General features: G+C 46.5%; 4 protein-coding genes across 7 annotated transcripts in view; 2 read left to right on the top strand and 2 right to left on the bottom strand.

Annotated features, from left to right (window-relative positions):
• Nucleotides 1–10,604, bottom strand: part of GTSF1 (gametocyte specific factor 1) — a 14,105-nt gene extending 3,501 nt beyond the window's left edge. Inside the window, exons 1-6 of the mRNA XM_018049089.1 lie at nt 10,560–10,604; nt 4,520–4,620; nt 2,629–2,755; nt 2,115–2,198; nt 1,591–1,654; nt 263–357 (exon numbers count right to left, since the gene is read on the bottom strand). Coding sequence (XP_017904578.1) covers nt 263–357; nt 1,591–1,654; nt 2,115–2,198; nt 2,629–2,755; nt 4,520–4,620; nt 10,560–10,575 — 487 coding nt within the window. The 5' untranslated portion in view covers nt 10,576–10,604. The remainder of the gene's footprint in view (nt 1–262; nt 358–1,590; nt 1,655–2,114; nt 2,199–2,628; nt 2,756–4,519; nt 4,621–10,559) is intronic.
• NCKAP1L (NCK associated protein 1 like) lies at nt 35,736–80,012 on the top strand. The gene is made up of 31 exons (XM_013963731.2): nt 35,736–35,944; nt 37,015–37,125; nt 37,837–37,929; nt 42,679–42,735; nt 43,372–43,514; nt 44,433–44,523; nt 44,614–44,751; nt 45,553–45,601; nt 45,701–45,857; nt 50,644–50,700; nt 50,985–51,081; nt 51,866–51,975; nt 52,151–52,283; nt 52,660–52,741; nt 52,917–52,975; nt 53,510–53,655; nt 54,778–54,910; nt 55,223–55,342; nt 57,871–58,016; nt 58,322–58,453; nt 61,275–61,493; nt 62,986–63,116; nt 65,428–65,525; nt 65,653–65,746; nt 65,901–65,983; nt 66,289–66,369; nt 70,611–70,704; nt 71,570–71,686; nt 72,004–72,113; nt 74,040–74,129; nt 78,536–80,012. The coding sequence occupies exons 1-31, from the start codon at nt 35,843–35,845 to the stop codon at nt 78,665–78,667; spliced, it is 3,405 nt and encodes a 1,134-aa protein (XP_013819185.2). The 5' UTR covers nt 35,736–35,842; the 3' UTR covers nt 78,668–80,012.
• Nucleotides 85,047–112,496, top strand: PDE1B (phosphodiesterase 1B). 3 transcript variants are annotated; one of them, XM_018047636.1, is made up of 16 exons: nt 85,047–85,201; nt 85,289–85,411; nt 101,171–101,284; nt 102,445–102,627; nt 102,808–102,874; nt 103,203–103,319; nt 105,668–105,808; nt 106,226–106,326; nt 106,413–106,538; nt 106,656–106,757; nt 107,775–107,895; nt 108,199–108,280; nt 108,572–108,680; nt 109,062–109,192; nt 109,887–110,005; nt 110,459–112,496. In XM_018047636.1, exons 2-15 carry the CDS (start codon nt 85,302–85,304, stop codon nt 109,988–109,990), a joined length of 1,608 nt encoding a protein of 535 aa, XP_017903125.1. In that variant the 5' UTR covers nt 85,047–85,201; nt 85,289–85,301; the 3' UTR covers nt 109,991–110,005; nt 110,459–112,496. The 3 variants fall into 3 exon arrangements, with proteins under 3 accessions (XP_017903125.1, XP_017903126.1, XP_017903127.1); XM_018047637.1 differs by lacking the exons at nt 85,047–85,201; nt 85,289–85,411 and adding an exon at nt 95,860–96,791; XM_018047638.1 differs by lacking the exons at nt 85,047–85,201; nt 85,289–85,411; nt 101,171–101,284; ... (1 more) ...; nt 102,808–102,874; nt 103,203–103,319 and adding an exon at nt 103,330–104,981.
• Nucleotides 112,585–120,641, bottom strand: PPP1R1A (protein phosphatase 1 regulatory inhibitor subunit 1A). 2 transcript variants are annotated; one of them, XM_018047640.1, is made up of 7 exons: nt 120,430–120,640; nt 116,720–116,780; nt 115,698–115,735; nt 115,293–115,356; nt 114,536–114,691; nt 113,516–113,622; nt 112,585–112,722 (listed from the first exon to the last, which is right to left on the bottom strand). In XM_018047640.1, the coding sequence occupies exons 1-6, from the start codon at nt 120,511–120,513 to the stop codon at nt 113,546–113,548; spliced, it is 480 nt and encodes a 159-aa protein (XP_017903129.1). In that variant the 5' UTR covers nt 120,514–120,640; the 3' UTR covers nt 112,585–112,722; nt 113,516–113,545. The 2 variants fall into 2 exon arrangements, with proteins under 2 accessions (XP_017903129.1, XP_017903128.1); XM_018047639.1 differs by lacking the exons at nt 112,585–112,722; nt 113,516–113,622 and adding an exon at nt 114,026–114,150 and having other exon boundaries at nt 120,430–120,641.

The raw sequence follows: 141,144 nt of genomic DNA, 5'->3' as shown, positions 1-141,144 counted from the left end.
CCCTTTCTTTCTCCATCACCCTGTCTTGAAAATATTCTTTAGGCTTCTGTGATCTTATACTTGCTTGTTACTAACCAGGGTTAGGAACAGGGTGAAGTGAGTGACGTGCTTAAGATGCAAAATTTGAGGAGGAACTCACTCTCAGGGTCATATGGGTGCAAGGTATTTGGTATTCAGACTGAACATGTCCTGAGATAATTAAGACCAACTGTATTATTTACCACAACACACAGCAAAAGCATTTTGCCATTATTTCACTTACTGTTTTTCCATGGGAGAACATATGGCAGAGACTTGGGAACACGCATGCCTGAAGCCAGGTTACTCTTATGTTCCATAACTATGTTGCTTGCAGGGCTGCAAAAAGAGAGATGAATTTGACTATGTTGGCATATTTGCATTCTTTAGGGAGGCACACATAAGACAATCAAAATGTGTTTTTTGTAATTTGGGGAAAAACAACCACCTACATTCTGAAATGTAAACACATTTCCATCAAAACATTCTTGCAATTAGAATGATTACCACTTCTCTGGAAAGCTCACTGTTCTGTACAGGCATTAAGATGGGTTTAACCATTTTCATTTTCTAGAAATTGAGATAAACAGCAATGCCATCTACTGTTCAATTGTATGACAGGCTCATCAACTCACTCAATATACATAAGAGATAAAAAATGCCAAGACAACCAAACTAAAGGCAACAAATCTCACAGAATTGAGATAAAATTAAAATTGTACCAATGGAATTCATCTTTAAGTTTTTCTATCTCAGTGCATACATAAACTACAAATAACTGTACACTTGTAACAACTGACTGTAGGCGCAAAAAAATAAAAATTGGTTAAGTATTCTATTTGAGGAAAAAATAAAGTCTACTATCTAATACTTTCATTTTCTAATTTGGAAATGCTCTCATTTAGGTTTGAAATACGATCTTTTTTTTCTTGTTGGCCACACTGTATGGCTTATGGGATCTTAGTTCCCCAGCCAGGGATGGAACCTGAACCTTTGGCAGTGAAAGTGTGATATTCTAACTACTGGCCTGCCAGGGAATTCGGAACATGATCTTAGAAGGTTTGAAGATCAAGTGGTAACAAAAAATCTTAGAGATTTAAATTAGATACAAAATCAGTGGGGAAGGAGAGATGAGTTTTTTCCCTATCTAGTTGGTATTATGGATTGTCCAATCTCAAATCAGGAACTTTTAAGATTACCTTTTCCTTAGACACTAGTTATCCAGAGCAAAAATAACACATATAGTACAGCTACATAAGTTTTTCAAAGCATTAAAATAACATGAACTTAGCAAAAACTCTAGCTAAGACGTAAGAATGGCTGGCGCCACTGTCTCCTGTGCTAGACTACAAGCTAGTATTTTTGTGTTCCCACAGGAATTAATGCAAAGCATGTGACCTTTTTATGACTCAAGGAAGAAATAGAAAAAACCCACCAAAACTATATCTAGACAAATTACCACCAAGTAACATTATTGAGGAAAGAGGTCAATACATGCTCTGGAGCCTTCAGTTGGTAACAGAGCACTTTGATTCTGGGAGGATGTGGTGGGAATGAGATCTTTTCATTTACCTATTGTTGCCACAGTAGTTGGCTGTGCCCCAGACAAATGGGGTGCTGGTCTGTTCCCACAAATCTGCCAAAAGAAACAAAACACAGTTTGTGGTGCTACTAGGTAAAACACCAATTCATACTAGTGGAATTTGTGAGATGAGAAATAATAAACAAGTTCAGAGAAGCAAGTAAAAACTGGTCAAGTACCCTAAGAGACACAATAGCAAGAATTTAACTGAAGGATATAAACACAAGCGACATAAATAATAATAAACGTGCCTAGCAACAACCAAACACAGATGGTATAACACAATTTATGAAAAAAACATATGTAAAGTAGTGTTTCTTTTTCAATCAAGTGGGAAAGGCTGTTCCATGTGTCTGCACAGAGATACAAATGTGTTTGTACTGGGACTCAATAAGAATAATACGGCATTCTGAACAACATGGTATGTTCATAAAAAAGGAAAACCTTCCTTCAGTTTAAAGCAAATGACTTCAGATTTTGACACTGTGGAGAAAGAGACGTAGAGGCCCTTCACCTTTGTCCCAGTCTTCATCGCAAGGAGGGCACCGCCATGTGTTCTCAGCCAGAGTCTCTTGTCCAAGGCTCCTGGTTTGGTTGACTGCAAGACAACAGAGATTCTGACTTAAGAAGGGGACACTGCCAAGTTATTATGTTTAAAGGAGTCAGTGGCTTAAAAGGTTGCAGGGTCTTTTTTTCTGAAAAATGGATAGGATGAAAACTAAACAGGTCTTATCTCCTTTCCAACAGAAGACAAGAAAGAGAAGCAGAAACAAAGATGTTTGCCGTATTTATGGTAATAAAAGAATTTTTCTTTTTAAACAAATTATTAGTAAAATGAATCAGATTGTTCAGAAGTCTGGCACACATAACCTGACAATCTTTTGCTGCTAAGATTAAAAATCTCAAAGGCAGAAAAGTATTGCTTTTCTGAAATGATGAAAGCCAAAAATCAAGGTGATAATGTAGCATCATATAAATTTGAGGGCGCTAACCTCCAGTACTGAAACATCTCAGCTAGTCAGTCTTACCTACATCCTGCTCAATACAGCTTTTGTCATCACAGCTTGAGATATGATGACTGATTTCAGCCCGAGGAACCTGATGGCGAGCATTGAAGGGACAAGTCGCCAGTTTGTTTGCGACATCAGGATGATTCTGTGAAAAAAATTAAAGGGGTTTGTCAATAAACTTGTGGTGGAACTGTGATAGGTACACTCAGCAGAACATTGAGAGAGTTATTTATCACCTATACAGATCACAGAGACATTACCTCTTTGTTATGATTATAAAGACTGACAACACAGATACTGGGGTTAAAGTGGTTTATAAGGAAGTAAACAGTTGAATTTAGGATTGGGTATTTGAATCATATCTTCTCCCTGTTTACTTCTCAGGGTCATGCGAGTCCGGTGGCACAGCCTGTAATGGCACAGCTCTCTGGATGTCTTTGAAAGCTGATATTCAGGATGAACAGCAACACTAAAACACACTTTGTCTGCATTGCAGTAGCACCCCTGCTACTGCAGTACAAGAGTGCAGGAAAATAGCTGTGGGAAGGGAGCTGCAGAAGAGGCAAAGCCAACGACTTTTCAGATTAACACAGGAACACTTTTTAAAGTAACGATGCCTGAAATGAGGCTCTGAACAATTTGTCCTTTATTTCAGCTATTTCACTAAGGAAAAGTCCAGATAATAGAGAACTCTGTGGACCAAGTTCCTTATTTTAATACAAAACAAGAAAACAAAACAAAGTGTTTAATATAACCCAAATCCTATGTTAAGTTTACCAGCAACTAAGAAATTAGGAGAAGCAAAAGATATATCACAAATGATACTCAAAAAAGTAAAAATAATGTAAAATGGGGAGAAGGGTGCAAAAAAATAGAAGATGGAGAAAATTGTGAGGGCAGCTATCTCCATGATTTTTTAAAGGGATAGTGGGCATTCTAATGCAAAGGTTTTGTGGCTGAAGATTAAGAGCATTAGGAGAGGGGAGTTATGACGATGTCTTTTTACCACTTGGCTCCCTTTCTCAACCTTTCTCCTTGGGACATGTCTGAGAGCCTAGAGGAGGAAGTTGTGGTGGTATCTGCTTGTCTGTCATGTCTAGGTTCAACCTTAAGGAATTCTTGCTCTAGAGACTGAAAGGAGCTGAGAAATAATCAACTATGGCATTATAATCATGTCTCCAGGACTGCGAGAGAAACATCCCTTGAAGAATGTTAATGCATATGTGAACTGTATGCAGGTTTGGATTAAATACCTAAATTGTTTTCCAAGCATAAATCCTGGCAGAACTCTGGCCTCTGTATCTGACATTTCTATTCTAACCACCCTTTCAAACTGTCTCAATTAATATATCAGCATTAAATTAGCTTACATCAACTAAATCTACGAAAGGTGACCAGAGGGAAAAAACTCTTTGAGCTGTCTTTTTTTTTTCCCCTCCCCTCAAAGATGCTTACTGTTGAAACTCAGATAAATAGTTATTTTTATGAAAACCTCTAGCTGTTCAACTTCTTTAACATTTCTAAACAAACAAACAAACAAAATCAGAAATAAGCGTATCACAGTACTCAATCCTTATCAGGACAATAAGTACATCAACTTTACAAGGCAAGAATGATTTCTTATCACTAGTAAAAGTTAGTGATTCCTCTGTTTCACAGAGGGTGAGAAGACTGGAGAGAAACTGTTTAAGGGTGCTGTGTCACTAGTTGGGGGAAAAACCAAAATGAGAAAAAACTTACATACCCAAGAAATAAATTCTTTTCTATAAATGTTGGCATTTAACCCAAAGCAATTCTGGCATTTAATTAAAACATATATGCTAAAATTATTTGATATTTATAAAATTTGGCTTTTTAAAAGAACTACTCAGGAGGCCATCACCGGGAAACTGAGAAAATAATATCGTACCTTTCTGCACTTGATAAGATGATAAGGAAACCTGCAGGCCCTGATCTGGTGGTTTTTATCATAGGGGCATTGTAACAGCTTTTCAGGGTCCAGAGTATCGACTGAAAGAAAAACAGGGTAAGTATAAAGCTTAACAGGCCCTGGCATCATTTCAGCATCCTTGGCACATGGATTTTTCAACAGCATCTGTAAGAACTGAACAAGACAGTCTAACAACAACTTGAAAGATTTTTTTTTAAGGGTGACTAAAAACACCTGAAAATGTAAGATAAAACTGTGTTACTGAATCTTCATTAAGTCCAGCAAAACCAGCATTCATGGGGGAGGGTCAAAGTTCACATTTGGTTGTATATAAATACCGTTGTTTTTATTGTTGGTAATCCTTATTATAACAAAAAATTAAATGATACGTCTTTTCCTTTTCTGAAAGTGCTAATTCAGGGTCATTCTTTTCTCTAGCTAGTTCAACCAAAACTTCCCAGGCAGTATACTGAAGGTTGGAATGGACAATGTATTGATATACTGATGTGGGAGTCCACTGCACATGTGCCCCCTAGTCCCCAACGAGTCTTAGGGCAAGCTGAGGGTAGTTAACCCCCTACACCAGCATCCTTATTTACTAGCTTGCCATGACATGAAAAAAGTTGGTAAGCACTGCTCTATATCAGTTATATGTTCTATGGAAGCTTAGGAAATATTCGTTCATAGATTTATTTTTTTGTCTGCCTGATTTAATGTACTCCTCGAAATAGCTCCTAGTCAGTGAATCTAGTTACCTCTCAAAAGAGACCGAGTCAGTTCAGTTTAGTTCAGTTCAGTCGCTCAGTCGTGTCCGACTCTTTGCAACCCCATGAATCGCAGCACGCCAGGCCTCCCTGTCCATCACCAACTCCCGGAGTTCACTCAGACTCACGTCCATCGAGTCCGTGATGCCATCCAGCCATCTCATCCCGGGTCGTTGCCTTCTCCTCCTGCCCCCAATCTCTCCCAGCATCAGAGTCTTTTCCAATGAGTCAACTCTTCGCATGAGGTGTCCAAAGTACTGGAGCTTCAGCTTTAGCATCATTCCTTGCAAAGGAATCAAAGGGTTGATCTCCTTCAGAATGGACTGGCTGGATCTCCCTGCAGTCCAAGGGACTCTCAAGAGTCTTCTCCAACACCACAGTTCAAAAGCATCAATTCTTCGGCGCTCAGCCTTCTTCACAGTCCAACTCTCACATCCATACATGACCACAGGAAAAACCATAGCCTTGACTAGACGGACTTTTGTTGGCAAAGTAATGTCTCTGCTTTTGAATATACTATCTGGGGTGGTCATAACTTTTCTTCCAAGGAGTAAGCGTCTTTTAATTTCATGGCTGCAGTCACCATCTGCACTGATTTTGGAGCCCAAATAAATAAAATCTGACACTCTTTCCACTGTTTCCCCATCTATTTCCCATGAAGTGATGGGACCAGATGCCATGATCTTCGTTTTCTGAATGTTGAGCTTTAAGCCAACTTTTTCACTCTCTTCTTTCACTTTCATCAAGAGGCTTTTTAGTTCCTCCTCACTTTCTGCCATAAGGGTGGTGTCATCTGCATATCTGAGGTTATTGATATTTCTCCTGGCAATCTTGATTACAGCTTGTGTTTCTTCCAGTCCAGCGTTTCTCATGATGTTCTCTGCATATAAGTTAAATAAGCAGGGTGACACTATACAGCCTTGACGTACTCCTTTTCCTATTTGGAACCGGTCTGTTGTTCCATGTCCAGTTCTAACTGTTGCTTCCTGACCTGCATAAAGATTTCTCAAGAGGTAGGTCAGGTGGTCTGGTATTCCCATCTCTTTCAGAATTTTCCACAGTTTATTGTGATCCACACAGTCAAAGGCTTTGGCATAGTCAATAAAGCAGAAATAGATGTTTTTCTGGAACTCTCTTGCTTTTTCCATGATCCAGCGGATATTGGCAATTTGATCTCTGGTTCCTCTGCCTTTTCTAAAACCAGCTTGAACATCAGGGAGTTCACGGTTCACATATTGCTGAAGTCTGGCTTGGAGAATTTTGAGCATTACTTTACTAGCATGTGAGATGAGTGCAATTGTGCAGTAGTTTGACCATTCTTTTGCACTGAAAGAGACCAATACCTTTACCAAATTGGTAAAGGTTCCAAAATTTCATATTTTGGAACATAATGAGAATAAAAACCCCAGAGAATTCTTTAATCTGATGATCATGAAACTGGCCAGATAAAAAGTAGAAAGAATTAAAAAAAAAAGTAGAAAGAATAATCTGCAAAAACAGAGCCTCCTAAGTTTGAGACAACTGCAGATATATGGGGCTACTGTGAGAAAGCCAACCCCTAACCTATATTGTGCAATTTAAAAGTACCCTTAGAAGACTATACTTTCAGGCTCCATTTCAATAGTTTAATAGACACTAGCGAAGTTTCTCATAACATGTAAAACTACTCTTAGGTTCTGCAAAATGTCCAGGCTGAGCCCTAAATTTTAAGAATCTTGGTTAAAGAAGAGAAGTTAAACAGTTAAGTACATTTTGAATATATTATGAGGACAAGAGGCAATCTAATAAAAAGCTGTTGCCACCACTGAAGGCAATAATACAAGTGAAATAAGATAAACAATTCACATTTGATAAGAAGTTTATAAACCAAGAGACTGCTATGAAAATCAGAAGCCAGGGGAATTGAAACAGTGTCCCCGGAAGAGTGGTAAACATGGGATAAATTGCTAACCATGATCATGATGCAAATGAGCCAGAAAGGTGACTTGAAGGACAGAATGAGTAGGAACAAAAAGTCTTAAAGGACAAGCAGGCTTATTATGCCAACCAGGCTCATCCTAAGCAGTGATCTTTTCACATTTCTGAAGCTTCAGGATACACAGGAAGAGTATGCAGATGAAATTCTTGTTAGTTTCCCTCCATTTAATCCATTTCATCACAAGCAAATGATAGGCCATGTCAGTAGCTGACAGACTGGACATAGTTTATAATTCATACACATTTTACAGCCCATTCAGCGGCATACATCGGAGTTAATAATGATAGCTTCCTACTAAAACGCTTTACTTTTTGGTCTCTGATAACTTAGGTCTCGGAGAAGGCAATGGCAACCCACTCCAGTGTTCTTGCCTGGAGAATCCCAGGGACAGAGGAGCCTAGTGGGCTGCCGTCTATGGGGTCACACAGAGTCAGACAAGACTGAAGCAACTTAGCAGCAACTTAGGTCTGCTCTAAATGGTCTTTTATTTAAAGATTAAACATTTTCAATTTTATGTTTAATTTACAAATTTTAATGGTAATAATATAAGTAACATAAAATTCATCACCTTAACTATTTAAAAGTGTACAGTTTATTGGTGTTAAGTATATTCATATTGTTGTGAATCTAGACAATCTCTAGAAATTTTCACCTTGCAAAACAAACTCTATACCCATTAAATAACTCCCATTGCCTCCTCCCTGAAACCTCTGGCAGCCATTATTCTACTTTTTGTTTCTATGAGTTTGACTATTCTAGATATTTCATATAAGTGAAATCATACGGCATGTGGTTTTTTGGTGATTAATTTATTTAAATTACCACAATGTCCTCAAAGTTTACCCATAGTGTAGCATGTGACAAGATTTCCTGTAACCATTGTATTTGCTTTTCTTTAAAACAAACTTAACAGCTCCTTCTGATCAGTGAAATGTAAGAAATATTTCCCTGCTGTACATGGATGTAGCACAGTTTCTTAATCAGTTCCCTTACTGATACATTTATGCTGTTTCTAGTTTTTACTATTATATAAATGCTGTGGCTAGCAATCTAATATATACTTATCTGTGCACTGTACGAGTATTTTTCTTGGGCAGATACCTAAGAGTATTGCACAAAGTATTATATGAATTTAAAGTTGTAACAAATACTATTGAACTCCTCAGCAAAAAAATTTTTAGAATGTCCCTTAAATTGGTTTACCTGTTTTTTAACATTTAAAAAATTTTAAATTTCTTTTTAATTAGAGATAATTGCTTTATAATATTGTGCTGGTTTCTGCCATACATCAACATGAATCAGCCATAGGTATACATATGTTCCCCTCCCTCTCACCTCCCACCCCATCCCACATCTCTAGATTGTTAGAGATCAGCAAAAATCTTGAGTGACTTTTTGGGAATATAACTTAATTTGGAAAACAAAGTAGGCCTCATGGACAAGCTTCCTCCAAAAGCACAGACTGATATTCCTCACACTTGGATAGGGCCCAGAACCCATGGTGAGAGATGGAGGAAGCTTCACGGAAATGAGGAACCAGACCTGACAAGAGTATTATCAGCTAAGAGGTACTGCCTGAAGACAGAAGCTGGAGAGCTTCAGGAATCTGTCAGATTATAGAGTTTTAGATCAGTCGGGGGGAAAGGTCAAGTACATCCTAAACAGTATTTCTCATTTTAACTTGATTCCTGGTGTTCAATCACTTGAGGACTGTAGATTCTGATTTAGCACGTTTGAGATGAGGCCTGATATTATGCATTTCTAACACACTGCCAGGTTCTTTTTTTTTTTTTAATCTTAAAACAATGAAACTTTACCAAGACACAGATAAACAGAAAAAAATGCTATGCTTAAAGGAGTTGATTCTTTACACGCCAATATATTTTATTAAATTTACTTAATCACAAACTTAAAAATTTTAAATAAACAGCAAAATCAATCATTTTCTTCTTTCTTTAACAAACATCTACTGATTAAAAAAGTCTGTGCTATGTAGCAATAATTACAAGAACCAAGTGACATTTTTCTAGGAAAAAAATCACCACTGGAAAAAGAATAAGAGACATAAAAGGAGATGATGCTGTCTAATTTAATAGAGTAGTACGCTTCCAAGAATAAAGATAAATCTCTTGTATTTATCTCACACCGAAATCTCAGATTTTAATTAACATATTTTTAGAAAAATTAAGGAAGTAAAAGAGGGAGCCCTAAGGAAGATCAAGGAGAATCAGACTTCTAGATTCATTATTCTCAAAGTATGGGCCTCAGATTAGCATTACCACCTGGCAGCATGTTAGAAATTCAAATTCTTGAGTCCCAGACCTTCTGAATCAAAAATTTGGGGGGAGGGCTCCAGAAACCTGTGTCTTAACAAGTATCCCAGGTGATTCTTCTGCATGCTATAGTAGATATTTAACAAAGACTGTTTCCATGGAGTTTCTACCTGTTGGTGATAAAGGTTCTATTGGACTCTTCCTTGAAGGCAGAATGGAACTAAAATATCTTTCAGTTAGAACTTAAGAGATTCTGAACAAGATAGCAAAGTAGGAAATAAAGGCAGCCTTGTTGACAAGTTTCATCCACTCAGATGTTCCTTAAACTTGGTCAGGGTCTAGAAACCATAGTGCCTAGTGGTATCAAGTAGGGCACAACATATAAACAACATACAAGGCTCTGGTTCTCACTCTGTCCCCAACAATATAACCATGGGTTAAATTAGTTAACCTAGGTTCTGTTTTCTCAGTTGTAAAACTCTAGTGTTGAATGAAATGGTTTTTCAGGCCTCTCTTGTTCTACCCTTGTATGATCCTAGCTCTCCAGCTCCCATTTGATTTTCTGGGCCATTGAGATTCCTGGATCACTAGAGAAATAAGAATTCTCCCTAGGATTTCTTTAATCCTAAAAACTCAATACACATCAACATGACGTATACCATTTTATCCCACAAAATAGAAACCAGGGGTTACCATCCCTGTGTCACTAACAGGAGAAACTGAAGTTCTAAAGAATGAAAATTCTTCACTTAATAAATAAAAATATGTAGTTTAACACAGGTGTCCCAACTGCAGCTTTCCCAAAGCTTGATGACTTCTCATACTTTTTAATTTCAAGGGTCCTATTTCAAATTTGGACATTTCTCTGCATTGCTAAAACAGTCTCACTTTTTCTTCCAGCAGTTTAGCGAAAAAGTGAATCTTTCTCAACACATTAAAAGTCTTGTCAGAGAGAAAACAACATATAAGCAACTTATTTTCTAAAAGCAACAAGAAGTACTTACTGTAAGTTTCTTCCATGTTGGGAATTAAGGAGCCAAATCCAAAGTGCTGGGGGAAAAAAAAAACTGGATCAGGAAATCAGAAATAAAACGTATCAAAAGAAGCCCTAAGAAGTGGATCAGACTAGAACTGAAGTCACCCAAGTTTAATATAAAAAACCCTTATAGCACCTCCCTCTTCCTATTAGTTTCTCCCCTTTAAGGCATTCTTTACTACTTTGAACCATTTTATCATTGCCTAACTCACACTCTTAGAATAAATTCTAGGGCTCACAGTTAGGAAAAACCAAACATGACTACTACTTAAGCTGTATTCGGGGAGAGGATGTCAGTTAATTTTAAGTGCCATTACAACACCTTGCCACTGTTTACCATCCTTTAGGGTTTGATGTTATTTAACATTAGAAGGGGCAAGTCAAGCCCACAAGAATGTTATTTAAACTGCAGGATACACAATGGAGTATTACTCAGCCGTTAAAAAGAATTCATTTGAATCAGTTCTGATGAGATGGATGAAACTGGAGCCGATTATACAGAGTGAAGTAAGCCAGAAAGAAAAACACCAATACAGTATACTAACACATATATATGGAATTTAGGAAGATGGCAATGACGACCCTGTATGCAAGACAGGAAAAAAGACACAGATGTGTATAACGGACTTTTGGACTCAGAGGGAGAGGGAGAGGGTGGGATGATTTGGGAGAATGGCATTCTAACATGTATACTATCATGTAAGAATTGAATCGCCAGTCTATGTCTGACACAGGATACAGCATGCTTGGGGCTGGTGTATGGGGATGACCCAGAGAGATGCTATGGGGAGGGAGGTGGGAGGGGGGTTCATGTTTGGGAACGCATGTAAGAATTAAAGATTTTAAAATATAAAAAACTATTAAAAATAAAAAATTAAAAAATTAAAAAAGAATAAACTGCAGGATAAACAAAGGAATAGGGTACTATTTTAAAGTTCTCAAGTCCTCAAAAATACAGGATGATCGGGCTGCCAGTCTGGCTTCCCCCTGCTTCTGGGGGCTGGGGAACGCCGGAAGCCTATGTCAGACTGTACAGTCAATCCATTCAGTATGCCCAGAGACACTCCAGCTTACTATTTCTATGATTTTTCCTAAACATGATTAGGAAGTATCACACTTTTCCCAGTGATGCTTTCTTACCTCCCCCGCCTCCACGCTAAACCAGACAGACTAGGTTATTTAAATTTCTCCAGGTCATACTCATTCCCTCTGCGCACTGAGGAAACATTTCTAAATGTTGGTACTCAAGAACTGTCCATTTTATAGTTGACAGAATCATAAAAGAATAAGTCTGTAACAGAAATTTGTAAGATTAAAAGACAATTTTTAGTTTGAATCCTCTTCCACCTGACTCTCCCCTATTGAGCTCTGTGATTAAACAAACTTATCATTACAAAACAGACTAAATTTATATAAAACCATCCCCATAGTAAACTTAAAACTGGCTAGATTTACAGTTATTGTCCCTAGAGCCAGCTCTCCTCATACAATTCCACCCCCCTTCCCCCCATTCTATGACATAAGCAGTCTTGGAACCTATGATAGGAAATACAAGTGATCAGCTGGAACTTGTTTAGTAATTTGCTGCAGAGCCTATTTGTAAATGACAATCACTGGTGAAACTGCCATGAAAAAATAATTTTCATGTCTGGGTTAAGAAATTTTGACCTTCCCTTTTATATGTTATACATAGTTACTCTATACTTTTTCAACAAAAATAAAAAGAGAATTGAAAGAGCCAAACACTATGTTCCTTGATTTTAAGCAATTTAAAGCACCATCAGTGCCAGATTCAGCAACTTGCAGGAAGCCCCTCTATCCTCTGGAGGCAAAAAGACTAAATTACAGTAGATTAAGGGCACTGGAAACTACAGCTTCATCATTCAGCCTTGTCCATGTAAGTATCCTATCACCATCAAACTGTTATCAACTTTTCACGTTTTCCCTAGTACTAGACGGCGGTGAAAAGGGCACTCAGCAGTCAAGCTTGGGAGCTGGTTGTAGCCTGAAGCAACGGATTACACTTAACCGAGCTGGGGTCTCAGTAATACCAACATTTTCCCTCCTTTAAACAAAAGTCAAGAGTCCATTTAAACAATGGGACTAAACAGGAGATGGTGGGGAAGGTGCTTAACTTAAAAAACTAAGACTAAGGAGCTAGGGAGGCCCTCGACGGGGACGAAGCAGTGGCAGACCCACCGGTTGCCTGAACACCTTTGCTGAGGACCCACAAGGCGCGCAGAAAAGGGAATATACTAGAAGGTGAAAGTATCCCAGTCCACTAACGGTGAGATTTTTAGAGGTCCCCAAACCAGAAACTGGGCGTCTTTCCTACCTCAGCGGAGACACGCTCTCGTCTCCCCACGGTTCCCCACGGTCGTCTTCGCTCACACCCGTGCCCCAGCAACGCTCCCTTCCGGCCTCTGACGTTAGGGGTGGGGCCCCCACTTCCTGTGACGCAGGGCTGGGCGTCGGGGAGAGTGCTGGTGCGGGCGCTCCGATGACTGCCTTCTCGGCCCTCCCTTCTTGGCTTCCGCCCATCCTCCGCGCAGGAGGTGGTCCTCCCGCACTTGGAATGACCCAAGCTTTGCGTGGGTGGAACTCGCGCAGCCTTCCCGACCTCTGTGGGGGCCATCTTAGAAACTACAATGAGCGCTGAGACATAGCGCTCGAGGAGGGGATGGGACACCTTAGAGGTCAAGTGATAGTGGTGAGAAGGAAGCCATGTTAGTGCCAGTTGTCCAGTTCAGTTCAGTTCAGTCGCTCAGTCGTGTCTGACTCTTTGCGACCCCATGAATTGCAGCACACCATGTCTCCCTGTCCATCACCAACTTCCGGAGTCTACTCAAACTCATGTCCATCGAGTCGGTGATGCCATCCAGCCATCTCATCCTCTGTCGTCCCCTTCCCATCCTGCCCCCAATCCCTCCCAGGATCAGAGTTTTTTCCCAATGAGTCAACTCTTCGCATGAGGTGGCCAAAGTATTGGAGTTTCAGCTTCAGCATCAGTCCTTCCAGTGACTAGAATGGACTGGTTGGATCTCCTTGCAGTCCAAGGGACTCTCAAGAGTCTTCTCTGACACCACAGTTCAAAAGCATCAATTCTTCTGCGCTCAGCTTTCTTCACAGTCCAGTTCTCACATTCATACATGACCACTGGAAAAACCATAGCCTTGACTAGATGGACCTTTGTTGACAAAGTAATGTCTCTGCTTTTGAATGTGCTATCTAGGTTGGTCATAACTTTTCTTCCGAGGAGTGTCTTTTAATTTCATGGCTGCAGGAGAAAGATAATGTAGATTTTTGAGTGGAGGGAAGAGAAAATTGAAAAAGAGATGAACAGAAGAGGTCATCTCCTCCCATCCCCCAGTTCCCCCCAAACCAAACCACTAAGGACAGGAATCTAGTTTTTGTTTAGCATGCCTTGTAGGTAGCGTTTCAAAGTTCAAAAGTCGATAATCGTTTATCGGAGAATCTTCGGTAGGATGTATGCCGTAGTCATCTCCACTAAAGGAGATTTTTGAGGAGAGAGCTGGGGTAGAAAGAGCCTGAAAGTCATAAATTGATAGTAGAAAACGAAACATATATTGTGAGCCTTTGTTCTGGAAACCCTGATACCAAGAAGAAAAAAAAAAGTGTAATTGGTGGTTCTTGAGTTCAAATTGCTAGGAAAACAGGCCCCAGAGTGGATGAAAGAAAAAATGGCAGTACAACAGATGCTAAGAAAGTGGTTGAGAATGTAAATTCTTTAGAGGAAAGACACTGGGGCCCAAAGTGACCCGGGGAGAACTTTGTTTGAGAAAAAGGACTTGTGGCATTTGTAGACAAAAAAGGGAAGGAATTGATACTACAGGTAGATCTAGTAATAATATTTTTTTTAAAGCAAGAAGTAAAAGGCGTGATACGACACATTTTTGTATTGTTCAGAGGAGGAGGCAGAGTGGATGGTCAGTTTGGGTGTTGGAATATTGGGGGTTTTAGACCATTTCAGTGGTTTATGTAGTATAAACGTTATTTAGGAGAACTTATTCTAACAGCATGAACTAACTGTGGCTTTAGCGAAAAGGGTTATGGGACGTTTTTACATGAATAATATGTAACCATTATCGGATTTTTATTTTTGGCCATGCTGCTTGTTTTGTGGTATCTTAGTTCCCTGACAGGGATAGGTCCTGTGCCCCATGCATTTGAAGTTGGAAGTCTTAACCACTGGACCTCCAGGGAAGTCCTGTTTTTTTAAATTTTTAAAATTATCATTCCTTGAGCTGAAGAGAGTATGCTTCACAGCCTTTAGTTTATTTTAAGACCCTAAAAATAAAAGTATTGGTGGAACCAGGGCCCAAGACTTCTTAATTGTGTCTGCACTTCAGAACCATTTGAGGAGATTTAAAACATATCATGTCACGTCCCCTTCCCAGGCCAATTAATCAGAAAGGGTTAGTTTTAAAAGCTACCCAGATGATTCTAATGTGCAGTCAGGATTGAGAACCACTGAGGTAGGCACTGTTTTGAATTTACAAAAGCTATTCTTTCACCTGGGTGGCCTGGATGATTTCTGTGAAGGAGGGGGCAAGCTGTTAAAGTGCTTCTTGAAAGATAATTGCTGAGAATGAAAGCTTCATTACAAGTTCAGCACAAACAATTTTAGAAAAGCTGTTGTTTTGCAAATCGGTTTCAGATTGTTAGGTATATCTTAAATAATCTACAAAATCCTAAACCTCTGGATTTACCAAATCATTCATGCAGAATTAGCAGGGCCAGTGTGATTTAAAGTGAAATGTGATTTTTCAGGGTTTAAACTTCAGTAATCTGGTGAAATTGTTGACCCTGTTACTGTGACCCATCTGTTCTTTTCATTCAGATACCTGCAGGTTGAAATTTCGGGAGAAGGAAGAGCTAAGAGCTTGAGAGGACGAGGAGTGGGTACCAAACCAGAATCCTAAATCAGACTTCATTGCATTCAGTAATACCTTGTCAAAGTGACAGGATCCTCAGCTGATAAAGCTGTTCCATTTAGCACTAGTGAATGAGCCCACCAACTTTTAAACAAACTAAAGAACCAAACATGTCTTTCAGAGGTGGAGATATTAAAATAAAAATGCACCACTCGTCTTTCTCTTCTTAAATGCTTTTTTTCCATTTCTTTCCAACCCAGAAAGTTCCTGCTTTATCTGAGATCCCTGCTGAGTTTTCTTTCAGACTGATTTTCCAGCCAGGTTGAATATATTTGAAAAGGAAGAAAAAAAAAGAGAGCAAGCCCAAGGCATTTACACAGGGTCATTCTGAGGGCTAGCTGGGATTAATACCCTAAACTGAATCTGAGCCATGCTGGTTCTATCTCTGAATATGCTTGCATTTAACCCTAAATTATAAATTACATTTTTAGAGTTATTAGTTAAAGACTCTGAACTAATGAGTAGACAGATCTGTATGCCAATGATTGAAAAAAAAAAAAAAAAAACTTTGTTCGAAGATGAGTTTTTCTCAGCTTTTAGGATTGGAGTCTCAGTTATTCCTTCAGATTCTTTAGAGATTTTCAGTGTTTCATAAAGCCTGATAAAACTTAAACTTTTGCCCATCAGAAAGCTAAAACATTAAAATTTCTTTGTTTTGGGCTTAGATTTTATCCACTAAGTCCTATTTCTCTCATCTAATAATGATTTCTGATTGGTTGTAAAGTGTATAACTTATAATAGGAAAATTATTGAAGAAGTGCAGTTTAAAATATTTTGAAAAGATCTCTGGGGGAACATAATAGATGTTATTATTAGTGAGGGCAGATTTTGGGAAGTATTGCTGTTGAGAGTGAAAAGTTGGGACTGGTTATAATTTTTCAGGCAAAGTAACAGGGTGAGGTGGTCTCACTAGGGAACCATTGAAAATATATTTATGTTTAAAAAAGTCATTAATGAGAGTTTGCAAAGAATAGCTAACACCCCTCTCTGCAAATACAGGATGATACAGGATAAATGAAAAACCAATCATGACTTTTTTTTGTCTTTAAATTCATTCTGTGTCCTAATGCATAAATATTATATAATTGTGTAATCTGCATTGCTGTAATAGTTGCTGAGTAGTCTGTTTTCTGAACCTGGAATGTTAGGTCCATGAGTCAAGGCAAATTGGAAGTGGTCAAACAGGAGATGGCAAGAGTGAACGTCGACATTCTAGGAATCAGCGAACTAAAATGGACTGGAATGGGTGAATTTAACTCAGATGATCATTATATCTACTACTGCGGGCAGGAATCCCTTAGAAGAAATGGAGTAGCCATCATGGTCAACAAAAGAGTCTGAAATGCCGTATTTGGATGCAATCTCAAAAACGACAGAATGATCTCTGTTCATTCCCAAGGCAAACCATTCAGTATCACAGTAATCCAAGTCTATGCCCCAACCAGTAACGCTGAAGAAGCTGAAGATGAACGGTTCTATGAAGACCTACAAGATCTTTTAGAACTAACACCCCAAAAAGATGTCCTTTTCATTATAGGGGACTGGAATGCAAAAGTAGGAAGTCAGGAAACACCTGGAATAACAGACAAATTTGGCCTTGGAATACGGAATGAAGCAGGGCAAAGACTAATAGAGTTTTGCCAAGAAAATGCACTGGTCATAGCAAACACCCTCTTCCAACAACACAAGAGAAGACTCTACACATGGACATCACCAGATGGTCAACACCGAAATCAGATTGATTATATTCTTTGCAGCCAAAGATGGAGAAGCCCTATACAGGCAACAAAAAACAAGACCAGGAGCTGACTGTGGCTCAGATCATGAACTCCTTATTGCCAAATTCAGACTTAAATTGAAGAAAGTAGGGAAAACCACTAGACTATTCAGATATGACCTTAATCAAATCTCTGATGATTATACAGTGAAAGTGAGAAATAGATTTAAAGGACTAGATCTGATAGAGTGCCTGATGAACTATGTATGGAGGTTCGTGACATTGTACAAGAGATAGGGATCAAGACCATCCCCATGGAAAAGAAATGCAAAAAAGCAAAATGGCTGTCTGAGGTGACCTTACAAATAGCTGTGAAAAGAAGAGAAGTGAAAAGCAAAGGAGAAAAGGAAGGATATAATCATCTGAATGCAGAGTTCCAAAGAATAGCAAGAAGAGGTAAGAAAGACTTCCTCAGCGATCAATGCAAAGAAATAGAGGAAAAGAACAGAATGGGAAAGACTAGAGATCTCTTCAAGAAAATCAGAGATACCTAGGGAACATTTCATGCAAAGATGGGCTCGATAAAGGACAGAAGTTGTATGGACCTAACAGAAGCAGAAGATATTAAGAAGACATGGCAAGTATACACAGAAGAACTGTACAAAAAAGATCTTCAAGACCAAGATAATCACAATGGTGTGATCACTCACCTAGAGCCAGACATCCTGGAATGTGAAGTCAAATGGGCCTTAGAAAGCATCACTATGAACAAAGCTAGTGGAGGTGATGGAATTCCAGTTGAGCTATTTCAAATCCTGAAAGATGATGCTGTGAAAGTGCTGCACTCAATATGCCAGCAAATTTGGAAAACTCAGCAGTGGCCACAGGACTGGAAAAGGTCAGTTTTCATTCCAATCCCAAAGAAAGGAAATGCCAAAGAATGCTCAAACTACTGCATGATTGCACTCATCTCACATGCTAGTAAAATGATACTCAAAATTCTCCAAGCCAGGCTTCAGCAGTACGTGAACCGTGAACTTCCAGATGTTCAAGCTGGTTTCAGAAAAGGCAGAGGAACCAGAGATCAAATTACCAACATGCACTGGATCATGGAAAAAGCAAGAGAGTTCCAGAAAAACATCTATTTCTGCTTTATTGACTATGCCAAAGCCTTTGACTGTGTGGATCACAAGAAACTGTGGAAAATTCTGAAAGAGATGGGAATACCAGACCACCTGACCTGCCTCTTGAGAAACCTATATGCAGGTCAGGAAGCAACAGTTAGAACTGGACATGGAACAACAAACTGGTTCCAAATAGGAAAAGGAGTATATCAAGGCTGTATATTGTCACTCTGTTTATTTAACTTATATGCAGAGTACATCATGAGAAATGCTGGGCTGGAAGAAGCACAAGCTGGAATCAAGATTGCCAGGAGAAATATCAATAACCTCAGATATGCAGATGACACCACCCTTATGGCAGAGAGTGAAGAGGAACTAAAAAGCCTCTTGATGAAAGTGAAAGAGGAGAGTGAAAAAGTTGGCTTAAAGCTCAACGTTCAGAAAACGAAGATCATGGCATCTGGTCCCATCACTTCGTGAGAAATAGATGGGGAAACAGTGGAAAGAGTGTCAGACTTTATTTTTGGGGGCTCCAAAATCCCTGCAGATGGTGACTGCAGCCATGAAATTAAAAGATGCTTACTCCTTGGAAGGAAAGTTATGACCAACCTAGATAGCATATTGAAAAGCAGAGACATTACTTTGCCAACAAAAGTCCGCCTGGTCAAGGCTATGGTTTTTCCAGTGGTCATGTATGGATGTGAGAGTTGACTGTGAAGAAAGCTGAGTGCCAAAGAATTGATGCTTTTGAACTGTGGTGTTGGAGAAGACTCTTGAGAGTCCCTTGGACTGCAAGGAGATCCAGCCAGTCCATTCTGAAGGAGATCAGCCCTGGGATTTCTTTGGAAGGAATGATGCTAAAGCTGAAACTCCAATACTCTGGACACCTGATGTGAGGAACTGACTTATTGGAAAAGACCCTGATGCTGGGAAAGATTGAAGGCAGGAGTAGAAGGGGATGTCAGAGGATGAGATGGCTGGATGGCATCACCGACTTGCTGGACGTGAGTCTGAGTGAACTCCAGGAGTTGGTGATGGACAGGGAGGCCTGGCGTGCTGCGATTCATGGGGTTGCAAAGAGTCGGACACGACTGAGCGACTGAACTGAACTGATTCTGTTTTCTGTTTGTTTTTTTTTTTTCCTTTGACTTCTAAATAATTTCTTTCTCTAGGACTCAGAAACAATGCTTCCCTGATGGTTCAGATGGTAGAGTCTGCCTGCAGTGCAGGAGACCTAGGTTTGATCTCTGGTTCAAGAAGATCCCCTGGAGAAGGAAATGGCAATCCACTCCAGTATCCTTGCCTGGAAATTCCATGGATGGAGGAGCTTGGCAGGGTACAGTCCATGGGGTCTCAAAGAGTGGGACACGACTGAGCAACTTCACTTTTTTCTTTCAGCAACAGTAGCCCGTTATGCCTTTTCTGATGCTGGCATCTGAGATGTAAATTGTAAGTCAAAGTTTGCAAACCCTTGTTAGCATTGCTTTTGGCAATGAATTTGTTACTGTGTATGAATAGGTAGGTAAGAAAATGGAAACCTCTTAAAAGAAAAGATTGTTGAAAAGATGGTAGAATGGCAGAATTATGCTGAAGAAATTTCACCTTCTAAAAATTATGTAAAGGGCTAGTCTTGAGTGGAACAGTTCTATAATGCCAATTCTACTATTCTATTGATGTTATTTTAAGGAATGTCCAATGTTTAAACCTTCATTTTCTTTTTGAAGCCTTCTCCTAACCTCTGCCTGGTATTAAGTGCTAATGTTTTCTTATACCCTCCTTTCCTACCAGCACTTAAGCTGTGTCATACCAGTTGTTCTCAGAGTGTGGCCTCCAGACCAGCATGATTAGCGTCACTTAGGAACTTGAGAAAAACACAAATTCTTGGGCCTTGCTACAGACCTACTTACTGAATCAGAAGCTTAGGGGTGAGATGCCCTACAATCTTTGTTTTAATAAGCCCTCCAAGTGGGAGGTGGGAGGGAGGTTCGAGAGGGAGGGAACATATGTCTACTTATGGCTGATTATTGTCTATGCATGGCTCCCCATACATCACAGTGGTAAAGAATCCACCTGTTAATGCAGGAGATGGCCTGGGTCAGGAAGATCCCTGAAGAAGGAAATGGCAACTCACTCCAGTATTCTTGCTTGAAAGATTCCATGGACAGAAGAGCCTAGCAGGCCCTAGTCCATGGGGTCACAAAGAGTCAAGACTTGGCTGAGCAGCAGCAGCATGGCAGAGCCTAACACAAGGGTAATTGCGAAGCAATTATCCTCCAATTAAAAGTAAATAAATAAAAAGGAAAGCCCTCCAAGTGATTTTGATTTTGAAGACTGAGAACTGTTGCCATATATTAACTATAGTTGTCAACCTTGTTCCCTCCTGGCCACTGTAATTCCTAACATAGTGTCCCAAACTTAGTAGATACTTGATTATTTGACTTGAGAGCACAGGTTTACTTTGTCAGGGCCTGCAGCACCTGACATCATCTATCTGGTAAGAGACTACGTGGGAAGAAGAGACTAAAATGTTTGAGATTTTTTTCTTTTCCTCTTTTATATCACAGCTGCTTGCAAAGTCTGAACAAAAAGGCCCATAAAATATGGGCCAACAAAAGAATAAAGATGTGGAACCAAGGAGATATGTTTCGGTACTTATCTAGGACATGAGTAATGGGCCTTAACAGTTTTTTCCCCATAGTTCATGCTGTGAATGTAAGCATAGAAACCCTAAAACCAGATTTTAGGGAAGAAACTTTATAGCCAGAAAGTCTTATTGCTGTTACTTAAACATAATTTAAATTGCCTTGATGGGACTTTTCTGTGAAGATGAGTGAACCTGATTACCAAGTTTTTTGAAAAGTTGATTTATTCAGAATAAATATTTGGCCCAGAGTATTGAATCTCTTTATTCCACCATGCGTATAAAGTATGGATTCTCCACATTCATCACCTTTGATTTTGTGTGGGCATGCGACTAGTGCATAGTCAGATCATTCCTCTCCTAAAGCATATTATAGCTTAATAGTAATAAACCAGAATGAAAGAAGGTTAAATGGAGATGTAAGCCACCTGTTAGGGGAACTTGAGAGAATAGTTAAGGCTTCGGGGAATCTGGGCAAGCTTTGAGGCAATTATTTTTAAAACTTTGCTTTCTTAAAAAGTATTTTTTCTTAATTTAGTTTGGTTTTTTTGAAGGTTTGACCAAATGTTATGTTAGAAGCCAGACAAGTGATGTATTTATTAACTTATGTTGTGCCTTCTTCCTGGTGGCTCAAACTTCTTAAAGTGAGATTTGAGTAGATCTGGCACCCAAGTTTTGAATGACACAACTGCCTAGTCAGTGATATTTTATCCTTTTAGGCTAGTGCAGTCGACTTGATTTGTCTGCTTGTTATCTCAGGAGAGTTATTGTTCTCTCTTTTAATTTCAAGAGAATACTATTTTGGAGGAAAAATTATGTGGTCCCCCAGTTGAGACCACCTGATGTGAAGAGCCGACTCAGAAAAGACCCTGATGCTGGGAAAGATTGAAGGCAGGAGGAGAAGGGGACGGCAGAGGACAAGATGGGTGGATGGCATCTCTGACTCAATGCACATGAGTTTGAGCAAGCTCCGGGACATGGTGAAGGACAGGGAAGCCTGGCGTGCTGCAGTCCATGGGGTTGCAAAGAGTCGGACATGACTGAGCGACTAAACAACAACAAGCATTTAAGACTGCATGGTCATTTAGGGAAGATTTCATATACCTAGAATATGGTAAAGGAAAACAGTTTTATCTTTCCAGGCCATTTTCCTGGGGGAACAGTTTTTTGTTTTTATATGGTCTGGTGTTAATATACCAAAATATAATTTTAAAAATTCAAAACATGTAAGGTCTTAGTCAAGAGACAAAAGTAAATCTTGTTTATATTGTATAAAGCTCAGAGAGAAAGTCAGTAGCCCCCTCAACCCCTTCACTTTGTACAAAATATACTGGAATGTGCTAAATGCTAAAAGTGTCTACTTGTCCTCCTATTTTAACTGAAGAAAAAAAGAGATCATTTGAAAAAGATCTAAAAAATACTTATGTAGGGATAAGACTCCTAAGGGCATAAAATACTCATTTGACTAAAACTTCTTTTAATTGAAAGTCTAAATTTACCTGAACTAGTCAGTAAACTAGCAAAATCCCAAACTCATTGTTTTAAAAGGATTAGCTGGCTGCAATAAAAATTACATCTTAAGAGGAACTAATTCTGGCCTGTTTTAAATTGGGTGTTGGTTCAGCTTAAGCACCAAGTGAAGGGCTATAAACTGAAGGGCTCCAAAATTACTGTGGATATAGTGACTGCAGCCATGAAATCAGAAGACATTTGCTTCTTGGCAGGAAAGCTGTGGCAAACCTAGACAGTGTCTTGAAAAGCAGAGACATTACTCTGCTGACAAAGGTACGTATGGTCAGGGCTATGGTCTTACTAGCGTTCACGTACCTGGACTGTAAAGAAGGTGGAGTGCCGAAGAATTGATGCCTTCGAACTGTGGTGCTGGAGAAGACTCCTGAGAGTCCTTTGGACAGCAAGGAGATTAAACTAGTCAATCTTAAGGGAAATCAACCCTTCATACTTGTTGGAAGGACTGATGCTGAAACTGAAACTCCAGTATTTTCGTCATCCAGTGAGAACAGCTGACTCATTGGAAAAGTCCCTGATGCTGAGAAAGATCGAGGGCAGAAGAAGAGGGTGTCAGAGGATGAGATGGCTGGATGGCATCACCAAAGCAATGGACATAAACTTGGGCAAACTTTGGGAGATGGTGAGGGATATGCAAGGGAGGCCTGGTGTCCTGCAGTCCATGGAATCACGGAGTGTCAGACACGACTGGGCAACTGAACAACAGCAAAGCACCAAGTATTTGAGTATCTCCTAAATACAACAGCGCTAGACTAGTGGTATAGCCAGTATGTGATTCTGCCTTCCTTCATGAAGGTGTGGTTTGGTTGAGGTAGGAGACAGGGAAAGTTTAAATGAGATGAGGATTAAGAATTGGACTTTAAAAAAGCTAGAACAGGGATTTGAATGGTGGAAGGGCAAGGGGTGACATTTTAATTTATTGATTTTATTACTTTTTGGCTGTGCTGTGTCTTCATTGCTGCGCGTGGGCTTTCTCTAGTTGTGCTGAGTAGGGGCTATTCTTCATTGTGGTGCATGGGCTTCTCATTGCGATGCCTTCTCTTATTGTGGAGCATAGGCCCCAGGGTGTGCAGGCTCAGTAGTTGTGGCACATGCGCTTAGTTGCCCCGAGACATGTGGGATCTTCCCAGATGGGGGGATTGAACCTGCATGCCCTGCATTGACAGGTAGATTCTTAATCACTGGGCCACCAGGGAGGTCCAGGGAGTTACAGTTTGAATTTAACAGAGTGCTGCTGCTGCTGTTAAGTCGCTTCAGTCGTGTTGGACTCTGTGCGACCCCATAGATGGCAGCCCACCAGGCTCCCCCGTCCCTGGGATTCTCCAGGCAAGAACACTGGAGTGGGTTGCCATTTCCTTCTCCAATGCATGAAAGTGAAAAGTGAAAGTGAAGTTGCTCAGTAGTGTCCCACTCTTAGCAACCCCATGGACTGCAGCCCACCAGGCTCCTCCAACCATGGGATTTTCCAGGCAAGAGTACTGGAGTGGGGTGCCATTGCCTTCTCCAATAACAGAGTAAGAAAGAATAAAACAGATTTAACATGGGAGTAAACTGACTTCTTCAGAATTAGAAAGGTAGCTTTGGAGGCAAGTTCCAAACTCAGCTTGTCATGAAAACTATCCTGTAAGTATGGAAGATTTATATGGAGAAGTGATTGAAGAGAGTTGCTATGATGGTCGTATAGTTAATGATTTGGAGTTAGGAGAAAAAGGTGGGGATAAAGAATCTAACTATGTAATAGCATTATGGACCACATGGTGACTGTAGTTCCCCTACAAAGAGAAGTAGGCAAGTCAGTCGTCAGCCCTTTGGTTGAAAAATGAGGATATAAAAACAAGGAAGAATAAAAAACCAAATGAAGCTTGTCATAGGAAAAATACTCTTTATTTAAATAAACAAATACATGTTAGTTCAGTTCAGTTGCTCAGTCATGGCATCTTAAAATCATATTAAGATGCCAGCAATGCCAGCAAGAGTTGTTACCTAAAACTTGACTGTTAAGATTTCTCCAAAGTTTAAACAAAAAACAACTTAATAAATCTTCCGTCTGCTGTCTCTTTTAATCTACAACTTCTCCATCGGTTTTTCTGACCTAAGGGTAGAAGGAAAGCACTGAGATAGTGTCAGTTTGATAACAAGTGTTTTTATGGAAGATCTAAGCTTGATGTGTGTTAATAGCATTTCAAATAGAGTTCTAGACAGCTCTTTCAACAAAGTCTGATTTAAAGCCATTAGGACTTTTGCCAGGGGAGGAGGATTTTGAAGAGAAAACACTTTTTTTCTTTTTTTATGGCTGTGCTGCGAGGCACGCGGGCATCCTAGTTCCTGACCAGGGATCAAACCCATGCTCACTGCAGTGGAAGCTCAGAGTCTTAACCACTAAACTTCCTGGGAAGTCCCTGGTTTGTTTATTCTTAAAGAAGAAAATCTTGTCTAAGAATCTTTGAAGATTTAGAATATAATGTTAGTAATATTAATAAAAAATTTTATTGTTGTTGTTTAGTTGATCAGTCATGTCTGACTCTTTTGAGATCACATGGGCTGTAGCCCACCAGACTCCCCTGTCCATGGGATTTCCCTGGTAAGAATACTGGAGTTAGTTGCCATTTCCTCCTTCGGGGGATTTTCCTGACCCAGGGGGTGAACCCCCGTCTCCTTGTTTCTCCGTTGCAGGCAGATTCTTTGCCGCTGAGCCACCAGGGAAGCCCACTAGTTAAAACTGTGTTAATGTATGTTAAAACTATGATGTTAAAAAAGTAACTCTATGTTTTCTCCAAGACTTATGGTTATTAGGATGTTTATCATCCAGTCTCCTTTTTTATGTTTCTTGAGTCATTGTAGAATATGACCAAAAGAGGAAAGTTAGGTGGAAATTAGAACTAGTGAATTAGTCTAAATAACCAGTTCTAGGAGATAAAAGTTACTTTAACAAAAATAGTTGATACTACTATCCATGAGGGTAGGAATTACTGGTTTTGTGTTAGTTTCTGTTTTACATAACTCCTTTCCACCTTCCCTTCCCCATGTGTATCTAGTGAGTAACTCCATTGATAGCTCCTCTAACTCTGGGCTGTGCCCTTTGAGTTTGTGTGGCTGGGGATCCTTCTCTGGTTCATGTATAGTATGCTAGTTCCTTCCCCTTCATAGCTTTAGGAATTGATTTTTCATACCTCGAAAATCTTACACAGAATTGAGAACCTTGTGTAATCAAGTCCTTGATGGATTAAAGTCCTAAGTGGAGCTTTAGGAAAGTAACGTTCAAAATTCTCCAAGTCAGGCTTCAACAGTACGTGAACCGTGATCTTCCAGATGTTCAAGCTGGATTTAGAAAAGGCAGAGGAACCAGAGATCATATTCCCAACATCCGCTGGAAGCAGGAGAGTTACAGAAAAACATCTACTTCAGCTATATTGACTACGCCAAAGCCTTCGACTGTGTGGATCACAACAAACTGTGGAAAATTCCCAAAGAGATGGGGATACCAGACCACCTGACCTGCCTCTTGAGAAACCTATATGCAGGTCAGGAAGCAACAGTTAGAACTGGACATGGAACAACAGACTGGTTCCAAATCGGGAAAGGAGTACATCAAGGTTGTATATTGTCACCCTGCTTATTTAACTTCTATGCAGAGAACATCATGCAAAATGCTGGGTTGGATGAAGCACAAGCTGGAATCAAGACTGCTGGGAGAAATATCGATAACCTCAGATATGCAGATGACACTACCCTTATGGTAGAAAATGAAAAACTAAAGAGCCTCTTAAAAAGTGAAAGAAGAGAGTGAAAAGGTTGGCTTAAAACTCAACATTCAGAAAACTAAGATCATGGCATCTGGTCCCATCATTTCATGGCAAATAGATGGAGAAACAGTGGAAACAGTGACAGACTTTATTTTTTGGGCTCCAAAATCACTGCAGATGGTGACTGCAGCCATGAAATTAAAAGACGCTTGCTCCTTGGAAGAAAATCTATGACCAACCTAGACAGCATATTGAAAAGCAGAGACATTACTTTGCCAAAAAAGGTCCGTCTTAGTCAAAGCTAAGTTTTTCCAATAGTCATGTATGGATGTGAGAGTTGGACTATAAAGAAAGCTGAGTGTCAAAGAATTGATGCTTTTGAACTGTGTTGTTGGTGAAGACTCTTGAGAGTCCCTTGGACTGCAAGGAGATCCAAGCAGTCCATCCTAAAGGAAATCAGTCCTGAATATTCATTGGAAGGACTGATGCTGAAGCTGAAACTCCAATACTTTGGCCACCTGATGTGAAGAACTGACTTATTGGAAAAGACCCTGATGCTGGGAAAGATTGAAGGTGGGAGTAGAAGGGGATGTCAGAGGATGAGATGGTTGGATGGCAACACCAATTCAATGGACATGAGTTTGAGTAGGCTCCGGGAGTTGGTGATGGGCAGGGAAGCCTGGCATGCTGCAATCCACGGGGTTGCAAAGAGTTGGACACAACTGAGCAACTGAACTGAACTGGAGCCTTAGGAAAGGAATGGAAGTACTCAGAGCCCATGACTACAGCTCTTTTAAAATTTGTAATTGGAGCTTAGGCATCTGCCATGATCTAGTGGCCATCTCACTCAAAGATATTCTATTAGAATAGAGATATTCTATTCTTTATTTCAATAGCTTCTGTAAGATGATTTATCTTACCTTTCACAAACCAGCATTTTTGGAGTAAATGTCTTAAGGACAAATGAAGAAGAATGATATGCGTTATCTAGAAAGAAGGAAAGCAAGAAGGAGTAACACAAGTAAGCACCAAGCATTTTTATGTTATTGCAGAGAAGGCTAACTGGCAGGAGATTTGAGTCTCCCTTCCATAGTTGTTGCTGGAAGACTAGAGACTACATTGCTACCTCCCTGACATAGAGCTGGTCATGTGACTTGTTTTTGCCAATGGGATGTGAATAGAAATAGTCTCTTCTGGGCTGAGGTGGTTAAGAGGCAGCTGTACTTCTCTGTTCTCTTTTTGTGGCAGCTTGGGAAGCCAGGTGTGAAAGGTGACAGTTAAAAGATGAAGAGCCTGTGTTCTTGAATCATCGCTCCTACTGAATACTTGCACTTGATTGTACATAAGGAAATTTCTGTTGTGTTAAATCATGACATTAACACTGTTTGGACTTTCTTTTAAAAAGGCTTGCATTGCTCTAACACACATCTTAATTTAATTTATTTAATAACATCTTTATTTAATATTAGTCTATTGTACCTTATGGGGGCTTCCCAGGTGGCACGAGCAGTAAAGACTTCACCTTCAATGCAGAAGACACAGGAGATGTGGGTTTGATCCCTGGGTCAGGAAGATCCCTAGGAGGAGGGCACAGCAGCCCACTCCAGTATTCTTGCCTGGAGAATTCCACGGATAGAGGAGCTTGGCGGGCTGCAGTCCAAGAGTCGGACACGACTGAAGCAACTGAGCAAGCACACATTGTACCTTATGAGGTAGATATTCCTTTTATAGATGAGGAAGATGTGTTTGAGCAGCAACTTTCCTTAAGGCCAGAGCAGATAGTTGAACCTAGGTCTGACTTGAAAACCTAGTGAGTTCTCCAATATAACATGCTGCATCTTAGAGAAAAGATATCCTTTAAGATAGGATAAATCCTAACCTTTTAGATTGCAAGTTTCAGTTTTTGCCAGTAATTTTTTTCTATGGAAAGTGACTTGGTATTGGTAAGATAAGAATCTGTTAATTCCTGTATGTGAATCTAATTATTAGATTTAATTAGATTCTTTTTTATTGGGTTGCCTCTCTAGAGACAGATGAAATTCTCAAATTTACTCTTTTGATTGCTTTGGTGAAGGATTTTGTGGGAGGAGTAATAAGACTTAATTACTGCAAGGCTGCAGTACTTATTGGCTACAGAGGACTTAGAGTCCAAGCCATCACTTTGTGCTCACTGTCTCACTTTGCTTACCTGTTTTCCAGACATCAGGGTCAGGAATCTGATTGGCAACTTTAGAAATTTTTCATTTGGTTCCAAACTTGGAGAAATAATAACCTTTGAAAGTTTAAAAGGCTGTCTGAAACATAGCAAACAGAAGTTACAGAAGCAGAGTGGAAACTTTTGTTTTTCATTGTTCATTTGGCTAAGGTTTCCATAGCTATGAAATATGGAGGGTTGAGGGGAGGATAATAGAACTCAACTCCACCTCCACTTAGAAAATAGAAAATTCCACTCCAAATAGAAAACTTAACATCATCTGTAGCAGTCCTATTGACACAGTTAGCTTCATGTTCTTTGAGCCTTTTGGTTGGAACCACATGACAAGCATTATATTTTCAGTTAGCCATCTTTTTAGCTATCTTTGGATTTTTCTAAAAGGAAGAAGTTCTTATTAAATGGCATTAAGGTTTTGCCTGAATTCCACCTTCCATTCCTTTCTGGAAATGCTGAAGATGTATCATGTTCCAACATTAAGAACTTTCAGGTAAGTTTGTTCTTTAAAAAAAAAAGTGTTTTATCTTTTATATTCTGAGTTTATTTTTCTCCCTGCATTGACTTAACAGTTATCAGGGAAACTTACCTTTCTGCATGATGCAAGGTGGCACTGTAACCTGCTGGCTGACATCCTGTGGTTTGGGTCATAAGGACATACTTTCAAGGCTTCTGACTCCATGAGGCCTAAATAGCAGGAAGCATGGGTCGGTAAAGAAAATATTGACATTTAAGACCAGGTAATCTTGACATAAGTCTATTTTCTGTTCTCAGAAAAAGAGTGGTGTAAAAGATATGAGTGTAAGAGAGCTGGTGTAAAAGAGCTGATTTGGCAACTGGATGGAGAAGGCAATGGCAACCCACTCCAGTACTCTTGCCAGGAAGGTCCCGTGGATGGAGGAGCCTGGTAGGCTGTAGTCCACGGGATTGCTAGGAGTTGGACACGACTTCACTTTCACTTTCATGCATTGGAGAAGGAAATGGCAACCCACTCCAGTATTCTTGCCTGGAGAATCCCAGGGACAGGGGAGCCTGGTGGGCTGCCGTCTATGGGGTCGCAGAGTCGGACACGACTGAAGCGACTCAGCAGCAGCAAAAGATATGAGTATCTCAAGTCTTACCTATGACAGTTTTGGATAACATTAGCCATAGCCTAGCTGGTTAGATAACAGGATTACAGGACAAATTCACTTCTTATATGCCTTGAAAGGCCAAAAATTAATATTTGTATATATATTATATAACTTGTATATATATTATATAACTTGTTTTAAATAGTTTTTCTTTTTACCTTTCAATAGAGTATTAAATAAACTGGCAGGATTCTTAGAAAACTCACAGTATTGGATAAAATGAAGTTTAACACCGTGAGCTAGAAAGTCCTGGAGAAAGCACGGCTGGGGCAGCTGATTCCTTTACTGTTCAGCACTGCTCTTTTCCGTCTCTCCACCAAATCTGTCTGAATGAAGCTCTTTTCCAGACATAGATACTACTTGTCAGATAGGCCAGCCTAACCACTTTTGGGGAGCAGGATTTGGAAGAAAGAACATTACTATGTTTAGGTTCAGGCTACTTTATATGAGAACGCCAGTCTGAAATCTCTAAAGTCGTAGGTATTAACACATGAAGACTCCTAGAAGCGAACTAAGAATACACTGTCTCAAATCTGGTGCATTTTACTGCCAATAGGAGGCCTGCTTTCCCTTATGGCTAGCTGCCTTTAGCAACTCAGACATGCACTTCAAGGACTCCCAAGTTTCCAGGCAACAGCTACAGCTGAGATTTCTGCAAAGCAGAAACAGCATAGTCTGATTGGGGGGGCTGATGCGGAGAAAGATCAAGGCAGACGGGTATAAGCAGTAGGGATAGAAAAGTGCCTAGAATAGCCCATTTCATTTCTACTTTGCATCATGCCTAGGGCATAGACAAAGAGCACAGAGCTAGACTGTTAAATGTCAGATTTTCCTGAGGGCATTTAGGTGATTAAGTCTAGGGATTTAAACTCAGGTACCTTTCAGGAACTCAAGGCAAGTTTTTTTTTTTTTTTTTTTTAAAGCTTACAATGCATATTAATGATTATATTAGAGCCATGAAAACTGATTGTGAGGTGAATTGGCTCCCTGAGTGTAAAAGCTGCAGTATATATAGTTCAATACTATATAGCTGTCTTTAGATTCTTAAAGAATATGGAAAAGGAGCTTTAATACTTAAATGTAGTTGTCAGATAACCCCAAACCCTTATGTTTTAAATTAATTTACTTTTAATAGAAGGATAACTTCTTTAAAGAATTTTGTTGTTTTCTGTCAAACCTCAACATGACTTAGCCATAGGTATATATATATCCCCTCCCTTTCGAACCTCCCTCCATCTCCCTCCCCATCCCTCCCCTCTAGGTTGATACAGAGGCCCTGTCAAACCTTTATTTTTAGCAGCCTAGAAAAGTTTGAAGTTTGACTGGATTGATAAGACTGGTCTGAATAAACAAAGAGTGCTTCCGAATGGGGCTGGAGAATTGGTGACCTGGGAAAGGAAAGGAAAGTGAGGTTGCTCAGTCGTGTCCAACTCTTTGCAACCCCATGGACTGGAGCCTACCAGGCTCCTCTGTCCATGGGATTCTCCAGGCAAGAATACTGGAGTGGGGTGCCATTTATCGCTCACCTAATTACTGATAGCTGAATATCCCACAGAGAGAGACCAACACTATAATGGAGGCCATTTGGTTTAGTACATGTCAGACTCAGCAAACATATTCCAATCTTGATGCTAGCTTGCACTTAAACGTAGTCTAAAGGCTCTTTAGACCTACCTTATTCTTGAAACAGTGTCTCTCAAAAATTCAAAGGACAGCGTGACTTGAAGAGGAAAACCCTTCTGTAAGGCAAAACAAGGCAAATAGCTGAAGTTTGACAAGAGGGAAAGCACAGTACCCTTCAGTCAGGTGATGTGAAGCAACTTTCTGTTCAAGCTACCCAATTCCTCTTCTCCCACTGCATGTTCTGTGGTTTCTCAGAGGTTTCAAAGTTTTTGATGTCATAGTTAAATCTTGAGAAGTGATTCTCCATCCCAGTCGTGTGTGCATGAGAATCACTGAGTGGTTTTAAAGTGACAGAGCTTTTGACCCCACCCCAGAACTATTGGATTGGAATCTTCATGGATGGGATCTGGCTAACTGTGGCTTTAAAAGAGTTTCATGGGGGATTCTGATTTGTAGCCAGGGTTACTAGGCTCTGCTCTGGGGTAATTAAACAACCCTTCAAAGTGCGCCGCCAGGTTCCAGCAGAAACTGCCACATAGTGTTTCCAGTGAGTTGCATTAAAGATTACCTGTTGGCACGATTAGTCTCACATTTAAACCTGGCCTTTTTCTTTATGGGGTGCAAAATAGAATTCTGCAGACAGAAACATAAGCTCACTACATGTTAAAAAAATTATATTTGGTCTTTCTAATCCAGGTTTTGAGCCAAATATGTATGTATGCCATGTCGTACAATTATCTGTGTATGGGGGGCTGCTGCCATTGTACAGATTAGGAAACCAACTCAGTGGTGACGGATAGCCTAAAGTTACAAAACCAGTGTTTGAGTATCATTATTAATATTATTTGATGTAATACTTGTCAAGCACTTGAAGGACCTGATATGTAGTAAATAACCAAGTCATCACTTTACATGCAGTAACTTATTTAATACACACAATACACCCAAGAAGTAGGAACTATTATCAATATCATCTCCATTTTGCACTCAGAGAACCTGGATCAGAGCTGCTAAGCGATAGAGTTGGGATGTGAACTCAAATTACCTGGCTCCAGAACCTGGGATCCACTGTACTCAGTTACTTGGAGCTCAAATTTCTGTCTGATGCCACAATGTAGACTTTTCCCATATTTCAAGTACAGGCAAGCAAGTGTTTCCAGGCTCTAGCCAAGGTGGCAGCATAATATGAAATAGGCAATTAAAAGGTGAAAACTAATTTAGGTGTAAAATATGTGATATAGACCAAGTGCTGTAAGAGTTCAACAAGGGCTGGACTTTGGATTGTTTGTGTTAGCTCCAGAAGACTGACTAGGAATTCAGTTTAGCAAGAGGGGACAGCATAGATAAATGGGAAAGGCAGAAATGAAAAATGAACATAGGACACTGACAATGGACTGAGAACTTGGTCTCCATTAAGTTAGGACATACTAGGGGACAGCAGAATACAAGATTGGTTTGGCATGGAGTGTCGTCAGTAACATTTTTAGGAAGAGGGTAAGAAATGCTAGTGAGAGGACTTCCCTGGTGGTACAGTGGACAAGAATCTGCCTGCCAATACAGGGGACACCCGTTGGATCCCTGATCTGGGAAGATCCCACCTGCCACAGAGCAGCTAAGCCCAAGTCACAACTACTGAGGCCCACACACCTAAAGCCTGTATTTGGCAACCAGAGAGGCCACTGCAATGGGAAGTCTGTGCACTGCAATGAAGAGTAGCCTCCTCTCGCTACAACTAGGGAAAACCTGCACACAGCAGTGAAGACCCAGCGCAGCCAAAATAAATAAATAAAAAAAGAGAAAGAAATGCAAGTGAGAGAGATCCAATGGGAACTATATTAACCTATAGGGAGGCTGCTGCTGTTATATTGCTGTTCAGCTCCCTAGGTATTGGTGTCTTTCTGCCTGCCCTTTATTCTCCTCCATCAAGGTGAAAGACCAATAGAAACCTCACGGATCTCTTTAGAGAAATTGAGTTTCTTTGGTAACAGCAAGTGATTCAGATATCTGGGACCACTATCACCTTCCACTAGGCCCATAGCCTTCTAGGGACTCAATTGCAGTAAATGAACTGGAAGGCAGATTCTATATTCTGAAAATGCAAAGCCTACCTTAGAGATATTTGAAATTTTATTCCGTCTTCTTGTTTCTTTGAAAAGGTTTTGGGAAGGAGGTAGATATGAAGACAATTCTGTTTGATTTAGAATTTTCTGAGGACATTCTGCTTTTTGCCTTGAAAGAAACTTGAAAGGGAGCTGATTTTCTTGATAAGGCCTAACTTGGAATGGCAAGAATATTTTAGTGCTAAAATTTATCTAGTCTTCTAAGATTTAAAGTCTGTCATTAATTTTCCCTCATCTCAGTTAATTTCATTCTTCTTCATGGGACCTGTTTCCCAGTTTAGTCTTTTTTCATGACATTTGTTGTATTATTTTTTAAGATAAAATAGATTTTGCTTTTTGGCTACACTAGTTCTTTGCTGCTGCGTGTGGGCTTTTCTAGCTGTGGCAAGTGGGGGCTGCTACTTGCTCTAGTTGCGGTGCTCAGGCTCTGTGTCTCAGGGACTTCTCTTGCTGTGGAGCACTGGTTCTGGGCCCCTGGGCTCAGGAGTTGTGGTGCATGGGCTTGGTCGCCTTGCATCACACGGAATCTGGATCAGGGATCAAACGGGTGTCCCGTGCACTGCAAAGTGGATTCTGAACCACAGGACTGCCAGGGAAGCCCCTAATTTAGTCTTAATAATTCAGCAAATAAGTCAGCATATTTACTGAATGGCTACTGTGTCCAAGAGGTGGTCTAGATCGGTGTTTCTTAACATGTGTCCAGTGGACCATTTGCACCAAAACCTCCTAGGGTACTTGTCGACTCAGACTTCTAGACCCCACTGTAGACCTACCAATCCTGAATCTCAGGAGACAGGAATTGATCTTTCTTAAGTACCCTTAAGAATCATTGTACTTAAGCGGTGATTCTCAAACCTGAGAGAGCATTGAAGTTAACCTGAAGGGCTTGTTAAAACAGAGTGCTGGACCCTACCCCTGCTTTGGATTTAGTAGGTCTGGGGTGTGTGTGTTAGTCACTCAGTCATGTCCGACTCTCTGTGACCCCCATAGCTGTAGTCTGCCAGGTTCCCCTTTCCATGGAATTCTCCAGACAAGAATACTGGAGTGGGTTGCCATTTTCTTCTCCAAGGTCTGGGTTAGGACCTGAGAATTTGTATGTCTGATAAGTTTTTAGGTGATGCTAATGTGACCACCCTTTGAGAATCACTATACTAGAGCATTGTGAGGGATGTGAAGAAGTATCAGATGCAATTCCTGTCATTAAGGAACTTATGATGTAGTTGGGGAGATAAGACATACACTTAACAGTGAAACAAGGAATACAAGTTATATATAATGTTTGATATTGAATAGGGTAGTTTGGAGGAGTTGGGATTTAATCTGGGCCCTGACAGGTGGATAGTCCTAAGGTTCAGGAGAGAATAACAGGCATTCTTGCATGTGTGTATGCGTGCTAAGTCACTTCAGTGGTGTCTGACTCTTTGCGACCCTATAGACTCTAGCCCACCAGGCTCCTCTGTCCATGGGATTTCCCTGGCAAGATACTGGAGTGGGTTGCCATTTCCTTCTCTGAGGGATCTTCCCAACCCAGGAATCGAAACTGCATTTCTTATGTCTCTTGCATTGGGATGCTGGTTCCTTACCACTAGTGCCGCTTGGGAAGCCCAGGCATTCTTGATGGGGATATGGAAGAGGGAAAGTATAAAGGTGGATGGGACTCGGGTAGTTGGTACTTGTTTATCTGCTGTGGGGCTTTATATAGGACATTGCTGTCGTCTAGTTGCTAAGTGATATCCAACTCTTTTTCGACCCCGTGGACTATAGCTCACTGGGCTCCTCTGTCTGTGGGATGTCCCAGGCAAGAGTACTAGAGTGGGTTGCCATTTCTTTCTCTAGGGGATCTTCTCAACCCAGGAATTGAATCTGTATCTCCTGCATTGGCAGGCAGATTCTTTGCCATTGAGCCACCTGGGAAGCCCCTTATAGGATACTGCTGCTGCTGCTGCTGCTAAGTCACTTCAGTTGTGTCCGACTCTGTGCGACCTCATAGACGGCAGCCCACCAGGCTCCCCCATCCCTGGGATTCTCCAGGCAAGAACACTGGAGTGGGTTGCCATTTCCTTCTCCAATGCAGGAAAGTGAAAAGTGAAAGTGAAGTTGCTCAGTCATGTCCTACTCTGGAAGGCAAAGGCCAAAAAGGTTGGTGCCAGACTATGAAGAGCCTTGAAATCATGCCCCTTTCCCCTACTCCACTCATTTCACAGTCTTACCAAAAATACTGAAGAGCTAGAAAGAGGAAGTCTCCCCTGCTGAGTGTGCAAGAGGAAGTACAGAAGATTCTGAGGGCCTATGAGGCATAATGACTACTTTCAGCCACGAGCCAATTGCAGAGGTAACAGGAAGACCAGCGCACCAACCAGGCTGGGTGCCTCCACCCAGAAGGTGTCACCACCCTAGCTGAAAGTGTTTGGGGAGGTCAGGCATTGCTGTCTGGATGCTCATCTCTCTCAGTGGCCATCATGTCTTTGACCTCTGCATACCAGCATAAATTAGCAGAGAAGCTCACTATCCTGAATGACCGCGGTCAGGGGGTCCTCATCCGGATGTATAACATCAAGAAGGTAAGTGCGGGCAGCTGGTCTAGCACTAACTATTCCAGCAGCAGGCGGGCGGGGACCCCTGAGACCGGCAGGTCCAGCTCTTAGACTCCCTTGTCTTTCCCACTGGTTTAACTGGCCTTCAGTCCCTCAGATTATATAGGACAGCTGGTGCTGGGAGGCAGAAGGGGAGGCTTGTCTTCAGGGCTTCCGCCTTTTTGAGTACGATTCTCACCCCAAAGAGAACGTCTGCTTTCTGCTGGGGGTAATGGTGGGATGAGAAATAATTATGTTCCGAGTCGCCTGGATAAAAGTCTGGGTCTAGAATCCGTTTAGTGCTGGCCCCCACACTCTGAAGAAATTGAGCTGGGTGTCTGGCAAAAGTTTTTAAATGGAAGTACTTTCCCTGAAAGGAGATAAATAGATAAGACATTTGGGTTAAAAAAAAAAAAAAAGAGTAATTACCTTTGAGTTGTTTAGAGTCTGAGACAGGTCTCACTGTGGTCTTATATGTGTGTGTTTAGATAGGAACTGTGGAATTGGGAGAGCTGGTGACAAAAGGTGGGCTAGTGCTGGGCCTAGCGAAGTTAAGAAATAAAGATGGGTGGGAGTGGGGTTTCTGGGACAGAAAATGGGGGATTTAGGGGAGGGGACCTCGGTGCATTTCATAATAAAACAAATCACTGAGAGACAGTTTCATCTTCATGCCTCCTATAAATGCCCTTGGGATGAGATGCTTATATAATGGACATAATTAGGACGCTAATTCTCCCACGAAGTCTAACTCCCGAGCAATTGCTTTTCTCACTCCTTCCGGCTTCGGCTGAGGGGTGGAGAGAGCTTCCTCTTTGCGCCGGGCCCAAGCAGACGTTAGGCTTTATCCGGCAAGATGAAATGCCCAGGTTGTTTAGCTGTTCTGATGGTTGGCTTAATGTCCTGGAACTTTTTCCTGACCTACTCTTATTCTCTTATAACTAATACTCAGATCCCCTTTCCCTAAGAGAGATTGTGTAAGAATGCACAATGTGGGAAGAGGTATGTTTCCGAGGAACAGGAGAAAGGGTTGATAAACATAATGTTATTTATCTGTGCAGACTTGTTCAGACCCCAAATCCAAGCCCCCTTTCTTACTGGAAAAGTCCATGGAATCATCTCTCAAGTACATCAACAAGAAATTTCCCAACATAGATGTCCGAAACAGCACGGTAAGAATGATGTCCCTTTCTGTCCTTTCTCCAAAATAACTGGGCTTGAGTGGTTCAAGCTCTCTTTTGATGGCCTCTCTTTGAACTTGTCAGAGGATGGAGTGGCCTTTTTTTTTTTTTTTTCCAGTTTTCCTAAGCTAAACCACAGGGCTTCAGGTTGCTGTAGTCTTGAGATTTCTGAGATAAGATGAGATTCTCCTAAGGGTAACCTGAAGCAAAACACTGACCCTATTTACAAGAACACTTTGTTCTTACTGAGAAGGAGAGCTCTACTGATGTAGCAGTTGCATATATTTTATTGTTGTTCCTGTTTCCCATTCAGTGTTTTCTTGTTTATTGTCTCAGAGTTATGCGTCTAGTGGCATATGCCTTACTTCTCCCTTATTAAATGTCACCCCTAGATTTCTTACCATCTTACTTATAATATCTTCTCATTCAGCTACTTTTGACTTTTGGCTTAGATATGAGTAGTAAACCACTTTGGCTGAAAGAGACCTTGAAATTTCCTCTCATTTAGCACTCTATATCTAGTCAGGATTACATGCAACCATCCTGCCTAGATAGAGGATATTCTCTCCGAAACTTCAGAATTTGGAGATTTTCCAGCTTCCTCTGTCTGCATATTTTAATCCTCTTTAAGGATGGTTTAGGTATAACCCCTGTTCTCATGGGTTGCTCTGATCACTTGTCTTCTTACTTTGTTTCTTTCAGCAACATTTAGGACCAGTACAGCGGGAAAAATCTGAGATAATTAGATACCTTACCAACTACTACCAGTCATTTGTGGATGTTATGGAATTTCGGGTGAGCTCTCTCTAGCCCAAGTACCCAATGTTTGGATGTTCATGTGTGTTCCTTATTATTGTTTCTTTAAAATATCAGATGTATTGATATGGAAGGATGTCTAAGTTGTATTAAGTGGAAGTGAGTTGTAGCATAGTGTATGATACAGTTTTATTTTTGTTTTGAAAGATACATAAATTTATATACACATAGTGCTAGTATATATGTAGGAGAGATTTGGGATATTATACATTAAGCTGTTAAAAATACCTGACTTTGGAGCTGGATTATTATGATTGGCTTTAATTTATTACATTATACATTTTTGTATTCTTTGAGTTAAAATTTTAAGTATTTTCCCCCCAGATTTTATTACAAATCTACTAAAAAATTTCAAGAACAGTACAATGAATATTGGTCTATTTTCCCCCTGGGATCTCCTGATTTTTAATATTTTGCCATGTTTGCTTATCTTTTTTTTTTTTTTTTCCCCTTGAACCATTTGAGTTGCAGGCACCATGACATTTCTCTCCATAAATACTTTAGCATACATCTGCTAAGAACAAGAATATTTTCTTACATAATCTTAATGCAGTTATTGTACTCAGGAAATGTAAAACTGCTACAATGTTATAGTTATAGCCCATATTCACATTCCTCTACTTTTCTTAAGGATCATACTTTGAATTCATATTGTTATATCTCAGTTGTCGTGTCTCTTTAGTCTTTAATCTAGAATAATTCTTGGTGTTATTTTGTCTTTCTTGTCACTGACTTTTCTGAAGGGTTCAGACTAATTATTTTTCAGAATTTCTCTCAATTTGAGCTTATCTAATTATTAACAATGTTTGGTAGCATAATATATGGATGATATTTTATTTGAGTTCTAAACAATGAATATGTACTATTTTGTAGCCATAAACTGTAAAAAAATATTTGGTGTTTTATTTTTGAAGGGAAAATTGATATGATGTTTTAAAAGTCTTAGTAAATATACTTTTAAATGTAATAATTTTAATTCTAGAAATTTATCTTAAGGAAACCATCAGAAGTGCTAAGGTATATATACAAGAATGTACTCTCTTGCATTTCTCTTGCATTATTTATGATAGTGACAACTTGATAATTGATACGTTCAATAACTAGAGGCTTAATTAAAAGTTCAGAGTATGTGTCTATAAGTGAATATTATACAGCTGCTAAAGATGATGCATATTTATATTACTTGGCATGGGAAAAATGCTCTTCACATGTTCTTTAGTATAAAAGCAAATTACAATGTAGCTTAACAGAGGAGATGTGCCTAAAATGTATATTTACATAGATAAAAATGCATATGAAGAAGCTTAGAACTTCTTTGTATGATGAGATTATGAGTGGTTTTAAAAATGAGTTAAAATTATGTTTGTATTTTCTGATTTTTCTACAATGAACACATTATTTATATATTCAAGAAATAATACAAATTTTAGTCATTTGAGCCATGTAAGTTTGTAATGGTATTACAGTATTTCTTCAGCTAGTACAAGAGTATGGAGCCCTGCCTTGGGTGTCCTAGGGAGCTAATCCAGGCTGGTCATCAGATCATACAATGAAGATAGAAGGGGGGACATGGAAGATCGAAAGTTCTGAAGGAGGGTCAGATCAGAGGTTATTTATTTGAAATTGAGAGTAATGGTTAGGAAGAACGTAGGTACTAATGGAGGTAGTAGAAGAATGCTGGAAGCATATAAAAAAGTTTTTCACTAGGAGTCCAAAAGATACCTTCTGGTTGCTGCAGTGGTAAACTTCTGAGTCCAAGGAGTTTAGTACAGCTCATTCAGGGCTGGAAGGGAAATAGAGATACAGGTATTGTGTGTTGTGAAGTAGGTAGGCTCTGAATCAGACAGACCTGGTTTCAGCTCTCAGCTTTATCACTTATAAACTATATGACTTTGGTAAGAAACTCTTTGAATCCCAGCTTCTTTATCTGTAAAATGGGAAGTAAGATTTACTACATGGGGTATTTGTAAAAATTAAATTAGACAACACATTGAAAACACTTAACACAGTGTTTAGTGTGTATAATAGAGTAATTGGCCAACAGATGTTAAATCTATTCCTTTCTGATTCTATCTTTAAGTATAAAATCTGGGTAGTGACATTGGCTGTGTGAGTGGCTGGAAGCAAACCTCAGTTATATTATCCCTTGGGAATTTGGTTGCAGCAAGGAGTTGTAGACTGGCCCTCCCAGCAAAGGAGGTAGCCTAGACCTAGACAGAGGTCTTGAGGTCATGTAGTACAGACAGAAGGTCATGGGCTCTGGGTCCTAGTTCTGGTCCTTACTAGCTTTGTGATCTGTGGTGAGTTTCTTCACTGCTCTCAGCCTCAGTTTCCCTGTATGTTAATTTAGATTCAGCCTTTCGGGGAAGATACCTTGCAAACATTTTTTTCTCATACATTTAATAAATTTGACAAATGTATACACTTGTGTAACAGCCAGCATAAAATATGAATAATTTTCATCGACACAAAGGTTCCCCGCACCTTTTTATCCTTAGTCAATCCCAATTTATCCTGTCCCCAGGCAACCACTGATCTGCATTCCAGATTAGATTTTTCTTTTTTAGAGGTTCATACATGTAATTAGGATCTATACACCATGTTTTCCTTTGTGACTGGCTTCCTTCACTCAGCATAATATTTTTAAGATTTATTTATGTTTTACATACCTGCAATTCATTTCCTATTTTTGCTGAGCACTATTTCATTGTATGGATACAATCTGTTTATCCATTTCCCTGTTGATGGACTTCTGGATTATCTCCAGTTTTTGGCCAGTATGCATAAGTTGCCATAAACATTTGAGTACAAATAATTGTGGGGACATATTTTTCATTTCACTTGGATAAATAATCTAGAAGTTGAATTGCTAAATCATATGGTATGTATATGTTTAATTTTATAAGAAACTGCCAAACTCTTCTCCAAAGTCATTGTTCCATTTTCTCTTCCCATCCACAGTATATCAGTGTTCCTGTTGCTCCACATTCTCATCAAACTTGCTTTTAGTTATTCATGTCATTCATGGCCATGTGCCGTGTGGTATGCAGACTCTTAGTTCCCTGACCAAGAATTGAACTCATGCTCCCTGCATTAGGAGCAAAGTCTTAACCACTGAACTTCCAGCAAAGTCCCTAGTCATTCTTTGTTTTTTTGGCTGTGCTGAGTGGCTTTCAGAATCTTAGTTCCTTGACTAGGATTAAAGCTGGGCCACTGCAATTAAAGTTCCAAGTCCTTACCACTGGACCTCCAGGGAACTCCGGGATTTTAGTCATTTTAATGGGTGTGTGAATCTGCCTGCCAATGCAGGAGATGCGGGTTCAATCCCTGGGCCAGGAAGATCCCCTGGAGGAGGAAATGGCAATCCACTCCAGTATTTCTTGCCTGGTAAATTCCATGGACAGAGGAGCCTGGCAGGTTGCAGTCCACTGGGTTCCAAAGAGTCAGACATGACTGAGCACTGCACTGCACTCTGTATGTAGTGGTATCTTCTTGTGATTTTAATTTGCATTTTCCTGATGATTAGTATTATTAGACATCTTTTCATGTTCATATTGGCCATTTATATGTATATATTTAAACTTTTAATTTTGTGTTGGGGTATAGCAGGCTAACAATGTTATGAGTTTCAGGTAGCAGAGAAGGGAGTGAGCCATACCATTTTTATATTTTTAATTGTAAACAGCCTATCCAAATCTTTTGGCAATGTGTTTTAAAAATAAAAATATATATACTCTTTGATCTAGTAGTTCAGCTTGTGTAGAATTGACAGTATCAATGTGCAGTGGCTAGGGCATCAGTTGGGAAAAGATGGAATGAATTGGTCGTACCATGGACTACTATGCAGCCATTAAAAAGAAGGGCATTAGGGCTCTACCAGAGACTTGAGGACTTTTAGCAGGTATGACTGAGTTAAAAAATGGTAATAAGAGTGTGATATTATCTCATTTTTAACACAAACGATTTTCAGAAAAACCCTCTCTCTTTTTCTCCCTGCCTGAATAGGATTATATAAATAGGGCGAAAATTAACAAAGGACATACTAGGTTGTTAAACTTGTCTACCTGAAGGTTGGACAGGATGTAGAGCGGGTGCTGATGTGGGGGAGGAGAGAAGTAACCACCGTAAAACTGCTTATTATTTAGGCAAAATTAGGTATGAAAGGAAAGAATCCCTCTCACACTGGAATGAGGGTTAAATGAAGCATATGCAGATAACCTAGTAAGCACTTAGCACATATTGTGGTAGGTGATCAGTAAGTAGCAACATGTAGAAAGTTTGGTAGTATTCACATTTGTTAAAGAGAACAGGAGATAGAATCAGAGAACAGACTGATTTGGGGATTCATCAATTAAAAAAAAGGGAGGGGGGTCCTGATTTTTGGTATTTTAGAAACAAATGATTAGATAAGCTGCATTTTGTAACCTTTTGTGTGTGTGTGTGTGTGTGTGTGTGTAGAAAGAGGGCGCTGGGACAATAAGATGAGGGAAGGCGTGCAGTGTCACAGGGACCTGTGCCTGTGGAGACGTGGGCATCCGGCAGGGTAGCCTGACAGGGGCCCACCGACAGCTTATGGAGGAGGAACTTCCCGAACTCAGCAAGCCTCCTGTATGTTGTTCAGTGGCCCCTTAGGACCTCCAAGGAAGAGAGCCTTCCCCTCAGACTCCGGTAGTGCCCGTCACCTTCTCTTTCGTCCTCGCTGACTCTCGTCTCCAACTCTGCCCCCAGGACCATGTGTATGAGCTTCTCAACACCGCTGATGCCTGTCAGTGCCACTTTGACATCGTAAGATTCTTCGCAGCTCTCCGCTACCCTAGGGCCATGATAATGGCCTCTGCCGGGACAGTGTGGGGTGAGATGGGGCTGGAGGAATGGCTGTTCCTCCAGCGCTAGAATGTAGTGTATTCTGCATAATGAATGAATGGCTGTTAATCAGGACTATACTTCTGCAAAAATGTGGAAGTTAAAGTGCATTTACATGTTAAGCAGATCAGCACTTTGATTTTTTTTTTAATACAAAATTCACCTAAAACTGTTGTTATTCTACCTCATCCAACACCTAATTAGGCCAGCTGTAATTTCCTGGCCTTCTTGTATCTTGAATTCGCTTTTACCCATTTTCTTCTGAATTTGCAGTCGTGTCAATTTCTTCTTCTCCTTTTTTCTAATATGTATATTTATTTATGTAACTGTACCAGGTCTTAGTTGCGGCATGTTGGATCTAGTTTTCTGACCAGGGATTGAACTCAGACCCCCTGCACTGGGAGCTCAGAGTCTTAGCCACTGGGCCTCAAGGGAAGACCCCAATTTCTTCTTCTAAATAGACCTTTCCTGAGTCTGGTTAGCACTGTCTGGAATGATTGGGGAAACTGAGTTTAACAGGCCTGGCTGTTCTTGGGTTTCTGTGTATTTTCCTCGTAGAATCTCAACTTCGACTTCACTCGGAGTTACCTGGACTTGATAGTGACTTACACCTCAGTTATTTTACTTCTGTCACGGATTGAGGATCGACGGGTACTCATTGGCATGTTCAACTGTGCCCATGAGATGCTGCATGGACACAGGTGGGTTAAGGAGACGCATGCAAGATGATGAATCTCATACATGGTGCTATGAGGTAAAAGTGGATACAAAGGAAGTAGATGGCATGCTTTCTCATGTGAGAATCTGTAATATACATGATGACAGGCAAAATAAACCAATTCAGAATACTTACAAGGGCATACACTAAGACGCGCACTTTTGCACATAGTTAACTCTTGAATATCTGCTAGTGGGCTATCCAGTCTGCATTAGCTCTAATGAGTTTTTAATCCTGGGCTGGCTGCTGCCACTCTCCTTTTTAGGTTATTGCAGAAAGCAGAGAAAACATTTTTTAATATTAGTAGGAATAATATTAGTAAAGTTAAAGCCTTTAGAGGTAAGTAATGTATGATAATACATTTGAAACCAAATAGAAATGGATTTTGGATTATGTACAGTTCTTTGCCTTTCTGTTAGTGCAAATAAAAGTATTTAAAGGCTGAAAAAAGTGAAGACCAGAGAGATCAGAGTGGGCTGTTGAACATTGTTCTATGTATGATGTATATTCCTACGTGCCTACATGAGTACCTAGGCACGTGACTTACATTTGCTTTGAATGTGTGTGTGTGTGTGTATATATATCCTTTTGGTCTGTATACAGATTTGGGTCCAGCAATAACTAATCAACACAAGTTTGTAGAGTACCTATCGTGTGTTCAACCCTATTTCAGTTGCTTGTAAGGAAGAAACTTTCTTGGAGCCGCCCCAAATCATGTGATTCTGTCTTAATATTCCAGGGCCTAGAGTGGGTTATCTTTATATGTAATTTACAGTTTAGTATCTTTGTAGGTGGTGGAGAATACCAGCTTACGTACACACCTTTAACCTATATGCAAACATGAGAGTTTACATCATGCTTAATGGAGGGCTGTAAGCATTTCCCCTGTGCTTTCTTCAAGTGACTCCAGTTTTGCCCGTCTGGCTCAGATGGTCTTGGAGTATGACCACCCTCTGAAGAAGCTGACAGAGGAGTTTGGGCCTCACACAAAGGTAAGTTTCTTGAGAGACTGGAGAATTTCTCAGGCAGAAGTAGGTTGTCCCCATTGTTGACTTTAAGGATTCATTTGTTTCCCCTTGCAGGCTGTGAGTGAAGCCCTCCTCTCTTTGCATTGCCTCTTTGTCCGAAGGAACCAAGGGGCTGAGCAGTGGCGCAGTGTCCAGCTTCTGAGTCTTATCGGCACAGCCTCAGCCATGATTAACCCTGCTAATTCAGACACTGTGAGTTCTCTTTTCTTCTTATCAGTGGAAGCATGCTCTTTCCAAGGCCATTTCTGTAGAGGCTTCTTCTTTTCAGGAAATATCAGCCCTAAGAGTGCTTTAGCCCTCTGCTAGGATATGCTTCTGTGTTGATCACCTTATGTGGCTAAAAAAATCATGATTAGGTTGAAGCTTTTCTTTGGATCAGGATTAGGATGTGCGTGCCTATAGAAGGAAGTTAATAAATATTCACAGAATGAATGAATGGATGAAACGGAGTCATTAGGCACCTATTTAGCCCAGTAGGAACTTGAGCATAGATGTCAGTTAATTAACAAATGTTTTTATTCAATTACTATCGGCCCAAGGTCCTTGCTGCAAAGAATTTCTCTTCTAGTAGGAAGATAGGCCATGTGGTCATAAAAATAGAACTGATGGTTCAAGATGTATGAGAAGCACCAGACAAGTCATTTATATTTTACATGGTGAAAGAATCCAAGGGAGGGGGAAATCATAAGATTTTGAGTATTACTCTCCTGAACTGTTGAAGAGAAGTTATGTCAAACCGTTTGTCCTGACTTCTAGCTGAAGTTCCTTTCCCCCTTCCAAATACATTTTCCCCTCAAACCACTTCTAGTGCCTCACCTCCATTATAGGCATGTTTCCCCAGGTATTGGCTTATCAAAGCATCCTGATCCAATCTGGTAAGATGAGAGCTGTGTTTGATACTCAAATTCTAGCTTGATTGCCCTTGTCTTGACCACCTTAGTCTTGAGACCAAGTTAAGTAGCTGTTAAACCATCTCTGCCTCCCTTCTCATAGATGGCCTGTGAGTACCTGTCTGTGGAAGTGATGGAGCGCTGGATTGTCAGTAAGTTTTTGTGGGTTGAGCTGGGACTAGACCCAGCAGCATGTTACATGGACAGCAAGTCCTAAACGTCTTCCTTTGCACTGTTTTGCCCACCTGCAGTTGGGTTTCTTCTTTGTCACGGGTGCCTCAACTCCAATGCCGACTGCCAGAAACTGTGGAAGCTGTGTCTGCAGGGCTCCCTGTACATCACCCTCATCCGGGAGGATGCACTCCAGGTGCACAAAGTCACCGAGGACCTCTTTAGCAGTTTGAAAGGGTGAGATCTGAGAGCCAAGCTAATCTTCTTTGGGGATTTCTAGCCCCTCCTAACATCCTTTTCTAGTCTCCACGATTGTCCCAAGTATAGGTATTAAGGAATAGTTCTAATTATCAAAGAAATATTTATTGAATACATACTATTTACTAAGTACTTCACTCGATAGAGTAACTAATAAGATAGCATAGAGGTTAAGATCATGGACCCTGAAACCAGATTACCTGACTTTGAATTCCAGCTCTGCCACTGACTGACTATGTGAGTGGGCAAGTTACTTAGCTTCTCTATGCCAGGCCTCAATTTATCTATAAATAATGATAGTACTTCCCTATGACCTACCTCCTAGGATTGTTAGGAGGAATGAAAGAGTAGCTATTTGTAAAGCATCTAGAAAAGTGCTTGGTATGTTGTAATTCAGTCTATGTGCTTTTTAAACCAAGGCAGAATCTCTGCTCTCAAAGAGCTTACAAATTAGTGAAAAATAGATAAACTGTTGTGATATAATACGGGATTATGATGTATAAACACAAACTGCTTTAAACTGGCTTTGGAGGATCAGCAAAACCTGGAGACAGACCTGAAGAATTAAACAAGTGAAGTGTGTGTGTGTGTGTGTGTGTGTGTGTCTGTGTGTGTGTGTGTGTTTAGGAGTCGTGGGGGCGTGGCTGGAGAGGCAGGGAAGTTGCTTAAGGCAGAGAAAGATGCTTTAGGCAGAGAAACTGTCAAGGTTTCAAGGCAAGAGGGAGCATAGCATTTTGTAAGAAATTCATGTAGCTCTGGTTACAGAAATGAAGAAGCTGTTAAGACAAACTTGCAGAGGTAAGTTGGGGCCTCAGATGCCCTGCCATCTATTCTATTTGAGCCTTTTCTAAAGGGATAGGGAGTCATTGAATGATTTTTAAACAGGGCAGTGACACAACCATATTTACATTTTAGAAAAAGTCACTCTGGCTGCAGGGAAGAAAAGAAGTCAGATGGGAAAAAATAGAGGCAGAGATTAATTAAGTGAATTAGGAGAAACTGAGGATGAAGTCAAGGTTTCTGGAATGGATACTTGGCATTCCTTAAGATAGAGAACATATGATAACAGCTAGTTTGAGAGAAAAGGTTGTGAATTCAGTTTTGAGCAGTTTGAATTTGAAGTATTTGTAGAACATTGAAGATAGATGTATGTTAGATCTTTTACCTTTTGGCTGTGGAATTTAGGAGAGAGATTTGGATTCAGATTAAGTTTGGCAAAATGGTGATCAAAGCCACGGGAGTAGGTGAGATTACTCACAGAGAATGTGTGAAGTGAGAAAAGACTCGGATAGAACCTCTGAGACATTGAAATCTAAGGGCCAGCAGAGGCAGAGAAATCAGTGAGAGGAATAGCAGAGGCAAGGGAAGAAGACATGTCAAGAAGAAAGGACTGGTTATCTATGTTTGACAGTACTGAGAGGTCAAATAAAATGAGGACTGGAAAATGTTTATTTAATTTATTTGTAAAGATGGTCTTAGTCCCCTTCTTGTTCAGTTCAGTTCAGTCACTCAGTTGTGTCCAACTTTTTGCAACTTCATGGACTGCAGCATGCCAGGCCTCGCTGTCCATCACCAACTCCAGGAGCCTGCTCAAACTCATGTCCATCGCGTCAGTGATGCCATCCAACCATCTCATCCTCTGACATCCTCTTCAGCTCCCGCCCTCAGTCTTTCCCAGCATCAGGGTCTTTTCCAACGAGTTGGCTCTTCTCATCAGGTGGCCAAAATATTGGAGTTTCGGCTTCAGCATCAGTCCTTCCAATGAATATTCAGGACTGATTTCCTTTAGGGTGGACTGGTTTGGATCTCCTTGCAGTCCAAGGGACTCTCAAGTCTATCCTCCAACACCACAGTTCAAAAGCATCAATTATTGGGTGCTCAGCTTTCTTTATAGTTCAATTCTCACATCCATACGTGGCTACTGGAAAAACCATAGCTTTGACAAGATGGACCTTTGCTGGCAAAGTAATGTCTATGCTTTTTAATATGCTGTCTAGATTGGTCATAACTTTTCTTCCAAGGAGCAAGCGTCTTTTAATTTCATGGCTGCAGTCATCATCTGAAGTGATTTTGGAGCCCCCCCCCCCAATAAAGTCACTGTTTCCATTGTTTCTCCATTTATTTGGCATGAAGTGATGGGACCAGAATAAACTGTGGAAAATTCTGAAAGAGATGGGAATACCAGACCACCTGACCTGCCTCTTGAGAAACCTGTATGCAGGTCAGGAAGCAACAGTTAGAACTGAACATGGAACAACAGACTGGTTCCAAATAGGAAAAGAAGTATGTCAAGGCTGTATATTGTCACTCTGCTTATTTAACTTCTATGCAGAGTACATCATGAGAAATGCTGGGCTGGAAGAAGCACAAGCTGGAATCAAGATTGCTGGGAGAAATATCAAGAACCCCAGATATGCAGATAACACCACCCTTATGGCAGAAAGTAAAGAGGAACTAAAAAGCCTCTTGATGAAAGTGAAAGAGGAGAGTGAAAAAGTTGGCTTAAAGCTCAACATTCAGAAAATGAAGATCATGGCATCTGGTCCCATCACTTCATGGGAAATAGATGGGGAAACAGTGTCAGACTTTATCTTTTTGGACTCCAAAATCACTGCAGATGGTGACTGCAGCCATGAAATTAAAAGACGCTTACTCCTTGGAAGAAAAGTTATGACCAACCTAGATAGCATATTGAGAAGCAGAGACATTACTTTGCCAGCAAAGGTCCGTTTAGTCAAGGCTATGGTTTTTCCAGTGGTCATGTATGGATGTGAGAGTCGGACTGTGAAGAAGGCTGAGCGCCGAAGAATTGATGCTTTTGAACTGTGGTGTTGGAGAAAACTCTTGAGAGTCCCTTGGACTGCAAGGAGATCCAACCAGTCCGTTCTAAAGATCAGCCCTGGGTGTTTTTTGGAAGGAATGATGCTAAAGCTGAAACTCCAGTACTTTGGCCACCTCATGCGAAGAGTTAACTCATTGGAAAAGACTCTGATGCTGGGAGGGATTGGGGGCAGGAGGAGAAGGGGACGACAGAGGATGAGATGGCTGGATGGCATCACCGACTTGATGGATGTGAGTTTGAGTGAACTCCGGGAGTTGGTGATGGACAGGGAGGCCTGGTGTGCTGCGATTCATGGGGTCGCAAAGAGTTGAACACGACTGAGTGACTGAACTGAACTGAACTGAACTGAGCTGATGGGACCAGATGCCATGATCTTAGTTTTCTGAATGTTGAGTTTTAAGCCAACTTTTTCACTCTTCTCTTTTACTTTCAAGAGGCTCTAGTTCTTCGCTTTCTGCCATAAAGGTGGTTGTGTCATCTGCATATCTGAGGTTATTGATATTTCTCCCAGTAATCTTGATTCCAGCTTGTGCTTCTTCCAGCCCAGCATTTCTCATGATGTACTCTGCATATAAGTTAAATAAGCAGGGTGACAATATACAGCCTTGACGTTCTCCTTTCCCCATTTGGAACCAGTCTGTTGTTTCATGTCCAGTTCTTTGTTGCTTCCTGACCTGCGTACGGATAACTTCAATTGAGTATTGAGGTTAAAACCTGGATTGCAGTGAGTTTAGGACCAAATAGTAGATAAGGAATTTAGTAAGTAACTCTTTCAAGAAGTTTGACCTTGAAGGGAAGAAAAGAGACAGGGTTATAATAAGAAGGAGGTAAGGGATTAAGGAAGGGGTCAAATACCGTTATTATCTTTGTAGTTGCAAAACTAACACCAGAAATGTAAAAAATATCAAGAGGAAGTTGACTACAGTCTCATGTCCCCAAATATTTTGGTGCATGTCCTCTAGATGCTTGTGTATATATATGAACACGTAGAGGGGTGTGCTTAGTTTTAACCTTATATAAGCAATTGATAAAAAGCAATGGATCCACATTCTATATTATATTGTGAAGTTTTTTTTAAAAAAAACTTACTGTATTTTGTATATCTTTGCATATCAGTCTATAGACACTTTTTCTTTTTAAGAGTCAAATAGTATTTCCTTACATAATTTATTAATCCAATCCACTATTGATGGACATTTGAACTGTACCCCTCCCCCACTTTTAAAAAAGCCTTTTCAAATACTGTTGTAATGAATATCTTTAGACATGTATGTTTGTGAACATTTCTATAGGGTAAATTCTTAGAAGTGGATTTGCTGGGTTAAAGGATGTGCATATTTCAAATTGTAATACCTCTTGCCAAATTATCCTCCAAATAGATATATTATCAACCGTCTGTGAGAATACTTATTCCTCATACTTTGAACAACTGAGTATTATCATTAAACACTCATTGCAAGATTTGACAGAGTAAATCTAAGATTAATAATTAGAAGTTACAGGAGGTAAATTGATACCGATATGCAGAAAAACTTTCTAATGATTCCTGCTCCTAGGGAATGGAAGGGATGTTTGAAGGGTATTTAGTTTCCCATCATTAAGAACAACAGTAACATGTAAAACTTATTGTTTAGGGAATTCTTTGACATAAATGATCTAACTTGATCTTCATGTTACTTATACTCAGTTCATGGGGTCACAAAGAGTCGGACACGACTGAGCGACTGAACTGACTGAATTGAAGTGACATGAGTCTCTTATTAGTAGGCTGGGGTTAAAAGTAGTGTTTAGAAAGATTCTGATGGTGAGCACTGTCCATGCTTCCTGCAGACTGTAGTTTGGAATCTCCAAGGACTGGGAAGGTGGGATGAGGACTCTAACCGGAAGTGTGGTCAACCCTTCTGTGCTTGTGTCAATTCTCAGGTATGGCAAGCGAGTGGCCGACATAAAGGAAAGCAAGGAACATGCAATTGCAAACAGGTAAAGGCAAAGAGTGAGCTCTTCAGAGGGGATGGAATAGGTATCTCTCCTGACCTTTGCTGTCACCCAAGCCACCCCTATTTCTACACAGATTTATTGTCTCAACCTGAGAACTCGCTGTTGCCCCACAGGGTCTTGTGTTTCCTTACTGAGTCTAACTGTGGCCTTGAACCTTCCTCCTGGCTGACACCCCTTCCTAAAGGTAGCTCTCTTCTGCTCTGCGTTTAGAGGATTTTTGAGGGCAGGAGAGGCAATATTCTCTAGCTTCTGCTTTCTTTCCTCAGTGGCCAGTTTCACTCTCAACGGCGCCAGTTTCTACGAATAGCTGTGAAGGAGCTGGAGACTGTGTTAACCGATGAACCAGGACTACTGGGTCCCAAGGCAAGAGAAAGAGAGGAAAGGAAGCATGATTTGGCATTCCTGAGTTTTTGCATTTCTAAGTTTTTTGTTCTTTTTGTGTGTGTGGTTCCCTTGAATCTTCTTAGAGTACCCTAAAACTTGTTGTATCTCTCTTTTGGGCACTGTCATATAGTATCATACGTTATAGTTATTTGTGTACTTGTCTTATCCTCTATTTGAGTGTGAGCTAATTAAAGACAGAGCTTGCTTTAAAAAAAAACCATACAAATTTAATTTGATAAGTTGGTATTGACTTAGTAAATATTTAAAAAATTTAATTTGATAAGGTGGTATTTACCTAGTAAATATTTCCAAAATTTACTTTGATAAGGTGGTATTGTGAACTAATGTCAATGTATATTAGGTCTTATTCTTGTAGGATGCTTTTTTTGTGCATCTCTGTGTTTAATGTTAGACATTATTGTTGGTATGGCTACACAGTTGTATCTATAGGCACGTTTTCATGATAGTTTTCTCTGTGCTTTGAAATCCATTTCTTTTTTTTTTTTTTTCTCAACTGGGCATCAGTTTATTTAGCTAAAATCTTGTTACAAAGAAAATCACCTTTTATCCCCCAAAATGATCCATTTTACTGTAAATAGCTCCTTGTAGGTATTCCTTGTGCTTCAATTCCCACTCTCCCTTATTTTTTTGTCTTAAAATTTTTTAAATTAATTATTTTAATTTTAAAATCTTTAATTCTTACATGTGTTCTGAAATCCATTTCTAAAGTTGAGAATTCTCATAGTTTCTGTCCCCTCCATAGGCCCTTTATGCGTTCATGGCCCTGTCCTTCATTCGTGATGAAGTCACTTGGCTGGTTCGCCACACAGAAAATGTCACCAAGACGAAGACACCTGAGGACTACGTTGACTCGTTAGTTCTTGGCCTGGTTAAGAATCCTGACTTTAGATGGGCTGGGAAAAGGGACGGGGAGGGGTGCATCGGACGGCCGCGGGAGGCCTCGGCTTCTGCCCTGTCGCCGCTGTCTTCGTCCCAGCTCATGCTTTCAGTCTCACACTGCTCTCTGTTCTCATCCTCCACTTTGCAGGAGCATCGCAGAACTGCTTTTCCTGTTGGAGGAGGTTAGGGCTCTGGTCCGAAGACACATCAAGGTGATTCAGCAGTACCACCTTCAGTACCTGGCCAGATTTGATGCCCTCGTGCTCAGTGACATCATTCAAGTATGTTTGATTGATGATACTTTGGAAATTTGGGGGTGATCCCTGGTCATTTTTCTCTGGGGGTTACCTTGACTGAATCTCATGCTGTGTAGATTGTGTGTCAAAAGCCCAATTTCCTCCTTTACATTTGCTAAAATTTAAAAAAAGCACTGAGAATCTTAGTAATTGTCCTCCCAAGTGATGCTAACAGGAGAGAAAATAAAGGGCAGTTGGATGTTAGCATTGAACTTAGGGAGTTCCTGCCGTGTTTTGCTTGGCTCTTTTTTGTTTATGACACTTGGCAATTCCTTCTACCTTCATACACTGGCCAAGCCCTGTGGTCCTTGTTTCTCTCCTGGTGAAACTTATGCCCCCTCGACTCCACCTTCTCTTTTAGAACCTGTCTGTGTGTCCTGAGGAGGAGTCCATCATAATGTCCTCATTCGTCAGTACTCTCTCCTCTCTGAATCTCAAACAAGGTAACTGGAGGGAAATGGGGGAGAAAGAGTGAGGGCGAACATTTTTTCCTCTAGAAATATGGGTCTCTTGAGCTAGGGAGTAGCCAAGATGACTTTGAAGAGGACCTACCATTTCATGCAATTGGATAGAGGTGCTGTTTTATTATTTTCTTTTAAACGTCTGTTTTTCTTGCAGTTGATAATGGAGAGAAATTTGAATTTTCTGGATTGAGACTAGACTGGTTCCGTCTACAGGTAGGTTTGTTTCTGCTAATGGTCCTCCATTCTTAGGGTTTTTCCTTCCTCACAATCCCCCCTCTCTTTTTTAGAATTGTATTCATTTTATTTTTTGGCTGTGCTGGATCTTCATTGCTGAATGGGTTTCTCTCTAGTTGTGGTGCGTGGGCTTCTCATTGCAGTGGCTTCTCTTGTTGCAGAGCATGGGTTCTTGGGCACGTGGGCTTCAGTAGTTGTGGTTCCCAGGCTCTAGAGCACAGGCTCAGTAATTGTGACTCATGGGTTTAGCTGTTCCACGTGCAGCATGTGGGATCTTCCCAGACCACAGATCAAACCTGTGTCTCCTGTTTTGGCAGACGGATTCGTTACCACTGAGTCACTGAACCACCAGGAAACTCCCCTTCCTCCTCTTTTTAACTCCAAAGTTCCGCTGTATGGAATAAAAACTGCTGATTGGACAGGACAAATCCTAGTCAAACTGTAGTCCCAAGACTGGGGAGTCTTTTTCATTTATCTTGTTTTTCTCCCCCCTTTCCCTGCCTCCAACCATAGGCATATACCAGTGTGGCTAAGGCTCCCCTGCACTTGCATGAGAACCCAGACTTAGCCAAGGTGATGAACCTCATTGTCTTTCACTCCCGAATGCTGGACTCAGTAGAGAGTATGCTGGTGGAAACTTCTGATTTATCTACTTTCTGGTATGTCCTGAGCTCTTTATCAATTAACCTAATCTCTTGCCTGGCCTCTGTGGAGCACTCTAATTCCCCCAGACACTGGGAAGACTTGTTTTCTTTGAGACCTCCTTAGAGGTAGATGCTATAACTCCACAGCTTCTTCATTCCAGTTCTTATCAAATGGTAGGAATTTGAAGCTGATTCCCTTTTGTGCTGGCTTTCTTTAGGGAAGCCAGTTGGACTTCACACAGACTTGCTTTCTCTGGGATAATTCATCAATTGTTTGTTCGTCACTGTTATCTTTGGAAACTTCTTTAGCATCTTTGTTTTTGGACCTTGTGATTTAAAAGAGACATGGAAAAGGTGGAAGTTGAGTGAAGATGACTGAAAATAATTGGGAGGGCTGGGGAACAGGGTCTTTAGAGAGTGCACCTAAGTTTGTCTTACTTAGGTATCATTTGGCCTTTACTCAGTAACCACTGTTGTGCATAACTCTACCCTTTGAGGAATCAAACATACAATACAGCATGTTGGCTCTGCTGTCTGCACTCTGCATGGTTAGGGAGGTATAATACCCACATGTGAAAAGGACATAATAATGGCAAATATGCATGCTGTTGAGAGGATACAGGATTGAGGAAAGATCAGTCTCATGGAATTACTGAGAAAGTTTTCTGGAGCCTGCGTGTCAAATTTTGGGAGGGATGTGAATTAGTAGTATTGAGAGACTTCTAAATCAGGGCCCAAATCATGCAGAGCTTCTGGGGAAGGAATAGCAATTTTGTACAAGAAAAGGGAAGGAGACATTACTAGCCTGCCCTGGGATCCAGTTAAAAAAAAGACTGAAAGGGTTGAGTTTCTTGGTTTTCTCTCTACTTTAAGAGTAGGGAATTTAAAGAGGGAGGGATGAATATCAATAAATATTTGTTTAGGGAGGGGAGTTTGGGGGTGAATGGATGCATATATATGTATGGCTGAGTCTCTTTGCTGTCCACCTGAAACTATCACACCATTGTTAACTGGCTATACACCAATACAAAGTAAAAAGTTTTAGAAAAAACTTTTGTCGAAAGAATCGATATTCTCTCCACCTCAGAGGAAGCAGCTCCTGAACCCTGGTCCTGAGTCTCCTTGTCTGTTCCATAGCTTTCATCTCCGTACCTTCGAGAAGATGTTTGCTGTGACCCTGGAGGAACCTACCATGTTCCGTTATGCCATTGCTTTCCCCCTCATCTGTGCTCACTTTGTCCACTGCACGCATGAGATGTGCCCAGAGGAGGTGAGTGTCCTGAGCTCCAAACCCTGTCATCATCTCTCTAACCACGTCTCACTATCATTCCCTCAAAACACAATTTTAGGGGTTGATTTTGGCCCCAGGTTGGGTACCCATAGGTACCTGGGTATCTTCTGGCCCTGTAGATATCTGGTGCCAGTCCCTGAATGTCTCAGCTTTATTGCAGTGTGTCCTCTTTCTGGGTCTCATCTTCTTCTGTAGAAGTGGGTGGCTCAGGCTGGGGTCAGAGCAGTAGTACGTGGAAGGCAAGGCTGTCTCGGTGATGACGCTTTCTTCCCTGGGTCCCCTTTCCCGCAGTACCCTCACCTGAAGAACCATGGCCTTCATCACTGCAACTCCTTCCTGGAAGAGCTGGCCAAGCAGACGAGCAACTGCGTCCTGGAGATCTGTGCAGAGCAGCGAAACCTGAGCGAGCAGGTGGGTTCAGCCCTCTCTCTGATTCAGTCTCTCCTCTGCTGCTCCGCCGTGCCTTCCTCGCTATCTACCTGTCTTCTTCTCAAGTACCAAGCTCTCTAAGCCTTTCAGGTAAGGCTAGGGCTTTTGTGTGCACGAGTTTATGGCAGGCTTCTTTTCTTAGTGTCATCCCTTTAGTCTTCACTCCCTTGGGACTTGATAGAAGTGTCTAAAAATACCCTCATTTGAACAGTTGCACTTCAACAAAATCTGGTCTTTCATCTGAAGAGTTTCAAGAGATGAGTTAACTTTCTAATCTGCTTCTCCTCCTCTGTCTGCCCTGTGTACACATACTTAGAACAACGGCCCCCAGATCACCTGTCTTGTCTCACTGTTCTGTCCATCTGCACCCTAATCTGTAGCTATCTGAACATTTTCAGGCACCTCCTCTGTGTTTATCCCCAGGGCTGCTTTTATGTCTTTGTCTGTTGTTTTCCCCTCCCCTCCCTTGACTGACTCATAGCACCTGGTCATGATTAGCTCAACCGAAATTTATAGAACGTTTGAAAATGAGGGACTCGTTCTGCTGTTGCCCTGGAGTCCTTCAGGTTTCCTAGACTACCCAGGCTTCCTGGGTTTGAGTCAGGCTTTGTAGCAACTTTGGTAGGAGGGGAGTCAGGTTGTGTGTGTGTGTGTATACATATGCCCAGTTATATTATTACTTAACTTTCCCATTTTCTCATATGTAAAATGTGGATAAAAATAGTTTCTTAATAGAAATAAGATAAAGATGAAATGAAATAGAGTATGTTAAGTATTTGGTATGTAATTCTCAATAGATGTTAGCTGCTCTATTATTTGGTATTTATTGGGCACTAAGGCCTGTGCTGGGGTTTGAGGATGGAAAGGTACACAGTTCTGGCCCTTGGGGAATGTTCCAGTTTAATGGAAAAAGAAGTACAAATACATGTTTGAAAGACATTTAAATAATTAATGCAAATAAGATATGTAAACAAGTACAATTATGGGTATATTCATCACTCAACTTGAATACCTACTTTACATGCAAAAGCACACAGTTTAAGATATTTGCTCAGTGCTGGGTCAGGGTTGACTAAAACACAACGTGAGTATAATTGTCACACACAACAAAACTTTTGCAAATGAATATTGGCTCCTCCAAAGTTGTCATTTTGAATAAATAATGATGTTGCATTACTAATGGAGTTACATTTTTTGGAATTACTTTCAGAATCTACCCACAGACCCTTTTGCATGATTTCAAGGTTGACACATCTTTGCCCATCAAGGTAGACCTGATTTTTTTGGAAATAGTAGGAACTTGCACTTAAAAAAAACCCAGTCGTGTCTATAAAGTAAGAAAACCAGCTTACTCATGGCTATTATCCTATTGTAAGAGTAATTCCAAATGAGGAGTTTCCAGTCTTGCTCTGCACATACTCAGTGTCATTGGACTAAGTGGAGAGAATTCCAGAGTGATTACCTTGAAGGAGATGAATATGTAATTCTATCATATTTTCTGTATGGCTAATGGGGGTATCTGGTTAAAGAGAAGAGATGCAGGATTGATGTTTAAGTAACAAGAAATGTGGTATCTTATTTTTTAAAAAAAGAAGTGGGGGCTTCCCTGGTGGCTCAGTGGCAAAGAATCCGCCTGCCAATGCAGGAGACAGGGGTTCAATCCCTGGTCTGGCAAGATCCCACATGCCTCGGAGCAGCTAAGCTCATGCGCCACGGCTATTTGAGCCTGTGCTCTAGAGCCTGGGAGCCACAATTACTGAGCCCGTGCCCTACAGCTACTGAAGCCTGAGTGCTCCAGAGCCTGCGCTCTGCAACAAGAGAAGCCACCACAGCGAGAATCCCGAGCACCTCAACTGGAGAGCAGCCCTCACTCCCCGCAATTAGAGAAAAGCAACAAAGACCCAGCACAGCCAGAAATAAATACACACAATTGCAGAAAAAAAGAAGCGGAAAGAGTGCTGGCCACGTTGTGACCTCTGAGGGTATCTTGTTAAAGAGAAGAGACACAGGATTGCAACCCCCCTCTTTGGAGGGTTGTGGTAGTGGGGGTGTCTGTCCATGTTCCATATCCACGGGACAGGCTAGGAAGGAATATAGCAAGTGAGATGGTAGTTCCACACTAGCAAAAAAACAGACCATCTTCCTAGGTTGGAAGACCCCTGAAAGCACAATTGAGTGGAGCTCTTAGATTCTTTCTACTAGAAATTTTCCACCAGGAAAGACTTTCTCCCAGGAAGTGGATGGGGGAATTGATGATCTGGTCCCTGAAGGAACCATCTTGAAACTCTGAAGCTAAACATGGGTAGATATTTAATGAAAACTAACAGAGGTGAGCATATGCTAGGTAGGCCCCCACTAGAGAAAGAGAAGCATGGAAGGAAAGAGAGAGAAAGGCTGAGCGAGCAAAGAGCAGGCAACAGTGGAAGGACCCGCTTGTAACTGTCGGATGGACTCCCGGCAGTTTGAGGAAGGAATCTCATTTCTCCATCCATGTGTGTTTGTTTCTAAAGCTTCTCCCGAAGCACTGCGCCACTACCATCAGCAAGGCCAAGAACAAGAAAACCATGAAGCAGAGGCAGACTCCCAGAAAAGGAGAGCCTGAGAGGGACAAGCCAGGAGCGGAGAGCCACCGGAAAAACCGCAGCGTTGTCACCAAGTGAGGCCCTGGGCCCTGCAGGGCCAGCCAGCACCATCTCAAGGAAGGGAGGCAGGGATGAGAGAAAGGATGCCAGCAAAGGGGAGCGGGAGTGGCGGTGGGGAATGGCAGATAGGGAGAAGCAAGTCAATGCGAATTTTCTCCTTTGCGTTTGAAGTCAGCGTTAATGTGTACTGTCCTAGGATGAGTTTTTTGAGAAGATGAAAGGAATCCAGGAGTGATGGGCCTGACAGATCCTCCCCAGCTACTAGCAGGCAGGGCCAGACCTGTAATGAGGCTCATTTTGCTCTCTTAATTTTACCCAGCATGGACAAGCTACACCTAAACTTGACGGAGTTGGCGCTGACAATGAATCATGTACAGAGCTTCTCTGTGTTTGAACACACCATCTTCCCTTCTGAGTATCTCAGCAGCCACCTGGAGGCCAGATTCAACAGGTATCGCTCTTTCCTTGTCTTCTCCTTGCTTAGTATGGTAGTTCTCAAAGTTGGGTTCCATTAGCTCCATCTTGGTGGTCATTCTGAAGCAGCTAATCTGGCATAGGTCCTAGGCATCTCTATTTAAAACAAATAAATGAAGAGAAGCCCAAACCTTTATAGGCTGTTTTGATAAACAACCAGAAATGATTTAGTAGAGTGAATGGGGCCTCTGCAGTCAGCAGATCTGTATTGATGCTCTTCACTAAGACACCAGAGCAGGTTATCTCTCTTGTTTGAGCCTCAATGTCCTACCCTATAAAGTAAGGATAATGATATTTACCTTGTTATGAGAATTACCTGTAATTGAGAATCGGTAGAGCATTAAAGATCATCTTGAGTGACATATATAGGCCTCAAAGAAATAAGTTCCCTTCCCCTCACTTTGCCTCTCATTCTGTTGCCCCCGAAATTTGCAGGAACATTCCTTGTATTGAAATTGGCCACTATAGTCAGCAAATTAGGGAATGAGGGGAAGACGTTTTTATGAATAATCTGCTAGTCTTCTGTGTTTCTTTTTACAGTATGTATACTAGTATATTCCCATATTCATTCAGCAAGCATTTATTGGCCATCTACTGTGTGTTAGCAGTGTTCTCTAAGCTGTTGATACAGCAGTATACAAAAGGAATAAAGATTCCTGGCCACATGAAGTTTCCTTCTAATGGGAGAGACAAACAAAATAAGAACAAAGGATATATAGTATTAGATTAGAAAATGATAAGCACTAGAAAGGCAGGAGAAGGAGCTAGGAAGGGTATCGCGGTGGCGGTGGTGGCAGAATTTTACATAGGGTGGCCAGGGAAGGCCTGCTCGAGAAAGTGACATTTGAATGAGCTCCCTGAAGGAACTGAGAAAGCTAAGTGGAGGACTGTCTGCGCAAAGAACATTCTAGGCAGAGGAAACAGCAAGTGTGAAGGATCTGAGGTGGGAGCGTGCTGGGTGTGCTCAGCGAGCATGGAGGAGGCCAGTGTGAGCAGGGGGGATCCTGGTAGGACGCGAGGTCAGAGAGGCTGGAGGAGGGGCAGACAGACGGTTCAGCTGCCTCTATGCCACCCTCAGGACTTTGGCTTTGATTCTGAGTGAGACAGGGAGGCTTGGCAGGGTTTGAGCAGAGCAGGAACACGATCTCACTCAGTATCTCAGCAGGTTTATCCTGCATTAGCGGGGCAAGGACAGAAGTAGGGAGAATAGTTAGGAGTCTGTACCTTGATTGGAGGAGATGCAGGCTTGTTTTTCCAATTAGGTTTTTGCCTCGGTGACAGTAAAAATTAGTTTGTTTTCATACCTTACACTTTAGCTACATGGAAGGAAGTATCTCAGGCACATACAAAATGTCAAGATGACAATTTGATAATCATCCATGTGCGAACCTTCAGAAACTGGCAGTGGTTTCTAGGCCCTGGAGCAGCATGGGTGTGATATTTTAGTTTTCCTGAACATCTCTAATACTTTCTTCATTGACACCCTTGCTCCTAAAGCCCCGAATTCGGCCTAAAGATTTGGCCTCAATGAGAACTCTAAAATAGATTAGGTAGATTAGGCTTGCATCCAGTCTGTCCTTTCCATAGTATTTTCCCTCATGTGGTTTTCCTTTTCATCCACGAAGCAGGTGCTCCTGTTCCCCCCTCCCCTCCATAAACACTTTCCCAAAAATGCAAAACAAACAAAACTCCCAAACGCCTGTGGCTTTAGGGAGGACCTGATGGACTCGTTCATATTGATGTGCTGCTGACTGACAAAAGCTGGTGGTCTTCCTTTTTCTCCTTCTGTTGACATTTTTTATTATTGTTGTTTTCATAGTTATTTATTTATTTAATTTTGGGTCTCCACTGCTATGCATGGGCTTTCTCTAGTTGGAGCAGGTGGAGGCTACTCTTTGTTCCGGTGTGAGGGCTTATTGCAGTGGCTTCTCTAGCTGCGGGGCGCAGGCTCCAGGCACGCGGTCTTCAGCAGTTTCGGCTAAAGAGTGAGAGCTCATTATTGTGGCACACGGGCTCTGTAGCTCTGCGGCATGTGGGATCTTCCCGGACCAGGGATTGAACTGGTGCTCCTTGCATTGCAAGGTGGGTTCTTAAACACGGGATCACCAGGGAAGCCCCCTGTTTACAGTTTAACAAGGAAGAAAGTCTGAAGGAAGAGGACTGACTCCCACTGTGAATTCTCAGGTTCCTGGGGAAGGTATTTTGGAAGGGTCTGGGAGTCCAAGGGGGAGGGGGTGTTGCTGATGTGCCCCTGAAATAATACAATGCCGACAGGTCTTCCTCCTCTAAGGTTGGCTATAGCTGCATGCTTGCCAGGTGCACTCTCTCCACCTGGCATCCCATGGCCGCTCAGCATTGCACTGCACATCTAAGGATTTCTGGGTGTGGTTTTCCGTTTCTGACAGTGACTGGAACTAATTCTTTCCAAAGAGAAAAGACAAATGCTGGCCCTGAGAATACAGGAGGTTGTGAGACAGCTCATGCAGTTAGATGGTGTTTGGGAGCCTACATCTTTTACCACCTGATCTAAATTTCCCTAGAGGAGGCGGAAGAACATGGTGACTGAGAATCAAATGTTATTGGAGTCAAGTCCTGGCTCTGTCACTGGAACTTCTCTGTGCCTCAGTTTCTTCACCATGAAATGGAGATAAGTGTACCTACCTTTTTGGGTTGCTATGAGGCTTACATGAGATAATGTGTGTAGTGAAATCGTAGTGCGGCACCTAGAACACAGTATAAGTGTGATAACTGTTACTATGTTGGACATGATGACTGTGATTATGGTTTTTGTCACGCAGAGCCATTGTGTGGCTGGCTGGCTACAATGCTACAACCCAGGAGATCGCCAGGCCTTCTGAGCTGTTGGCAGGAGTCAAAGCGTACATCAGTTTCATACAGTCACTGGCCCAGTTTCTGGGTGCAGATGTGTCCAGAGTCATCCGCAATGCCCTCCTGCAGCAGACACAGCCACTGGACTCGTGTGGGGAGCAGACTATCACCACTCTCTACACAAACTGGTCAGTGTTGCTTATCCTCTCTCTCTGCCTTACTCTTTTTGTTAGCACTTTTTCCTTTACAGGGTAGGACCTCAAGACCAGGCATTTCAGCTCCTAGGGTCATAGACCCCCAAACAGAGGCTTGTTTCTGCCCGAGGACTAGAGCTATAAGCTGGGGCAAACTCAGATGTCCTCTCTCCACCATGAGGGTTCTTTCCAAGCTTCCACGTGACACCCATTGACCTGCCCTTTTCCTCTTCATCTGCAGTTCCTGACCTTTCTTTTCTGGATTCTGTTTTCATTTCAAATGATCTTTCTTCCTCTTTCTGAAGTTCTCTTATTTTTCTTTTCACCCAACTTCTCCGTCTGAAGACCATTCTATCTCATACCTTCTCTCCAGAGCACTGTCTCCACATCTTCCAACATGACCATATTATGTTTAGTAGAGTGTTTTTCATAGGGAAAGGGGCCTCCTCCCCCAAACTGGAGGGGGCAGGAATCAGCAATACTTCCTTTGAGGTTTTAAGGATGGAAAGGAGCTGTATTCCTACCTCCCTAAGCCACTGGGTGGCGCTCTTAATCCAATATCAGCTTAGTATGAGTCAGGCTGCAAAGAACCCCCTGAGAAGGGGGGTAAGCCTGAGACAGGGTTTGCAATACACATATCAAGCTGGGCCTGGCAGGTAAGGGAAATGGGTCTTGTGGGCTGGGTGGGAACTTTGAGTAGTAAGGGCATGCCCTTCTAAAGGGGCAGCCACCACTTAGTACCATCTGATTGCTGCCTCACTAAATTATTATTTTTAATATAAAATCTCCGCTTAAAAAATTTGACAGCGAATTCAAATTAAAAGGAAAAAAACTGCACGTTGAGTGCTGGTTTTGACCTACCCGTGTTAGCTTGTGATTTCTGTAAGACCTAGGCCTACAGCTAGTGCCTGGGTGAGTGACAGGGGTTACCAAGCCCTCTGGTGTCATTGGCTGGAAGCCTTCTTAGCTTGCCCAGAGGTCAGGAGGGGATATTTGGAGACTGGATGACAAGTGTTCACTGGGCTTCTCTCTGCCCAGGAGGTTTGACTTGAGACTCATTTCCAGGCTCCTAGGCTCTTAGTCGAAAACTCTCACTGAGGAGGTTGAGGGTAAGTATATTTTGGAGGAGCCAAATTAGTAGGAATTTTTGTCTTGTCAGCTTAGGCTTGTCTTACCTGACAGAGAAAGGCCAAGAGTGCGGGGTGTGCAATAGCTGGAAAAGGTGGTGGGGCATGTCCACCGTTACCTTTGACAGCACAGCCAATGTCCAGCAGATTAGAGGCAAAGCGGAGTCACGTTACTGCCGGTTGTTTCTGAGCCAGCAGCCTGGAATGTTTATCAGAGTGCCGTGGTGTCTCCTCCTCCAGCCCCAGTCTCTCCCCACCACCCCAGCCTTTCGTGGAGTTCCTCTTCCTGAGCCCAGTGGTGGTGGTAGGAGGAAGGGAGTGAACACTCATCTTCTGTGCTCTCTTGGCCAATCCTGTAGGTACCTAGAAAGTCTGCTTAGACAGGCAAGCAGCGGGACCATCATCCTCTCGCCAGTCATGCAGGCCTTCATCAGCCTCCCCAGAGAGGGGGAGCAGAACTTCAGCGCAGAGGAGTTCTCTGACGTCTCTGGTGAGCTCAGAGTCTGGTGTCCTGTCAAGGAGCCGAGCTTTCCCCTCGGTACAATATCCCAATGGACGGACCCCATCTGTGTTTTCCTGCCTTCCCAGAGCCTCGTTCTATACTCTTCTAGATCTCTGCTAGACTCTACCTTAGGGATGATAGGAGAGATTTCAAGTGAGACCCAGAATTGGGAAGTGGCTTGGGGGTTGATGGTGGAGAGAGAAGATGAAGGGAGTTAAGAGCTGGGCAGGGGCACTTAAGTCATTGAAAGGATTTATTCTCCAAAGGGTAGTAAATGGGTATTTTCCATTTCCACAAAAAGTAGAGAGTAGGACATACGATGAAGGGTAAAGGATAAATGTAAGGACATTCTGATGTTTGGAACTATTAAACAGTGATCTCATGTTGTGGCATCTTCCTGAGGGATACATTTTCGATAACTGATATTTAATAATGATGATAACATAACCAATGACGTTTAGTGTGGGCTAGGTTCTGAATGTTCATATTTATTAACTCCTTCACTCCTCATAACAGCCTTGAGGTTGTTATTACCCCCATTTTACAGATGAGGACACTGAGACACAAGAGGTGATGGAGCTTAAGTTTGCACTTTCATAAATGGTAGAACTAGAATTTCAGCTCAAGGCAGTCAAATTCCAGAACCCAGGTGCTTAATCACTTTGTCGTGCTGCTTCCCAGTGTTTAGAAGTGCTTTAGTGTCTTAAGGCAGGCAGATGAGGAGTGTCATGAATGAATTGGGAAGTTATTCTCTTTTTAAAGAGGGCTTGAAGCCGTGCAGATCCTTTTTAATAGATTTGTTTTACTGACTGATTTATGAACTATCCAACTGCTTCCTCTTTCCTCTCATGGACCCCGCATGGGATGTGAGACAGGTAGGAGATGTTTCAGTGATGCTGCCCTCTCCATTCTTCCCCTTCCTTGGAGGGGGTATTATGGAGGGCAGAGCACGCAGCTCTATTCTCCAGCTCTGCCTTCTTCTTGCCCTCACACTGACTCCATCAGTGAGCTGACCCTACTCTCTACCTGCTGGAGGCTTCAGATGTCCCCTTCTCATCAACTCCTCCCACAAGCTGTAGGCAGCATCTAAAATCAGCTTTAGGTCTTGCTGACAACTGACGAGCAGCAGGAGGTAATGTTGATTTCCCCTCCTGCCACCCCCACCCCAATTTCCTAGGGTTACCATGGTGATGGGGCAATGCTGCTGCAAAAATAGCTAGATGGATAGAGAAGGAGGCCCTAGGGTTACTAGCCTAGAGAGGACTAGAGTAAGGTGGATCCAAACTGGTGGATCCGCGGGTCTTTTCTCCAGAAAGGGTAGTTCAGCCCCTCTGCCTCTCTGTCAGCATTTTAGCATTATCTAAGGTGACCAGTTAGGAACTCCTTTCCTAGTTCTCAGCTCAGTTGTTCCTATTGTAAATAGGTGGCTCTAAAAATGTCTGATATTTTATTCCACGTGAGACTCCATGTCAGCTGCTGTGGCCAGCTCCACTGCTTTTGTCAGTGGTGGAGGTGGAGATCAACTGGTCCCACCTTGAAACCCTTGAGCATGGGAGCCTCAACTTCCCTTTCCCTCTGAACCCTTATTAACTAGGTTAAACTCACCTTTCCTCTCCTCATCTTTTGTTACTTCTGGTCTTTATGGTTTTCTCTGCTGGGATGGTCCATAGCCAGAGATCAAAGCTGGAGCTCTTTCCTGTCTGAATTTGTCCCTCAGGTTTCCAACATGGGATTTCCCCAGCCAGGCTTTATTTAATCCACAAAGGGCCAGAAGCAGGCTGGTTAGGGAGGGATAAGGTAATGGAGCAGACTGGAGGAAAGAAGGGTTTAGAGGAAAAAACAATTGGGATAATGGGGATGTGTGTTGATTGCTCTCCTAGCAACTCTGTGAGGTATTCAGGGTGGATTTTAATTTCTTCATTCTACAGAGAAGAGAGCTGAGGCTCAGAGATGGTCTTCCATCTCATAAACCTAGTGCAGCTAGTACAGCAAGAGGAAAGTCCAGATACCAGATACTTGGCAAAGTCCAGATTCCTGTAAGAATGAAAAGTAAATAGCTATCATTTGTGGTACATCTTGGTGTGAGTGCCAGTGGGTAGAAGGTTAACTGTCCCACAGGCAGGCCAGACCTGTCACCTGAATGCCGGATTTCAGGCCACATTTGCTCCCTACTTCCCTTCCTTGCCATTTCCTTTCCTTGCTGAAAAACATTAGAAATGTTCAGACTATCCTATAGCTATTGTGCAAATGCCCCAGTGCCCTCTGGGTCCTACCTGGGGCCTCTGCAACTCTATTCCAGAGATGCGGGCCTTAGCTGAACTCTTGGGCCCATACGGCATGAAGTTCCTGAGTGAAAACCTGATGTGGCATGTGACTTCGCAAATTGTGGAGCTGAAGGTACTGTGGATGCAAGGCCCCGGGAAGAAGGTCCAGCCTCAGGGGAAGCGGGGTAGGCGTAGGAGACTGGAGAGAGATGTACCATGGGTCTTGTCTTTTCTTGCTAATGTCTCTGTTCTGACTGCAGAAGCTGGTGGTAGAAAACATGGATGTACTTGTTCAGATCAGATCCAACTTCAACAAGGCGGACTTGATGGCTTCTTTGGTGCCCCAGCTGACAGGTGAGCACATCCCCCAAAGGGAGAAGGAACTGCGGGAAAAGCACTGTGGACCACAAGGGGTTGTTGGAGATATGAGGCCTCGGCTGGGTCTGAAGAAGCAAAACCATCGCCATTTTCCCACATTCTCTTCTCTCATGCTCTTCTTTCTCCTTAGGGGCTGATAATGTGCTGAAGCGCATGACCATCATTGGAGTTATCCTCAGTTTTAGGGCCATGGCCCAAGAGGGACTTCGGGAGGTGAGTGGGGGCGGGGGCTGCCACAGGATAAACAGAATAAAGCGTTGGGTGGGGCTTGTGTGAGAAGCTGTGGAAAGGGTTGGCAAGCATTGTGAAGAAAGGAGCTTAATCCGGTAGAAGTCCTGGAAGATCTCTGAGGACAGATGAGCTGGAGAAATCTGGACGTGTGACGAGGGAAGTAACACAGAAAGTTGGCTAAATTCTCATCTAAGCTGAGGTCCTGTTTTGTTTTTTTTTTTTTGTTTCCACCTATGTTTGAAGGTGCTGGCCTCTGTCCTGGGACTCATTTGTCTTCTTTCCTCCAGGTTTTCTCCGCCCACTGCCCGTTTCTCATGGGTCCCATCGAATGCCTGAAGGAGTTTGTCACTCCAGACACAGATATCAAGGTATTGGGGAATGCAAAGTGGCATCCAACCAGGAGATTTCTGTTGTTGACAAAGGATAGAGCTAGGATCTTGGAAGGGAGGAGAGGGCTCTGAAGAATACCACAGGAACAAGAGCCAGGTTTTCAACAGAAAAATATCTGGGGAGGTTTTGTGGAGGGAGGAATTTTGGTCGGAGAAGAGAGTTCAGAGTAGGGGAGCCCTGGGGAGATCCTGTGGGGGCTGGGGAACGTTACTGGAGGGAGAGCAGTAAGGGCAAGGATCATAGTATCTATAGGTTTTCTCCTAAGATGTGCAAATTAGATTCTGAACGACGTGCAGACAAGTCCCCTCTTTTAGTCTGGAGCCTGGGAACTTTCTGTAAAAGTTGATTCTTCCATTCCCACCCACCCTCAGGCCTCATTTCCGGTAGGCATGGGGAAAGGGGGAGGGGCCTCTGTCAGCGCCCAACCTAAACATCCGTTTCCGCTCGCCCTCCTCACGCTAGCTTGCCTTTTGAATCACCTGGAGCAAACAAGTATGTTTCCCAGGAAATACAGCTGCCCAGTGCACAGGGCAGGGCACTTCTCTTATAACTGACTCCATTAATGGAGGGAGGTCTATGAGAGGAGGAAATTGGTTAACAGGAAGATGCTGTTCAGTCGCTCAGTCATGTCTGATTCTTTCCGACCCCATGGGAAGTAGTTAGATGCTAAGAGAAAAACAACTTCTCTTACCTTGAGGTCAGAAGAATCTTGAAAATTTCCCCTCTCTCTGCCTGAAATCAGATGAGGGCCAAGTGGTCACGGGCATGAGGGGTGATTTTTCACTGGATGGCTGCTCGTTCAGGCCCTGGCTTGGATTTCACCGTGGGCCCCGGGTTTCTGGCAGCTGTTGATGTTGGGGCGGGATGCTCCGGTCTGTCAGGAGTGTCTAGCTGGTATATTCCTGGCAGCTTTGAGCTTTAGGCTCTGCCTACCTGTGAGGATAAGCAGGTGTGTGGAGATGGGGCTGGCCTGTCCATCAGAAATTCTGTTACTACCTCCGAGGGGCAAGAAGATGAGAACAGAAGAAGGTTAAAAGGTGAAGAAGTTTCCTTCAACCATCAGCTTCTTCCTCTAGAAAACCATAGATTATGGACCAAATTCCCCGAGCTCCTAGGTCACGGTTGCCACTAGCAGGGTTATTTAGTTAGTAGGGAATTTAAACAGGGTGGAACAGAATGCTGAGGTTTACCTTCTGGGTCTAGCATAGTAGGCGGTGTGTGTTTACTGTTATATCCGTGGGGTTCTTTGCATAAGATACTCTACTTAGTTATCTGCTATTGAAACAGTTATCCTTGTCCTCTCAGAACATTTTGAAGTCTTTTTTTCTTAACCTCTAAAGTCCAAGTACTTTAGTGGGTGTGGGTGTTTGGAGCTACATCTTGGGAACCTGATTCTAAGTACAATGAGGGATTCAGGAGTCAATCAATAAAGATTAACTGAATGCCTTCTGTGTGCTTAGCATTGTGTTCAAACCTAGAGAGGATGAAAGGAATGCAGAGCTCCTGGCTTTGAGGGAAAGGAAGCAGAGCAAAAGGGACAAGGTTTATTAGCCTCTCAGTGATGCTGGGAGTCATTAGGGTGATAAAGTGAAAGTTACTCAGTTGTGTCTGACTCTTTGTGACCCCATGGACTATACAGTTCATGGAATTCTCCAGGCCAGAATACTGGAGTGGGTAGCCTTTTCCTTCTCCAGGGGATCTTCCCAACCCAGAGATCAAACCCAAGTCTTCCGCATTGCGGTCGAATTCTTTACCAGCCGAACCACCGGGGAAGCCCAATTAGGGGTAGATGCGTTATATGCAAAAAGTGAAAGTGGAAGTCAGTCAAGTCAGACTCTTTGCAACCTAATGGACTGTAGCCTGCCAGGCTCCTCTGTCCATGGAATTCTCTAGGCAAGAATACTAGAGTGGGTAGCCTATCCCTTCTCCAGAGGATCTTCCTGACCCAGGAATTGAACCCAGGTCTCCTGCATTGCAGGCAGATTCTTTACCAGCTGAGCTACTAGGGAAGTCCTTTTACATATGTGATCTAATTTAATCTTCACAGCGACTCTGTAAGGTGAGTATTTTTATTCCAGTTTTACAGATGAGAAAATGGAGGCTCCAAGAGGTTAAATCACTTTTAGCCAAGGTCACGCAATTAGTAAGTGGTGGTGCTAGGATTTGAACCCAGATCCTCTCACTCCAGGACTTTCTCTCCCCTCTCTATGAGGGGAGGTTAAAAACATATTGTAATCTCGTTGGTGAGACACACCATACGTCTTGCCTCCAAGCTGAGAAGATAACTGATGATACCAGGTGCTGCCTCTGATCAGTGCCGAGTAAGTGGTGCCAAGTTAAGGAGGGAAAGATGAGCATGAGCTGCAGTCAATAGGGAGGGCTCTATAGAGAATGTGAGATTCAAGGTAGGCCTCAAGGGTGGGTGTCAGTTGGATATAGCAGAGGAGAAGTTAATAGGAAAAACTTGCCTTTTTCCCTTCCTATGTAGGGAAAAACCCAGTTCTCCCCTACTGTGTGATTCTCTGCTGAGCGTCTCCTTTACTCTCACACAGAACATGTCACTTCTGACACTTCTGGTCACCAAGTGTTTGGAGGATGTCCCCACACCAGTTCCCTGCGACACCAGCTGGATGTCCTGCAGCTTAATTCAGTTCTGACACTATCAACCTGGAGCTGGTGTCAGATCATGCATGTTTAGGGCTCACTTCCACAAGTCTACACCTACCCCCGCCCCCTCTTCAGAAGCCAGTTGCAAACCTGTGCTTCTGACCAACTGGCTATAGGTCAGATGTTCCAATATCTACCTCCTTGCTGCTGCTGCTGCTGCAGCTAAGTTGCTTCAGTTGTGTCCGACTCTGTGACCCCATAGACGGCAGCCCACTAGGCTCCCCTGTCCCTGGGATTCCCCAGGCAAGAACACTGGAGTGGGTTGCCATTTCCTTCTCCAGTGCATGAAAGTGAAGAGTGGAAGTGAAGTCGCTCAGTCGTGTCCAACCCTCAGCGACCCCGGGGACTGCAGCCTTCCAGGCTCCTCTGGAAGGGATTTTGCAGGCAAGAGTACTGGCGTGGAGTGCCGTTGCCTTCTCCATCCACCTCCTTAGGTTCCATTAATTTGCTAGAGCTGTTCACAGAAACGCATTGACCAGTTTATTAAAGGATGTGATAAAGGATATAGAAGAACAGCTATATGGACTTCCCAGGGGCTCAGAGGTAAAGAATCTGCCCGCAATACAGGAGACCTGGGTTTGATCCCTGGGTTGGGAAGATCCCCTGGAGAAGGGAATGACCACCCACTCCAGTATTCTTGCCTGGAGAATTCCAAGGACTGAGGAGATATGGTGGGTTACGGTGCATAGTGTCCCAAAGAGTCAGACACGACTGAGCGTCTAACACTCACTTCTACTTTCAGACCAGCTGTATGGAAAGATACACAGGGCGAGACCTGTGACGGTCCTGATGACATAAGCTTCTGACTTTCTGCCTTTGGGCTGAACACCCTCCTGGTCCGTGGATGTGTTCCCTACCTGGAGGCTCTCTAAACCCTATGCTGTTGGGATTTTATGGAGGCTTCCTCACATAGGCATGATTAACTCCATTTCCAGGCCCTCTCCTCTCTCTGTAGAAGTGGGTGTATGTGTGTGGGGGTGCAGGGTGGAGCTGAAAATTCCCAGTTTCTAATCAAGGCTTGGTCTCTCTGGTGACCAGCCTGTATCTAGGAGCTGGCCAGGAGCCCAACCAGAGTTGCTGCATAGGAAAAAAAAAATTCTGTTTTTATCACTTAGGGAATTATAAGGGTTTTAGGAGCCCTGTGTCAGGAACCAGGAGCAGGGACCAATTTATTTCCTATGGTCTCTCAAGAAGAAAGGACACTCCTGAAGAGGGATGCACAGGAACCGGAGTATGAAAAGAAGAAAGTAAGTTGTAGCTTAGAGATGGTGAATACATCTGCATTGCTTGTAGGAAGCAGTTGAGGAAATAAAGTTGGAAAAGTAAATTTGTGCTGTGGAGAATCTGAAGGCCACGCTAAAGCCTTGGGCTTTTAAAAAAAGAATGTATTTTCCCTGCAGGTTAGGGAGACCTATGAAGGGAATACCTAGAAAAGATGATAGTACACCAAAAGTTTAAAATCTGTGATCCAGGGGTCTTGGCCACCTGTAGCTTCTGCCAAGTACTTCTCTCCAGGGAATGCTCTCCAGAATGTTGTTTTCTTCTCCACCAGGTGACCTTGAGCATCTTTGAGCTGGCATCTGCTGCGGGGGTGGACTGTGACATTGATCCAGCCCTGGTGGCTGCCATTGCCAATCTGAAAACTGGTACCACTGGGGAACGGGGTGGCGGAGGGCTTGGGCCCTGTTTTGGGGTGGGAAAATGTCAGTGTCAAAGAAGTCTTTATTTGGGATTGTGAATTCAGAGGGTAGAAACTGGGAGCTAAGGAAAAACTTAAAGCACAGTCCCTAATCCCCAGAAAATACTTCCACAGGCAATTTTGATTTCTAGTCAGTTTCCAACCAGTAGATCTGTCAATCAGCTAAAAAGTGTTAAGTGAGTCTGGTACTCAGCAAGTGCTCCAAGGAACTTACAGTCTTGTTAGGGAAATAAGATTAATGCAGATGAAACAGTGAGGGAAACAGACATGATTTCATGCCTAGTTATGTGGTATATAGTGTCCCAGTTCCCCAGAATGATCTTACTTTCTCCCCTCCCCTCTAATCATCTTGACACCATTCACTTCTTCCCCTGGTCTCACACTTGTCTCTTATATTTCCATTACACATTTCCTCTGATTAGCACATTCATACTTGCACACACTCCAAATAGGATGGAACCAGGGGGTTGGTATGAAGCCTTTTCAAGTTGCCAGACTGGCTTTCCCTCTTCTCTCTCGGTTTTGATGAGAGTCTTTGCTCTCCTTCCCGCCTCTCCACTCCATCAGGCAGCTGACAGAGTGCCCTCAGCCTGCGTGTCAGCTGAGCTCTTTGCCAAAAGCTCTGCTCAGTCACCAGTGGAAGCCTCTGGGACTCAGGCCTCTCACTAACAGCAGTAATGACTTGCCTATAACGCTCTACAAAGTCTTTTCACAGATATTTTCTCATGGGACACTCCTAGGAGTTCTGTGAAGTAGGACCCCGTGGAAGAAAGCTCCTGTTTACTGACCTTACTCTCTTTCCCTTTTCCCAGATTTGTCATCCCCTGAGGAAGAATATAAAGTGGCCTGCCTGCTCTTGATCTTTCTGGCCGTTTCCCTCCCACTCCTTGCCATGGATGCTGCCTCCTTCTACAGCATTGAGAAGGATGGTAAGTAAGGAGTGGGTTTAGGTTAGTGTCCTGGGGTCAGGAGATGAGACCAAGACATCTATCTGGAAAATACAGACTTCTGACTCAGATGCAAAGTTCTGTTTCAGAAAGCTCTTGAGAATAAACAATCTGTAAAATTAAATTCAGGTGAAATTCCATCAGACTATCTATCTTTCTCCTAATCCTCGAATGGCTCCTCGTCCTTTGGCGTCACATAGGGCTGCCCAGACTGAAAAAATGGCAAGTTACCAGCTGGGGTCACCTGGCATGGTTCAATTTCCTTTCCTTTCTCTCCCTTTCTGTCAATAATAATCTAGGTTACAGCAACAATATTCACTGCTTGACCAAAGCCATCATCCAGGTATCTGCTGCCCTCTTCACAGTCTACAACAAGAACATTGAAACCCACCTCAAGGAATTTCTCGTGGTGAGTGGGTCTAGGTTATAAGGAATGGACGATTGTGAAGTCTGGGGGCAAGTGGTTTGACTTAAATCCATAGACAGTTATTACTGAGCAGGCCTTGGATTCTAACCTCCCATCTTGTTCATTAAATAGTGAGAGACAGCTTTGTGAAAGGCAAGAGTTTCTTTTAAATTCCCTAACAGCTGGTATTTCAGCCTCTGCCCGATACTTGGAAGGAGTGCTGGACTAAGTTAGCAAATCTGAGTTTAGTTTTGGATCTGCCACTGAGAAGTTGCGTGGTCTCTGAAAAGCCAAACTTTTGAGGCCACAGTTTTCCCATTTATTAAATAGAGATATTAAACCAAATCCATGATGTATTTCCTTGGTGTGCATTACAATATCCTGAGGAGTTTGTTAAAATACAGACTTGAGACACTGACTTTTATCATCTATGAGGCCCCTTTCAACTCTAATACTGATAAAAAGTCAAACTTTTTTCAAATTCTCAGACTTCACCGTGAATCAGAATCACATAGAGAATTTCTGATTCAGTAGATTAATGGTGGGGCTGGAAAATCTTGCATTTCTAGCAAGTTTCTGGGTAATGTTGGTGCTGCCCATCCTGGGATCTTATTTTGAGAGCCCCCTGGTCTAGAATTCTAGGGACTGAAACTTACAGTCAGGAAGCTGATTTTACTATAGGTTATGTTCAATTTGTTTGAAAGAAGTTGTTAAAAAATTTTTTTAGCCGAAGTTTGACTCCCTGCAACTCTCACTATTGATCTAAGCTTTGCCTCTGGAAAAACACAGAATAAGTAATCTCTTTCCATTGTTCAGAGAGGTCCCAGAGCTTTCCATTCTAAATCCTCCATGGAGGAATCTCATCCATACTCTTTGAAATGTGGTCCAGTGCCCACTGACTGCTTGAGCATTCTCAGCAATAGGGAGCTTATTCTTTTTTTAAAAAAAGTTAATTTATTTTTAATTGGAGTATAATTACTTCACAATATTGTGTTGGTTTCTGCCATACATCAACATGAATTCACCATGGATGTACATATATCCCCTCCCTCTTGAACCTCCCTCTCACCTTTCCTCTCCATCCCACCCCGCTAGGTTTTAACAGATTGCCGGTTTGAAGGGAGCTTATTCTTTTGCAAAGCATGGTTCTGATTTAAAAACTAGAGCCTCATCTGTCTTCTTTTGGAGGAAACAGTAGATCATATTCTCCAGGGAATCACATCCTGGTCCCAAGAAGTACATGTCAGGGACTTGGAAGCTTAGTGAGAGGGTCTCTCTTTAAACTGGTACAGCAGAGCAGACAGAATGGGCTCCGAGCATCTGAGATATAAAGAGGATTCACACCAGATCTCTAAGATGGGGTGAGAAAGGAGTCACCCCCCACCCCACTGCCTCTTTTACCCTCTCTGTTTGCTAAATACAGGTAATCTGGGTCTGGGATGCAATTAGTCACATTTCTTTCTTTCTTTTTGATCTATTGGGGACCTGAAGGTGAATGGAGAGGACAGCCATTCGGGAGTTGACAGAAGGAGAATACCAAAAGCGCTGTGTCTGAGTCAGCGGCCCAGCTCTGTCTCTAGTCGGGTGGGGAGTCAGCTGTAAACAGTCTGATGACAGTGGTGTCTGGAGGCCGCCTCGGAAAAGAGATTAATCTCCTGGCATACAGTATTACCTGCCTCTGTTGCAATTTCTTTCTTCGCCTCTTTCTACCGCTCCTCCAGCATCCCTGGCAACCGGCCGTTATCTGCACTGGCTAGTTTGGAGGCAGCGTGTGTCTCTGAAGCCTGGGGGATTCACCGCTTTCCCACCTCAAGCCTCCCAGCACTTCTTAACTCACCTCCTTGATCTTCTCTTGACTTCCTGTAGCCTGAGGCTGTCCTACTCTGACCTTCATAAAAATCTGCTTCCTTACAAATCTTTCCCTTACAGGTGGCTTCTGTCAGCCTCCTGCAGCTGGGCCAAGAGACTGACAAGCTTAAAACCAGAAACCGGGAGTCCATTTCTCTGCTCATGCGCTTGGTATGTATCTGCTCTAAGTTGGTCGGAGAGGAAGGGCCAGAGGAAGGATCCTCTATAGGGTTCTTGGCTCCCTACCGTGGTTATCACCCAAAAGCACTAACTAAGAATTTAATTCTGCCTGAAGGGGTCTAATCCTCACATTCTGGTTAACATTCTAGATTTGTCCTGTCATCCCAAGGTAGAGTCTTTGAGGATTTCTCTGCGGCACAGTGTCTTCCTGGCCCCTAGCTGACTGGGCCCCTTTCCCTGCAGTGCTCTTGAGTGTGATATGGAGGAATAGCTCACCCCACCATGGGGATGAGCTCATGGACGGGGATGTCCCTCATCCATAACTACCTGTCCAATGCATCTTTGATTTTACTTGGCCACTTCCTACCGCTGTATTTCTTGTCCTTAAGAGAACCATGAAGAAGGTTCAGCTGGGGGAGTTCAGCTGGGGGAGGAGGAGGGGAGCCCAGAAGAGGGAAGGGAGTTTTAGCTGAAAAGCTGTAAGGCAGGGAACCAGGTGGGACACGAATCAGGCAGTTCCTGCTATCTCTTCTGTTTCCCAAGCTCTGGCCTTTCCCCTTCTTCGGTAGAAAGTTCTGGGAACTCTGACTCAGTTAACTTTTAAAAACCTTTTACTGTTGATCCTGTTTCCCTCTTCAACATGCTTACTCACTCTTGTTCTAAAGTTTGATTCCCTAGGTTAGCTCTGCACTTAAAAGTGGGCAGGAGGGGCTCCTGCTCTGGGCCCTGGGTTTAAGTGACCCTTCCTCTGGCCTGTGGGGAGAGGACAGGCCCACCTGGAGCCTGTGCCCCTCCTCAGAGCTCCCGCTAAAGACTTCTTGGGCCTCAGAATTCTTTCCTGAGCAGCTCCAGCCCACATGTAGAGCTTGTCCTGCACTCGAGTCCATCCTACTGAGGCAGACTGTGCTCCAGAGCCCATGGAATGTGTGGCTGGAGTTTAGATGTGCAGACAGGAAGATTATGTGTGTCTACAAACCCCCCAAACTGGGGTGGGAGGAGAAGGGGTACCTGGCTGGAGGCTGATTCCCTCCCTTCTCCCTGCTCTGGTACAGAACTCTGAGGGGTCTAACGATTCTAAATTCAAACCTGTCTTCCATGAAATTGTAAAGGTACACTCAGCCCTCCATATCCACAGGTTCTCAGCTATGGATTCAACCAACCATGGATTGAAACTATTTTGAAAAACATTCCAGAAAGTTCCATAAAGCAAAACTTCAAATTGCCCACACCAGCAACTACTTACATAGCCTTTACATGGTATTTATAACTGTTTATATAACATTTATGTTGTATTAGGTATTATAAGAAATCTAGAGATGATTTAAAGAATATGGGAAGATATCATAGGTTATAGGCAGGTACTATGCCTTTTTATAAAAGTAACTTGGGTATCTACAGATTCGGGTATCTCCCCTGAATTGGTTCCACAGGTGGTCTGGAAACTAATTCCCTTCCAGTGCCCCCATGACATTGAGGGATGAATACATGTTGCAGATGTTGCCAGAAAGAATATACTATTTTATCATGTGGTACTTGTACTCTCGGCCAGGCCCATGAGTATTAGGGGCGAATGTGCCTGGGACTCCCTCTGGGTCTCCTTCTTTGAATACATAGGCACTCAGTGCTATCTGTGTCTCAGTTTCTCTAGCTCGTAAAGGCCTAGGTTGGGCTGATGAAGGGTCATAATGAGGAAGAGAAGAGAATGGACTTGAGGTGCGGGGCTGTGGTGAGGAGGTGAGAGGGCAGGGGAGGCCAAGGAGGGCTGAAGGAGGGCGGCAGAGCACGGTCTCAGAGCAGCATGACCTCTGCGTGCGTGTGTGCTAAGTCGCGTCAGTCCTGTCTGACTCTTTGCGACCCCATGGACTATAGCCCGCCAGGCTCCTCTGTCTATGGAATTCTCCAGGCAAGAATCCTGGAGTGGGTTGCCATGCTTTCCTCCAGAGGATCTTCCCTACCCAGGGATCGAACCCAAGTCTCCTGTGGCTCCTGCGTGGCAGCAGATTCTTTACTGCTGAGCCACCTGGGAAGCCCAGCATGACCTGGGGCCAGTTAATTAACCTTTCTGAGACTCTGATTCTTTAGCTTTAAAAGTGGGCAGTTATCCTTATGATGGGCTTCCCTGATAGCTCAGGGATTCTTGGTTAAGAATATGCCTGCAATGCAGGAGACCTCAGTTCAGTTCCTGGGTCAGAAAGATCTGCTAGAGAAGGAATAGGCTACCTACTCCAGTATTCTTGGGCTTCCCTTGTGACTCGGCTGGTAAAAAAGTCCATCTGCAATGTGGGAGACCTGGGTTCAGTCCCTGGGTTGGGAAGATCCCCTGGAGAAGGGAAAGGCTATCCACTGCAGTATTCTGGCCTGGAGAATTCTATGGACTGTATAGTCCATGAGGTTGCAAAGAGTTGGACAGGACTGAGTGACTTTCACTTTCACATCCTTATGCTAGAGGGGTGAGGGTTCATGAGACAGTTTATATAATAGTGCCTGGTACATAATAGATGCTAAACTAATGTTCCCTCTCTCTGCCGCTCAGTTTAGTTTCTGAGTGATTTAGGCACGCCTGTTCCTTGTCCTTGGACAGTTCCCACCTCTGTGAGGTTGGAGGAGATTCTGTACAGTTGCTCACCACTGCCTCCTCCCTCTGCTTTGCGTTTCCCCCCACCGCACCAAGTGTGGCAAGGTGTCTGCCCCTTGTGGCGTCACAGGCCTGCAGAGTGGCTGGAACAGCCCTAGGACCCAATGCTTTTTGTAGGAGGGAAGAGACAGAGGGACTAGCTGCTGCAAAGCAATTTAAATGCAAATGTTTCCACAGAGAAATTGGAACTGACTGAAGGGAAGGAGCTGTATTCTGTGTAAGGAGGCTACTCATGTAGCCCCAAATCCTGTTCATGCGCCTCTCTCCCTGGGGTCTGTCTTGGCTGTCAAGCCTGGGCCGTGCCCACCCCCACTATTGTCAGACTTCCTGGAGTGGGTTTCACGGGGGAAGGAATGACTCTCTCATAGACTCATGGAATCCTAGGTGTTGTCAGAAGCAGATCAGATGCTGGCGGTTAGTCCAGTCCTCACCATTCCTAGGTGAGGAAACCGAGGAGAGGGAAGCAAAGATAACATCCATGGTCTCCCCCCAAATACATGGGCAGATTTGGGACTAGAACCCGTTTTTTGGCTTTCACTTCCGAGCTATTTCCACTGCCATGAATTTCCTCCAGTTGGGAGCCCTGTGATTTTCTGTGCTTAACAGAGCAGAGAATAGAAGTCTTGGACCAGTGGATCCTTCTTGAAGCCATCACTCATTTCCCCGTACCCAAGAGTCATATCCTGGAAAAGAGATCTTATCTCTTTACTGGCTTAAGGTTTTCAAAATCTTGCTTAGCAAGAAATTCTTTCTGCCATCCAACCTGAGATCAGAGCAACAGTTTTACGGGCGGATTTTCTCTCCTTCAGCCTGTGATGTCTGCTCTTCTGAGGCTGTTGTGTATATTGTGTGTGCATGGTTTGAGTATTGCAGTACCTTACAAATTTTAAAAACTGAAAAGGGCTTCAGAGAGAGAAAAACATTAGAATAGAGATGGTAGATCTCTTTCCTGAGTGAATTTTCAGGACTTGAAACCCCAGACATATTTGGGACGGCCCCTCTGTGTGAAATGCCAGAGGATATGGGACACTTCTCTCCAGAGCGTTTTTTAGTCCCGTAACCTCTTGGGCGAGGAGAGTATGGAAGGAGACACCCCGTTCCTTCTTCAGGGAAGGAAACCCTCTGGCCCAAGGCTAGGCTGTACGGCTCTACGGTAATATCCCCCTGCCCCCTACCCTCCATCTTACCCATGCATCTTGATCTATCTTTCTGCTTGGCTGTGGGGGCTGCAGGGATTTCCACAGCACACAGGCCTTCTAATTAAACTAATTAATCATGCCTGCTCCTTTATACAGCATCCATACTGTTCCCCAAGCACTGTGCTAAGGGAGGGAGGAGACTGAACCGCGTGGGCTCCGGGCCCTCTTGCTTGGCCTGCAGTGGTAATTGTGTTTTTCTCCGCAGAGCTTTGTCATTAGCACGTTTATGCGTTCTTACCTGCATCCGTGCTGCCCACTCACCCCTCATTTAGCCTCCAGAATGAGAGAGAACGGAGTTTTTCTGCCCTAGAGAAGTGATTCTTTCCTGCCTTCTGCTTCTGAGCCCTGCATATAACCCTGAGGAGGGGCTCAGGGGTCATTATAATGGAGCTGAAGAGAACATTGCTTTCTGAGAGTGAAGCGAAGTGACAGTGCCTTTGTACCCCATTTACTTGTAACTCTAATGGCCTCAGAGGGCCCAGGGAACCAAATGAAGAGGAACAGCGTGTCACAGTGGATGTCCTACCTGGGGTCCTCATCTCTCTTGGCCCTTTCTTTTCCAGGTGGTGGAGGAGTCCTCTTTCCTGACCCTGGACATGCTGGAGTCCTGTTTCCCATATGTGTTGCTTCGAAATGCCTATCGGGAGGTCTCCCGGGCCTTCTACCTGAACCGAGTGTCGGCCAGTACCCACTGAAAGGTCTTTGGACCTACCTAAACCCGTGCTGCACTGGAAGCTGTGGCTATTTTCTCAGAGGGTGGGAATGAGGTGGGGTCACTAGGGAGAGGATCAGCCAGAACTGGTGAAGAGGGAGATGGAGAAACAGCCCAGGGCTGAGAAATCATAGAGAACTGGGGCCAACTGGGGCAGGGGGTGGAGGGCTTTTTTCATGGAAAGGAGTTATGGTGTTGGGGCCAGGTATATGAATTTTTACAATGAAAAAAAAAAAGTGACCCTCAAGTATGTTTTCTATCTCCTGGGGACCAGAGCTTGAGTTCTGACTGGCATGGGTCTCTCCGACCTTCATCACTATTCTAGGATAATGTTGGCGGGCAGAGATGATCAATCATCATATTAAACCATAATGAGCTTATAACCCTCCCACTGGAGCTGCTATTGTCTCCTGCACATTCATTAGGACGATTATCTCTCTTCCTTTTCCAAATGTGTTCAGCAAGCATTCAGCCTGCTCCTCCTGCACTGCCAAGTAGTAGCAGAGGAACACTTTTTCCCTTTGTGGGGGCTCTTTTAGGAGTCGTGGGTCTGTTTGTCTGCCTTCAGCTCTCCAGCCTGCAGGGGCAATGAGGAAGTGCTCTTGGGATCCCGATTTTCACTGCCCCAGCTCTCCCCCCCCCGCCCCCCACCTCACCTGCCCTACCACACCCTTGTAGGTAAGAGTAAGTTCTCACGTCTCTAACTGGAACCCCTCCTTCTTTCGCTTGACATCGCCACAAACCAGGGCAGAGGGTCAGTCCAGAGTAATTCTAGGACAACTAATTGGACCAGTGTCACGCGAGTTCCCGTCACATACCATTTGGGGGTATTCTCCCTCCTAACTGGAGGGACTAACTTAACCCAAATCCCCTTGTCATCCTGGGTACAGCTGTTGCTCCAGGCAGGGATTTCTCTTCTGGATCTTAAATTTCACAGACCTCATTAGGTTACAGGGCCCTGAGAGTGGGTATACTTGAGGGAGTACAAGCTGTTTCAACCTAGCCCTTTCCTGCACTAATTAGAATTTCAAGTGTTGCAAAGCCCCAGGCGTTTAAGATAGCATTAAACTAGGTTTAGTTAACTCCCTGGCAGGAAACAGTGCCCCCCCCCCCCTCCGCCACCTCCCGCCATCCATCACTTCTGTGCCAGGGAGGACTGGAGCAACAGATCATATATGTCACAGGTCTGGAGTGGTTGGAATGGACAATATAAGTAAATAATTGATTAATTAGGGTCATGTCTATACTTCCAGGATAAAAGGGAAGCAATTTTTGGTTTTCAGCAAATCCATCCGGAGTTCATTAAAGCTATTTGTTAGCTGTGTTTAGATATGTGTGTGTTTGATCTTTATTTCTTGAGACCCAGGCTTAGCCAATACTTATTGAACTTGGCATCCATAATTAATACACAAGTTTTTCTTAGCAACAATTGTCTATTCTTTAGGATAGAATCATCGGAGGGTCCTGCTCCATGCATCAACTAATTGTCCTTCCGCACTATGGAAAAAATGTTAGGTTCTAAGGAGTGATGGCGGTCAGACCTCTTGAGACTGAGGAAGTGTTGATGAAGAAGAGAAAGCTCAGAAGTATCTGAGCAGCTCCCCTTGCACTCACTCATATCTCTGCTGGGATCCTCTGTTTGAGGAGCCAGGAGATCCTTTTTCCATATGCATGAGGAATGCTTAAGAGGACCGTCCTAGAGGACAGCAAGACAAGTTGCTGCAGGGGAATGAATAGAGAGTAGACATATAATACCTTTTTTAAAATTAGTTTTTATTGAGAAATAATATTGGGTGATCCTGTGTACCTTTACCAGTTTTCCTCAAAGGTAGGATCTTGCAAAACTATCCTATGCCACTGTAACTGGGAGGTTTTTTTTTTTATCACAAGTGGTTAAAAGTACTTTATCAACCCCAATCTCCAAATCTCCTTGACCCGATTGCCAGGATATTGACATTGGCATAATTCATTGATCTTATGTAGATTTCCCCAGTTTTTTTATACTCATTTCACTGTGTGTATTTAGTTCTGTATAGCTTTATCATGTGTAGGTTCAGGCATCTGCCACCATGGTCAGGATATAGGATGGTTTTATCACTACAGGGCTTTCCTCATATTGTTCCATTATGTCCCTCCCACAATTCCCTTTCCCTTCCCTAGCCCTTGGCAACACAAATCTGTTCTCCTTTTATAAAATTTTGTCATGTGACATAATGTTTTTTATAAACATATCATCACACACACACACACACACTTCTCTATCACATATACTTTTTCAAAGTGCTCTCACCACCTTCTGCAGGGTAACAGGGAAGGCTTTCCTATTTCAGGCCAGAAAGCTTATTCAGAGATGTTAAATGACTTAATGAAGGTCGCATGGATATCAGTACATTCGGAACTGGGACTCAAAGATGACATTCAGTCCTGGACGTTTGCTACCTGCCCCGACTGCCTCTTCATCTGGGAAGACTTAGTTGTTAGAATCCAGAGAACCTAGAATGAGAAAAATAGAAGAGGGTGAGGACATGTGGCCTTGACCACCTTAACAAAAGTTGACTGTCTAGAGGTGAAGGATGGCTGAGTTCACAGGACCCGTCAGCGTTTAATGGCACCCCACTCCAGTACTCTTGCCTGGAGAATCCCAGGGATGGGGGAGCCTGGTGGGCTGCCGTCTATGGGATCGCACAGAGTTGGACACGACTGAAGTGACTTAGCAGCAGCAGCAGCAGCAGCAGCAGCAGCAGCAGCAGCAGCATTTTAGGCAGTTTCCTTCCTCAGCCAGGAGGGTCTCTGACCTCTTACAGTCTGGGACGCAGTCCATGATGAACCGCTTTCTATGCTCAGATCCCCAGCTCACTTTAGGCCTAAAAGGAACTGCAGAATGAACATCAAGAAGAAATTCTGACCCCGATTGTTTTGTCTTGCAGGCAGAGAGTAGGTTCTAGCCTCAGCATTTTCATTAGTGCAGTGTTTTCATTAAAAACTCCATTAACTTGTTTGCGATAATTCTATCTCTAATGAGATAGAATTAGCTCTCCCACCAAACCTGGGGGTGAGATGCTTGCAGGGGAGCCCCTGTTCCCCTGGGCAGTAGAGATAGTGTTTCCCTCACCATGCTGTTCAGTCGGCTGAGTGGGTGAGGGTAGCCTTCATGTGCAGGGGATGGGGGTGGGGGACACAACTGGGCCTGGCCAAGGGGGCCTCACCGTTTGGCACTTGGCCTGGGAGGAAAAGAACACCTGTGGTTTAAGCACGGACACCGAGAGGGGAAGGAGGTCCCCGCTAGGGACAAGAGCGCCGGGACCTTAGATCCTCTTGCCTAGATCAATTCTCTTCCAATAAAGTTCGACTTTGAGAAGAAGCTGGCACATGGTTGAAGTCACTCACGTGGTTGGGGGAAGAGTGTTCTTCCAGTCCTCCGCCCCACAGGGCCTCCTGCTCCTCCTAAGTACCTGTCATCAAAGGAGACGAAGATGAGTCCCCCCTCAGCCCCCACATCTCAGTTGTCAAGTCCTCTCCCTCCCACCTGAGTAGGAAAAAGGAGCAGCAGGCCAGGGTGCAGGTTGAGGAAGTCAGAAGTTAACTTGAGCTGAGTTTGCAGCTCTGGAGAGATTGAGGAGCAGGCTTTTCTCTTGTCACTTTGGAGGGAGAGGATTGTGAGGCCGCCCCTTTAAATAGCATTCCTGTAGGAGGCAGATCACATCCAGCTTTCACCCGCTGCCAAAGCATCGGGGTGTGTTTTTTTTTTTTTTTCCCCATTCTCGATCAAACTCAGAGATTGTCGGAAGGGGTTGTGGGGTTAGGGGAGTGAGGAGGAAGGGTCTCCAAGAGGCAGGGGCAGTTTGGAAGCTGAAGAGAGAGGGATGAGGTTGGGAGAAGCCTGGGAAACCTGGGGGTGGGGAACAAGGGGAAAGACAGGGAGAGAAGAATGGTGGTCTTTCGAGACAATGAATGGAGCAGACATATCCTGTTCTTACCTCTCTAGGGGTAGAGTAAGGCAGAAATGAGATTGGATTAAAACAAGACGGATGAGGTTGAGATGAAAACCCCGGACTGGTGGTTAAAGAAAGCAACACAGAATGGAAGAGGGTTAGGAGACTCGGCCCTGGCTTTGTTACTTACTCTCTGTGAGTAGGTGATCAGTCTGTTAATCTCCGTGGGACCACATAATTTTTCTAGGCTTAGTTTTCCCACTTAAAGAAAGTTACTGATTTTATTTTTGCGCTGGGTCTTCGTTGCTGTGTGTGGACCCTTCTCCAGTTGCCGCAGGCCAGGGCTGCTCGCTGGGTGTGGTGCACAGGCTTCTCACTGCAGTGGCTTCTCTGTGGAGCACAGACTCCAGGCGCGTGGGCTTCAGCAGTTGAGGCACATGGACCTAGTTGTCAGGAAGCATGTGGAATCTTCCCGGACCAGGGATCAGACCTATGTCCCCTTCATTGCCAGGTGGATTCTTAACCACTTGACCACCAGGGAAGTTCCTTCCCATGTGTTAAATAAATGGGATTAGACTAGATGGACTCTAAAGCATCTTTCATGAATAGTGTATGTGTGTGTGTGTGTATGAATTTTCCTTTTCTTAAAATAGGTTAGAAGTTGGGGGCCTGGGAAGGCAGAGGTGAAATATGTCACCGTGTTAAGAAACATTGAAGGCAAAAAAGAAGAAACATTGACAGATCCCTCTCTTAATGGAAGCCTCTTTCCCACCTCTTCTGGTTGAAACATCTGCCCAATTTGGGAAGCTCCTTAGCTCTAACCCTAATTTCCTACTCAGAGCTCTTTCGCTCTAATTTTATTTCTCGGTTCTTTTTCAGCCCATTCTTTCTCAGTTGATAAGAAAGAAGGTGATTGCCCTCAAATTCTGAGGACCGAATTGTGAAGAAATCTGGTCCACATCTTAGATGCACGTGTGTTTTGGTTAGGACAGTTCTGCTGGCCAGGACAGGAAATGGTGTGTGCTAAAGTTATACGGACTGAACTGAACTGAACTGAAAGTTATATGGACAGAGCGGCTGAAGTCCAGTGTTCTCTCTGGTTTTGTCTCCCTCTCTGGCTTGCTGTCACCTTCAGCCCCTGTACTTCCAAGGAAGCTGATTCTGCTGATACTTCTGTGTCCTGTCAGATCTGAAGGCCTGACCTAACTTAACTGCCTAAAAGGCAATCCTTCTATGTTGAGAATCTTCACCCTGTCCACTTCTGTTCTTTTCTCTTCCATTGCTTGGGAAGGAGGGAGCTGCCACTTGATATTTAGGATGGAGTCCATACCTTCTCCTCATCACTCATCCTTCCAGCCTCCAGAGTTCTTGAAATTAAAGCTCACATTCTTTAATTAGTTAGTGGATCATGGATTAGTTAGTGAATACACATGCACTTTCTGTTCACAAAAGATTTCCGCCAATGCCAAAGTAGGTGGCCATTAAGGAGGAGACTTTAAAGGAATCCTAACTTCCTGCCAGAGTCCTAGGTAGGACTCACTTTGATGAAAGAGACTTTGCCCTGCTACAAGTCTTTAGTTCAGATTCCAGAGCATTCATTCTACAGATGTTTTAAAAAGCTAAAATGTTTTGTGTTGGGTCTTTAGCCATTGGATTTCTTTCAGAGAAGACAGAATAAAAGGAAAGGCTGCCAACTGCAGGGGCTGAGATAATATAGGAATGATTTCCTGGCCCTTATGGAGTTACCTATAATCAAGTCAAGACAGGGTGCTGCCTGCTCTGGTGGATTCTCTCTGGAAAGCGTTGGGCTTAGGAGAAACTACCCCCTGCCCGAGGCACCAGAGAGAAGGCCACAGGCTGGAGAAGTGTCAGGAAGACCAGCTTAGGGAACTGGGGAGAGGAGTGGGTGACCGTGGCCACTGAGAGCAGACGCTGTACTTTTCCGTTCAAAGGCAGGAGCACACGTGTGAGGGTCTCGTCTGGGGCTGGATTCTGGGGGTAGGTGGCTTCACTCAGCGAGTGTCAGGACTCCTCCCCGACCTCTCCCTCACGCCTGGGACACACCGGCTGCTAGGCACGCGGGGATACATGAAACGACAGGCACATACACGGAAACTCAAAACACACTCCCAGGGAGCCCACACCACCGCCCACAGCGAAGTCCTGCCGCCCGCCGCCTGCGCTGCGCTCTGTCAACACGCACTCATATCCACCCGCGCGAGGCACACGCAGCCTCCCGCACCCGGCGCCTGGGTGCGTGCGCTCGCCCTTGGGCGCTGCCGTCTCCCTGTGCCCCCGGCTGCCAAGCGTTCCTCCGGGAGGGGGAGGAGAGGCTGCGAGGAGTGAGAGACGAGCCGGCAGGCCGAGGAGAAGGGAGGGGGAGAGAGGGAGGGGAAGCCGGCCCGGGGAGGAGGAGAGAAGCGAGGAGGCGGCTCCGGCAGCGCGCGGCGGCGGCGCGGAGAGCTCGGACTGGGAGCCCAGAGCTCGGCTGGGCAGCGGGAGAGGAGGAGCCGCACGAACTGCAGCTCTGCGGGCTTGGGCCGAGCCTTAGAGACCCCGGCCTGGCTGGTCCCTGCCAGCCGCAGGTGGGAAGGGGCTGGGCTGGGGGGCCCGGGTCTGCCAGCTGGGGGCTGAGCTGAGCCGCGGTGCTGTCTCCTCCCTCGGTTCCGTAGACGGAGGCTGAGCATGGAGCTGTCCCCCCGCAGCCCTCCCGAGATGCTAGAGTCGGACTGCCCTTCACCCCTGGAGCTGAAGTCAGCCCCCAGCAAGAAGATGTGGATTAAGCTCCGGTCTCTGTGAGTCTCCGGGCGAGGGGGGGAAGGGATCTAAGGGAGCCTGAAAGAGGGTGGGGGGTGTAGCTGGAGCCGGGCCGGTGGATTCTCTGGGGCACACATGTTGGCAGGTGCGAGGACATAAGCTGCCCGGACACGCGTGGCCAGGCCACATGTGCAAGGCATGTGCACAGCAAGCCGGCCGCTTGGAGAGGGTTTAGGAGTTGCAGAGCTAACGAGGTGCCTGCAGACCCCCGGGTGACACATGCCGCGCAGAGAGGCGGCACAATATTTGCGGTGTTGGCAGGGCTGCGGACGGGCAGCTTTCAGGAGGTGCCAGGCTGACTCACACGTATCCATGTGTGAGTATCCAGGGTTGGGTAGATGTGAGGCACATCACATGTGTGTGCATGAGTGTCCCAGGGTCACAGAGAGGTCTGTAGAGTGACTGCACACAGATGCAGGTCCAGTGCATGGGGATACTTGTGCCAACCTGTGGGTCATACGAATCTTGGCTGGGATTGGTGGTTTCTGCCTCCTGCATCCTACAGAGGGTAGGGGGTGTGCGGTTGCCCCGTTCCTGAGCTGTTCATCTCTCTTGGGGCCTGGAAACACACTCTGCATATTAATGATGGGGGACCCACCTAGGATCTAGAGAAGGGGGCAACCCTGTCCTGGGGGAGAGGGTGCAGAGCCCCAGCCTGGGAGCTGGGGTGGTGGTGAGGGGAGATTGGTTGACTGGGGCAATAACTGTCAAAGCCTTTTTGTCACTGTAGGGTCTCCCAAGGATCTCCAAGCACATCGAGGCATCTTTTCTTATTTTTGCAGGAAGAGGGCATGTGGAGAGGAATAAATGGGAAAGGGAAAGATTCAGGTGTCCCATACTCCAGTTCTAGGGAAGGAGAGGAAGTTTTCTTCCTGCTTATCAGAGAAGAAGAGGATTGGTTCAAAGACAAGCCATGTACCATGTTTATCTCTCTGTCAGCTGCCACCCGATAATCTCTGCAGTCTGTTGATCCTTAACCAGAAAACAAGAGAAAGTGCTGCTCTCCCTGCTATGACTCCCCATGGCCCTACGAGAGAGGCTGCAGATGTTTGGTGAGGAAATACAGGGAACACAGCCTCAACACGCAGTTGCTCCCCAATATTCTCAATTGTGAGCACTGAAGCTTTTCATTTCTAGGTTCCGGCAGAGGGAGAGATGGGGGTAGAATATGGATAGATGCTTATGATTGTGTTGTTTTAAAAATACTTCACCTGTGGCGATAAGATGATGCCTTTATGTTGGGCTGGTGAGTCTGATTTACATACCAGCTGCTTAGTAAGGCCTTAGGGAGAATGGAGGCACATTGGGCAACAAGGCTTGGAATCCAAATGTGCTTCTTGGTCCCCTCCTTTGCTGCCTCTGGCCAGGGCAACTTGCAGGCTCCGTGAATCCTTGGAATGAGGTTCTGGGATGAAGAAATGGAAAATCGGGTTGAATCAATTTTTGTTGGGAGGAGCACCCGGGTGATTCTTGATAGAAAACCCTGCTCTGTTGATGGTAACGAAGCTGGCAAGAAGGGTAGGTAGGGAAGTGGTTGAAAGGCAAAGAAGCGACCTCAGGGTCTAGAAATAGGAGAACCCAAGCATCCTAGGGTGCTTTCCCACAGCACGAGTGGCTCATCATATCTTTCCCTTGCCTCTGTTCCAGGTAAGGGGCCCTGCAAAAGAGGTGGGTCTACCCATTTCACTCTCTCCTACACCTTTCTAACCACGAAGCTTTTCTGGAAGCAGATTGCAGTTGCTTCCTCTAGGGTGAGAAGTGGTCTATGGCAAGAAAACAGGACCCTCAGAAGGAGGCACTGACACCCAGGGCAGGAAGGGAGTGGAGGCAGCTGCCCCTACAGAGCCTGTTAGCTGAGACATCCTTGCAGGAGATCACGGTGGACAAGGATCACTAATCTTACTGATGAGATTGTTCTGGTTTTCACTCACTTCAGCAGTCTGGTCCTTAAGAGTGCCAGCTACTTGTCATAACTTATCCAGAGAAGTACCATCTCCTCAATATTAATTACCAAGGATAGAGTCCCAGTCTCAAAGCAGAGGAAGATCTTGATACCAAGGGAGATCTGAAGTTGATAGCTTACTGGATTTGGCCCTGTTTGAATCCTGGGGAGGCTTTGCCAGTCAGATGAAGGGAAAGCAAAGGATTGAGGATTTTTTTGCTGAGTAGGAGAGGGAGACAGCTCTCAGGGTTGAGTGGTTTCTGAAGAGGTGAGCAAAGAGGGCATTTCCACCTTAAATAGAAATAGAACTCCCACCCCCACCCCAGTCATCACCTGTACCCAAAAACGCCCAGGTGGGAAGGGGCTATGGAGTCTGGAAGCAGGGAGATGGGCATGGTTATCTCAGGACTAGATGCTGAACGGGCTTCCCTGGTGTCTCAGACAGTAAAGAATTTGCCTGCAGTGCAGGAGATTCCAGGTTCGATCCCTGGATTCGGAAGATCCCCTGGAGAAGGGAATGACAACTCACTCCAGTATTCTTGCCTGGAGAATCCCATGGATAGAGGAGCCTGACAGACTGCAGTCCATGGGGTCGCACAGAGTCAAATGAAGACAGATGGAATATATATATTCTGCTGCTTAACATGTCCTATCTCCTCCATCCCAACTACCCTTTTAATTTCTAATCTGGGACGTTGAGGGTCTCTTCAGGGAAACTGGGCCTGATATTTTTTCTTCTGGTTAAAAAAGCCCATATGAATATAATTGTGCAGGGCAATTTCTTCTTGGGAAGGGTATCCAGGAATTCTATTTTCCATACTAGCACTCTGCCAAAGATAAATTCAGAATCTGGAGCATATTAGCTGTTGGATTTCACCTCTACCTAGGGGAAATTTTCCTAACTAAGCCGATTCGTAAGCTGAGGCATGAGAGACACTGAGCGAGGCACTTCAGGGATAATGGGTGAACCAGGACAAATTTCAGCATCTCTAACATTGAGATGAAGGACTGGGCTAGTCTGCCCACTCTTCTCTGAGACCAGAGAGCCTTGAGGAATGTGGGGGAGGGCCAGTAGAAATGGAAAGGTTTTTCGGTGTCTTTTGCAAAACAAGAAAAACTATGAGTGGAGATCTGTTTGCCATCCTTAGCTCATTCATTCATCCAACAGCTCTTAATTGAGTGCCTCCTGTGGGGCAGGTGAGGTGCTGGATGCCGGGGATATGGTGGAGGGCAAAATGGACCCAGTCCCTGATTCTGTGGAGCTTGTCATATGGTTCAACGCCATCACAGAGAGTGGAGAGTAGGGGAGGCCCCCTGCTCCTTGTTTTATGACACCCACCCAAGTGGTAAAATTCAACCATTCTGGTTTCTGCTTTATCGCTTACTTTGGAGGGGGGTATACACAGTACAAGGACATATATGAAGTCTCTCTCTCCCTCTCAGGATAGTACAAGCCTCACTCTCTTCTCTTTGCTCCAGTTTCTTTTGAAAATTTACAGACAAACTTCCCTCTTCCTTGGGATAGTATAAAACAATCCCTTTCTCTTTTCCTTTCTCCACATGGTGCACGCTCAGGCTTCCATGGTTTAGACTCAGTGTCCTAAGCTATGGTTCAAGGTCATTTCAGGGGAGCTGGAGCAAGGACACAGTCGGGGATTATTTTTACCCATCTTTGTTGCATCGGAATCTAGTGTGCTACCCAGAACATAACAGGCACTCAATAATTGCTCTTAATTAAAGGAATGAACACGTGAATGAATGAGTATACCTGTATATGTCACAGAGCCCAGTTCTGTCTCTGATTCTGTGGTGCGTGTGTTCCTGTGTCCAGTGGGGGAGGGGAGTAGGCATGGGAATTGGAGAAAAGGAGAGGTTGGTTTTGTTATTATTTTTAGAGGGTGATGCTCAAAAGTGGTGGGGTTTGAGGACCTCCGAACAGAGCCTGGAACTGAAGGAGTTACAGAAACAATCTGGGTATGTGAACAAGATGTATCAGAATGAAACTGTGAATGCCTGACATGTCTACGTATGTATCTGGTGTATCTAGGTAAAGGCTGATGTGTCTGACAAGGACAGCCAGTGACATCAGAGCTCCATAATGATGTCTCTTTGTTTGTACGTTTAGAAACAGTATGTGTGAAAATAAATATGCACTTACCTGAATACCCGACATTGCCCTATGTATGAATGATATGATGTATTTGTGCATGTGAGTGTGTCTAGGTAATGGAATGATATATATGTGTGATCTGCGTATGTGTCTGTGACACGCTCAGGTTTTTGGACAATCCCGGGGAGAGCAAATGCGCAGGAGAAAGCAGCCGAAGGGCCGGACTGGACGTCTCACTGGCGTCTTCTAGCTTTTGCCCCCGTTTTGGGTGTGCCCCACGGAATGAGCTTCTGTGGCTCCTTTTGTGCTGCTCTCCTTCTTTCTCTGCACATGGCTGTGGAGCTGCCATGAAGACTGCAGGATAAACGGTGGCTTCTTGGGCCTCTGGAGAAGAAGCATCATTTCTCTGAGGCCTTGGTGGGAACGGTTTTTAGTTCCTTCCTCCCTGGATCGCCCCTTCCTCCTTTATTTCCAACCCTGGCAAAGGGAACCCCTCCTCCCTGGGTTTTATATCCCCTCTCCCATCAGAGGTTTCTATTTCCCCCGTCAACTTTGTCTTGAATGAGGCATCTCTTGATGGTTGAGTGTGGAAAATTCCTGCAGTAAGCTGACGGGGATGTGCAGAGAGAGGGGGAATTCAAATTCCGAGCAGTGGAAGAACTTCACCAACCTCTGGTCAGAATAGGTGGCTTCAGGGGAGAGACCGGGGAGGCAGGGCGGTGGCAGTGGAGGGGCAGAGGGAATATTGGGAGGCTCGAGTTCCTGTTCCCCCTCTGCCAAAGGCTAGCTGCATGATCTTGAAGTCACATAGTCTCTCTGCATCCCTGTTCTTTATTTGGTATCATCCATATGAAAGTGGTTTTTAAATGATAAACTCTGATGCTCTTTCAGCCTGGGAGAGCTTGCTGGGTGAAGAGGCAGCAGCATAGTAATAAATGGGCAGTCATTGGTTTGGATGATGAGAAAAATCAAGATTCAAGAGGCAGGAATATGAATGATATAGTAGGTTTGAGTCCTGGCGTCTGAGGCCTGATTTGGAAGAGTCTTGGTGATGAGTGGTTGGAGAAGGTGAGGCAGGTGACTGAGCTTAGAGAATAGGAGGCTGGGTGGGCTAGGAGGAGGGCTGTCCCACAAAAGGCGTGGTCTTCTAAGGTCAAAAGAAAAGATGACAGACTTACTCTCTATCATCTTTTTTTTCAGCTGGGCAAACTAGAAGTGGATGGAGCAATTGCCCTTGTAAGATGTAGTGGGTGCAGGGCACCTAGGGACTGCTGTTGGTGAGTTCCAAAAGCACTGGGGAAATTCCCCTCTGGCATTTATCCTAAGTCTCTAGGCCTGGGGTGATATGATCAGCTATGACACATTCTATTTTAAAGAATCTGTGTAGTCCCTTGGAACCCAACTACCACTCTGCTTGCCCTGGAGGCTGGTTAAAAAGACCATGGAGATCCCACATTTGAGGTTGCAGTTAGCACTTTTGCCAGGAGGAGGGTGCAGTAGGTTGGGGATGAAGCTGGAATTGGAAGGCTAGGTGAGAGACCCAGGGGGAGGGAAGCGTGGATGTCTCTAGACCCTTTCCACTTGCCCCCCTGTGCAGGGAGCTCCTGAAGTCAATGCAAGCCAGGGGTTCTTTCACATCTTCCTCTCTTATTTTTCATACACCCCCATCAGACTGGGACAGAGGAACTAAGAAACTCAAGAGAGATCTTTCCTCTTATTGTGTCTTTAAAGGGATCATCAAGGACTTGTTTTCAGCTGTTCAGCTCCCTCTGTTTCCCTCTTTGATTTTTCCTGCATCTTTTCCTCTGCCCTTTCCCGCCTTTGTTTCCATCTCTCTCTGGCTTCTCTTTCTCTGCCGGGCACTATGGTGCTCTCCTCTCGTGTCCCTCTTCCTCTGTCTCCCTGTGCCCTTCGGCTTACCCCCTCATTCTGGCCTTCCGTGCTCCTAGTCCCCACTCACCCTGGCCAGGAGTCTGGAAATATCCCTGCCCACCCCGGGGGTGGGGCTTCTCCAGGCCCAGGTGTCCTTGTGATGGTTCAGGGCAAGTTTGCTGCAGGCACACTTTGAGGCCACCTTAGGAGTCCAGCCTCAACTCCTGTATTCTACAAGGCCTTTCTTTCGCCTTCTCAGTGACCTCATCCTCCCAGCTCCTCTAGGGAGAAAGCCAGGTAATTGCCTTTGAGTCTCAGGGGACTGATTTTCACAGGTACAGAAGTTGAGTAGCTATTTTCCAGCTGTCCCCAGGACAGCAGCAGGGAAAAGGGGGACAGAACCAGGGCAGCAGGTGGGCTGCAGGCGAGACCACTGGGAGACTGGAAGTTGTTAGATAATGAGATTGTCCCCTAAAGGAGGAAGACTTAATGGTCCAAGAGAACTGGGAGAGAATCCTGGGAACAGTGAGTGAGGCCAAGAGGAGACTTCAGGGGGAAAAAGGCCTACTCAGAAGGGAAAAGTAGAAAAGTGAGTTGTGACCCGCCCACTGCAGGGAGGTCCCTAGAGCCAGAGCCCTCGCCCTTCTGTCCCCCACGTCCCCAGTCCTACAGAGGCTCCTCTCCCCTCAGCATCTTCTACTACATCTTCTCCCTGTCTGGGAAGAAAAGAGCAGGTTAGGATATAGCTTCAGCATCCCAGACCTGGCAGAAGCCCACTGAGGGAGCTGGGATGGGGTTTTGATGGCTAAGCAGGTGTGGTGGGGAAAAGGGCATATCCAGGGAGAGGCCTGGGGGCTCAGGCTGCGAGGAAAGCTGCAAAGAGGGTGCTCAGGTGGTACCATGTTGGTTTCAGCCAAGTCCCCAGGTCAGTTGATTCCACAGCTGCAAGGAGAAGTCAGACTTGCCAATAATTACAGTGGCTGCAGTGGGATGATTAGGCGGCCAGCTGGTGTTGGCACTGTTTAGGCTGAGAAGGGAGCTTGCCTTCCAGGGGGGCTTAATGATTCTCTGGCAGGCAGGACCTGGGGGCCAGAGAAGCTTCTTTCCTTCCTATTCCTTGGCTTCTCTCCTTCTCTGTTCATCAGCTCTTGTACATCTAACTTGGCACCATCCTCCCAGTTCTCGCCTCTGTGCCCACCTTGTTTGGAAACTTGTCGGGTTGAGTGAGCACGCATGCTGACAGTGTTGCCAGGCTCCCTAAACCCCAGCCTCCTGTCTACAAGCAGTAGCTTTAGCAACCCCAGTCTGAGAGAACTATAATAAATCAAATTGCACCAGACTCATCCCAAATACTTCTTTGTCCTGACTGTTCTCTTCCTTTATATTCTATGAAATGCCAAGAAAATATGCTGTTCTTTTCACTGAAGCAAGATGGACTGAAGATAGACATGCAGGAGAACTTCCTGGAAAGTTCATGGAGGTTAGAATGTAATCTCCCTGGGATAAAGAAGAAAGCCACACTTTTCCTTTAAAGCATCAGTTTCGGGCTAAGTTGGGTGAAGCAGTGAGCCAGTCAAAAAAGATAAACTCCTACTCAGGCACCCTATTTTCCTAGTGTCTCCAACCCAGGCACTGACTCTGAGAACCATATCGTGTTACAGAGAGGGAAACTGATGCCCAGAAATAGTTGGTGAAGTAGGGGCAGAGCTGGGACCAGACTCAAATCCTGCTGATCCACAATTTAGAGCTACTCCCATAGCCCTGGCAGTCAGTCCCTTGCCAAGCTTCCAACTTGCTCTCCCATCTCAGGCCACCTTCAACATCTGTTAGGTTCCCCAGAAGCAGGGCATCTGCTGGGAACATCTGTTGGGATGTGGTTCGGAGGGCTGGTGGGGTGGTCCATGTGGAGGTGGTTAATGAGCAGAATTAAATCGTGCAGGGAGGGAGAAGAGGTGTGGCCAAGTGAACCAGAGCCAGAGTTCTGAGCTGGGTTCAAAGTTCAGAGTTCTGAGTCTTCCCCTCACCTTCCTGCCCACCTTCCTATTTTCCTCCCTCTTTCAGGGGCTGAAGCCGGAGGGAGAGGTAACTCATTTGTGTACTGGGCAGGGAGCTGGGATGTCTGGGTTCTTATTATTCTGGGCTAAGGCTCTAGCTACTTAGATTACCCACTTCCTCACTGATCTGAGCTGGGCCGGGCTGTTGCAAGGAACACCTGTTAGAAACGGTTCTAGGCAGGAGGCAGAGGGGGAGTTGCCTGCATACACACACACACACACGTGTGTGTGTGAGTTGACTCCCTTCCCTCTTCCTCAGTGTTTCCCAAACATTCTTCTGCAGCACTTTTCAAATCTCCTTTCCTGTCCCTTTCTCCTGCCACCGCCCCCCCATCTTGCTCCACTTGTCAGGTTTCTCTTCTTCCCCCACTACCCACCCCCCTTCCCAGGTGCTGCCCATCCCCTCTCCACCCTCCTTCCGTCCAGCTCCTCTGCCCAGTGCCTAGAGAGCTCGCACCACTGCTGCCGTGTCCACCTGAGGATTGCTGCCTCCAAGGATGGCACTCTAGCTCTGTCACTAGGGGGGCTATTTTTATCTCTGGAGCCACCTCCGCCACCGTGCCCAGCCAGCCGCCCGAACCAGGGCTGCCTGTGTAGCAATGTGAAACCAGGGGTGTGGCAGTGCTTGGGAAAGGTGGGGGTCTGGCTCTTCCTGGTTTCTGGAGCTCCGTGCTCGGCATGTCCCCAGTTTCTGCTTCCCTGCTCTCTGTGGAATAAGGAGCCAGGGAAGAGCCCCTGACATCTGGAATGGTGGTGGTGGGGATACAGGCTTTTCTATTTCAGGGGCCCTGGGTACAAGGGTGGGCACAGGGGGCTTTGTTCATGGAGCACTTGTAATGAACCTTTGCTGAATTAACAAAAACAAAAACTAAATGGTACTCTTTCGCATTCACCCATCACTTTACAGTTCCCCAAATGCTCTTGTATGATCCCTTGTGAGAAGTCCATGAAGCTTGAACTTACCCATTTTACAGACAAGGAAAATGGAGCCCAGGGTGTCTTGTTCAAGGTCATACATAGTGCTAAAAGGCAGGCAAGATCTCCTGATCTTAATTAATATCCTCTTTCTACTGGATTTAGATGATTTCCTTGATTTTTTTTTTTTTTCAGTTTCTGAGATTTTTAAGCCTTTAGATCAGCCAGTTAATCCATTCCTCAACAGCCCTCCAGCCACTACCCCTTACACCTCTCTTTTCTGACCAAGGGCAGAGTCACTTATGCTTTGCTCATCCCTTATCCCAACTCCTGTTCTTCAGGGCAGGTGAGGAAGGGTGCGGATACACCAAGGAGGGAGGCATGACAGTTGGGCTGCTTGCTGTTTTAAAACTACATTTAATGGCTAGAGGAGAATTCACGCTGGGGTCATCACATCTATGCTCTTGCTCTCAGTCTCTTTAACTCAGAAGTAGAGTGTGGCATGTGTGTTCATGTGAGGGTGAGTGGGTATGTGTGAACCCTTTTCCCCCAGGAAGGGACAGTGGTTGATCAATGTCCTTTCTAATTAGGAAGAGTTAATAACAGGCTGGTGAGGTGAGCGTGGTGGGATGCCTACTGGGGTGATGCAGCATGTCTGTACTTGGGGTGATGTGGTAAGCCGTTATTTGTCCAACTAGTTTTGGTTCTACTGGGCAAGGGAGCAGAGGGATGGACAAGATATCCTCTCTGGAGCTTTTCTAGTTTAAGAAATCTCTACCTTCCAGTAGGAGGGTTGGGGTTAGAGCCTACTTGGCTTGGGGGCTGGGCCTGGAGTCAGGTGAGGAGGGGACACTGCCCTGAGTTGGTGTTTGCTGGTGTACCATCTGCCCCCACTCCCACCCCGTCTCTCTCTCTCCAAACGAGCTTTTCTACAGAGCAGGCCGAATGACTTGTCTTTCATCCCCGAGGGGCAGTTCCAGGTCCTTTCTCTCTAAAAACACTTGCTTCATGGCTACCAAGAGTTTACACAACCTTGTAGACATTTAACCTTCGTTCCTCTTTGCTGCTGAAGCCAGCTTCCACTCGTCCCAGTAATTCCCCAAACTTCATTTGGTTATAATCCTTCTATAGCACAGTGACAGGGTATTTTAGTTTCTCCCTGCTTTTGGTGGGTAGGGGTGCAGTGGACGATGAAGCAAGACTTCCCATCATAAAATCCTGCCTCTTAGCCCGTTTCTTTTCTCTTTCTTCTGTCATACTCATCCCCTCTAGTCGCTTTTCCTCACCCCTACATCAACCCTAGAGCGTCGATGAAGGAGATTGTAGTTGCGCCGAACCCTCTTCACCGGCTGCGCTAGGCTTCACCCGGGCTCTCCTAGGGCCCGCCCAGCCCCTCTGCTGACCAATCGCAGCCCCCATGCGCTTGTATTGGTGACGTCACCCCATAGCCAATCGGGAGGCGGGCTGGGGCTGTTTGCGCACATCCACCCCGCACCGCAGAGGCCGGGTTCTTCCCTTCCTAGAACCTGAGCGGGAGTAAAGCTTGGAAGAGAGAGAGGGGGCCTTGGTCCCGCAGGCTCTTCGTGGGCTATCCCGTCATTTCTGCCTCTGGGCTGGAAAGACCTCTCTCCAGTCAGTTCACGGTTATTTCCCAGTCCCCGTTTGACAGATGAGAAAACTGGGGCTGGGAGTATTCAACACTCCTAGCCTCTCGGTTTCGTTTCGATGAGCAAGTCCTGACTTTCAGTCACTGCTTGGGTGGGGGCTTTCCTCCTTGTTGAGCGGGTCTCTGGGTAAGGATACCCGGATCCGTAACTTCAGCAGGCCCCCTTTCTGCAGTTTCTAGTTCTCTTCCTGTCTTGCTTCCGTCCTTGCAGGTGGGTTAAAGCTCATTTTGAAGAGTGGCCCCGGAAAAAAGACCCTGGGAGGGAGCCAAATCTGCTTTCGCCTAGCTGGGGCGCTCTTGGAGGGCTCCTTCCACTCCACTGCAGACTTCCTCTTCAGGACAAAGTCAGGATGGCTCCCTGTCCCTGTCCCCTTAAGCCTCCTGCTAACCCTTTCCTTCCCCCGAAAGAGGAGCCCCACCTCCTCAGAGCAAGGGGCTGGCTTATGCTATTTCTGTCCTTTCTGGGATTCTTCTGAGAACAGATTCTTGTTTTCAGTCCGATTCAGATGTGAAACTTTTCCCGCGGCCTCTCACCCAGTTGTGGGCTGGGTCTCTGCCTCATCACTCGTTCCGGCTAGGCTCCTCCTGTTCCCCTCCCCTAAATTCTCTCTGTTCAGTCAGTCAGTCACTTTTGCTGAGACCTAGAGAAGGAAGTCAGGGGCCTAAAAGGGAACCACTCCCCTCAGGGGCCCAGGGGCCTGGGGGGGCAGCATTTTGATACTCTGGAGTAGAGAACTTTGATTCCCATGGCCAGCCCTGTTCCTGTGCAGAGGAGTCACCTCCAGGGTCCTATCCTCAGGTAGGCTCCAGGGAGGAAGGGAGAGGGGAGGAGGAGGACCGGAGGACAGGCTGCTGTGGGTCTATTACTTGTAGTTTGGTAGAAGAGCAGGATCAAGACTTGACAGTCCCATATGGGGGCGTGTGTGTGCGTGTGTGTGTGTGTGTGTGTGTGTGTGTGACTAAGCAGTGGCAGGTGACTTAGCAGTATTTTCCCTCTTTCTCTCCCTCCTGAACCCCAGCATTCTTAAGACCTCACATTCCTCCGATATCTCCTCATCTCGTCTTAAAAACACAAAAGGGAGATAGGATTCTTCTTTCAACTCCCAGTCCCTTAGCTTGAGGCTACTCTGTCCTAAGCTCTCTACTTACAGTGATCCTTCAGGGAGTGTGGGTGCCAGAAGTAGTGGGAAGGGGCTTTGGAAATCACCAGAGCATCTGATGGGGGCTGGAGAGCTGCGCTTGTCTGGGGCATTGGGATTATTACTGCCCAGAAGCTACCTTTTCGAGCTGGCTACCTAGAGCTGGGAGAGACTGAGGCCTCCAGGGTTCAGGCCCTGAGACTTTCCTGTGGTGTGGGGAAGGTAAAGGAGGAAGAAGTGGAGATGGTGAACCAGCGCTAGGAGTGGAGTGGGAGGACTCTTGGGAAGGGAGCTTCCAGTTTTCCTTAGGTCTGGATGAGGACTGGACAGGGGTCAGCATCCTACCCATACAAGCAGACGAATGGCGAGGTGAGGACTTTGAGTGGGTCTGGGGAGATCCTAATTCTAAAGGGCGTCAGAGTCCGAGAGGCCCCCCCACCAGGCCAGAAAGTGTCGTAGGGAATGTTATGTAACTCCAAGAGGGGGAAATTTAGCACCTGGATCCTTCCAGCTGCCTGAGTCCAGGCCCCCTCCTTGGACACCCCGCTTGTCAAATTTATTCTTTAATCTTTCTTTCCGTCCCTCCCCTCTCCTTCTGGTATCTGGATCATGTTGGGTTCAGATTTCAACAGGAGCTGTAAAAGAACTTCTGGACAAGATCGAGAGGTGGAGGCAGAACTTGAGGGGAGGGGTGTGTTGAAAGCCAGCCTACAACCACGCTCTTCTCCCTAGGCTGAGATCTCAATTGTGAGCACTGGCAGATAGCCCCCCACCTGATTAATCTGCCCCCTTTCCCTTTTATTTTGTTCAGTGAACATTTACTGAGCACATGTTGTGTGCTCTGAGCACAGCTGCCAGGACAGACAAGTCATCATGAGTGCGATCAAGACACCCCCAGTTTCCTGTGAGTCTGATGGTGTTCACAGACAACATCACCCCGTGAAGGACAGATGCCTGACACTGAAGGAGCTATGATGCAGTGCGGTCCTTCCTCACTTTTGGTGTTTGGGGCACAGTTAGGCTCCAGTAGAATGAGTGTTAGGCTGGCCAACCTGATTGAGATAGACAAGCTGTGTGACCCTAGACGAATCATATAACCATCCCCGTAAGGTGATTGTGGTATGTAATTATAAAGGAGAGATCATGGTTATTGTCATCCTCTCATTTCCTCTGCTAGAGGGCTTCCTAATTACCAGCCTCCATCCAAATTAGGCTCTCCATTCTTCACCTGGACTTGGGATCAAGAAGGCAGATGCTTGCTGGATTCGAAGGGAGTATGGTGTGAGCTGGGTAGGGCAGGGATGATGCTGGTCAGTTAATTTTAATACACATCATGTTTGTAGAGCCTCAGTGTATATGCCAGTCCTTTTGCATGCGTTATTGCGTTTAATTCTCTTATTAACAGCTCTTCCCAGGTGGCTTCCCTGATAGCTCTGTGGTAAAGAATCTGCCTGCCAAAGCAGGAGGTGCGAGTCCGGTCCTTGGATCGGGAAGTTCCCCTGGAGAAGGAAATAGCACCCACTCCAGTATTCTTGCCTGGAAAATCCCATGGACAGAGGACTTGGCAGGCTTCGGTCCATGGGGTTGCAAAAGAATCAGACACGACTGAGCTACTAAGCAGCAGCTCTTCACGGTGGGGGGGGGTGGTTAGTGCTGCCCACGTGACCACCACAGGTAGTTTATTATAATCCTCATTATTTTACAGATGAAGGAATTGAAGGTTGAAAATAAAGATTCTCAACCTTTAGGGTGAGTTAGAATTATCTGGGATGTGTGTCAAAAACACAGATCCTTGGACCCAAACCTTAGAAAATCTGGTGAAGTAGGTGTGTGGGGAGACCCAGAATAAAATTTTTCACCAGTATCCCAGGTGATTCCGATGCCGGTGGTCCATAGGCCACACTTTGGTAGACACTGGTGAAGAAGTGACTTGGCCAGGGCTCATATTGAGGAAGTGAAAAGTTTGAATGTGGGGTTTCTACCTCCCAGAGCTGTGCTGGGATCCTGCGTTTCTGCATTGGAAATAGGGTTGCACAGCCTTCCCCCCCTCCCTCCCTCTAGGCCCATTGTGAGGATAAAAGGAGATAATGTAGGAGAAAGCAGTTTTTAAAATGTAGAGCTGGCAGCATTGTTAAGAGATTATGCGAATACATGCAAATGAGCACCCGTGGGCTTGGCTGCTCACTTTGGGAGCCCGTGCTAGGATGTGTGTTTCCCAGGGTGGCTCCAGAAAGAAGGCAGAACTTGGGTGGTGGGCATTGACCCCTAGTGGGCAGAGTTTTCCGTTGTAAAAAGGGCTGATTGAAGTGGAAGATTAGGGCTGGGATGGGAAAAGATCGGAGCAGGGGCCTTCTTCCTGGGTTGTGTCCCCAGACTCGAGTGTCCCTGGCCATGGGGACTGACCGGGAGAGGGCAGCCCCAGCTTGTGCCTGGGCCCTAGAGACAGCGGTACCTCTTTGCTGTGTGATCCCTGGTCGGCTCTCAGTCGCCACTTTCCAGCTTATTGGCTGGAAAGCCTTTATGTTGTCAGCCTCTGCGCCTCCTCCCTAGTGAAGCCTGGGCTGGGGCTGGGCTGTACGGAACCAGGGCTCTTCCTCATGGAACTGCCTGCTCTTTTCACGTGGAGAAGGCGCAGCAGGGAGGCTGGGGGTGCAGTTTGAGGATAACCCACTGAGGAGGCTGCAGCTTTCCTCCAACTTCTTTCCCCGCCATTTTCCCTCTTTCCTTTCTGCCTCATCTGCAATTCAGACCTGTCTTTGGCCAGGACTGCTGGTCCCTGGGGTGAGAGTTGGCCGGTGATGCTTCCTGGGGCTGGCTATTTTGGGCGCCCCTATTCCAAAGCTGCTGAGACCCCAGGATTCTAGAGCTGCTTCTGTTCAGGAATGCCATTGTTCTCCCTCCCCCAGCATCCCTGGGAATCGATGCTAATTTCAGCCTCTGGTCCCTGACTCATACTTTTCTCCCTGACTCATAGGGTGACCTTGGGTTTCTGAAGCCCCTCTCAGTGGGGAATTGTGCTGGCCACTGTTTCACCTCACCTTGCTTTTAGGTGGGGTGGGGCAGAGCTGGGAGAAGGAGCCAGAGGGGGATGTTTCATCGCTTTCTTTAAAATCACCACCTAAAGTCAGAGAGCTTTGTGTACCTATGACTGCCTGGGCTGGTCTCAGGTAGTCATAAAGCAGACTTTGAAGAAACCACCCGGTTAATCCCTGAATTCGTGAGTGCAAAATATGAGGGATGGTCCCTTCAGGCAAAGCATCCAGTAAGTGAGACCCCTGACCCCACCCTCACCACTTTGGCTCTGGGGGAAGCTGCCTCACGGCAGAGGTAGGGGAAGGGTACAGTCACTCTTTGCCAGAGGCTCTCTCTGGAGTGACACCAGGGAGGCAGGGGTTAATCTTGCGCTTTGTCCCGGTTGATGGATTCTGGAATCATAATCCATTAGCTCTGCCTGGATGGAGTGAGGCCAGGCGAAAGCATTCAGATTGGTCTTTGTTCTGTGTCTTCGCCATCCCTGCAAGGGACAGAGGGGCTGTGGACATGTACCCCCTCCCTGCCCAAACCAAGAGACATAATGAAAGAATGCTGGGGCCCTTTTGATGGCTGTTGTTCCCAAAGCCCTCTATCAGAGGGAAATAGGCAGTTTCATCTCTTGGTTATTCAGACTATGAAACAGATCATCCTCAAAACATCACCCCAGGGGCTTGTACCTGCCTAATTCTGCTGGGCCCCAGGCAATCTAAACAAGAGTTTTCAGGAAACACTGACTAAAGGGGAGGTGTTGAGAGGTCAAAGGTGGGTGGGGACTGTGGAAGAGCCTGGGGTTTAACTTTGGAGGGTAGATAAACTTAGTACAGGCGATGGCAATGGCCTGTGATGAAAAACATTAGCTGCTGTTATTCTGTTAGAAAGATTAATGTGCTATAGAAGGCTGTGGCTGTTTCTGGAACACGCATCCTATTAGAGGTATCCTGTTCTTTTGACAAGGTAGCGGCGCCTAAGCAGGTTCTCTGTACCCACCCCTCCAATCCCCCTACAGGCTGCGCTACATGGTGAAGCAGTTGGAGAACGGGGAGGTAAACATTGAGGAGCTGAAGAAAAACCTGGAGTACACAGCTTCTCTGCTGGAGGCCGTCTATATAGATGAAACTCGGTGAGAGTGGTGACGCGGAGCAGCGGGGAGAAAACCCACACATAGAAGAGAAAGATGCCAGCTAGACACAGTGATCCAGGGACGGGGAGTCAGACAGAAAGCTGGGGATAGACACGCATGACAGGGCCAGAGGAGGGAGGCGGGAAGTGAGGACAGATAGATCTGTAGGTAGGATTATCAGCAGAGATAAGGAGGCAGAGGAACAGACTTGCAGAGAGAGAGACAAACACAGATTATCAGGAGGAGAAGACCTTTCCAGAGCTGGCAGGGACTTTAAAGCTCATCGCGTCCTCACCTTCTTCCCAGGGCAGAGGCCTTCCAGACCTGCTCTGCCCGGGTCACACGTGGCTAGTGAGGCTTCAAATGTAGCAAGTGTGAGCTGAGATGTGCATGTGTATGTAGAAAAACATGCTGGATTTCAAAGACTTGGAAAAAAGAATGTAAAATGTCTCATTAATATATTATATATTGATTGCATGTTGAAATGATAGTACTTTGAGCATATTAGGTTAAAGGAAAGTTATCATTTAAGGAGATTTCACCTGTTTCTTTTTACCTTTTGAATATGGCTGCTAGAAAATTTGAGCTAGGTGGCGCTAGTGGTAAAGAACCCACCTGTCAATGCTGAAGACACAACAGACCTGGGTTCAACCCCTGGGTTGGGAAGATCTCTTGGAGGAGGGCATGGCAACCCACTCCAGTATTCTTGCCTGGAGAATCCCATGGACAGAGGAGTCTGGCGGGCTTCAGTCCATGGGGTTGCAAACAGTCAGACGTGACTAAAGCAACTTAGCACGCACACAAGCACTAGAAAACTTCGAATCACTTATATATAGCTTGCATTTTATTTCTGCTGGACAGTGTTGCTGGTCTGGAGCATCCTTGATAGGTGATATCCATGCCACTGGCTGCTTGAATGCTTCCAGAATTGGGGTGTTCACTCTCACATAGTGACCTGTTTCATCATTGGCAACATCAGATAGAGAAACGGAAGTAAAAAGGCTTAGCAAAAGAAAGACAAGGGAGACCAAAAGAAAGACCAGCGAAGGGAGAGGCTGGTGTGAGAGTTTCCAGGGTGTGGGGTGTGGCTGGGCTCAGGGTCTCCAGCCTGTGGAAGCACCTGCAGTCTTTCCTCTGTGACTCCCCCTCTGGGGCCTCAGGCAAATCCTGGACACGGAGGATGAGCTGCAGGAGCTGCGGTCTGACGCGGTGCCTTCGGAGGTGCGGGACTGGCTGGCCTCCACCTTCACCCAGCAGACCCGGGCCAAAGGCCGCCGAGCGGAAGAGAAGCCCAAGTTCCGGAGCATTGTGCACGCAGTGCAGGCTGGCATCTTCGTGGAGCGGTGAGGCTCGCCGCGTCCTGCCTCCCTCGGCCCCTGGCTGTGGCCCTCTTTCCCAGTGGGGTCTTTCAGCACTCCACTGTATCACCAGCCCATGTACCCCTGGCCCAGCCACCCAGCCCCGCCTGATCAGACCCCATGATCAGACCTCACTCCCAGGCTCCTTTCCTTCTTTTCCCTCAGGATGTTCCGGAGAACCTACACCTCTGTGGGCCCCACCTACTCCACTGCGGTCCTCAACTGTCTCAAGGTGATCCTGGGGAGAAGGTTGGGGGCTGTGCAGAATAGTTCTCAGGACTTTCAGACTCCTATGGGGTGATTTTTACTTCCTTTTTAAATTGTCATTTCCTTGGTTCTCAAAACAACTTTGACCCACTTAAGAGCCAAACTCCTGACTTCTTGTCACTCCCATACTGAATGATATCCGGGAAGAAAGAGGCCTGTTTACCACTTATTTTCCTGCTTCCCATGTGTCTGTAATCATTGGGAAGTCCTCCTTGAAGTCTAACTGCAGCCCTTGCTGCTGCTGGGATGTCCCTCTTGGGAGTCTCCCTGCTTAGTTCCTTGTTTCTCCATAGAACGTGGACCTTTGGTGCTTTGATGTCTTTTCCTTGAACCGGGCAGCAGATGACCACGCCCTGAGGACCATCGTTTTTGAGCTGCTGACTCGGCACAACCTCATCAGCCGCTTTAAGGTTGGGCAGCCTCCTCCCTCTGCTTCTGGGCAGGGTTCTCCACTCCCACTGCCCTGCTCCTACAGGCAGATTCTATGGGCTCTCTGGCTTGGTCTCACTGTCGGGGAAGTCACCCTGTGCCCACTGCAGTCTGGCCTTTCCTCCTCTTGCTGCAGTCCCAGCCTCTGGCTTCATGTATTGCTTTCCAGGGGAAGGTTCTAGCCCGTGGCTATCCAGCCAAGGGTTCTGCCCTCTCCTCCTCTGCTCTGTCCCCTAACTTGTCCTCTCCAGCCTGGCAGCAATTCAGCCCCCTGTTTCAGCCCTCCTGCCCGTGGACACTGGAGGCTTGGGGTCCAGAGGCTGTCAGCTGGTGCCCTGCAGGACTAATGTCTCTCCATTTTTTTTTTTTTTTTTGCGGGGGGTGGGGGGGGCTCTTCTCCCCTCCCCCTCTGGCTCTGTCCAAGGAATTTTATGGAAAGGATCAGCTCTTGGCAAGGCTAGGTAGGGCTGGAGGAGGGGAGGGAGGGTGTGAACTCCATTTGCTCTTCAGCTTGGCTGGCCGGGAAGAATATGGGATTAAAATCTTCTTCAGATCCTGTGCCAGGAGAGAGCGTCTTTGGGGAACAGGGGCTGGAAAAAAATCACTTCCTTGTGGAGAAACCGCAGTTGGAGGATGAGGGGGATATTAGGTCTGCACTTGGGTGGAGTGACAGTAGACGTTAGGTCGGAGAAGAAAGTGTGTGTTTTGAGGGGGATGTATGAGTGCGCTCTCAGTCGCTCAGTTGTGTCTGACTCTTTGCGGCCCCATGGACTGTAGCCCACCATGCTCCTCCGTCCATGGAAATGTTCAGGCAAGAATACTGGAGCGGGTTGCCATGTCCCATTTGGGGGCTTGAGGGGTGGTCAAAGGAGTCCAGTAGGAAGGCCCTCCCAGAGGGCTCTGGAAGGGTCCCTGCCACCCTCTGCCTCCACCTCACTATAGCAGAGTACTGGTGTGTGAGAGCCTTTCCTTGACCCTTGGCTCCTCCTTTCCCAACAACTCTCAAGGGAGTTCCCAGAACTTTGGTAGGATGCTCTGAGATTCTCTTCAGGCCTCCCTAAGGCCTGTTCTTCTGCCGTTTCATTTTCTTCTTTGCAATCCTGCCCTCTCCAGGACAGAGAATAGCAGGGTCTTCTTTTTCCTAAGACTTTTCTCAGCTCACATTTCTCCAAACTGGCTCTCAGACTTCCTCCAGACACCAAGGAAGGATGGTTCTGGGGGACCCCAAGAGTCACTACCTCAGGTTGGGCTTGGCCCAGCCCCAAATCGCCTTGCCTCAAGGCAGTTAGAGAGAGGAGTCTTCGTGCTCTAGCGTCCTTGCCCAGTAGGGACCCCAGTTGGAGCAGCTCTTTTAAGCTCCACATTCCCTTTCTGGGCACCCGGCCCCTCTCCTGCCCCTCCCCTTCCCTTCCCTTCCTCCAGGGACTCCATGGCAACGCAAAAGCAAGGGCAGTTGTCATGGAAACAGTCCTTTAAAATTCCCTGAATTTGGGGCACAGCCCTCCAGGGGTGGGGGTGGGGGATGTTAGGGTCTGACTGACTAGGGCACGGCCTCTGTGTCTCACCACCGCTGCTCATCTCTACAGAGGGTTCCCCAAGCCCTGAACCCTGCTCTCCTCGCAGCCCCAGAGATCCAGGGACAGGTACAGACACCAGCCTTGCCCTCTGGGGGCCTTGGGCCTTTGAAAGAGGTGAACATGCCCCAGGGCATATGCAGAGACCTAGACAGGATTGAGCCCGATAGAGCTCTGGCTCCTGGCGCTGGGAAGCGCGCGCGTGCGTGTGTGTGTGTGTGTGTGTGTGTGTGTGTGTGTTTGTGTGTGTGTGTTTGGTGGACAGAGGGTGGGGGAAGGCTTCTCAGAGGTAGGGGTGATCTACCTTGGCTAGAGGGTCCTCTCCGGGCCTTCTTATTCTTTCCCCTGCTTCTGAGCCCCTCTCCATGGTATTGGTTTGGGGATGGGGTGGGGTGATTGGAAAGTAGGAGGGAAATTTTCTTTCCTCTTCTTAAAAATCTCCAGGGGAATAATAATAATTACTCTTGGGAGAGCACTTGCTAAGTACCTTGTATTGTACTTATCTCATTAGATTCAAGGTAGGTGGTAGTATCTTCACTCTTCCATTAAGCATCAGAGGCACAGGGAGGCGCGTGGCTTGCCCAAGGTCACGCAGCCAGCGAGTGTGGAGCCAGGATGCGAGCCCGGTTCACTGCAGGGCCAGTGCTCCCCTAGCCCTGCCGTCTCTTCACGAAAGGGCCTCACTGACCTCTGTCCGTGGTGGCCTGCCATTTGCACCTCCTCCACAGATCTCAGTTGCCCCTCTGCCACTGCAGATTCCCACTGTGTTTTTGATGACTTTCCTGGATGCCTTGGAGACAGGCTACGGGAAGTACAAGAACCCTTACCACAACCAGATCCACGCAGCTGACGTCACCCAGACGGTCCACTGCTTCTTGCTCCGCACAGGGATGGTGGTAGGTGCCCCGGAGGTCACGCTTCTGGGATTCAGGGTCTTATGGCTGCAGAATCGGGGAGTCCAGCCTACAGTCAATATGCTCATTTCCTTTTTTCTCTCTTCGGGTCCTCTTCTTTGGCATCCTAAAGTCTTTACAGAGTCAGGTTGGACTTATTCACTGTAGAGAATTCCTGGGTGGACTGTAACTTCCTGGGCAGCGCTGGGGCTGTGTGGCCAGATGCAGAGGAAATATTGTTAGTAGGGATGGAAGAGGGTCTTTGGCTGTTCTGGGAGCTGAGAAACCTGACTGCATTTAGCCCAAGAGCTGAACATGAAGAATGGACGGGCTGGGGTGAGCGGTCCAGCCTGTGTGTGGAGGTCTTTGGGCGGCCGACAGGGGGTCAGCCCCCTCTCATCGTCTGTCCCTCTCTCCCAGCACTGCCTGTCGGAGATTGAGGTCCTGGCCATCATCTTTGCTGCAGCCATCCACGACTACGAGCACACTGGCACCACCAACAGCTTCCACATCCAGACCAAGTGAGGGGTGGGGATGTGGAAGGGCGGGGGAGGGTGGGCAGCGGTGGCCGGCAGAGGGCTGGGCCTGGTGACCTTGTGCTTTGCAGGTCGGAATGTGCCATCCTGTACAACGACCGCTCAGTGCTGGAGAATCACCACATCAGCTCTGTTTTCCGAATGATGCAGGACGACGAGATGAACATCTTCATTAACCTCACCAAGGATGAGTTTGTGTGAGCAGAAGCCAGGCGAGGGCATCCCTGGAGACCCCCTCCCCCCAGCCCCCTCTTCCTGCTCCCTAGGCCTCCTGTCTAGCAGTGCTGATCACTCCTCGGGTTCTGTCCCTTCAGAGAGCTGCGAGCTCTGGTCATCGAGATGGTGTTGGCCACAGACATGTCCTGCCATTTCCAGCAAGTGAAGTCCATGAAGACAGCATTGCAGCAGCTGGAGAGGTGGCCTCTGGTGGGGTGTGGCTGGGGAGAGGCGAGTGAGGGGGCTGTGAATCGGAGGGCATCCATAGGGCAGTGAGTGTGCCAAGTCTTTACCAGGATGTAGAAACTCTCCTGGCTCCAGGTGTCTGAGGGTATCTGGTGTATGTGACGGATGTACGCACCTGGCCTTGGGTTTGTGGACAGCTCAGGCAGCTGGACTACTGGAGAGCTGAGGGTCTGAGATTGGTGTCCTCAGGGAAGCTTCAGGATAGGCATACTCTAGAATGTAATGGAAAATCATTCAACCCTCTGGACTTGTTTCCCCATGTGTGAGAAGTGAAAATGATATGCCCCCCTCCACAACAGCTCACTGCCAGCCCCCGCTCTAACAGGGCTACTGGGAGAGTTGTGTGAGGTTAAAAAAAAAAACACAGAACAAATGTCATAATTACATCTAATGTTGCTTAAAAGTGGGTGGGAGTATATGAATGTAAGAGAGAACAGACTGTGTTTGTGTGTGTCCTGAAGGTGTGTGTTAATGTACGGTATCTGTGTGTGGGAGAGTGGGCAGGGTCAGAGCGTGTCATTGTTGGCGAATCATAATAATAATTATTATTATAATAATTATAGCTAACATCTACCAAGCACTTATTAGGTGCCAGACACTATTCTAAATACCTATATGTTGTATGTCATTTAATTCTCAGAACAACTCTCTGTGGCAGATCCTGTTTTGATTTCTACTTAGGACTGGGAAAAATGAAATATGGAAATTTTAAGTAACTTGCTGCACATCACACAGCCAGTGTGTGAAGCGTATAGTGAGGATTCGATTCTGGGCCCTTTGATTCTGAGAGCTTGGGGTGTTTCCTATACATATGTAAGTGTGTGTGTGTGTGTGTGTGTGTGTGTATATCTCATCTCAGAGGGTATTTGACATTAGATCTGAGAGAGAGAGTGTGATGGGAAGTTAGGAATGGTCCAGGCTTCCTTTTCCTAAACGATCAGTCTCCCTTCCCTTGCCGCCTGCCCCGACAGGATTGACAAGTCCAAGGCCCTCTCTCTGCTGCTTCATGCTGCTGACATCAGCCACCCCACCAAGCAGTGGTCGGTTCACAGCCGCTGGACCAAGGCCCTCATGGAGGAATTCTTCCGCCAGGTAGGGGGCATCTTTGCCCGGCCCTGTCCACGGGGCCTTCTCTCCCCCATGTTTTCCAAGTTCCCCGTTGCTCCTCCAGCTCCTTGTTCAGCTGCCTGCAGCTGCCAACCTGATCCCAGACCCATGGGATAGAATGTCATCTCCGAAAAGCTTAACAGTCATTGCTGGCAGTGGTATTTGCATGCGGCTCATTTCCAGGTCAAAGGCACAGAGCCCCCTCTTCTCCCCCGGCAGCCCCTCTACCCGCAGCTGCACCCCAACCGGGTAGACTGAAATAAGTCCCCGCCCTGTCTGCTCCCCCAGGGTGACAAGGAGGCCGAGCTGGGCCTGCCCTTTTCTCCGCTCTGTGACCGCACTTCCACCCTCGTGGCGCAGTCCCAGATTGGTGAGTGTCCCTTCCTGCAGGGAGGAGAGGGTTGGGAAAAGTCAAGGATGCTGGCTGGGCCAGGTCAGACAGCTCCCAGTCCCCATTCCTGTCAAGGCAAGCCGCTCTGCTGGAGCATGGAGGGCTGGGGTGGAGTTCTCTGGGGTCACATACATCATCACAAAGGTTGCCCCCACTGGGAGCTCTTGAGCCCCAGGTGACTGTTCTGTGCAGCTGGGGGCACTGGCGTGCCGGCCGAGTCCTCTGCGCACCCCCAAGGTTAGCCTTGTCCGTGTGTTATCTGCATTGCAGGCTTCATCGACTTCATTGTGGAGCCCACGTTCTCTGTGCTTACTGATGTGGCTGAGAAGAGTGTCCAGCCCACCGGGGACGACGACTCCAAGTCTAAAAACCAGCCCAGGTGAGTGAGGGTGGCTGGGGTGGCCTGAGGGCCCACAGAGAGAACTGACTGGTGGGGGAGGTGGAGAAACAGTGACTCCTCTGTTGTGGGCCACACGTGGGGGCGAAAGGATGCGGGCAGAGGGCGTGGCCTGCACCCGCGCCCCCTCCACCATATTTTAACCTCTCCTATTAGCTGTCTTTTCTGCCTTTTTGGCTAATGCTGTTTTCATTTTCCTTCTAGTAGAAGGCAAGGTATGGAGAGGGGTGGGAACTGGGAGGTACTTAGCAGAGGGAAAAGAGAAGGATGAAGCTTCCATCCCCTCTGCTCTTGAGGGCTGGGAAGACCATCCTGGGGTGGGCGGGGTCTCACCTCCACAATGTGGGCGGGTCCTGCTTATAGCTTCCAGTGGCGCCAGCCTTCTCTGGATGTAGAAGTGGGAGACCCCAACCCTGATGTGGTCAGCTTCCGCTCCACCTGGACCAAATACATTCAGGAGAACAAGCAGAAATGGAAGGAACGGGCGGCAAGTGGTGGGTCCACTGGGAGGATAAGGCCTTGTCGGGAGGGCGGCTGACGGAGCAACCGTGCTGTGCCTAGTCGCTCAGTCTTTGTGACCCTGTGGACTGTAGCCCGCCAGGCTCCTCTGTCCATGGGGATTCTCCAGGCAGGAGTACTGGAGTGGGTTGCTATGCCCTCCTTCAGGGTATCTTCCCAATCCAGGGATCGAACCCAGGTCTCCCGCGTTGCAGGCGGATTCTTTACCACCTGAGCCACCCGCCAGGGAAGCCAAAGCAGCAGTGGGTCCATTTTCCCGAAACCCCTTAAGCAGCCCTTTGTCCGACGCTTTCCCCGAGTTGGGAAAAGGGATCAGGCACAGGCTGACCCACCTGGAATGTTCTAGAATGGGGGTTGGAGAAAGATAGGGACAGCAGTATTCCATGGCCCAAGGGGCCTTGTGCACACTGGCGGCCTGCCAGTGGTGCCCTGAGGCTGTGGTAACCAGGTGGCCCTGGCTGAGGCATCTCTTCCTTAATGTGGGGGCTGAGGGCTGTGCACTTTAGCAAGGCTGGGGAGCCTCTCCCCAGGTGGGCACAGGTGAATGTAGCTCAGCTTGAGGGAAGGGGGGGGTGCGTGAGAATCACTCCCTTCTCTCCACATATTCCTTGGGTTTGGGGAAAACATCCAGCTCGGTCTGGTCCCAGCTTCCTTCCCGCTCTCCTGCAGGCATCACCAACCAGATGTCCATTGACGAGCTGTCCCCCTGTGAGGAAGAGGCCCCCGCCTCCCCTGCCGAAGACGAGCACAACCAGAACGGGAATCTGGACTAGCGGGGCCTGGCCCAGGTGGGCCTGTGGCGGTGGGCGGGCAGGAGGGCGAGGCGGGCGTCCGACAGGCCTCTCGGAAGGGGCATCTCTGGGCTTCAGCAGAGGCGAGGTTCTCCCTCGCTCCTTCCAGGTGGGAACCTGGAGGAAGTGAACACAAAGGCCCAAGCCGGGGCCTAGGTGGGACACAGGGGTGTCCTGCTTCTTGGTGCAGGCCCTCCAGGAAGAGAGGGGGCAGCTCCCCAGTTCGGGGTGGGGCTGAGCAGCTCTGAGTGAGGGCCAGGGGAGGCACAGCCAGGCCCCAGGCTCCGGAGCTCAGCAGGGCATGACTTCATTCCAGTACCCCTCGTGCCCTTCTTCTGCAGGACATTTTTTGTGCAGCTGTACCGGGCGCTGATTGGGGGCGGGCCTGAAGGTAAGGCAGGCTGGAGATGAAGGCAGAGATCAGAGCACTGAGGTCTTCTGTTCCCTTAGGTCCTCACAGAGTCCAGAGTGTTCGATGTCATCAGCACCATCCATCGGGACTGGCTCCCCCATATGCTCCGAGGGAGCGTGGACGTCGAGGAACAGAAAACCCACCCGAAGGATGAATGCCAGAGATTGTGGGGTTGGGGGAAGGGCCCTTCCCCACCCGACACCCATTGGGGCGCACTTTATTCTCCTGGTGGAAAGACTGGGAAACTTCGGGCTCCCAATGGTCACTGTGTCCATCCCCCTGCCTCTGGACTCTCCCCGTGGCCAGATGACTGGTTGGAGGGGAGCTTCCTGGAGGTTTCCCAGGGCTTGGGGGGAGGGTCAGAGATGCCAGCCCCCTGGGCCCTCCCCCATCCTTTTTGCCTCCAAGTTTCTAAGCAATACATTTTGGGGGTTTCCTCAGCCCCCTACCCCAGATCTTAGCTGGCAGGTCTGGGTTCCCCTTTTCCTCCCCTGGGAGGGGCTGGAACAGGATAGGAAGCTGGGGGTTTTCAGAGCTCTGCACAGGGAGGGGCGTGGGCTCCTTCAGGGCATGGCACCTTTCTAGGGCCTGGGAATGGGGGCATCCTCTGTACCCCAGACCTGCACTGCTTCACCCCCACCCCTGCCCAGACTCTGCGGTCTTCCCTCCCTCCCATTCTGGAATGGTGACTGGGGGAGGAGGAGCCAGAGAGGGGGCTGAGTGGGGGGGGTCCTCAAGGACCTGTCACCTGCTCTGGCCGAGTCCTGAACCCGTCGCCTCCTTCCCCTCCCCTGGGGCCGGGAGGCTCCCATCCGACCAATGTCTGTAAAGTGCTTTGAGGTCTCCCCAGCAGAGCACCTTCAGGATGCATCCTAGAGCACAGGCGGGAGAGCTGGGTTGGGGTCAAGGGCGCATGGGGAGGGTGAGGTGTCCTCAGCAGTCCTGCGTTGCTGACAGAGAGGGTCCTGCCCTTCCAGCCCCGGCCCAGGAGGCCCCTTCCTGGGGCAAGTGGGGAGTGGCGGGTGGAAGGCAGCCGGCAGCCCAGCCAGGCCCCCGCCCCTTCCTCTCCTCAGGCTCCTCTGGCCCCGCTCTGTCCCAGGAAAGGCCCAAGTCCAGTGACTGCCCTCCTCCTTCCTTGTAAATACCAGACATGCATTTGTACAGTGGGCCCTGTGCGTGTGAAGTCGTAGCCACGGTCTTTGAGACCTGCCACCTGCCACTCGTTCCTCCTACCCCACCCAGAGAGGGGTAGAGACGCATGTGACTGACCCCTGTCCTCGGTCTCTCGGAACCCTGCTATAGCCAGAGGTCAATAAAGAAAGGAGACCAGGCCTGGCTGTGTGTGTTGTTTGCCGGGTGAAAGTGCACTGGGCGTCTTCACGTGCAAAGTCTCTTCAAGCGGACAAAACCCTGGTGCTGTGTGTGCCCTGTTATATACGGAGGCCAGAGAGGGGAGGTTCTGCCCGAGGGTGCGCAGCAGGGCTGGCAGAAGGGACCTTCCACTTCTGAAGCGCTTTTTATTCTCTCCAGCATACCACTTCTTCTAAAGAGGGGTGAATCTTGCCTTCCCTCCACTGCCTGGAAAAAGCAGAAGCGGTGGGCAGGAGAGGCCTGGCTGTGGTGTCTGAGAAAGGTTATTCACCTCTGCTCAGCTTCTGTCGTTTACCCTGGCCCCTCAGTGCCAAGGACAAGGGGAGAGGTGACCTTTCCAGTTCCCAGCAAGCACCTCTTCGTGAATGGCTCCCGTGGCCTCAATCTAGCTTGGCTAACAGGTTGGAATCTGGGTGGTGGTCTCCTCCCAGCTGCAGAGGGAACACATCCTGAAGCTTGGGAATCACCAAGTCTCAGAGGGCAGGCAAGGAGGCATTGAAGCAACACACCCTCTTTCCCAAGGGCCAAGGGCCAGGGTGCAGTTCCTGGCTTTGTCCAGCAGAGGGCGCGCACAGCACCATCACAGCTGGCCAGGCCTTAGGGTTCCAAGGCCTCTCCTCCCAGCAAAGTAAGGGTAGGGCTGGAGAAAAACACCTCCCTTCTCAAGGCTCCTGCTCAGCTTCCCTTTTCCCTCCTTCCTGGAGGCAGTTGGGCAGAAGGGAGGGGGCTGCAGAGAAGGCAGGACAAGAAGGGAGAGAGAAAAGATTCTTCAAGTTGGGAAAGAAGGAAAATGTCAAGGACTTAACACCAAATTTATCACTTTTTAAAAACAAGAGATTTTTCCCCCAAAGTGAGGAAATAAGAAACAAATCCAGTGTCCATGCATTCTCAACTGCGGTCTTGATTCCAAGACGCCTCCTCACTCTCAGACCTGTTGCAAGGGAAGCGGGTAGGAAGAGAAAGTGAGTGAGAGGCCTGAGGTCCTATGGTCCCCTCCCCCACTGGTGTGCCCAGCCATCCCGCTAGTCAGGCATCTAAGTGTAGCATCCCATACCAGTCACCGGCCCCTCATCCTGTCTACACAGTGGAGGGGAGACTGTCAAATCAGAGCTCGTGAGGTCATTTCATCCATGTCTCCACTCCAGGCAAGACCACTTGGAACGGTCTTGGAGCGGTCATCCAGCCTGGACAGATGAGGCTCTCCCTTTGGGTTCCAAATGCCCTTTATCAGAAAATCCATGGTCTACTTCCATCATCGATTCCAGGAGCCAGAAGTCCTCAGACGAGTCTAACCTCAGTGCCCCCTGCTGCAGCTGAATCCCATATCTCTTTATCCACCAGGTGTACGTGCTCAGCCGTGTCTGACTCTTTGTGACCCCGTGGACGGTAGCCCACCAGGCTCTTCCGTCTATGAGATTTCCCAGGCAAGAATACTGGAGTGGGTTGCCATTTCCTCCTCCAGGGGAAATATAACCCTGGACCCATTGATATAACCTGCTTCTCTTGCCTCTCCTAAGCACTGGCAGGCCGAGTTTTTACCACCGAGCCACCTGGGAAGCACATTTGTCCATCAGGGGAGATGCAAATCCTCCAGCCACAGAGGACAGCTTTTCAGAGGCTGAAGTTGGTCCTTTGTTCCCTTTCCCTGACTCTAGATCTCAGCCCTTGCCCTCCTCACACAGCCTGCTCCCCTGCAGACTGGGCACGCAGCCCGGGGGTCTTACCGCGTTGGCTCCCTGGGAATCCAGCGGTGGTCATTGGGTTGAGGGCCCCTCTGTGCTGGGTTTCTCACTGCCCCTCTCCTGAGTGTTAGGGATGGACTCTGCAGGCTCTGAGGAGGGAGAGCAGGTGGCAGCAGGGAGAGCTAGAGTTCACCAGGGCTTGGAGAGAGGGAGCTGCTTCTGCTTATCCCATCCCATACTCCAACACCCTTGAGAGGAGCCCAAGGCCAGCTGAGGGCAAGGGGGCAAGACCCACAGGGTTTTCTCTGGTCTCAATGACTACTTAGGTTCACTAGGTTTTTGAAGTCTGCAATCAGGAAAAAAAAAAAAAAACCTCTAAAAAAAGCTTAAAAATTTGGGTATGATCTCAATGTGTGGCTAAACCTGACCTGAACAGACAGGAAGCTTTTGATAGCGTATGTATCCCACTTAGTGTGCCCAATCATTTCCCTGCAGAAATATTCATGTGTTTGACTACAGGGGGACTCTGCTGGGAGTATGATGGAACACACAGTATATATTCCGTTGTCACCTTGGTAAAGCTGGAAAAACTCTGACTTCTGACCCACGTCTGGGATAAGGACCCGTGGACATGCAGCTTCCATTTCTTGCGTGCTTTCTGTGTGTTCGCTGCCGAGCTAAGGACCAGTCTCATTTAATTTTCACAAACAACCCAATGCAATAGGCGCCATCATTATCACTTAGCTGACTGAGGTTAAGTAAGTAGCTCAAGGCCTCGGGGCTGGTGTAGTGGCAGAGCCAGAATTCCAGCCCAGAAAGCTGCTTCCATTCTGGCAGGCACCTCCTGCCGACCCCCCCCCCCCCCCCATATATCAGGGAGCTGGGAAGTCCAAGTGGGAGGGGATGGTGTCATTTAGTAAGGAAAGGTGAAGAGATGCAAACACATGCTGGTTATGCAAAGGATCCATATTCTCAAGACAGTTTCTGGCTACTGCTAGGCCCCTCCCCATAGCCAATAAGGCTGGCCTCCCCTGGGCTGGTCCCTCCCCAGCCTGAACGCACTGTATGTTTTCCCAGAGGTGCCCGGCCGTGACTCCGCTGCTGTGTCTGTGATCCCGGGTGGGCAGGACTCCTGGGTCCCTGTGCTCTCAGCAGCTCCTTCAGGCTCCTCTCCCGGCTCCTGTTGCCCCAGGTGATGTTCAACCATCATCTGGAGCTCTGGGGGCGAAGAGAAAGGGGGAGAGCATTGGACGAGACTGCCCTGTCTCCTCTGTGGACCCTCAGCTTCAACAGCTCCACTAGAGGGCCAGTGCACACTGCCTGTGTGATCTGACTTTCCTGATCAAGGAAGGACATTCATTGGCCAATAAAGAGGGACTAAAGCTAGACAATAAAATGTACATTCTTCAAAGCTGAGAGAGGGGAAGGGGAGAGCCTTTAAGAACAAAAGATCCTCCTGACTTGCTGGGATACCTATTCTCCCTTGTGGGCAGGAGAAAAGACTCCACTTAGATTCAAGAAAAATTTGAGTACCTTCTCTGTGCAGTGCACTGTGCTGGGTGACTTCACATACTTTATTTAACGGCCAAAGTGAGGTAGTATCCAGGGGCCCTGGAGGTTGAGCGGGTTCTCCCAGGCTCTCCAGCTAGTCGGTGGCAGAGCTGGAATGCAACACCTCCCCACCCCACCTCCCCCCTCAGGCTCCAGCAACTCTCCTTTTGCAAAGGCAGGTTTAATGATTTCCCAAGGATTCCTTCCAAAGGGATGCCGTCCTGGCTACTGCTCAGCATCAGGTGTGGCGGGGAAGGGTTTTCCCAACCTTTCATTGTGGGTGTGGTCCTCGTCGCCTTCTTCCGTTGCCGTGGAGACATGGACAAAGTGGGCTGTGAAGGGCACAGGGCACAGGTGGGCGCCCACCCTTTTCGCCCTCCCCTCCGCCTTGCCATGCTTGTAGATGGGGACTGGGGAGGCGTGGGCTTCAGAAAGTAGGGGGAAGGAAACTCTTGCTTCCCCAGCCCCTACCCTGCCCATGATGGTGAGCAAGACGGCTGTGTCGGGGGAATGCATGGAACTGCGCGTGCACCTCCGCTCAAGAAGAACATGTGAAGGGCACAAGCAGGAGGGAGACAAAAGGTCCTGCAGGTGGGGGCAGTGGCTGGAGGTATAACCCTCTAATAAGTCTGGGGGTTCTCTGCACTGGGCTGAGCGGGAGGGGCCAGCTCACCTTGAGAAGTGGGTTGGGGATCCGGTCTTCATCTACCTCTGAGGGAAGGAGAGAGGAGAATGTGATGGGGATGGGAGGTCCAGAGGGGCCCTGGGCAGTCTGACTTCTCAAGGGGAGGAGCCCCTGCAATCACCTCCCTTGTGATTGGTCCCTCATATCTGTCCCTAGGAAGCTGGTCCTGACGGGCTGCCCTGGCCTCCTCCCTCCAGCCCCATCCTGCTCTGCTGGTTGGCTTTATCTCCTGCTTCTAGTCTGGTCCTTGTCTCTGTAGTTAGCCGGCACCTACATCCTTGCCTCAAACCTGGAGGTTCCTGAAGGCAGGCTTTGTGGTCCTCCTGCTCTTTTCCTCCCGAAATATCCATCTCTGCCTCCTTCCGGCCATTCTCCCTACCCTGGATCGAGAACTGGACCAAGCAGAGGAGAGAACGGCAAACTTGTCCTGTACAGGACGATCCTTTTAAGTAGTTGGAGGGAAGTTGGAGGCTCAGGCATGCGGATTGCCAGTCGGGCTTCTTGGCATCACCATCTCTCTTCCACTCTCCCGCCAGCGCCCCTGACATTCTCTGAGACCTTGCTGTCTCTCCAGACCTTGATGGGGACGCTGGTGACCAGAATGCCAGCTGCTCCCTAAGCTGTTTCTAACCTTCCCCTTCCCCTCTGGGGGCTGTGAAAATAGCTGATGGAGGCGGTCCCTCCCCCTCACAGCTGTCACCGCCTCTGGGGATGGGGGCAGCGGCCTCTCAGTTGCTGGAGAAACCTGGAAGGCTGTTGCCGCAGCAACCAGCACTCCACTGACCACCCCAACTGCTGGGGGGCTTAGGAACCAAGTGGTCTCCTGCTCGGTCTTTCCAAGGCAAAGAAAACCCTCCTGCTAATCCAGCTGCTACTTTGGTGCCTCTGGGACCGAGCAGACCTCTGGCTCCTCAGACCTGCCCTGTTATATCTAGCACTCGCCTTCTCTCACTGGGACCAAGCTGTCTTCAGCAGCCCCCACTCCCTATAGTGACCATCCTGGGGTTTACCTGGGGATGACTGGTCACTGGTCAGCACGAGGGTGGCAGGGGTGGGGCGGCGCCTCCGGATCTGAGGGAAGAGGTCAAGTACATGTGGAAGCGTCATGGCCCCACGCACACTCAGCAACAGAATCCACACCACCCACTTAGCACGCCACGTTACACTGAACCCTCGGTCCCTGGGGGACATTCTTGGGCCCTCCCTCTGCCCTGGGGACCCAGAAGACCTCCCCCACTCTTTGCTGCTCCCCTAGCCCCCTTTCTGTCTCTGCATCTCCCCAGGTCCTGGCCCAGCTCTCCATCTCAGCATCTATATCTGTGCTAATGCATTGATCTCCGGCCCATTGTCCTTCCGTCCATCCTGGATCAATGGTCAGAAATAACCCGAGAGGGAAGAAAACATTCCCCTCAGTGTCCCAGCCCACTCCCCAAAAGGACATGAACCTGTTGTGGGCCAGCACCAGCGGAGAGCACCCCTCCAGCCCCACCCAGCCTGGGAGGGCAGCACAGAGAAGGCAGGTCTGATCTGAATGCGCCTTCTTCTGGCCTGTGCCACTCCCTCCCTCCCTCATCTCCTCCCTGTCTTTGGACACACACAGGAAATAACGGTCTGGAGAAATCCTTGTCATGGTAAATATCATATGAGGAGGAGCCTGAGGCAGGACCATGGCCAGGGACTAAAGCTAAGCTGAAAAATCTGATCCTGGGCTCCCAGGTCCCAGTCTAAGAAATTAACAGGTAAGAGCTGATTGACTGCCGGGCCTCTGAGCCCCTCTTCCCCTGCCTCTGTTCTTCAGTTTTGCTGCCAATAAAGTTGGTTGTTGTCAAAGCCAGTCCAAGGACTCTTGGGACGTGTAGTTTTTCCCCTTTCTCTGGAGGTCTGGAAGTGAAGGGAACCGTGGGGTTGGAGTCCCTGCAACTCCCTCCAGGGCAGAGGAGGGGAGGGAAGACTAATGGGACTAGGAAAGAGGCTAAAATTATCCAGGGCTGAGAGGAGTAGGCTGAGGACACTGAATGATCACATCCCTATCTCTCTGTATCCATTATTTAGAATCATTACTGGAGTGGGGTAAAGGGGTGGGGTGGGAGTGGAAAGACGCCTGCCCTTTTCTTTGCCCAGAAAGTGGGTATCAGGTATAGCAGGGGGCAGGGTTAGTCTATTGAGGGGCTCCCCAAAGAAGAAATGGGTGTGTGGAATAGGGGTAGGTTGGGGTAGGCACTGTTTTCTCAAGACAAGCCAGCGGTGTCTGTTTGGGGTGACATTTTAAGGTCCCTGCAATACCAGTTCTGTGTGTGTGTGATCGTGCACACATATAGGCATGTGCTGCACAGACATTATTTGTGAGTCCACCTCTGGCTATTCCTGGTGCAAACGTGCTGGGGGCCCTCAGGTGGGCAAGTATGCTTCCTGCAAGCGGAGTGAGGCCATTCTCCTAGGAGAGAACTCGTCCGCCCTGGGGGAGGGGTGCTGAGGCAGGCAGAGGGTGTGGTGGGTGGGGATGAGTGGGAGTTGGGAGCCTGAGAAGGACACTGCAAGTATGATGGGAAGGGCCTTGAGAGGGCAGGAGGACTCTGACCTTGGACAGGTCCCTTCCATTACCAAATCCTTGCCTTGGACAAGATTTCTAAGCGCTCAGAGTCCTTGAGAATTTTGATGTCCTACAGGAGGAGGGAAGTTAGACTTCTGGAAGTACTCCCAGGTCCCTGAACTACTAGGAAACGAGTGTTGGTCTCTTTCATTTTCCTTGCCCCTATCACAAATTCTAGCTCTCAAGGACGCTTGGTGCCTTTGCCTCTGATTTATTTCCAAACCAGTTACGCCAAGGACCTGGTAGCTGTGGGCACCCCTCCATCCCCTGCCACTCTGTGCTCCATAACTCAGAGTTTCCAACCCTGCCACCCTCTCAGGTCGATCTGGCTTAGGTGCTCCTGCCAAGCCTGGAGTTTTTTGCCTACACATTTGGGTAACAGCAAGAGGGGCTGAAGTTGGACTACAGGTAGAATTTCAGGCCGAGCAGACACAGATTTCTGAAGAGGAGAGAAAAGCAGGCTGAAGTCCCAGCCTCTTTTTCTCTCTGGCTTTATAGCATGGCCTCCTCCTCCTCCCCTGTCCCCCAGATCTCTAGGCCAGCTGGCCTACCCCTTCCTCCTCTCAACACACACCTCCACCTGCCTCCTCTAACACCAAACAGAGGCAGGTGTCAGGCATGGGCACTGGCTGCGTCAGCGGCAGGCATTTCTGCTTGGAACCTCACCCCTAAGCCCCTGGCTCACTCACACTCTTGGGCCCCTTTCCCTGGATCTGAGGTTATTTTAGCCAGTCTCCTGCCTCCAGGCATAACAGCCTTTTCCCTGACCCCAAGGGAATGCTCCCCATGCTCCTGGCTCTCCACACTCCTCATCCTCAGGAGGTCTGCAGTCTCCCCACCCTCCCTCCCTGCTGTCACACCTTTGAGGTCTGGAGATGTGGCTTCCACCAGGCCAGGGAGAGGGATGGAGATGCAGGTCCCTAACCCCTCCCCACACTCTGGAAAGCTAAAGTTACAGGGAGTGTACTGAACCTTCACATCCAGACCTTATTTCCCCAAACAGCTGGAGCAGCAGGAAGAACACGCTCTCCAGCCCATCCCAAGAGCTCAGAGCTTTTTCAGGTGGGGAGGCCCAGCCAGAGCCCCCGCAGCTAGGTGGGGAAGCAGGGCAGAGACCTTGTGGGAAACGACTATTCTCTAGGAGCAGGGATGTCTAGGCAAACGGACAGAGAACACCAAAAGCGATGGAGCAAAGAGCAAATATTTGGCAAATGGGTGGTAGTAGCCACCACGGGTGGTCACTGTCTCCACACACATGCTCACTCTCCCTGACACACAGTTGCTCACACACTCTCATACACTGCCGCCTCTGCCAGGCTGCTCTGAGCTAAAAATAGGCCAGGACGGGAGGCTGGGCCAGGGCCCTGGACTCCCACCCTTGAGCCCAGGCCAGCACAGTGCTTCTCCGTGTCTCCGCTCAGGCTTGGACCCTAGCCCCTAGAAGCCCCCGCCTCGGTCTCCCCAAGGCCATTTTCCCATGCCTTCCCCGCCCCCCCTCCCCACTACCGATCCAAAGGGCAGGAGTTGCGAACAAGGACCCACGTGTCCAGACTTGCAGAGAGGGGAGCCAGCCTGCACGCACGACTACTCCTCTCCCCAAAGCCCCAGCCCTCCCAGTTCTCCTCAACCCCTTCTCGTCCTCACTCTCTGGACTCCGGCAGGATCGCCTCCAGTTAGGAGAGGGCTGGGGGGCTCTTTCTCCTCTTTCAACTCCCTCGGTTACCTGCCCTCTCCCTTAACCCCTCCGACACCCTTGGGCGTCCCCACCGAGCTCAGAAACTCTGGCGGGATTTGACTGGGTGGGGGGATGCAAGACTGGTGGAGGGGGGGAGGGGTCGTGTGCTCAGGCAAGCCCCCTCCCCCAGGGCTGGGGAAGGAAGGGAGAGACTTTCGTGGGCACCGGCTTCGAGGGCAGGCGTTCGTCCTTCTGTCCATCTTGGAGAAACACAGATGGGGAGATGGGGCTCCCGCGGTGGGGGAGGGGAGAGAAGACCCCCCCCCCCAACACCGCGCTGGCCCTCGCCAGGGCGCACCGCCAAGGGAGGACTGAGCGGGGGTCTGGGGTCGCACAGTCCGGGGTCCCTCGTCCTCTGCCGGGCGAGACCCCTGCCGCCCCGCCCCGCTCCGCACCTGCTCGGCCGCCTCGGGGTCAAGGTGCGGCTCCAGAAGCGGGACGGTGAACTGGATCTTCCGGGGACTGTGGTCTTGCTCCATGGCGGGGGCGGCGGCTGCGGGCGGGCAGGCGGCGGACTCGGGGCTGGGGCGGGCGCGCTGCCTCTCCGCTCCGCTCCGGCCCGGCCCCAGCCCGGCGCGCTCGGCTCCCGGCTCCGGGCTCAGCGGTCCCGGCTCGCGGCCCAGGGGACTCCGCCGCCGCCGATTGGCTCGGCCCCCGCCCCTCCCGGCCCCCTCCGCCTCCCCCCGCCCGGAGCCTTAACCCCGTCGTGGCCGCGCCGCCGGCTGCCGGGGGTCACCGCCCCGCGGAAGGGCGAGGCGGGTGTGGCCCGGCCCGGGGCGCAGTAGACGCGGCTCGGGCGGGGAATCCTGAGTTCTAGTGGGGTGGAGGGAGGTGGGGGGTGGAGGTGCGGAGCGGTCACGAAGAACTTCTCCAACCTGGGGCAAAATCGAGGGGCTGGGAAGGTGGAGGGGCGCTGCGAGAGAGGAGGCTGCACACGCGAGAGGAAGATTTCCTTTCTGATCTTAAAGGGGTCGCTTCAAAGAGAAAAGAAAGGGGATCTAGGCTTGCAGCAGGAGGGATTAAAGTTAGACCAGGAGAGGGACTTTCCATTGAAAGGAAAACGCTAGCCCGGAGGTGAAAGCTTGGAGGGGAGGTCTGGGGTCTGGGCACAGGTCTGGTTTCACTCTGTGGGGGGAGGGGGAAACGAAGATCTTAGAGGGTCCCCGGAGCCTCTGTCTTGATGGCAGTGGGTGGAGGGTTTAGGGAGCGAGGACCATCTGGGACTCAGTAGGAGGAGAAACGGGTGGGGAGCCAGGAATGCTTGTGAAATAGGTTTCTGTTTCTGCTTGCTAAATTCTGGGGATGTAAAGCAGGTGGAAGGCCTGCCAGCGGAGAGTGTTCCTTGCTGGTGGAGAGGGGCATGCCTTTGGTGGGGTGGCTTGTTTACAGATGGGTTTGGTTTCTAGTTCCACTGTTGGCAGAGTAATGAAAAGATCTGCCGTAATTGAGGAGATGGAGGTAAGACTGCGAAGAACTCGCTAGTTTGGTGTAGGACCAAGATACCAATACTAGTGAGTGAGGGAGATGGAATATTCACCAGACCTGCTGGGCACTCTGCCAGGGGCTGGGGGGCCACTGGGTAGAGGGAGGAGAGGCGCTGGGCACTGGGGGCGGGGCAAGGCTGGATGATGCCTCTTTGGGGGAGGGGGAGAACTGGGCTCAGGGGGCAGGGACAGGGAACTCTGAGGGGGCGCTGAGCAGGGGCCTGGGCCAGAGATCTGTTTCTTTAACCTTAAACCCAACAACTGGCTCCTTCTGTGCAGATTGACGCCTGGTCCTCTGGGGACCCTGGGATCATCCTCCCCTCTAAGGGGTCAGCCTAAATCCTCAGTTGCCTCCTCTCCCGGGCAGCCTTTCCCTGGCCTGGATTTCACATTGCCCCTTTCCCTCTTACCTCCCAAAATAACCTCTGGCCTTCCCCCTAACGTATCCCTTTACACACCACAGGCCTGGCTCAGCTTTCTCAGGGCAAGGCTGGGGTTATAAGGGACCCAGTCGGCTGGGCCTGTTTGCTGTGAACTAACCTCTGTTTCGCTGTTGCTCCAGGAATGACCTCCTACACCCAACCTGTGACTGCGTGGTCCCTTTGTGCTCTCTTTGAGGTAGCAGGGCCAGCCTAGAAAACAGCTGGTTGTGAGCCCCAGATACCCCCCTCCCCCAGTTGCTCCTCTCCTCCGCACAAGTGGCCGTGGTGGGAGTACATGTGCAGGCCCTGAAGCGAAGAGGATAGGGTAGGGTGGGAGACACAGGGGCTCAGCAGGACGCGCTCTCTGGCTTTCCTTGCACTCACTTCTCTCCTAACCGCATGCACACAGAACCGGGGCCAAAGTGTCCTTTAAATAGGTGACTTGTTCCTCCCCTCCCCTCGCCTATTCCGCCAGGACCCTGGAACCTAGAACTTGAAGTCAGGATTCCCACAGCCCTACAGAGCAGCCCAACATGTTGGGATTACAAAGAGCTGGACACGACTGAGCGACTGAACATCAAGACATCTAGGCCCTCAGATGCCCCTCACTGAGGCTTGATTTCCACACTTAAAATGGGCAGAATTTTCCCTACAATAGGATTGACTGTCATAGGAGGTAAGGTATCTAGCATGTAGGAGGCTCTCAGTTAATCGATAACTGCTCAGAGTCAATACCACTGAAGCAACTTCACACACACACACACACACACACACACACACACACACACACCATTACTGTCGTGGTATCTCCTGGCAGACAGCAGAATTAGGGGAGTCACCTTTCCAGGTTCTCATAAGAAGACCCTACATACCCACCCGTCACCCAATTTGTTACATGCCCTTCAAACTTGGGTTTAGTCGTGGAAATTCCTATCAAAACCTCACATCCACCCTTCGTGTTCCCTTCTCAAGCTTCAGATTCTCAGACTCCCTTCCCTGGAAGCTTCAGGTCAGGAGAGGGCCCAGAGCGCTCAGGCTTTGAAGAGATGGCTGATGGGGGTTGCGTGGGATGAGGGGTCCTGGGAGCAGCCGGTGCTGGGGTGGAGGCAGAGGAGGCGAGAGCGGGAGGGAGGAGAGGCAGCTCCGGCTTCTGGCTCCAGGAGGAGGCTGGGGATGGCGGGGGGCAAGTGCTTATGGGGGAGCGGGGAGGGGAGTGTGGCTGGCTGCAGCCTTGGGTGCTGGGGTTGCCGCACGAGCTGGAAGGTGTCTGTCTGTGAAGGTGTTGGGTGGTATTGTTTTGACCTTTCTAATGCCCAGAGCTGGGCGCGTGACTGTGGGTGTCTGTTGCTTGTGGGTGGAAGAAGACAACGTGTGTTGCTCGCACGCGGGGCAGGGGGTTGCCATGCCTGCTCTTGGAGCCCTTCCTAGAGTGAGTGAGAGTCAGCGCCTGCCCTGTCCCAGCCCTTCCCCACTTGCACGTGTCTGTGCAAGGTGTACTTGTGTGTGTGTGCAAGCGTTCACGCCCCTGCTGCAGTCCTGGTCCACTGGAGGAGCAGTGGCTGTTCCACGTGGTGTACTTCTGGGTCCATGAAATATTTAAGGTTACAGGGATGTGGCGGCCATGCAATTACTTTGCACCTCCCACCCTTCCGACTCTCCGGAGCTGGACTCGGGCTTAATGGGGGCTGCTCTTTGTGGCTCTCAGCACTTTCTGCTTTTATTTGTCTATCTTCTTCATTCCTCACTAACCTTCTCCCATGTTAATTCACGAATCCCCACACCCAACCAGGAGGAAGGAGGGTAGAATTATGATCTTTATTTTACTTTTCAAAAGCAAGGGCGTGTAGAGAGGTGATGCTGGGAAGGTCTATCTGGGTTGGGATTTGGGAGGTCAGAGTTCAGTTCCTCCCCTTGCTTCCAACTCTCTGGGCCATCCTGCAGCAATCACTCGCCCTTCTCCCCAACACACACACACACACACACACACACACACACACACACTGGGCTTGGTTTCCTCATCTGTAAAACGAGGAAGACCAGGTGATTGTGCAGGTTTCTTCCTGTTCTAATTTTTGTCATTCTGAGTTAGGTATGCTCCCGTCACGTGGGCGGTCTTCCCAGATAGCTCTGATGGTAAAGAATCCACCTGCAATGCGGGAAACCTGGGTTCGATCCCTGGGTTGGGAAGATCCCCTGGAGAACGACATGGCAACCCACTCCAATATTCTTGCCTGGAGAATTCCATGGGCAGAGGAGCCTGGTGGGCTACAGTCCATGGGGTTGCAAAGAGTTGGATATGACTGAGCGACCAACACATGTACACAAGGGCTTCCCAGGTGGTGCTAATGGTGAAGAACCCACCTGCTGTTGTGGGAGACATAAGAGACACGGGTTCTATCCCTGGTGTGGAAGATCCCTTGGAGGAGGAAACGGCAACCCACTCCAGTATTCTTGCCTGGGAAACTCCGTGGACGGAGGAGCCTGGTGGGCAACAGTCCAATGGGGTTGTAAAGAGTCGGACACAACTGAAGCGACTGAACACACACACTGTCACACAGGCAGGAAGTCTCGGAATGAGGGTTAGAACCCAGGAGCTGGAGCCCTTACCTCTATCTTTGTGTCTCCCTGCTGGCCAGTGTGGTAGGGCGGAATTCCTGTCTGTTGAAAACATAATGCGTGCACACTTGCACACACTCAGCTGAGACTTTACACACCCGTAGGAGTGAGAGCTCTAGCCAAGTGGTCCCCCTGGGAAGCCATATGTTCCCACCAATTTGCTGCAGTTTCTCAAACATCTCTGGAAATTCTTTTGGAATCAGCTCAGAATGTGTGGCATCTGCTCTGTAAATCCGTACTGGGGAGCCAATCTTTCTCCTTTGGGGTGGCTCTGCTCTTCTGGAAACGAGGGAGAGTCTTTAGGGGCTGTGCCTTATGAAGAAGGAGGGGAAGCAGGTGAGGAGCAGAACGACCTAGAGCCGAGGTGTGGGCACTCTGTGGTGAGACTGTCTGTTCCCTGGGCTCCAAGCCCCATCTAGAAGGCATCTCCCCAAGAGAAGTTTGCAGAGCTTCTTGTGAGCCCTAGCAGCACCACTAGGGTAGATGTGTGGCCTCTTGGGGGAGGACTCAGAAGGCCCAGCCTCCCCTAGCTGCATGGGTTCTAGCTTGCCTGTGAAAAAGCCCGTCGTTGCAATTCTGCCAGGCTTGGGTGTACACCCCCTTGCAGCTGGCACTCTTGGGAATGGGGCCAGAGCTGGTGATTCAAACCGAGGGATGCTCATTTCCCAAGGCTTTGCCTCTTCTTGAACCACAAGACTGGTTGAGATGGAAGAGACTTAAAGATCAGCCAAACACACCCCCTTGAGCTCAAGAGGGGAAACTGAGGCCAAGAGAGAAGCAGCAGCTCTCTCAGGGACTCAAACCCGAGGCCGTACTTTCCCCAGATTTGAAGGCTATGGCAGGGCCACAGCCGGACCTGACACAGAGGCATGGACCCCAGGACCTCCTGAGATATGATTTAGCCCTGTGATCATCACCAGTCTAGAAGACCCAATCTCTCGCCTTCTACCTCAACTCTCTAACAGGTTGAATTTATATTTCCAACAAATTGTTATCAGGTATTCATGTGTCCCAGACATTGTGTTCAGTGCTGGGGATACAGTGGAGCACAAAACAAGTACAGTCTCTGTCCACTGGCATCTTACGGCCTAGCAGGGCTCCAGGCGGAGTCGGGTGACTAAGTGATTATAATAATAGATATTATATATTATATTATTATAAATGATAGACATTGTAAAGTGAAAGTGCAAGGATGAGGTGCAGTCGGGGAAGGAGGAAGGTCAATGTGACCTCTGATCGCTTGGATAACAGTCTCCTGGGTTCAGATCCCAGCTCTGCCACGTTGGGCAAGATGCTTACCCTTTCTGAGCCTCGGTTTCTTCATCTGTAAATAACAGGTATTAATGCCTCTATTATCCTAGTGATGATGGGATGAGGTGGTGTCCACAGGAGTGACTAGCTCAGTGCCTGGCACCCATCAAGCTCTTGAGAAATGAACATGAGTAGCAAGGAGGTCACCTTAGTTAGTGTTTTCTCCTTTGACTCTGGAAAAGGCAGGGATAAAGAAATGGGAGCTTCACAGGGCACCCGAAGTCGATGCTCCGTGACAACCTAGAGGGATTGGGTGGGAAGTGAGGTGAGAGGGGGATTCGGGGTGCAGGAAACACCTGTATACCTATGGCCAATTCATACTGGTGTAGGGCAAAAACCATCACAATATTGTAAAGTAATTATCCTCCAATTAAAATAAATTAAAAAAAAAGAAAAAAAAGAAGTGGGGGCTCTGGGAAGGGGTCTGCAGAGCACCCCCTGCCCCTTTTTAGCCAGAGCCTGCTCTCCGCACCCTTATCTGGTCAGCTGTTCTTGATGGCCAGCTGTGTCCTCATCAGCATGGATGATCACCCTGTCCTGCTAATTAACACCCGCCCTGTTAATGATTAAATCTAATGACTTTGACTTGGGAGTGGGATGGAAAATTCCCCAGCCACAGGACTGGACTGAGGTAGGTTACTACGAGTAGGAGGGATGGGGCGTTGTGGAGGGTGGGTGGTTGGGGAGCAGATGCCTGGTTTCTCCTGGGGCTGCTCAGCAAGAGCAGGATGGAAGGGGTCATTTGAAAGTCACAGTCCATCCTCCTCCCCCACTCCTCCCAGGCTTGGCAGAGGTCACTGGGCCCCAGCCCAAGCCTTGGCATTCCTCTTGCCAGGGGTTGGCCCTTGAATGCGGCTCCAGCCAGAAGAACAGGGGGAGACGGTGTGTTAGTTCGGGCTGCTGTCACGACGTCCCACTAACTGGATGGTTTAAAACAGTAGGGATTTATTCTCTTACGGTTCTGGAGGTTAGGAGCCTGGAATCAAGGTGTCAGCTGGGCCCTGCTGCCTCTGAGGTCTCTCAGAGACAATCCTTCCTTGCCTCGCTCAGCTTCTGATGGCCACAGGCATTCCTGAGCTGTGGCAACGTAACTCCAGTCTCTCCCTCTTTCTTTACATGGCTTTCTTCCCTCCTGTATATCTTTCTGCGTCCTCTCCTCTTCCTGTAAAGACATCAGTTGTTGGATTTAGGACCCACCCTAAATCCAGGATAATTTCCCCTCAAGATCCTTAATTAACTACATCTGCAAAGACCCTGGAGAAGGCAATGGCACCCCACTCCAGTACTCTTGCCTGGAAAATCCCATGGACAGAGGAGCCTCGTGGGCTGCAGTCCATGGGGTCGTTAAGAGTCGGACACGACTGAGCGACTTCACTTTCCCTTTTCACTTTCATGCATTGGAGAAGGAAATGGCAACTCACTCCAGTGTTCTTGCCTGGAGAATCCCAGGGACGGCAGATCCTGGTGGGCTGCTGTCTACAGGGTCACACAGAGTTGGACACGAGTGAAGCGACTTAGCAGCGGCAGCAGCAAAGACTCTATTTCCAAATATGTTCATATTCTGAGGTTCTAGGTAGACGTGAACTTTTTTGAGACTCTTCATCCCACGACAGACGGTGAGAGTGCCTGGTGGGGCAGGGAGGTGGTGAGTGCTCCAGGAGGCTGTGCTGGAGCTGGTACGGGAGATCTCTCCCCTCCCCAGGGAGGAGAGGAAGTGCTCAGGACCCATGGGTGGGGGTGGACTGGCCCTCAAGAAGCCTAGAAAGAAAGGCTACTGATGGTACAGAGACAAAGGGATGGGAGTAGGGGTGCTCTGGACTGCAGGAAAGAAGGCTGAAGGGACTTTGAAGGGGAAACCCTGGGTCCCTGTAATTTAGTCCCGTTGCAGGGGAGAGTGTAACCCCATTACATGATACATTGTACATATTCTATATTACACGTATTACTGTGTATGTTATATACTATATATTATATGAAAACCACAACTTGTCCTGTAATAAGAGAATAAAGTTGCATTTTGAATACCTGATAAGTTTGATTTCATGATGCAATCCTTTATACTTTATCGGGCTGGTGGGCAGGGAGAATTTATTTGCTTGCTCCTTGGAGAAAACCCAGGAAAGCCTTTTAACTGTTCTGCTTGCTCTCAGATAAGAGACAGGCTCAATTCAGAAATTACAATGACCACATCAATCAATATATGAACCAAAACTTGAAACTTAAGTGGTTTTTTTTTTTTTGGCTTGCTATTCTTTTAGTCTTTTTTAAAAAATTGAAGTCCAATTGATTTACAATATTGCATTCATTTCAGGAGTACAACATAGTGATTCAGTTTTGTTTCTGTTTTTTTTTTTGCGTATTACATTCTGTTATAGGTTGTTACAAGATATTAGGTATAATTCTCTGTGCTATACAGTACATCTTTGTTGCTTATCTGTTTTATGTGTAGTAGTATGTATCTGTTAATCCCATACTTGTAATTTGTCCCTCTCTCCTTTCCTGTCCCCTTTGGTAATCATGAATTTGTTCTCAATGTCTATGAGTCTATTTGTTTTGCATATAGATTGATTTTATTATTTTTTAGATTCCACACTAGTGATGTCATTTAGTATTTGTCATTCTCTAACTCGTTTCACTAAGCATAATATTCTATTTACCACCACTCTTCTGTAGCCTGCTGGGCCTTGCTTCAGCTGGCGGCTGCGAAGGGGCCAGCAGCGGGCTTCTCGGCTCCCTCCTCCCCTGCCCCCGCCCCCCAGCCCTGCCTGGTGCTGGTGGTGCAGAGCAGACAGGAAGGGGTAGGTGAGTCTTTACGTCCTTTGGCACTCAGCCTCCTCCTCCCTCACCTGGCAGTGCTCCTGCCCTTCCTCTCGGATGTTCTCTGCTGACCATTCTCGCACGGGTGCTTTCCTGGCTCCTCAGAGCTTTGCGAGCAGCCCTGTCCACCTGTATGTCTTTATCCTGGGAACTTGAGCCTCCTTCCTCAGCTGCTAAGGTCTCTGTGCCCTGAGGAAGCTGTGTTGGAAGCACCCAGCATGGATGTATGGGGACATATCTGTTTCTCTCCCAGGACCGAGGACTCTGTTCTTCCCTGGCCAAAAGCAAACTCTGGGAGCCCAGGCTGCCACAAGGCACCAGCTTAGCTAGCCTGCTCACAGGCTGATCCCTCGTCCTTGTCTCTCCTTCTAAACTTCTGGAAAGCATCCATGCCCCAGGATACTTCCACCACCCCCCCAACTCTAGGGGCCACATATTCTGTTGTTGGGGAAACAATGCTAACATCCACTAGGCTTGCTGTAAGGGGGTAGGTCCCTTCCCTTTTCCTGGGAGAGAGGGGGTGGGGTTCACAGCACAGCTTCCTGCGTGCATTTCCTCCTTGCAAAATCCTCCCTTTGTTACTGGATGCAATGGGTCCATTGCTTGGGGTGCTTAGCCAATGAACACATCAAGTACTTTTGATTAAAGCAGAAGAATTTATTACTTGTGACAGGTAAGGAGACACGGAAATGGCTTTCAAAGTGTTGTCTCCGATAACAGCAGGATCAGGGAAGTTTTAAGCTAAAATGCATGCATATTCACGAAAGGGTGAATGTGATCATCCATGTAGATGTGGAATTCCAGACATGCATGTGCAGTGTGACATGTTCAAACATAGGTTGCATGTTCAAACATGGCAGCAATTCCAGCCCTTGGAGTGGAGATTTTAGCATTAAAATGAGGCACAGGGCACTCTAGTTTGACAAAATCCAGGCAGCTCATTGAGTGAAGTCACGAGCGTCAGCCAAGGTCAGCATCCTCATTCTCTGGGCTCCAGTGAATTTGCTGGTTGAGTGGTTGAGGGGCTTTGGATCCTGCAGAAGAGCTCAAGAATGAGCTTCAGGTTGATCTTTACCTTTGAAACAGAACTGAGTGCCTTCATTTTTGTTATTCAAAAATGTATTTATTTATTTGGCTGTGTCAGGTCTTAGTTGCACCTAGAGGGTTCTTCATGGAGGCATGCAGGATTTTCTGCTGTGGCTCCTCTCTAGTTGTGGTGCCGGGCTCAGTAACTGCCCAGCGGCATGTGAGATCTTAGTTCCCCAGCTGGGGATCTAAAACCCATGTCTTTTACATTGGAAGGCAGATTCTTAACCATTGGACAACCAAGGAAGTCTCTGAATTGGACGTTTTTAGACTGATTTATTATCTTTCCTATGGTTACTTCTTTTCCTGAAAATAGTTGTTTGTTTCTGCATTCTTTTTCTTTTTTAAATCATTAATTACTCAGACTTATTCTTTCCACCTGAAGACCTAGGAGGTCATAGTTCACCTTTCTGCTAAGCATCAGTAAAGAGAACACAGAAGGGTTCTGAAATGTATGCTCTGGTTCTTGAGTTTGTCTAGTGCACGTTACAATTTCTCTTATTGCCTGGTATTCTACTTCTGTAAGATATGATATACTCTGGTTTAACCCCATCCCTTCCTGGTAGCTCAGCTGGTAAAGAATCCGCCTGCAATGCAGGAGACCCTGCTTTGATTCCTGGGTTGGGCAGATCCACTGGAGAAGGGATAGGCTGCCCACTCCAGTATTTTTGGGCTTCCCTGGTGGCTCAGCTGGTAAAGAATCCACCTACAATGTGGGAGACCTGGGTTTGGTCCCTGGGTTGGGAAGATCCCCTGGAGAAGGGAATGGCTACCCACTCTGGTATTCTGGCCTGGAGAATTCCATGTTGTCCCAAAGAGTCAGACATGATTTAATGACTTGGGCTTCTCTGGTGGCTCAGATGGTAAAGAATCAGCTTGCAATCCAGGAGACCTGGGTTCAATCCCTGGGTTGGGAAGATTCCCTGGAGGAGGGCATGGCAACCCACTCCAGTGTTCTTGTCTGGAGAATCCTCATGGATGAAGAAGCCTGGTGGGCTACGATCCATGGGGCTGCAAAGAGTCAGACACGATTGAGCGACTAAGCACACACACACTTCGTTGTTACTGTCTTGCTCATACCTCCTCTCCCTAAAATGATGCCTTTTTGTATCCTTGATCCTTTTTGTAGCCTTGATCTGGGGGTCAGAAACTAGTTCTTGAACATTTCTTTTGAAATTCTTCATATGATGATTTGAAATGTCATCTATTGTATCTTGGTGCCCAGTCGAAATTCTGATTTTAGTATTCTGTTACAAAATCATTTGGGACAATTAAGATTGTGCCTGGAGAAAGGGCCATTAGGTTTTAAATTCATACTAGCATCTTCTCTGTGTCAGGAAGGAGAGAATACCAAGCACATAGCCCTGAGGTGGAATGGTCACCAGAGAGAAGCAGATCCTGCTTCAAACCTTGTTTTGTTCCTTGGACTCATTGAGGCTGGATTCTTTCATTCAATTCCTGGAGACCAGGTGGTGCTCAGGTGCTGGGCCACGTGGAGGGGCTCACTCTCCTGGTATCTCAACTGGTTCTTCAGTGTTGGCCTTGCTTTCTGACTTTCTGTGGTCTAACCACCGTTCTTCCAGTTGAAGGATCAAAGATGTCGGTCTGCATTTGACAGTAGCATCCAGTTAGCAAACACCTGCTCTGTGACGGGCCTACCTAGTCATTAAAGCCACACTTTCTGCCCCAGAGAAGCCTAGCTGGAGCTGCAGGAGACATGATGAAATGCAAAAGAGCAGCTGCTGCTGTAGAGGCAGAAACAAGGGCTTTGTAGCAAATCCACAGACACAGAGAGTAGGCTACCGGTTGCCAGGGGTGGGGGAGGCGAAAATGGATGAAGGGGATCCAAAGGGGCCTTCTTCCAGCTGTGAGATAAACAAGTTCTGGGATGTAACATACGGCGTGGTGACTACAGTTCACAATACTGTATTGTGTGTTTGCAAGTTGCTAGGAGAATTGATCTTAGATGTTCTTATCGCGCACACTCACATACAATTGTAGCAATGTGAGGTGATGGATGTGCTAACTAAACTTATTGTGGTACTTACTTCATTATATATATATATATACCTCAAGTCATTACATTGTACACCTTAAGTGTATACAGTGTTATATGTCAGTTATATCTCAGTGAAGCTGAAAACAGGAAGAGTGAGGGCTTTGGGAGCACTGAGGAAGGGGAAGGAGCTGGAGAAGGCTTCCCGGAGGAGGGGAAATTGGAGCTGGGTTTGTTTAAAGGTGAGTGGACCTTTAGGGTAGAAGAGACATGAGATAAGGAGGAGCCAGACTGACAAATCCTGGGAGACAGGGGAGTTGATAGGTGATAAGGGAGGTGGGGGTAGTGGAAACTGGTGGGTCATCAGGGCTGTTTGAGGACTGAGGGGGCACTGGGGCCCCGTGGGGAACTTTTGGAAAGACTCCCATTTTCTGCTGTCACAGAAGCAGAGCTTCCCTTTTCACTCTCCAGCCTCCAGAAGAGGGTCTGAGACTAGATATCGCAAGGGTTTTATTGAATGTGGAAGTTCTCTGAGCAAATGGGGAGATGGGTGCCCTGAGCTTCTCAGAGAAGAAGTGCTTGAAGGATTTGTTGTCATCCAGCCAGGACTAAAGACGACTCTGTTAGGGATGGATGACCTTGCATAACAGGAGAAGTGGGGCTTTGGATGGAGTCAGATTGGCCTTGGAACAAATCCCAATTCTTCCAATACCTGGGTGACCCTGGGCTGATTACTTCTCAAGCTTTTCCCCTAATCTCCAGAATGGGACCAATAAGTCCTCCAAGATAGGGATGCAGCAAGGACTGAATGAGATAATATACATAAAATGTTTAGCACAGTGCCTGGTAAGCATCATTAAATGGCAGCATTTATTATTAGAATGATACTTGCCTTCAGATCGTTCAAAGGTTGTCACGTGGGAACAACCAGCCTGAACTAGTGACGCTGGTGTGAAAGAAAGATTTCAGCTGGCTGGGAGGAAGACTCTCTTGTAAGCAGAGCTGCCCAAACCTGGAAGAAGCTGCATGTGTATAAGGAGATCTCAGGCTCTGGAAGTACCCAGAGGCTGTCTGGGGGCTCCTTACATTAGGCCCAGAGTTGGACCTTTAAGGACTCTTCTTTGGGATCCTAGGTTGTTCTGAAACTGTGTATTGGAGTCTATGAATGGAAGCTTCTGTGATTCCCCTTGGAGGAGAAGGGCCCCTGGGACAGGGGAGATGGAGCCGACAGTGGAGAGAATCAGTGTCTGTCCTGGTCCTGGGCCAGACACCCAGAAAGAAGCCTTAGCTTTCCTGTCTCACTGGGTGAGGGAGTGCAGGCAGGAGGCTCTGTGGAGGTTGTTCTGTCCCCCTTCTGTCTCCCCGTGATTGAACTGCAGATTCTATGTAGGAAGTCTAGAGGGGGATGTTCTTTTTAAAGATCCTTCCCTCACCCCCAGTAAAAGAAAGTCCCGATTCTGGGGTTCCCCTACCTGTACAGAGGTTTCCCTGGTGGCTCAGTGGTAAAGAATTCCCCTGCCAATGCAGGAGATGCAGGTTTGATCCCTGGGTCGGGAAGATCCCCTGGAGTAGGAAATGGTAACCCGCTCCAGTATTCTTGCCTGGGAAATCCCATGGACAGAGGAGCCCGATGGGCTACAGTTCATGGGGTCACAAAGAGATGGACAAGACTTAGAGACTAAACAACAGCAACCATCTGTACATGTGTTGAGCAGCCCTTCTTAAGATGCAACCTCAGGCTTCCGCGCTGCAGAGCCTGCACATTTGATGCTGCACCTTGTTCTCTGGGAAGGTGGTCTCATATCTGCCTTAATCCTGTAGAGGCTGGGGAAGCGAGCACCGGACCTCTGAGCAAAGGCTTCTCAGCCCTTCCCGGGATCTTTTCTTCCCAACCACTCTCAGGGAGGGAGACCCTTATCTGCAGCCCTCTCCCCGTGCCTCTTTGCTCCCTTCTTCCCCAGGGGATGGGATTTTGAGTGAACACTTCCAGCTTCTCTTGGTTTGTTACCTGTTCTCTCCTGGGAGAGGAGTGGCTAAATTCATCACTCATTCATCCGGTCATTCATTCATTCCGTTCACTCATGAAGTCAATTCAGCCTCATTTGTTGGACTCCAACTGTTTGCCCAGTTATTATTGTTCAAGGCACCAGGGAGAAAACGGTGAATGCTAATGGTTGACAAGTTCTCAGGCTTCATGGAGCTTACATGTTCCTGAGGTGGAAACCATATACACAAGTAAACAAGTACATAAATAATGTCGGAGCACAGTAAGTGCAATGAGGGAATAAACAGGGGTGGGTGACAGAAGTAACTGGTGGAAAGGGAGATGGGCTGGGCACTGAGTCGGGCAGCTGAGAAAGCTCTCCCTGAGAAGAGATGTTTGAGCTGAGACGTGTAGGATGAGCAGGAGTCAGCAAAGCAAAGAGCAAGAAGAATGGGGTTCTAAGCGGAGGGAGCGGCCATGAGGGTGAAAGCTCTGAGCTGCAAAACACTGTGTCCCACGAAGGAGGCCAGCATGGCTGTGCAGTATGGAGTAGGAAAGTGGGGCGGGATGAGGTGGGGGGGATGTAGGTGAGAGCATGCAGGCCCAGGGAAAGGGTCTGGATTCTGCCTGAAAGTGCAACTGGAGAACACTTAAGGGTTTAAGCAGCAAACTGGCTGACCTGATTAGGTATATACCTTGAAAAGATCACTTGTCTAAATGCTGAAGGGAGGGTGGCTCGGAAGGGGTAAGGGTGGAGGTAGAGAGGTTTAGTCAGGAGGCTGTTGCTGACATCTAAGTGATGAATCACGGTGGTGGGACTAAGGAGAAGGTGAGAGAGGGAGGAAGTCGAGATATATCCTGGAGATAGAATTCAAAGCCTTATTGATGTGAGGACTGAAGAAAAAGCACGAATCAAAACTGACTCAGGTTTTTGGCTTGAATAATTGATTATATGGAGGTTATATTTAGTGAGCTAGCAAGATGAAGTGGACAAGTATATTAAGATACTAGTTCAGATGCAGTAATAAGGTCATAATACTGCAGCTTTAACAAAAGTTAAACAGGGGTAGTGTGGTGGCTCTGCAATAGTCAAGATTCAGGCTCTTTCTGTCTTGCAAGTTTTCCTTTTTTCAATTTGTCCGTACGAGGTTGTAGTTGCCGCATGCAGGATCTTTAGTTGTGGCATATGGGATCTAGCTCCCTGACCAGTGATCAAACCTGAGCCCCCTGCACTAGGAGTTCTGAGTCTTAACTGCTGGACCGCCAGGGAAGTCTCTGCTACTTTTTTTTTTTTTTTTTCAATGTGGCTTCTACTTAGTGGTTTATGATGGCTGCTCCAACGCCCACTCCTCATCTCATTCCAGTCATTGCGAAGCAGAGAAGAGAGAAGGGGAGGACACACTCCTCCTTTGTCAAGGACCTCGCCCATAATTGCCTGTGTCATATTTGCTTATACCCTACTGGCCACAGTCTAGTCACAGGGTCACATCTAGCTGCAAGGAAGTCTGGGAAATGTAGTCATTAGCTACATGGAAATCATGGCAGAATCAGTAGATTGGAGGTCTGGACAAGGAGAATGCACGTGGACTTCTTAGGAGGTTGTAGGTGGAGCGTGGGATTCTTGAACTGGAGATTTCTCAGAGCCTGTGAATATCTGAGATTATGTGGCAAAGGGGAAATAAGGATTTAGATGGAATTAAGGTTGATCAACTGGCTTTAAAACAGTGAAATTATCCCAGATTATCTGAGTGGATCCAGTGAAATCATAAGGCACCTTAGTGTGGAAGAGGGATTCAGAATAGAGAAACAGATTGATAGCAAAGTGAGAACTTGGCTGGATGTTGCTGGGTTTGAAAGTGAGAGAATGGGGCCATGACCCAGGGAATGTGGGTGACCCCCAGAAGCTGGACATAAAAGTGGATTCTCCCCTGGAGCCTTCAAAAAGGAATGTGGCTCTGCTGACATCTTGGTTTTAGCCTGAGTGAGACCCATCTTGCACCTCTGAACTCCAGAACTACAAGATGATAAATTTGTGTTGTTTTAAGCCAGTACATTTGTGGTCATTTGTAATTAGAAAATGAATACAGCTCCCTCACACCATACACAAAAATGAATTCAAAGTGACTTAAAGATCTAAATATATAAGATTATCCCATAAAACACCTAGAAGAGAACTCAGCAAAACTTTCTCTGACATAAATTGTACCAGTGTTTTCTCAGATCAGTCTCCCAAAGCCATAGAAGATAAATCAAAACCAAAATAAAACCAAAAACAAACACCCCAAGACCAAATGGCACCTAATCAAACTTATAAATTTTTCCACAGCAAAGGAAACCATAAACAAAATGAAAACCTAACGCACACAATGGAGAAAACATCTGCAAGTGATTGGCCGACGAAGGCTTAGCTTCCAAGATATACAAACAATTCCTACAACTCAATAACAAAAAAGTTCAGCAACCCAACCAGAAGATGAGCAGATCTAAATAGAGATTTCTCCAAAGAAGACATACAGAAGGCCAATAGGCACATGGGAAGATGCTCACCATCACTAATTATTCGAGAAATGCAAATCAAAACTACAATGAAGTATCACCTCACACCAGTCAGAATGGCCATCATCTGCAAATAACAAATGCCGGAGAAGGTGTGACAGAAAGGGAACCCTCCTACACTGTTGGTAGGAATGTAAACTGGTGCAATCACTATGGGAAATTGCATGGAGATTCCTTGAGAAACTAAAAATAGAGCTACCACACCATCCAGCAGCCCCACTGTCAGGCATACATCCAGAGGAAACTCTAATTTGAAAAAATATATGCACCCCAGTGTTCATAACAGTGCTATTCACAATAGCCAAGACTTGGAAGCAATCTAAATGTCCACCAGCAGGGGAATGGATGAAGACGATGTGGTACACACACAGCGAATTTTATCCAGCCATAAAAAAGAATGAGATAATGCCAGTTCAGCAGCATGGATGGACCTCGCGAGATAAGTCAGAAGGAGGAGGACAAATACCGTATCGTATCACTTATATGTGGAACCTGAATTAGGATATGAATGGACTTACTTACAAAACAGAAACAGACTCACAGACATAAAAAAGCAAACTTATGATTACTAAGAGGAAAGTGGGTAGGGGAGGGATAAATTAGGAGTTTGGGATTAGCAGATGCATGCTATATAAAACAGATACACAACAAAGTCTACTGTATAAGGACAGGGGACTATATTCAACATCCTTTGATAAACTGTTGTGGAAAGGAATATGAAAAAGAACAATATATGTATGTATATCAGTCAGTTCAGTTCAGTTCAGTCACTCAGTCGTGTCTGACTCTTTGCGACCCCATGAACTACAGCACACCAGGCCTCCCTGTCCATTACCAACTCCCAGAGCCTACCCAAACTCATGTCCATTGAGTCAGTGATGCCATCCAACCATCTCATCCTCTGTCGTCCATTTCTCCTCCTGTCCTCAATCTTTCCCAGCATCAAGGTCTTTTCTTTTCTTTTTAAAAATTTTTATTTATTTTAATTGGAAGCTAATTACTTTACAATATTGCAGTGGTTTTGTCATACATTGACATGAATCAGCCATGGGTGTACATGTGTTCCCCATCCTGAACCCCCCTCCCACCTCCCTCCCCATCCCATCCCCCTGGGTCATCCCAGTGCACCAGCTCTGAGCACCCGGTCTCATGCATTGAACCTGGACTGGTGATCTGTTTCACATATGATAACACACGTTTCAATGCTGTTCTCTCAAATGAGTCAGCTCTTCACATCAGGTGGCCAAAGCACTGGAGTTTCCGCTTCAACATCAGTCCTTCCAATGAACACCCAGGACTGATCTCCTTTTAGAATGGACTGGTTGGATCTCCTTGCAGTCCAAGGGACTCTCAAGAGTCTTCTCCAACACCACAGTTCAAAAGCATCAGTTCTTTGGCACTCAGCTTTCTTCACAGTCCAACTCTCACATCCATACATGACCACTGGAAAAACCATAGCCTTGACTAGACGGACCTTTATTGGCAAAGTAATGTCTCTGCTTTTGAATATGTTGTCTAGGTTGGTCATAACTTTTCTTCCAAGGAGTAAGCGTCTTTTAATTTCATGGCTGCAGTCACCATCTGCACTGATTTTGGAGCCCCCCCCCCAAAAAAATAAAGTGACACTGTTTCCACTGTTTCCCCATCTATTTGTCATGAAATGATGGGACTGGATGCCATGATCTTCGTTTTCTGAATGTTGAGCTTTAAGCCAACTTTTTCACTCTCCTCTTTCACTTTCATCAAGAGGCTTTTGAGTTCCTCTTCACTCTCTGCCATAAGGGTGGTGTCATCTGCATATCTGAGGTTATTGATATTTCTCCTGGCAATGTTCATTCCAGCCTGTGCTTCTTCCAGCCCAGTGTTTCTCATGATGTACTCTGCATATAAGTTCAATAAGCAGGGTGACAATATACAGCCTTGACATACTCCTTTTCCTATTTGGAACCAGTCTGTTGTTCCATGTCCAGTTCTAACTGTTGCTTCCTGACCTGCATACAGGTTTCTCAAGAGGCAGGTCAGGTGGTCTGGTGTTCCCATCTCTTTCAGAATTTTCCAGTTTATTGTGATCCGCACAGTCAAAGGCTTTGGCATAGTCAATAAAGCAGAAATAGATGTTTTTCTGGAACTCTCTTGCTTTTTCCATGATCCAGAGGATGTTGGCAATTTGATCTCTGGTTCCTCTGCCTTTTCTAAAACTAGTTTGAACATCTGGGAGTTCACAGTTCACGTATTGCTGAAGCCTGGCTTGGAGAATTTTGAGCATTACTTTACTAGCATGTGAGATAAGTGTAATTGTGAGTTAGTTTGAGCATTCTTTGGCATTTCCTTTCTTTGGGATTGGAATGAAAACTGACCTTTTCCAGTCCTGTGGCCACTGCTGAGTTTTCCAAATTTGCTGGCATATTGAGTGCAGCACTTTCACAGCATCATCTTTCAGTATTTGAAATAGCTCAACTGGAATTCCATCACCTCCACTAGCTTTGTTCGTAGTGATGCTAAGGCCCACTTGACTTCACATTCCAGGATGTCTGGCTCTAGGTGAGTGATCACACCATCGTGATTAACTGGGTCATGAAGATCTTTTTTGTACAGCTCTTCTGTGTATTCTTGTCACCTTTTCTTAATATTTTCTATTTCTGTCAGGTCCATACCATTTCTGTCCTTTGTTGAGCTCATCTTTGGATGAAATGTTCCCTTGGTATCTCTAATTTTCTTGAAGAGATCTCTCGTCTTTCCCATTCTATTGTTTTCCTCTATTTCTTTGCACTGATCGCTGAGGAAGGCTTTCTTATCTCTCCTTGCTATTCTTTGGAACTCTGCATTCAAATGCTTATATCTTTCCTTTTCTCCTTTGCTTTTTGCTTCTCTTCTTTTCACAGCTATTTGTAAGGCCTCCTCAGACAACCATTTTGTCTCTTTGCTGTTCTTTTTCTTGTGGATGGTCTTGATCACTGCCTCCTGCACAATGTCACAAACCTCCATCCATAGTTCTTCAGGCACTGTCAGATCTAATCCCTTGAATCTGTTTCTCACTTCCATTGTATAATCATAAGGGATTTGATTTAAGTCATACATGAATGGTCTAGTGGTTTTCCCTACTTTCTTCAATTTAACTCTGAATTTGGCAATAAGGAGTTCAAGATCTGAGCCACAGTCAGCTCCCAGTCTTGTTTTTGCTGACTGTATAGAGTTTCTCCACCTTTCGCTGCAAAGAATATATCAATTTGATTTCAGTATAGACCATCTGGTGATGTCCATGTGTAGAGTCTTCTCTTGTGCTGTTGGAAGAGGGTGTTTGCTATGACCACCAGTGCGTTCTCTTGGCAAAACTTTATTAGCCTTTGCCCTGCTTCATTCTGTACTTTGAGGCCAAATTTGCCTGTTACTCCAGGTATCTCTTGACTTCCTACTTTTGCATTCAAGTTCCCTATGATGAAAAGGACATCTATTTTGGGTGTTAGTTCTAGAAGATCTTGTAGGTCTTCATAGAATCGTTCAACTTCAGCTTCTTCAGCATTACTAGTCAGGGCATAGACTTGGATTGCCGTGATATTGAATGGTTTGCCTTGGAAATGAACAGAGATCTTTCTGTTGTTTTTGAGGTTGCATCTAAGTACTGCATTTCGGACTCTTGTTGACTATGATGGCTACTCCATTTCTTTTAAGGGAGTCTTGCCCACAGTTGTAGATATAATGGTCATCTGAGTTAAATTCACCCATTCCAGTCCATTTTAGTTTGCTGATTCCTAAAATGTCGATGTTCACTCTTGCCATCTCCTGTTTGCCCACGTCCAGTTTGCCTTGGTTCATGGACCTGACATTCCAGGTTCCTATGCAATATTGCTCTTTACAGCATCGGACCTTGCTTCTATCACCAGTCACACTGACAACTGGGTATTGTTTTTGCTTTGGTTCCATCCCTTCATTCTTTCTGGAGTTATTTCTCCACTGATCTCCAGTAGCATATTGGGCACCTACCGACCTGGGGAGTTCATCTTTCAGTATCCTATCTTTTTGCCTTTTCATACTGTTCATGGGGTTCTCAAGGCAAGAATACTGAAGTGGTTTGCCATTCCCTTCTCCAGTGGATCACATTCTGACAGACCTCTCCACCATGACCCGCCCGTTTTTGGTGGCCCCTCACGGCATGGCCTAGTTTCAGTGAGTTAGACAAGGCTGCGGTGCATGTGATCAGATTGGCTCATTTTCTGAAATTGTAGTTTCAGTCTGTCTGCCCTCTGATGCCCTCTCTCAGAGCCTACTGTCTTACTTGGGTTTCTCTTACCTTGGATGTGGGGTATCTCTTCACAGCTGCTCCAGCAAAGTGCAGCCACTGTATATGTATGTATACATGTACCTCCATCTAATCAAGGTTATTGTTTTTCCTGTGGTCATGTATGGATGTGAGAGTTGGACTGTGAAGAAAGCTGAGCACCGAAGAATTGATGCTTTTGAAGTGTGGTGTTGGAGAAGACTCTTGAGAGTCCCTTGGACTGCAAGGAAATCCAACCAGTTCATCCTAAAGGAGATCAGTCCTGGGTGTTCATTGGAAGGACTGATGCTGAAGCTGAAACTCCAATAGTTTGGCCACTTGATGCGAAGAGTTGACTCACTGGAAAAGACTCTGATGCTGGGAGGGATTGGGGGCAGGAGAAGGGGATGACAGAGGATGAGATGGCTGGATGGCATCACCAACTCGATGGACATGAATTTGGGTAAACTCCTAGAGGTGGTGATGGACAGGGAGGCCTGGCGTGCTGCGATTCATGGAGTCGCAAACAGTCGGATATGACTGAGTGACTGAACTGAACTGATGTACGTACATACCTATATAT

Source organism: Capra hircus, chromosome 5 (assembly GCF_001704415.2).
Source record: "Capra hircus breed San Clemente chromosome 5, ASM170441v1, whole genome shotgun sequence".
Classification (NCBI taxonomy): Eukaryota; Metazoa; Chordata; class Mammalia; order Artiodactyla; family Bovidae; genus Capra; species Capra hircus.
This window is presented reverse-complemented; position numbering and strand designations above follow the sequence as displayed.

Bases quoted from the DNA above. Each gene is read 5' to 3' on its own strand.
- PDE1B (XM_018047636.1), top strand. From the start codon at position 85,302: ATGGAGCTGTCCCCCCGCAGCCCTCCCGAGATGCTAGAGTCGGACTGC. The intron at 105,809-106,225 runs GTAGGTGCCCCG...CCTCTCTCCCAG, and splicing joins TGCTCCGCACAGGGATGGTG to CACTGCCTGTCGGAGATTGA. The intron at 108,681-109,061 runs GTGAGTGAGGGT...TCCTGCTTATAG, and splicing joins AAGTCTAAAAACCAGCCCAG to CTTCCAGTGGCGCCAGCCTT.
- NCKAP1L (XM_013963731.2), top strand. From the start codon at position 35,843: ATGTCTTTGACCTCTGCATACCAGCATAAATTAGCAGAGAAGCTCACT. The intron at 50,701-50,984 runs GTAAAGGCAAAG...TTCTTTCCTCAG, and splicing joins GAACATGCAATTGCAAACAG to TGGCCAGTTTCACTCTCAAC. The intron at 71,687-72,003 runs GTAAGTAAGGAG...ATAATAATCTAG, and splicing joins CTACAGCATTGAGAAGGATG to GTTACAGCAACAATATTCAC.
- PPP1R1A (XM_018047639.1), bottom strand. From the start codon at position 120,513: ATGGAGCAAGACCACAGTCCCCGGAAGATCCAGTTCACCGTCCCGCTT. The intron at 115,736-116,719 runs GTAAACCCCAGG...TCCTTCCCTCAG, and splicing joins CAGTGACCAGTCATCCCCAG to AGGTAGATGAAGACCGGATC. The intron at 115,357-115,697 runs GTGAGCTGGCCC...TGCCCTTCACAG, and splicing joins TCCCCAACCCACTTCTCAAG to CCCACTTTGTCCATGTCTCC.